This window comes from Ursus maritimus, unplaced genomic scaffold, assembly GCF_017311325.1.
Source record: "Ursus maritimus isolate PB19 unplaced genomic scaffold, ASM1731132v1 scaffold_13, whole genome shotgun sequence".
Lineage (NCBI taxonomy): Eukaryota > Metazoa > Chordata > Mammalia > Carnivora > Ursidae > Ursus > Ursus maritimus.
The window spans coordinates 57,946,497-58,090,675 of record NW_024423675.1 but is presented as its reverse complement, the minus strand read 5'-3'; the positions used below and the strand labels follow the sequence as shown (position 1 = coordinate 58,090,675).

Sequence of the window (144,179 nt, the reverse complement as noted above, 5' to 3'; positions counted from 1 at the left end):
CTCAGTTGGTTCAGCGTCTGACTCTTGATCTCAGCTCAGGTCATGATCTCAGGGTTGTGAGATGGAGCCCTGCCTCGGGCTCTGTGCTGGGCGTGGAACCTGCTTAAGATTCTCTCTCTCTCTCTCCCTCTGCCCCTTTTTACCACTTGCCCCTCCATATGTTCTTGTGCACTCTCTCTCGCAAAACCTACTGAGCCACCCAGGTCCCCCCATACTGATCTTTGAAAGAAAACATGTGATCCTGTTTATAATAGTCATTGGTTCCTCATGTTGCTCTTAGGATGGCTCAAAATCCCTTAGCCTGCCAGACAAAGTTCACTTTATCAGCTTTAATTTATATCAGACTTGCCAGATTTTATCTTGAGAAAATATTATCCAAATTCTTTTAATTCCTTTTTTAGCATACCAACAAGTTAGCTTGGAGAAGTGAGCTTACAGAATTCTACCAGAGTATAGAGGAGAGACTCCTGCCCCCAATTATAGATAGAGTCAGAAAGGAAAAGGACAGGACGTGGGGGAGGAAAAGAAAAGGGCACCCGTTTCTGACCCTAGTGGTGGAGGGCAAGAGAAGGGAGACAGAGTGTGTGAAGGGGATGGTAAGTATGGAGAGCCAAAGTTTGGTCCAAGTCTCTGAGAGCGTGAGGGCCCATTCAGTCAGTGGGTTATACCAAGAGTAAAGAAGGGAGATACTGCCCCAGCCATCGTAGAGAGTGGCTTCAGAAAAGCATGGCAGTATGGATGCTTTCTGCGGTTTAGCCTCAGTTCCTGTGTGGGAATGAAGCTAATACTGAGGTATGGCAGGGTGACCTGGGCGTGGCCTGATGGAGCCCAGAGCACTCAGCCCAGGGAAGGTGGGAGCCCAAGTGAGGTGCCAGCAGCCACAGAACGCTTCTGATACAGACCAGGACAAGAGGACCCCATCACAGGTTCTGCCAACACCTAGCATGGCAAGGAATTCTGGAGTCATGCGGTGAACCCCAGTGTCTTCCCCAGACCCCAAAGATGCATCTATCTCACCCCTTTGTTCTCATATACCTGGGTAGCATTTCAAGAAAGAAGCAGAAGACCGGGAGGCTTCTGGAGAGACTAGGCATTTTTTCCTAAGAAAGACTTGGCATTCCCTAAATGGTCTGTTTAAATTATTGGATTGAACTATACTTTAATTTTTATTACTGTGTTATTATTTTGAGAGAGAACGTGCAGGTGAGTGGGGGGTAGGAGTGAGGCAGAGGGAGAGGGAGAGAGAGAATCTTAAGAAGGCTCCATGCCGAGCACGGAGCCCAGACCAGGGCTTCATCTCACCACCCTGAGATCGTGATCTGAGCTGAAATCAAGAGTTGAACACTTAACTGACTGAGCCACCCAGGCGCCCCTGGATCAGACTATGCTTTTAATTTGTGTTTCTATTTACTAGACTTAGAAAAAGACAAACTAAGGAAAGTATATATTATTCGGCACATCTTAGCTGGAGTCTGTGAGACATTTTGCACACCTGCTATACAGGTAAAGCTCAAAGGACAGTGGTGGGATCAGTTAGAACACAAAACTCTCAGTCCCTCTTTCCCAGTTTTCCCCTTTTCTCCAGTTTCGAATGGTTTACAAAGTCAGTGGAGAATACAAGGCATTGTTTTGAAGTTCCAGTTTGGGCACCCGACTGATACTGCTGTTAACGCACTCAAGACAAGTAGATGTGCATCTAAGAACAGGACTGTGAACTGTACTTGTGAGAAGTTTAACTTGACGTAATTGTGCATTATCAATGTGAAGATATATTTTGGAAGTTGGTGGGGGATACTTGCTTAAGCAAGGGATTGGGACAGGAGGTATATTTGGGAAGTTGGTGGGGGGATACCTGCTTAAGAAAGGGATTGGGACAGGAGGTATGGACTGGAGAGTTGTCAATATAGGAGTGATAAGAGAAGCTATTGGGGTGGATGAGATCTCCCTGGAACACAGTAGGAAGAACATATATTGATGGTGGAGGAAAGGGTCAATGCAGGAGACTGAGAAAGAAGACTTGTGAGTAAAATGGCCAATTGGGAAAAGCAAGACAACTTTTTGAAAGGCAAAAGGAGAGAGTTTCCAGAAAGACTGTAATAAGCTGGGTCAAATGACTTAATCATTGATTCATTCAACAGGTAGTAAGTGCTTATCATGTGCCTGGTACAGTACCAGACTCTGGGGAGGCAAAGATGAGAAGACAAAAGACAACAGGTGCACGGTAGCTGGGTGGGGTGCGAACTGGGAAGGAGGATAGGGATGCTTCACTTCACTGCACTGCACTGCACTGCACTTCACTTCATTTCACTTCGTTTCATTTTATTTTATTTCACTTCAATTCATATTTTTATTTTTTTGGCTTTTATTGAAGTATGACTGACAAATGGCAGATAAAATTGTAAGATATTTGAAGTGGACAGATGGTGATTTGATATATACATACTGTAAAGGGCTCCCCTGGGTTGAGTCATTTAATAGATTGTATCCATCACCTCACACCTCACATGCTTACTTTTTTTTAAAAAAGATTTTATTTATTTATTTGAAAGAGAGAGAGAGACAGCCAGTGAGAGAGGGAACACAAGCAGGGGGAGTGGGAGAGGAAGAAGCAGGCTTCCAGCGGAGGAGCCTGATGTGGGGCTTGATCCCAGAACGCCGGGATCACTCCCTGAGCTAAAGGCAGATGCCCAACGACTGAGCCACCCAGGCACCCCACTTTTTTTTTTTTTTGAAAAGAACATTTGAGTTCTAGTCTCTTAGCAAACTTCGATGATACAGCTCAGTGTTATCAACTCTGGGATGCTGCTTTTTAGACATAGAGGGTGAATATATAAATGAAATGTTCTCTGATGCTGGTTAATTTCAGAACCTCTCTGGGCCATTTTTATAAAACAGAGAATTACTGTTGGGATAAAATCAGCTCATACTGCCAAAGGCCTCAGGGCAGCTGAAGGGATTCCCTCCCAGTGGATGGTATTGTCTTGGTGAAGTAGTGGAGAAAATTCTCCAAGAGTGAGGTCCTGGGCTGGAAGGAGAGAGAACATTTGGAAGCTGCTGCTCAGGAGGCCGAGGGGGGTCAGGGACCACGACTTCTAAAGTCCTCACTAACTCTGTGGTTCAATGATATTTTTCCCCCCTGAAGTATTTTTTAAGCCAACAGTTTTATCCAACACTGAAGTCTCTTTGTGCTGAGCCCAAGAACAACAGAAGTTGTAGTATAATTATAAGCCTTGACAGGAAAACAGTACCCAAAGGAACCATCCCTGGGATGGGAGGAGGCTTTCTTCAGTGGTGTTGTCCCTTCCCGAACACCCCCCAGACTGACCTGGGTCTGGTCCAGCCTGAAGATTCTGAACTGACCTTACCTTGGAAAGGGATGCCACTAGGGGGTGGGGGTGGGCGATAGTGCCTATGCCGGTTTATTTCCAGCTCCAATCCATTTGTGGGTTTCCTTTACAGCGGGCATGGGATTTGGTTACATCCAATAAGAGGGAGTAAGCGATAGGCATGATATACAATATTTTGATATACAGTGTATATGCACAAGGTCCAATTAGGAGATAGATAGATAGATAGATAGATATACATATATACATATATTTGTGTGTGTGTGTATATATATTTTTGTTTTGTTTCATTTTTTGTTTTTGTTTTAGTTTTTGAGAGGGAGAGAGAGAGAGCTTGAGTGAAGGGGGGCAAGGTAGAGGGAGAGAGAGAAAGAATCTTCTGATGCAGGACTTCATCTCAAAACCCTGAGATCATGACCTGAGCTGAGATAAAGAGTCGGACACTTAACCAACTGAGCCACCCAGGCACCCCCCCCCCCATTTAGGGTATATTTTAATGGATTTTTAAATAAGTACTCAGTTCATTCCCTTGTTTTTCTATTTAAGAAACATAAAAAGCATATAATGTGCATTTAATATTCCTATCCTAAAAAATTACTTCCTTAAGTTTTCTGCTATTTTCTTTCTAGCTAGTTTTCTTTGCTGAACTAATATATGTAATGTCACCATTAAAATATTGTGCTTTTATTTCCTTAATGTCCATTATCTTTGGATGAAGTCACTAAATGAATTAAACTCCTTTTGCACTTCTTGTTTTCTTTCTTTATAGAAAATAAAATGTAGAACTAGTTTCATGTCATTATTAGCAAGTTAATTTAATCCTTAGTGTTACTGATTTCACAGTTTTTCTTCTCTATAAATTGCTGCAGCTTGTTTTAATGAAACAACTTGTGAAATTTCCTGAAGTAATGTTATTTTCCCTTCTCTTCCTTTTTCTCACATACTTTCAAATTTAATTTAGGAGCTCAAAACATCTCTATTTCTGTGTTTAACTGTTAAGGTTCTTATCCTTAAAAAAGCATTCTTCCACAGAAATTAAAAATCCAGAATGAATTTATGACTTTAGCCTCGTCGAAGTTAGGAGACAATGACTTGCTGACGGGTAGAAAGAAGATCTTCATAACGCAGCTCTCTTTGGTCTTTTCTTGGAAAGTGACCTTTTACTATTAAACAGCAATTAATAGGAGAATCCTAAGAAGAGATGGAAAGACACTGTATGGGATTTATTAATGATTCTGTCTCCTTGATATGAGGTCTAAGAAATACATCAGTACTCCAGACGTCAATGTCCTATGCAGAGTCTTGGTTTGAGAGTATGATCAGAGGACGATGTAATTGCAGTCTGGGACCACATAGCTCTCTCTCACTGGTGCTGTGACTCTTTGGCAGTCTAGGTGGGTTCACTTTCTGGATTGTTCCTCTTCAATTTAAGTGATGTTGCAAGCTGTTTTGCGTAGGTTTATAATGGCACCTATGTATTAACAGCCATGTCTTATAAACATATGATGCCACATGAGCAAACTGAAAAGTAACTGCCTTGCTATTGTTTTAACCTATATTATAACACTTTTTACTTTTTAAGTATTTAAAAAAATGTTCTTGCTATTTTTGAACTATGGTCAATTCACCAGGTAAACTATGCAAATATTAATTCAGACTGAACTTCTAAGCATGTTAAATTTCCATTCTTGGGACAGTTAAAATATCCAGTGTTGTTGATCAGTCTTTTTCTTTTGATTGGTTTTATGATTCTTTCTTTAAATTCTGCTTTGATGACCACAACAAAATCATAGTTTGGCATTTGAACAATGGTAGCACATTAGCTATTTTAAAGAACGTAGACTTTAGGATGGAGGAACAGTGAAACAAAGCGTTGGGAATTTGGATTTTTTGATCAGTCACCAGAGAATGGATTTTTTTTCCATCTGGCATGGTGACAATGAGAACATTTATTTAGAAGTCATGGTCAGAGGAATGCCTGGCTGGCTCAGTCAGTAGAGCATGGGACTCTTGATCTCAGGGTTGTGAGTTTGAGCCCCCTGTTGGGTGTAGGGATAAATTAAACAAAAACTCATGGTCAGAGAATCTTGAAATTTCTGAGCTATAGAGAATCTTAAATTCGAATACAATTTTATATAAACAACTCTCTTATTTTTATAGAGATGCAAGCAGAAGAGAAGAGAGGTGGTTTGTCTAAGAGCACTTAGCTGTTAGTGGTAGAGACAACTAGACCTGAATTCTCCAACATCCAAATTCAACGTTCTGTTTACTAGACCACAAATTATGGAAGTTGAGGTATGGGGAATGAATACAGGGAATTGGGGCAGGATTTTGAAAACAATTATCACTGGGTTCCCGTTCCTAAACCAGTTTGTTTGGGACCTGTTAATTCAACTAGATGTGGCTAACCAAATAGTGTCAAGGGGAAAAGGAGTTGAGATTTGCCTTGATGTATTTCATGCCTTCGAATTCTGCAAGAAATTTGGAATCCAATTCTAATTTTGACACTAACAATTTTAGGCTTAGATGCCTCAATTATAAACTAAATGTCTTGGACTGAAGCTCTGGTTATCCAACTTTAGCCTGGATGAGAATTGCCTGGAGGGCTTGCTAAAACTAATGGTCTGGCCTCAACCCCCAAGTTTCTGGTTCAATAGATCCAGGTGGGGCCTGAGAATCTGCATTTCTAATAAATTTGCTGGTTGTCTGAGGACCGCATTTTTGAGAACTCACAGCCTAGAGATTATCTTAATGGTCTTTTACTGCACAAAAAATTCTTAACTTTCTTATCCTAACCTTCTTACCAAATGAAAGCTAACACTTTATACTTCAATGGCTCTTGGAAGGGATGGGGCAGAGAGGTGTTGTATTAATGAAACCAAGTTCTGTGAGATCTTCAAATGAAAGGTACAAATTATTTCCAGAATGATTTTAATATAGTATTATGTTGAAAGTCACAAATGTTGGCACAAGAATGTGAGATTCTCTGACAAAAAGAAACTGGGGGGGACCTCTGCTGTACTCCGTGCATTAGAGGCGTCTTGGCAGTGCCTTCCATGGAAGCCGATCTCAAAACAAACCGTATTTATTTAAATTGGAGTCAGTGGGAGTTCCTAATGAGAAAAAATAGCTAGAAGATCAAAGCAGTAAGTGAAAAACCGTGAAACAAGAATTTTATAAAACTACTATCTGAAGAATTCTTCAGGTAAGAACTTTTCAGTTACATCTTATTCATGTTCTTTCATAGTTAAAATGGCGTGAAGCCATGGTTTTAATCCCACTTTACTCCTTTCTTAACCTTTAATACAGATATGCTTGGTTGTTTTTATTGAGGTAAAGGCAGTTCTTTAATCATAACAAAGAAAAATGGGGAAGTCCAAACGTATAGTCGATTCCTTGTTCCTGCCGCAGATGCACGGTTTTGCCTGTAGCAATGTTTAGGAATGGATATTGGCTGAGCTGGCTCTGCTGGGGTTTCCTACAGTTCCGTTTTGTGCTGTATGCACCCTGATGGCTACCTGGATGCACCGCTTACCTTTTTACACAGTTTATTTGTTTTAGGCCACGTTTTAAAAGAAATATTCCTAAGATTTGGAACGTGTCTTTTAAAAGTAGAAATTGCATTTAAGATGTAAAAATATACCCCCAATATAAAAAAAAGTATTATTTTATATTCATTTAATTTAAAAAGGACCCCCAAATTGATTTAAGTCACTTAAGGAGAAGTAACTTTTATTTTTCCTGGTGGAGATCTAATGCGCTGGTGATCTACTTTTGTCTTAATGAGATATGACCCTTGTAAAGTGTAAATTTGGGGAAAAGAAAGAAAATAAACACATACCTCTCATTTGGCTTTCTGTTGACTGCCTAACAGTTAGTGTTTTACCTGTTTTTTTCCGGACACAGCAGGGAGGAAGGTATGTGTCTTGCAGTGAAAAGTAGCCTGACTGATCATTGAAAGACCATCTGGGAAACTTCGTCCAAATAGCTGGAGGGTGTCCTGAACACTGAGAGCCTGGGCAGCCATTGTCCCCACAGAGCCACAGAGGGGCTCTGCTGCTGGTGTTAAGATTAACTGGGACTCGCTTTTCCTTCCTTCCTTCCTTCCTTCCTTCCTTCCTTCCTTCCTTCCTTCCTTCCTTCCTTCCTTTGTAAGATTTTATTTATTTAAGAGAGCGGGAGAGTACACAGGAGCATTGGGGGTGGGGTGCAGAGGGAGAGGGAGAAGCAGACTCCCCACTGAGCAGGGAGCCAGACGTGGGGCTCAATCCCAGGACCCTGGCATCATGACCTGAGCCAAAGGCAGATGCTTAACCGATTGAGCCACCCAGGCTCCCCTCTTTTTTTCTTCATTTGGTTGATTTGTGACATCATCCAATAGTTGTTTTCTAGGAGTTAATTATGTCAGAAACAGAAAGTGAGGCTCATCATGGCTATAATAAAAACAAAAGTCAGGTAGTAACAATTGTGGAGGATGCAGAGCAATCGGAACCCACATACTTGGTTGGCGGATTGCAGAATGGTGCAGCTGCTTTGGAAAACAGTGGCACTTCCTTAAACTGTTAAACCTAGAGGTACCTTGTGAGCGGGCAGTTCCACTCCTCTTTTTCTTTCTCCCTCTCTCCTTCCCCCTTCTCCAGGTATACTTTCAGACTCGCTGCACTAGCATGTAAGCCCTGTGAGAGCCCAGGCCTGTTCTGTCTGGCTGCTGCTGTATCTCCGACATCTGGAACGGAGTATGGCACCCAGCAGGTGCTCAACGTATTTTTAATTGAACAAATCAGTAAGACACAGGCATATAGTGAAGTCATTAAGAGCACAGGCTCCAGAGTTACCCTGCCTCTGTGTGAATACTGGCTCAACTCTTACTATGGGATCTTGCATTAGTGACTCAGCCTCTTTGAGCCTCAGTTTCCCTATCTGTGAAATGGGATAGTGATAACACAGAAGATTGAGTGACAAACACTCAAAAAAACTTATTAAAAATAAAGAAATTCATTTAGCAGAGTTTCTTTAAAGGATCGACTGTGTAACACTTTGCACCATCTAATATGGGCATCATCTCTGTAGATGCGTAAGATGTGGCCCCTGGCCTCCAGATCATAAGGAATTTTTCCCCTATTAGGGAAGAAATCTGTCTGGAAGAATACACCAAGGTGAATGTACCACATTAGCCAAACACAGTAGGAATCATAGATTAGCCAAACTCCCCCCCCCCCCAGTTTTTAGTATTAAGGAGACACAGTAATTTTGAAATGAATTGATTTCTCTAAAATATTATGTGTCAAAATAGTAATTTTTATATATTTCAAGTGAACAACATTAAGTCATCATGAAAAAATTGTATTCCATGTCTAGCCCATTTACTTCATTTAAAAACAATGGAAATTAGCACATTGAACACAGAATATATTTAAGATACCACTTTATTTTCGTTCCCCACTCTTCTTTTAAAATGTGTTTCAGTGGGAGTATTTTTTCCCTGCCACCAGATCTTAGCTTAGGCAGGTCCCATGACTATAGGGCTCACTCTTAGGTCATTGTACTTCTGTTAGGTTTTGATCACAGTAGCAGGTTGTGCTTCTTTTGATCTGAAGTTTTTCTAGACCTAAGTTCCAGAAAATACTAGAGTGAAGAATTCACAGTTAAGAAACTTAATACCTTATAGGAAAACAAAACAGAGATGGGAGACTGGGACCATGATTCTATATATTCTGTCCTTAGAACCCTACATTTATGGGCTGTAGCTAGTGACGATCAAATTTGAAGGATTAGTCAGCAAAAAAACAGCACAAACTTCTTCAAGAGTTGTAAGGTCACCGTAGTTGGATAACTACAGTTAAGACAGTTGTCAGAGTTTCTCGAGAGATTGTGATGCTATCGAGATGTTTCGAAATGCGGTGGCAAGTTGAACCATGGCAAGATCTGCTAGTTTGGGTGTGCTCCCCAGCTGGCTGACAGACAACACAAGTATATCACCAACATCCTTAAAAGAGTGGAGAGTCTCCTGGGCAGAAAGAGTGACAGCATGGGAGGTGGTATTCTCCACTTCTTACAAGAGTGATATCAGGAGCTTTTGTAAGGAAATCACGGCTGTGTTTTTATGGACATAGTTTTTTTTTAATGTGTTGTAGGAAAAAGGTAAAACTAAAGTTGGCTGCTGTTAAGAAAATCACTATAACTCAGATGACTGGATTAAGAAGTTGTGGTCCATATATACAATGGAATATTACTCAGCTATCAGAAAGAACGAGTTCTCAACATTTGCTACAACATGGACAGCACTGGAGGAGATAATGCTAAGTGAAATAAGTCAAGCAGAGAAAGACAACTATCATATGATTTCTCTCATCTATGGAACATAAGAACTAGGATGATCAGTAGGGGAAGAAAGGGATAAAGAAAGGGGGGGATAATCAGAAGGGGGAATGAAACATGAGAGACTATGGACTATGAGAAACAAACTGAGGACTTCAGAGGGGAGGGGGGTGGGGGAATGGGATAGACCGGTGATGGGTAGTAAGGAGGGCACGTATTGCATGGTGCACTGGGTGTTATACACAACTAATGAATCATCGAGCCTTACATCGGAAACCGGGGATGTACTGTATGGTGACTAACATAATATAATAAAAAATCATTATAAAAAAAAAAAAAGAAAAGAAAATCACTATAACTGTAGAATGTTTAGATAATGGTTTTTGTGTATATATATATATATATATATATATATATAGAATGTGTGTGTATCTTTTAATATATATATATAGAATGTGTGTGTATCTTTTTATAATCTTAATACTGGTAAAGAAGCCAAGTATCAACATTCTGCTTTCAATTTAGGTAGTGGAAGCATTGTCACTACTATCTGTTAAAACTGGAATGTAAGTGCTTGCCATCTTTACAGGAGAGGCCCGAAGTGGCTTTTCTGTGTAAAGCAAGATTAATTCTGTACAAAGCAGGTCCTATTAAGTAACAACATTTATGTGACAAGAATGTATTTAGCCTTGACAAAGTCCTTTATGCATATTTTGCATTGAATAATTAAAAGAATTTACTAGATAAAAATGTTTTTGGTGGCATCTTACATGTGTTCAACTAATAATAATGAGTAATAAACCATTCTTTGGCAAATACTGTAGCCAGAAACTATTCCTCCTTTTCGATCTTAAATAAGTTCCTCCTTTTCGATCTTAAATAAGTTCATTTTACTTGGTAACAAAAGAGATCCCAAGAGTGGTTTTTCCCCCCTCTTTGTTCCTTCCTCTGCATGTTCAGTGCCTCTCTGGCTCATCATGCAGAGCTGTTAACGCTAGTCTCTTAGGTTCCAGCACGGCCCTACAAGGTGCAGGCCTCAATGCTCACAATGGGAAAGTTCAGAGAAACCTTCATTTAAGATGTTTGATAGAGGGGCGCCTGGGTGGCTCAGTCGGTTATACATCTGCCTTTGGTTCAGGTCATGATCCCAGGGTCCTAGGATCGAGTCCCACATCCAGGGAGCCTGCTTCTCCCTCTCCCTCTGCTGCTCCCCCTGCTTGTGCTCTCTCTCTCGAACAAATAAATAGATAAAATAAAAAAAAATTTTTAAATATGTTTGGTAGAATCAAGCACATCTCAGTTCCCCAAGCCCCATCCTCACTGCTACCGGTACACAACATTGCATAGTTCTATTGCATAGCTGCATCTCAGCTCTGCCCATAATAACTACTCGCCAGAATCTGAATCTCCCTGGCCCTCCCCACATGCAGCAGTTGTGAGGATCAGTCTGCGTTCCCAAATGCTCTCATGTTACTTTCGGGATCTGTACAAAGCTTTATTACAAAAACCTCAGCTGCTGCTTTACCTACTTTTTTCGATTCTAACTCACAGTTATCTACTTTTCTAATTATTTCCAAAAGAATGTTCTTTTAAAATTTTTTTAATAATATTTTTTATTGTATAATGTTAGTCACCATACAGTACATCCCTAGTTTTTGATGTAAAGTTCCATGTTTCATTACTTGCGTATAACACCCAGTGCACCATGCAACACGTGCCCTCCTTAATACCCATAGCAACATTGTCGACAATAGCTAAATTGTGGAAGGAGCCGAGATGCCCTTCGACAGATGACTAGATTAAGAAGATGTGGTCCATATATACAATGAAATATTACCCAGCCATCAAAAAGAACGCTTTCTCAACATTTGCTGCAAAAGAATGTTCTTTAATTCACGTGTACTGCACCGATTTATTGCTGTCATCTAAATGTCATATAAAAGTTAATCCACTGTACCAGGAAATGGCATCAGGAAACTTATGGCTGAGAAAAGAATTTAGTATTTAAAAACTAAAAGCACAATAGCAAGTAAATGCACACAATGAAACAAAACTCTTGTTTCACAGATTAACTTCTTAATGTAGGATTTGCTCCTTAAAAAATGGCCATTGATTATCGCTAACTCTGTTCAGTAAATTTTGATAACATAGTGTAACATAAGCATGTCTTGCCCTCCTCTTCTGTTTTTTTTAATGATTTTTTATTATGTTAGTCACCATACAGTATCCTCTTCTGTTTTTTAACCTAAAACCTTAATGAAAATATAAAACGTTTTGTTCCGTAGCTTCTCCTGATGCATTGTTACCCAGGCCAAGGCCACGCATCTCCTTATGTTATGTTGAAGTACCCACGGCTGCCTGACCCTTGTCCTATGTTGTAATGCCTTTGAAATCAGGACTGGATTTTATTTATTTTTGTATTTCTCCCTGGCTCTTAACTTGTCACGTAAATTATTAGGGGAAAAATCTCATCACTGCTTCCCTCCCCCACCCCGGAAGATGATTTACAAAATTTCTTTTTGTAAGGTCATTGTCAGCATGTATCCTCCAAAAAGAAATAAAGCTTACTTGTGCCAATTAGTCATTTATTTCAATAGCATGAAAGATTGGGGAAAAATAAGAGATGTAGAATCAGGACAGTCTCTCTAGATTCCTTTTTAGCTAAAAATCACCCAAGGACCTTTTTGTTTGAATGTTTTAGTTCGCTTCTGCCATTAAAATAAATCTTAAATCATGACTTTAGAAACAGTTACTGTGGACAAGTATTCAAGAGTCACCAACCTTTGCTCTTCTTTAAAACAAAGCAGGTCAATAACAGGGAGAGATAGAAGACACAGAGAAGGTGAACACACACACACACACACACACACACACACACACACACAGGTTAAAAGGGGCTACCTCTGTGGCGGCCCTGCAGGCCCAGCTGGTGTTTTATGGCCTTTGTGGGTCTTGCTCGGGACAGAGAACCGATGACCATGCCTCATGGTAACTCCTGAATAGCCAGATGCAGCTGTGTGCTGTATTGTCAAAGAAAACAATAATCGTGAGCTCACACAGCTAGCAATATAAACAATTGTCACAGAGGTGCATGGTAATTAAGCATAAATGTTTAGCATTTTACATAAATTGCTTTAATTATTATTATATTTTTACAGAAAGACAGGCTTTTAATTTCTTGCTTCAGTGTATTTGTAATCAGTCCAGAATGTTCCCTGTAAAGCCTATCATTCCTTTCTATCATCATCATTACCAAATCTAACTGCATTTACTCACAGGGTATTTGGGATTCCTTTGCCTTCTATGGCATTCGCCTATATCCTCAAGCCAAAGTCTTGCTTATGTGTATGGGCCCACACCCTGTCTCCTCCATCCTTCCCCACGTGCTCTGGCCCTCAGAACCAAGGGAACAAGCATGAGGTTGCAGGGCTGTGGATCCCAATGAAGGGTGAGTAAGAAACAATCCAATGTTGTAAAAGGGAAGGGAGGCCGAAGTTCAGGGACAGTCATATAAGAATAAGAGGATCCACTGAAGTTAAGGGTTGGTTCCCCTTAATCTTGAGTCATGATCAGGTGTGTTGAAGGAGAGGTAGTAGGAAGAAAGGAGAGGAGGTCTGTCACAAGCAACATATGAATCTACCCACTGACCCAAAGCTACAGACTTCTAATGTAGCTCACTTTCAGGACATGCAGGGTATCAGGGCCGTCCCTAACACCCCCATCTAGTCCAGGGAGTGCATACTATGAATGTTCTACACTGATGGGAATTTTAGGGGGTTAATAATAATAATATGCTAATTTTGTTTGGAGCTGTATAATTTATGAAGAGCGTTCTCATCTACACCTAATAACCCTGTGTGGTAAGCGTTACCATCATCCCCATTTTTAAATAAATAATTTTTTTAAAATTTCAACATTACTGGGGTATAATCAACATCTAAGATTGTAAGATAGTACATCATGGTAATTTGGTATATGTGTACTTTATGAAAGGATGCAGTGAATTCATACATCCATCACTTCATGTATGAATCCTTTTTCCCCTCGGTGAGAACGTTTAGGTTCTGCTCTCTTAGCACATTTTAATTATACTCATTTTTAACTGGGTAAATTGAGGCTCAGAGAGGAGGTGCCCCATAACTCCCTGATGGTCAAGCCAGAGCCCCGACTTATGTCAAGAAGGCTGAGAACACTGAGAGATAAAGCAGTGAAGTGAACTCCAGGTAGAAATGGAAGGAAAAGGGAGAGGAAGATTGTGAAGGTGGAGGAAAAGAGAGGGGAAGATGGGAACCCGAGAAGACAAACTTGCATCCTCCCCATTTTGTGGTGCTGGCCTCAGTTTATCTCTGTCTTCGTGCAGTCAGTTAAGACCTGTGCACCAATTGGTTCACTGAGCTGGCCCTTTGACGGAGTACTTCATCTCGGCAAGAATTAATAGCTGCAATTTTGAAAACCTGAAAAAAAAATCCATCTTATTTTTGGAAATCGTTTCCTACAGTTTTCATTCTAATCATATTATCAAATTCTGTTTATAATGAGTTTGAAGAGATTGTGAAAATCCTTCCGCTGTGCTGACATCTGGCATCAAATGTTGCTTCTCTGAGAAATCTTAGGAAGCTTTCTCTCCTTGGGATAGCTGGGTTCTGTGGTTTTACCTCTATGTCACCTGTAAAATATTTTACCATAGATTATTAAATATTGAACTGCTTCCTTGCTAATGCTGCTTCTTTCTAATTTTAAAATAAGAAAAAAATTCATTTAGTTTTGAAGTGGCTTTAGAAATCTATTTTTAGATGACAGTATATTCTTGGTCTACTCTTGGCAGTTAGGGAACATTTGTTCCTCTTATGACTTCTCTCTTGCTTCTTACTCTTGCCTTGTAACTTCCACCTTCAGATCATTTTTCTATAAGTAGAGTTGAGTTTGTATGTTATTTATAATATAATGAGCAGGTCTCTAAATTACCAAATCAGTGGTTCTTAAACTTTTTAGTCTTAGGGTCTCTTTATATTCTTAAAAATTATAAAAAACCCCAGAGAATTCTTATGTGGGTTGATGTGAGGTATATCTACCAATATTTACCCCAAATAGAAATTAAAACTAAGGGGGCGCTGGGGTGGCTCAGTCGTTAAGCATCTGCCTTCTGCTCAGGGCATGATCCCAGGGTCCTGGGATTGAGCTCCACATCGGGCTCCTCTGCTGGGAGCCTGCTTCTTCCTCTCCCACTCCCCCTGCCTGTATTCCCTCTCTCGCTGGCTGTCTCTCTCTGTCAAATAAGTAAATGAAATCTTAAAAAAAAAAAAAAAAAGAAATTAAAACTAAGAAACTTGTGAATATTTTTTTTTAAAGATTTTATTTATTCAATTGACAGAGAGACAGCCAGGGAGAGAGGGAACACAAGCAGGGGGAGAGGAAGAATCAGGCTCTCAGCAGAGGAGCCTGACGTGGGCTCGATCCCAGAACGCCGGGATCACGCCCTGAGCCGAAGGCAGACGCTTAATGACTGCGCCACCCACGCACCCCAAAACTTGTGAATATTTACTTATAATTCATTAAAAGTAGCAATAATGTTAACTGAAATAACATTTTTTAATAAGAAACAACTACACCAAACAAAAAGAATTTATGAGAAGAATGGCTTTGTTTTACATTTTTTGCAATGTCTTCAATATCTGGTTTAACAGAAAATAGCTGAGTTCTCATATCTACTTCTGCATTCAATGTGTTGCAATATCACCCATCATGCAGCCTCTGGAAAACTCCAATGCAAAAAAGACAAATCACATCTCAGTTTTATTATGAACACAATTTGGACCTTGTAGAGTGCCTGAGAAAGTCCTAGGGACTATAATGAGTCCCCCAACCACACTTTGATAATTATTGCACTGAATCATCATGATAATACTTAGTAACCAAAGAGATCATTGCTAACAATCATGGTCATACTTAAACCACTCCAAAATGTTGGTTATGCTGTAGATTGCCTTTTCTTGACAATGTTCTTTATGTGTGATTTTTTTGGGGAGAGGAGGGTAAATTCATTCATCCACCTATCACCAGAAGAGCTTAACATTTGGAAATAAGCAATATAGTGTAATGGTTAAGAAAAATATCTTTGTGAGATGTAGAATGTTGTGTGTTCGGTGCTACCATTTCTGTAGGAAATAAAAAGAGTGAGCAAGAGTTGCTCTATGGACTTTCTAAAATATATAAAAAACCAGTAATAGTGGTTCTCCTTGAAGTGAGGACTGGGGAAAAGAACAGCTCTCACCCATTTATAGCTCATGAGTTCTTTTTTATAGGTGTATGTATTAGTTTCTCAAAATATGTAGTTAATGACAAAAGGAGAAAACAAATCTTTAGAGTCAGATTTAGGTTAGAACCTTTGCGTGCTACTTATTACCTCCAGAACCTTGGCCTAATTACTGGACCTGTTTAATACCCCTTTTTTTTTTAACCTGTAAATTGGAGTTATTGATAGTTCCTACCTCATAAGATTAGTTTGAGGGCTAAATGAGAAAATAAATAATGTCTTGTTCCCAAGAAGGATATGTTTTACTTATTATTATTACTAGTCATAATTATCATCACTTTATAAATCAAAGCCTTATTTCAAAAGTCAATCTTTCTTTAATTTTCCTGATCCTGAAGCTTCATTAGATGAATATGGTAATGCAATTATAATCATGATCTGCTCATTAGGGGTCCTTAAAGAGTCTAGATTATTTGATCATTTTTACTGCAATTTCTTTTTTTTCTTTTCTTTTTTTTTTTAAAGATTTAATTTATTTATTTGACAGAGAGAGAGAGACAGCCAGCGAGAGAGGGAATACAGGCAGGGGGAGTGGGAGAGGAAGAAGCAGGCTCCCAGCAGAGGAGCCAGACATGGGGCTTGATCCCAGGACTCTGGGATCATGCCCTGAGCCGAAGGCAGATGCTTAACGACTGAGCCACCCAGGTGCCCCTTACTGCAATTTCTTATCTTACTGCTTAAAACCGTTTGTGCTAGACTTCCATGATCACACTAACATGCCTTACACCTGTGCTTGGCCATCTTAATGGGGGCCTGGTGCCGAAGTCCATGGCTCCTTTACCCCAAGCCGGAATCCCTAGCTCCAGACCAGCCGGTCTGAATTGGCGTCTTGCTCCTTTTATTCTTGAATGTGCTTCATTCTGCCCTGTCATTTCTATATTGGATTTGGAATCATCTATTTTTAGTCACCTTTTAATTTCTTGGTTATCTGCTCAGCTAGGATAAATTTGTAAGTTCCGACTCCTCTGGTTTTGCTTCTGTGTTCCTGTACCGAATGCATTACTCACTTCCTACTTAACTCAATACCCATATGATTATTTCCTGCATGCTTTTCATCCCATCCTGTTGGGGTCTGATCCTTGATGGTCACTTCACAAGTGTTTGTCTGAGCTTCAACTGCTAATTCTTGGTGCCTAATAAACCTAAAGACTCCTATATCAGTAACGTAGAGGTTGATATGAGCAGCACATTGCTTGGCTTGATGAGCGATGGAGAACATAGAAATATTCTCTGATACCTATGAAATACATAGTGTACTCTAGCAGAGATGGGGCTGGGTGAGACAGCATTCTATAAGGGGTGCTGTTTATTAGATTTTGCCAGAATCTTGAGAGCAATTGTCGTGAATTCACCTAGGCCAGATATCTGTACAAAATGATGGCTACAAAATTATCCATTAGGAAGACACAGGATTTATTGAGTATGAAATGAGAAATACATGCATTTTTTTCTATAGGCCTATCATAAATAAGTTGTAATGGATTTACAGTGGGTTCAGATATTAGCCCTCAGGTCCTTTTTAATAAAGAATTGGTGATAAACTTAAGGAGCATAGCTAAGAAAATAGCCTCTATTTCAGTCGAGTTCAGTTTCTCAGCCTGGATGCTGCTAACATTTTGAGTGGATAATTCTGTGGTCAGGGCTGTCCTGTGCATTGTAGGGTGTTCAGCAGTGTGCCTGGCCCAGCCTGCGAGGTGCCTATGGCATCCTCTTAGTCATAACAATCACAAATGTCTCCAGACTTTGCCAAATACTCTCGGTGGGGGCGGGTGGGAGAGTAGTCAAAATCACCCTCTGTTAGTCTGGTCTTTATAAATTTAAAACAGTGTGCCTAACTTTTGATTTATTAGCAAAACAAGTGGAAGAATATTGGACTTGACTTTGCTTCATTTTGGTGAAAGTATTTTGTTATTGTAACTTTTTGTTTTCATTCTTTATTGTTTTGTTCCCCTTAACCAGAATATCAAATTATTACATTTGCTACATATTTTTGTGAAATTGTTTTATTATCATTATTACTACTATTATTAGTCATTATCCGTTTTCGCCAGTAGATTCTAAGCACCCATGAGGAAAAAAAAACTTTTTCCAGACTAGTGTATATTCTTGTCTATATTAATGACTGCCATTTGGTACACGCTTAATAAATATTTGTGTAGTGAGTGAATGAATGAATTCTTATGCTTGAATCTAGAGGCAGTATTTTCATGGAGAACTAGAAAAAGAGTCGAGGGGCGCCTGGGTGGTGCAGTCATTAAGCATCTGCCTTCGGCTCAGGGCGTGATCCCGGTGTTCTGGGATCCAGCCCCACATCAGGCTCCCCGCTGGGAGCCTGCTTCTTCCTCTCCCACTCTCCCTGCTTGTGTTCCCTCTCTCACTGGCTGTCTCTCTCTGTGTCAAATAAATAAAATCTTAAAAAAAAAAAAAAAGAAAAAGAGTCGAAAGATCTGCCTTCTGGTCTTGGTTGCACTGTGATATCTTTGGCAAATCTTTTTATTTTACTGGCTTTTGATGTCCTCATAGGGAAAATGATGACCCATGAAAGATCTTGTATTAGTTTCCTAGGGCTGCCTTCACCAAGTACCAAGCACTGGGTGGCTTAACACAGAAATTTATTGACTTATTTTGATCTTAGCCTGGAAGTCTGAAATCAAAGTGTCTGCAGGGCTATGCTGTCTCTGAAACCTGTAGGGGAGAATCCTTCCTTGCCTCTTCTAAATTCTGGTGTTTGCTGGCAATCCTATCCAGCTTCTGGATCCATCACTCCAATCTCTGCTTCTGTTGTCAGATGGTCTTCTTCCCCGTATGCGTCTCTGCCTCTGTGTCTCTTCTTGTCTTATAAGGACACTAGTCATATTGGATTAGGACCCAACCTAATGACCTCATCTTAACTTGATTTCAGCTGTAGAGACCCTATTCCCAAATAAGGTCACATTCACAAGTAGCAGTGGGGAGGGTGGTTAGGACTTCAATGTATCTTTTGGGGGGATACAATTGAACTCGTAACAGATTCAATTTAATCTGTATGTTGCTATTATGATTTCTGACTTTGTCTATTGCTCTTAAGTTATAGATCACAATTGAGATTGAGAACAGAATTATAGTTTGAATCCAGTTTAGAATTTAGACCCTTTTGAAAGAAATGGCTGAAATCGTAACAGTGGTAGAGGAATGTCTGGGGATTTATTTTGTTTAACTGTAACCTAGGCTATAATGCTGAGCCTGCCACACTGCTTTGCCTCTGTTTGCTCAACACCAAACCATGACCATCAATAAAACCTCATCTAACAGTGACAATGGCCAACGGTAATTCTGTGCTCACTGCCTGACTGCACTATAGTCTGTAACAAGTTCACCTAAAAATTAATTATAGAAAAGTATATATTTAAAAAAACCCAGAGAAGTATATAATAGAATATTACCTGACATAGTTAAGAACTGTAAAGTTAAAGTTAGACATATTTTTGGTAGTGGAGAGCTAGCATGGTGATTAGGAGGTCAAACTTTATAAACAGATTGCCTGGATATGAATTCCAACTCCATCATTTACCTAGTGGCCTTGGGCAAATTATTTAACTGCACTAAATGCACTTGTGAAATAGGGATAATAAATATTATCTACATCATAGAATTGCTTTGAGGATTAAATGACATGGACATGATGTTAAAAGGACTTACTGAGCCAATTTGAAATTTTTGCTGATCAAAGGTAGAAAAATTTGAGCTTCAATTGAGGATAAGATTTGCAATGGATTGAAACCTATCAAATAGATTGAAACCTATGACTTTGAAAATGGATATGATTAAAATAAATAAATCAGTCACCTTCTAAAGTTGACCAAAACAAAACAAAACAGCAACTTAACTATCTTGAAAATAAGAAGGAAAAAAATCAAGCGTTTATCCTGCCTTATCCATATGAACTATACCACTAGGTAAGTGAATAATAAATGAGAGGAAGAATCATCCTATAAATTATTTCATTTAATAAGTAAAAGGAAAATGGCAGCACTAACACATCACTATTTTGCAATTCCAATTATTGAATAGGTCTAGGCATTGAGCATCAGTAGCTGCCGACGTAAAAAAGAATGAAAACCACATAGTTTCCCTGATGAAAAAAACACAAGAGCACTTATTAGACTTTCCAAAAATGTCACACCTGAATCTGAGTTTAATAAAGTATCTGGATCCAGCTGCCAATTTGGAGGAAATGCAGAGGACAGAGGAATGTGTTAAAATGTACCATGAAAATTCAATCACCAACATTGAGACTGTGGGAAACTCCATGTTCAATGAGCCAGAATGTTGAACAGATACATTGTAAGGGAAAGGAATAGAAAGAAGGGAAAACTAGATTGTAGATTAAGAGATTTATCAGGTTAAAAAAAATAGAGTATCTAGTGATAAATGCCTGGGTGATAAAACCAACAAAGGAAATGATTATTCTACAAGTCAAGATAGTGCTTACTTTGGGGAGTGGGTATGATTGGGGTAGGGCACTATTTCTTGGATGGTTTCACGTTTTTGTCTTATAAAAATTCATTGTCCTTCACACTTGTTTAGGCTTTCTGGTAGCTGTTTTATTGTAAAAGGTTAAATATGTTTCCAACACTGAAATCATACTAACAGCCTGGGAGACCGGGTTTGGATGTAGAAGTCCTTGGCTCTGCAGAGTTCCACTCTGGCACAGAGGGGTCTTGGAGAGTTTGCCCTGGCTTCCGAGTAGCTCGCTTCTCTCCCACTCCTAGTCCCATCTCATACTTGGAGGGCTTTCATGCAAGTGTGTGTGCGCGCAAGCTTCATCTTCACCTCCCCACAAATTGCTACACCTTAGAACTAGGGAGGACACTCTGGTGGCCCATACACACTTTGATAGACCTGGGGCTATGTGGGCAGAGTACTTGTTTCCCAAACCAAGGGCTGCCATAACAAAGTAAAACTGTGTGACTTAACACAAATTTATTCCCTCATAGTTCTGGCGGCTAGAAGTCCAACTCGGGATGTCAGTGGGGTCGTTCCTTCTGAGGAAACTGAGGCCACTCCTTTTGGCTTATAACTGTCTATCTCCTCCTTATATCTCTTACATCATCTTCCTTCCAGCTGTGTCTGCCTCTGTGTCCAGATTTTCCTTTTTATAAGAATACTAGTCATAGTGGAATAGGGCCTACTCTAATGACATCATTTCAAGTTGGTTATCTATGTAAAGACCTAGTTTCTAAATAAGGTCACATTCTGAGGTACTGGGGGTTAGGACTCCAATGTATTTTTAGTTAGGGGACACAGTTATTAGGCAGGAATTCTGGGATTCCATGGAGCATGGTCTAGAAGGGGTTGCATGGGTTCCAAATGGCCATGTCCTCTTAGCACCATGGACACCTTCCTCTGTAGGGAGGTCCATAGCCAGAGGAGAGCTATAGGGGCCCAGTTGGTAGTGTTCCTGTTAGTAATGTATCCTATAATGTGGCATATGTAATTATAAACTATAGCAAACTTTGCTGCACCCTTTTCTCTCGGCCTTACCATTTCAGAGCAAGCTGGACCTATGACCTACTACCAGCATCTACATCCGTTTGCCTGAAGGTTTTCTCTGGCCCAAGGAGCCTGCTCTGTGCCAAGAAATTAACACTCCCCTGGGAGCAGCCCCAACCCATGACTGAAAAGAATTGGGACGTGATCCAGCTCCCTGGCTCCTTGGAAGGATAAATCTAAGGAAAGGGTAGATATCAATATAAAAGGTTTTCCCCATAATTAAAAAATTTCATAAAAACATACTAATCTTTAATTGTCATATATATGTATTTTTTCCCTTGCGTATTTTATTTATTGCCTGCGTCTTCCACATTAAAGAGCAAACTCCAAGAAGATGGGGATTTTTATCTGTTTGGTTGGCTGCTGTATGCCCAAGCCAGCACAGGGCCTGGTGTACTGCATGTGGACGATGCTGTTGGGGATGCAGATCCGAGGAGAGTGGAGAATGGCCGCACTCACAGGGTGGGGAAGGGAGATTACGAGGCCAAATTCAGAGTACTTATGATGCTGCATTTCATCATCTTGCTTTATTTTTACCATGATTTTCCTCCCCCTCCCCCAATATTATGATCATTTGAGAGCTATTTGTATTGGGCTCAGGATGTTTATCTGTATTTAAATTTCCAAAATAATTGATCAAGGGAGAAATGTGGTCGTTGCCTGACTAAGCCCTTCAAAGTAACCAGTCTGGCCACAAACACACCCTTCAATATCTTCCTTGATGTTTCTTCTTCCAAACATTTCTTTCAATTTTTAATGGAGGTATAATTAGCTTTAGGTAAACAAAATAATGATTCAATATTTGTATATATTGCAAAATGATCACCACAATGTCTAGCGAACATCTGTCACCATACATAATTATAAAACCTTTTTTTGGGGGATGAGAACTTTTAAAATTTACTCTCAGCAACTTTCAGATATGCAATACAGCATTATTAGCTATGGTCACCATGCTGTACGTTGTATCCCTGGTCCTTATATATTTTATAACTGGAAATTTGTACCTTTTGTACAAATATTTAATAATACTTATTATTTTCTGACCCCTTCTTCCCTTTTCCTCATGCCTCCCGCTACCTCTGGTAATCACCAGTCTGTTCTTTGTATCTATGAGCTTGTTTTTTAAATTCACATAGAAGTGAGATCACGTAGTATTTGTCTTTCTCTGTTTGACTTCTTTCGCTTAGCATAATACCCTCAGGGTCCATTCATGTTCCTGCAAATGGCAAGATTTGATTCTTTTTTTTTTTTTTTTAAGATTTATTTATTTCCTTGTGAGAGAGAAGGCGAGGGGCAGAGGGAGAGGAGAGAGAGGATCCCAAGCAGATTCACCACTGAGTGCGGAGCCTGACATCAGGCTCAATCCCATAACCCTGAGATTATGACCTGAGCTGAAATCAAGAGTCAGATGCTTAACTGACTAAGTCACCCAGGTGCCCCAAGGTTTCATTCATTTTTTAAAGATTTTATTTATTAGAGCGAGAGAGTGTGAGCACGAGTGTGTGTGTGGGGGGGGGTGGAGAGGAAGAGGGAGAAGCAGACTCCCTGCTGAGCAGGGAGCTAGACACAGGCTGATGCCGGACCCTGAGATCACGGCCTGAGCTGAAGGCAGATGTTTAACCAACAGAGCCACCCAGGCACGCCAAGATTTCATTCTTTTTAATGGTTGAATAATATTCCAGTGTGTGTGTGTGTGTGTGTGTGTGTGTGTGTGTGTGTGATTTTCTTTATCCATTCACCCACTGATGGACACTTAGGTTGTGTTTCCATATCTTGGCTATTATAAATAATGCTGCAATGAACATGATAGTGCATGTATCTTTTCGAGTTAGTGTTTAAATTTTTTTGGATAAATGCTGAGAAATGGAATTTCTGAAATGTTTACTTATTTCTGATTTCACTGACCTTGCATAGCTTCCATCTCTGTGACACAACTCGGCCAGGAGGTTGAATTATTATATTATTCCTGCAGTTGCCTAACACATGACTAGTGTGGTGATCTTGTCTACTGCTGTAACATTTTTTGGGGATGGGTTTTATTATCTTTTAGAAAACATCTGATTTTTAAAAATATTATTTTATTTACATGACCTAGAACAGTAGGATCTGGTGGTAGATACTCAATTTCTTGTTGAATTGTTAACAAGGTAATCATAGACTTTTTAAAGTTGTCTTAGATCTGAATGGTTAAAACTCAGCATAGTTACTGTTTCTCTTATGTCCAGTGAATACAAAGAAAGTAAAATGACACAATGACTGCCAGGGACGAGCACAGAGGAATTGTATAACTTGAATGAAGAGTCAATTTAGTAGAGAAGGATTTAGTTGGACACAGGGGGAAAATAATTAGAATGAGTAGAGGTCTTTAGGTGCAAATAGGAAAGCTGCTGAAAACAAAACCAACAGTCCTGTCTGGCTCTGTAGTATACCCAGGAAAGCAACAGCTTAGCAAGTGTTGAAAATGAACACTGTATTATTTATTCTGGCTCTTAGAAGACTGACCACATTGTACTCATGTTACAGTCTCTCAGCATTTTCAAGTTATCAATAGAGTTAATCACATCCATTCTCCCACACTAGATTCGGGGGTGGGGTGTGTGTGTGTGTTTGGTTATTGTTTTGATTTTTGTTTGCTTTTTCTTTCTTTCTTTCTTTCTTTCTTTCTTTCTTTCTTTCTTTCTTTCTTCCTTTTTTTCTTGCTTGTTTTTCTATAGAAGTCTTTCTTCTCATATTTGTTCATTGGTTTGCACTATGTAGAGAGATTATAGAATTTTATCTCCAGTTCAGTCTTTTCCTTTTGTCAACAAATAGTTTCACAGATACTCTATGTAATAAAATTATCTTAACATTAGAAAAGTTATCCCACCTTTACTATAAATATTACCATTTAGCCACTTTGCTGAAGTTTAGCTTACTACTGATGAAATACTTCAAAAAGTTTTTTTAATCCTATACTCTTTATCTGATAGAGATTATGACGAACTCGTCACATGAGTCATACATTCAAGAAATATTTATTGAGGGGTGCCTGGGTGGCTCCATCGTTAAGCGTCTGCCTTCAGCTCAGGGCGTGATCCCGGCGTTCTGGGATTGAGCCCCACATCAGGCTCCTCCGCTGGGAGCCTGCTTCTTCCTCTCCCACTCCCCCTGCTTGTATTCCCTCTCTTGCTGGCTGTCTCTCTCTCTGTCAAATAAATAAATAAATAAATAATCTTTAAAAAAAAGAAATATTTATTGAGCACCTACTCTGTGCCATGCGTTGTTTTCACTGTAAGTGCACAACATTAAACAAAAAAGGAAATTTTTTTTTTGCTTTCATGCAGTGTCCATTCTAAAGGGATGGGACTGACAATAGATACATCAATAATGTTTGAGATAGTAACATATTGTATATCCATGTGATAGAAATCTTAAGATAGAAATGGTTCAGATATTCTATATTAGTTATCTATTATTGCATAACGTGCTGCAAAACTTAGCACCATAAAGCAATAAATGTCAATTGTCTTGCTCACTTTCCATGAGTCAGCGATCCAGAGTTGGCTTAGCTAGGGGTTTAGCTTAGGGCTTCTCAATCAAGATCTCCTCTTCCAAGGCTGCAGATATTTGAAGGCTCAACTGGCATTGAAGGATTACTTCCGAGGTAGCTGACTCCCACAGCTGGCAGGTTAATTCTGGTCTTTGGCAGGAAGCCTGAATTCTGCGCCACACGGACCTCTCTGCAGGGCTGCACAGGGGTCCTCATAGCATGGAAACTGGCTTCTCGCACAGGGACTGATTCAACAGAATGATAGGCAGAAGCCACATGTTCTTTAAGACATAGTCTCCAAGTCACTATTTTCTCTTCTGCTATATTCTATGGGAAGCAAGTCACTCACTCAAGAGGAAGGAAATTAACCTCTACCTCTTGAAGGGGAGATATCAAAGAATTTGCAGATGTATTTTAACCCCCCCCCAAATTACTCTGATACATTTAAGAACAAATTAAATGGTATTTCAAAATTAATTTTGCCTTATTTTATATACAGTATAAAGTATGTTAGTATATTATACCTTATTTTACAGCTGCTTTTTTATTATCTATTATTAATTTTGGGCAAAGCATCATTGAGCTTGAGCCTCATTCTTTTCTTACTGTGTTGGTTGTTTTGCTACTACATGTCAACACTGTTTAGGGTTCCATTAGTGACAACATTTGAGATTTCTTTTTTCAGTTACGGGATTAGCTGATGGATTTAAGGTTACTTATTATGACTTCATGTTTGCATGGAACATGATTATCTAAATGGCTGGAGACTGGACTTTCATGGCCAGGGTTCATAAAATCCTCTGGTATTCAAATAAGTTACTTCTGATGGGGCTTCCTTTGTCTATAGAAACAAAGCTCCTTTGTGAAACCCTTAGGCTTGTCTGTACATAAATGCTATACCAGGGGATGAACATTTAAAATTGTGGTCAGCTACCCTTTAGTTCAGAAACCTGGTGAGAGATTGTGTATCCTTATTCAGAGGATATAAATAGCATATAGAGAAATGAAGGCAAAAGAACAAATCTTGGGCCATTTGTCTATAATATCTGCATATTTGGCTGGAACAAATGAGAGGCTCCCCTTTATGGCCCGTGTTTGATGACAGTTCCTCTTAAGGACTGAAATGTCAAATTTGGAATTCATCCTTCTCAACTTTTCTCCATGACTGGACCTCCCCTTTGGACAGTCTTCCATGGGAAGCCTTTAGGGAGCCTTTAAAAGTATGGCAGCTCTCCTGGAGATCGACAGTGATTTAGCCTCTGCACTTTTGAACATAAAGGACTCTTGTCAACTATATAAGACCCCCTTTTCCCAGAAGGGAATGCTTTTAAGTTTCTTAGTGGATTAATTAGTAACTGAAGATAATGCCATTCTTTGAATTGTTCCCATTTTTTTTACAACAAATAACCACAGAGACAAGTGCTATCAGAAGAAGAAATAAGAAAAGAAATCATATAAAAGATAATCAGTCAGATTTCAGACCTTGTCAGTTATGTGAAGATTTCATTTCTATTCCTAGATCCTACCCTAAATAGAAGAAGCTTGTGAGGGAGTCAGATGTTAAAGGGAAAAGGGGGAGTAGGAGAGGCACTTTTTCTCTCATTGCATTGGTGGGGGAGTTTAGTGTCTTGAATATCTCAGACATTTCTAGTTGTACAGAGACACGGACTGAGGAGGATGGAAACTCATTGGCTCAGAAAGACATAATGTTTTACACAATGAATGTGAAATGAAAAAAAAAAAAATCAAGTGCTGATTAAAGCCATACTCGTATCTGGGAATTCCTTTGGGTAGGAGGGAGCAAAACTCAGGTGTATTTATGTTGATTTTTAAACAACGGTAGGGAGTGCGGCAATGGTTAAGTATATGATGATATATCTATATCTATAAATCTATGAATATGTAGAGCTGAGAGAGACTTTATAGATGGTTGGATTCTCTGTGGTCTCTGACTTCAGAGCGATCAGAGAGATGAAATGATTTAGTCAGTCATGACTTGGTGAAGGGATATGGGCACAGCTAGTATTAGAACATTCCAGTACATGTTTTGTTTTTTTTTTCCCTAGAAAAACAAAATGGCTGAATTTAGGTTTTTACTCTTTATAAAATAGTAATTTAATTAGAGATCGTTTTTGTGGATATGTTTTCATCTGAGGGGGGAAAAGAGGAAAAAGCCACAGAACTAAATAAAATTTAAATTGTTGAAAACATCTAGTGAAATTAAAATTTAAACAGTGTTTGCCCGTAAGACCTCCTGAATAGAGGGGGAACCCAAGGTGAAGGGGACTGAAAATGAGAAAGCAGTTTGGTTCCTAAATGAAATTGGGGCACCTCACTTCACACCAGGTAACATTTCTTTCCTGGGCAGCCAGACTGTCAAGGAGGAGCCAGAGTTGGCATCTGATGCCTAGTAATAGTAATAAGTGTTTCTCTGTGCATTCGTATTTTTACTTATTTTATTTTAATGCTGGCAGAAGCAAAACCCTTAGTTTGACAACCAAAGTATGATTTGCTGTGATTACATTATTGACAACTTCTGGCAAACTGTATAACTTCATTCTGACAAATTGCTCATGTTCATCCTATGGTAAAATCTATAAATAATATACAGACGCCTGAACCTCCTCCTTTTTCTCCCCTTATCACTATTCTATTTCCTATTTTCAAAGCCAGTGTCACCAAATGATTTTACACGGCCATGGCAGCCCTGCGGACTCACAGCAGACAGGAAGGAATCAGTCAGGTCTCTTATGCAAAACTGCCTTCCCCTCATCCGCCCCCACCAACTGATAACCTCATTATTTAAAAAACAGAAATTTGAGGCTGGAAGGATTCTTAAAGTCCCTTTAGACCTAAATCCTCCATATACAGGCCCCAAGAGGCTGGCTTGTTCAAGGTCACATGGCTGGTTATAGACTCGTTAAGAGATTGAGATAATAAAGTTAGTTGGGACCTCAAAGAGTTTCCCTTCAAAAGATGAACTCTCTGAGAAAAGAACATTCTTCTTAGGTCAGTGTTTCAGTGGAGATGAAGTTATTGAACCACAAAACATGCGGTCCGAGGGGGAGGAGTTGCATCTTGGAGGAGGAGGGGATACAGAAGGCAAACCTGGGGGCGCCTGGGTGGCTCAGTTGTTAAGCGTCTGCCTTTGGCTCAGGGCGTGATCCCGGCGTTCTGGGGTCGAGCCCCGCATCGGGCTCCTCGGTTGGGAGCCTGCTTCTTCCTCTCCCACTCCCCCTGCTTGTGTTCCCTCTCTCGCTGGCTGTCTCTCTGTCAGGTGAATAAATAAAATCCTTAAAAAAAAAAAAAAAGGCAAACCTGGCCTCTTGGTGTTGCCTGGGGCCTGGCCAGGGAGGCCAGCATCAGAATTATTCTGATACCCTGATTCCCCTGGCTGCCCACTGTGTGGCATCCACAAGGGATGTTTTATGGAGCAGGACAGAAGTGAGGCCTGCCGATTACGTTTGTGGGGTTGTGAAGTACCCCCTTTGTTTGGTTCCACCCAACAGCAGGAGATTTCCTGGAGTTTAACCACCAAAGTGTTTTCTGTGGGTCTCTAAACGGAGGTCCCTCCAGCTCTTGGAATCTCTTCTAGCCCCATCCCACAGCTGTTTCTCTCAAAGAAAGCTCAGGAGAAGGAGGAAAAAGTAGAAAAGGAATTAATTTAACCCCATTCCTCTGTAACTAAAAGTAAAACTCCAGTGGAGCTCAGATGGAAAAAAGAGATTTGATTGGGAGTTTTTTTCAGAGTGCAGTGCATACTGTAAAACAATTACTGTTGCTATCATTTGTGAACTGGTTGTGGGTTTCAACAACCATTTTACTGACTTTTTGGCAGCAAGTGTGAGTTTTCCTGTTCAATTAGACCTTTGGGAGTGTTCTTGAAATCCTATGGAATCATTTGACTCTCTACAGGAAAACACTGATTGGTATTAATTTTCATCCTTTTCTTTTTGATGTTGAAGTAGACTGAAGCACTTCCTGCTTTTCTGCTGTGCTCTTTTTCTTTCCACCTTTCCCCCATCCCAGATGATTATAGTATTTCCAAATACGTGGGGCTGGTTATAGAAAATTATGGAACAGGGTCCTGTTCCAGGCTCGAATGACTAAGGACCCAAATAGGAGGAATAAAGGTGCTGTTAGTGAAAATCTGGTTGTGTTGTTTAATGGTGGCTTCAGGATTTACAAATCCTTGGTAGGTCAAAACTTGAAGAAATTGCCCTCCTCTGAACAGAATTGGAGCTACGTAAAGAGAGCAGACATCTTGTAGACTGAGCTCCAAGTTTATTAAGTTGCTTAATTGCAGTCTGGAGCGTTTCGATATATATTTCAATTTGATTTGAAATGTCATTATAAATATTTTTGTTAGGCAAAACTCACATTAGAAAAGTAGAAAATACTCAATAAACAATTATTTTTATGTTTTTGTTAACACCTTAAAGAATTTTGTAAAATTTTGGGTTAGTGTGTTTGTGAAACTCAAACCTGTGTGTTATTTCTAATGTTAAAAGTGCACTTGGCCCATTTTAATTATAGTTTTATTTTTAGGTTTAGAATGACTTAAAAAAATTCGCCTTTTTTTTTTATCCCAGATTTTTGTCCGTCATTATCAACATGGAGTTTATATTTGAAACAAAAATCATTGAGTCTGAAACTCTTGGTAGTATATGTACTTGCTTGGAGATTATGAGTCCCACAATTAAAATGAAACTGTAAGAACAACTGGTGCAAATGGCATTCTGTTCTTTTTGGCACTCTGCAACTTGATAGCTGGAATGAAAAGGAGCATAAATCCGTGGGGAAGATGCAGGATTGAAGCTTCCTTCTTTGTCCATAGCGTACTGCTTTGTTAGCTCGTTAGCACTTGTGGGTCAGGAAGCCTCACTCTTCTGTGGGGATTGCTTCACATAACAACTGCTCCAAAATACAGCTATAAATCCTGGAAAATTGGATTTACTGGTATCACTGTTTCTCTTTTGTGTTAGAAAAGTCTAATCAGCATCTCCAAGTCTGATTTAAAATAGGTGATGTTTTCGAACATTTATCCAATTGACAGTGATCTCAGAATTTCAGATAGGGCTCGGTAAAGGAAAGCCAGATATCGGCTTTCCTACTGTAGGATGACTTAATTAAAGTACCTGAATGATCAAAAGAATTCAAATAAGTAAGGCAGCACTAGTGAGACTTAAGAAAAAACACAGAAAAATGTTGGAGGACTTAGACTACCTGAATTTTCTGTTGAGGAAACTGGGTATTTAGGAAGATAACTATATTACCATGGTGTGAAGAATTCAGGCCAAATGGAATTGAGTGAAAGACAAGATCATCAGCAGCCTGGATAATTTAGTTAACCGATGGCTTTGCAGTGAGGTGATGTCATAGATAAGAATGCTCTGCTCTAACTGCAGGATGTTTCACAGACAGCGTTTTGCAGAATTGTGTGGGATCGCTCAAGATAAAAGATAACTCAAGAGACATACACGAGACAATTAAATGTGAAGAAAACATTAATAGTTTGGAATGTTCAATAGTAAAGGCAATGTGATGGGAAGAAAAGGATAATTAAGAGGACCTCAGATTATAAGATAAAGCTGAATTTTTGGAGTAGCTTGCATTATTTATTTATTTATTTATTTATTTTTTATTTCATTCTAAAAAACAACAACAGTGTTTTGGACTGGGGAAGGAGACTGGGTCTTTACAGATTAATAATCTGTTTAAAAGCTTCTATATTTTGCTACTCCCGTGTTTGTCAAATAAATTATAGTAATAACCACTAATCTAAAATATTCCATCCTTAGTTCTCAAATTAAAAAATTAATAAAATATGGAGTGGTTCAAAATGTTAATATCACATTGACCCTTAAAACTTTCTTGTCTGGGTCTACCACAGTACTTTCCTCTGATAAAGAGTACTGATGAAATCCCCCCCTCAGAAAATCACATGATGCCTTTGACCTATAAATATTACTGGCTTTAGGGGCACTTGGGTGGCTCAGTTGGTTGAATATCCTACTCTTGATCTCAGCTCAGGTCCTGATCTCAGGGTTGTGAGTTCAAGCCCTGTTTGGGCTACACACTGGGGATGTGGAGCCTACTTTAAAAAAAAAAAAATACACACACACACACACACACACACACACACTTGTTTCTGAATCTTCCTTGGGCCTAGTTTAATGCCCTACAAGTACTGAGTGAATATTTCATTGGTTGAATAAATGACCTCTATGTGCAAGGAGACCCAAAGTCAGAAAAATGAAGGAGCTGGAAGAGAAATCTAGGAGATGTGGGTTCTAGTATCAGTTCTACAAATTCAGTTCAGTTTAGAAGAGGGTTTATTCAGCTTCTTGCTATGTATCATGAATTGTGGTAAACATCAAGGTCCGAATGAGTAATTCTGCTTCTGAAGAAGATGGCGTAGCTGCAGCTGGGTCCTGTGCGTGCATACATTTACGTGTAATAGTAGAGCTGTAGATTACAGCTAGCAGAGAAGAAAACTTAGCAAATTTACAAATGATCTTTTTGTATACACTTGAATTTCCAAAGCTATTTACCTAAGATTCTGCCTTTATTATGTGCCCTTAGTGACTTTGGATGTCTTCAAGTTTGCATTTCAGACAGGAAGAGAGGCCTCCCTAAAACTTTCACATGCTAACAGCTGTAATTAAAGTAGAAGGCCTTATTTAAATAGTAATTAGCCTTCAGGACTTGAAGTGTAAACAGAACGCTAATTCATTTAGATAGTTAATTGGTCTTCTGGGTTAGAGATCTTAGCATGGCCTTCCTCTTCAGCTATGATGTATTTATGTACTGAGTACAGACAGTGTTGACTCAGTAGGATGAAATCCTGCCTGACTCTCAGAATTTTAGCTTTTAACTCCCCAGTAACAACTAATGCAAATGAATTTGAAAACGTTGTGGAAAACGTCAAGTAAAATTCTATGGCAAAATTATTAACACTTGACTTTCCTTCATGATCATAGGGCCCATATAGACCAATTTATTCATGTTATTCCCATGTAATTATTGATAACTCCCCTTTAGTATTACATGTTCAGGAATATGTTGTTTGGAGATAAATTATGTGGTCATCTTCATCATAATTAAAGATGACAACATACAGTGATTGCTGTAACAAAAGGTGTGGATAAGATTGGTTATATTTTCTAGTGAACCCTATGACAAATGTCAAAGTCCTTTTCCCTACTTTCTGCGATAAAGATGGTTAACAAGTGATATTATTAAGTTTAAAAGGTGATCTTTTTTGAAGGTCATTTACTCTACCAGGAAGTTTGTCATTGCCTTTGCCAATTTGCTAGCGTGCCAATAACTCTTTCTCAAAAAAAAAAAAAAATCATTGTATTTGATAACTGCATATCTGTGTTGTTGTGTTTCCACAGTCCTAGAGCTAAGTTGCATGGAAAGAAGGGTCTGATGTTGTTTCACTTTTTAAAGTGTTTTTTCTTCGTACCCCCAGTCATTAGAGGGTACAACAGAGGCTTCGGCCTGCTGCTAGCCACCTTTTCAACATAAGCATCCCAACAGACTTGTATAAATAGTACCTGTCACACTAATTCAGCAAATATTTAGTGAATGCAGTGGCTGGCACATAGGACGCATTCACAGATACTAATTGAATGAATAAATACTAACCCCACCTTTGACTTGGTGTGAGGTGCTACCAGTTAGGTGGTAGGAAGAGGGAGAGGAGAGAAAGCTCTGCATAAAATCAGGTAGGTTCTGCCTTCAAGTCTCCAAGGGGAAGGTGTGAATAAATAATCATAACTGAAGGTAAGAATCGTTAGGTGCCAAAAGAATCTCTGTGAGTGGGTGGTAGAGCTCGCTCTGGCTGGGGAGCGTGTTCAGGGGAGGCTTTGAAGGAGAAGAGGTTAATACTCAAATTTAGGATTTTCCCTCTGTTCAGGGTTCATTTTGGCCCCAGATTGAGTCCCATGAAATGTCAGTCTCCGCAATTGTGCCCTTGATTTTTGTTGTTTTGTTGTTGTTGTTTTTCTGGCTGGCTAGCAGCTTTTCCTTCAAGATTGATGACTAATGCAAACGAGCATCAGCTCACTTTGCAAATACGACAATTATAAGACAGCAATAAATAATGCTAAAAGCTACCAGTTTATTATGATTCACTTCAGCTACCGAGTTGGAATATCCTTGCTAGTAGCATGACTAAAAGGGGGTTGAGTCTTGCAGGGTAACCATCACCACGCCAACTCCAGCTGGCCAAGCACCTCATACTCAGAGGGCAGCCTTTCCTATGGCATGTCAGAAAGTGATTGCTTTCCATTAGCCCAGGGATGGAGTGGGAGCTGGTCTTCAGTCCCTGGGTGCTTGCTGTGAGTGACAGCCCCCTTACCCCTGACTGCCACCCAAGACGTAGTAGGAAAACAGAAGGGGATGGGAATTGATACACAGGGGGCTGAAGTCTTTCATTTCAGATGAGAGTGGGATCGAGCTGAGAATGAAGTGATTGGCTGCATTTCCCCTTGCCCCAGAAGTGAGGCTGTTTCCTTCCCAACTCCTCTGGCTTTGCCTACCTGCCAACATTCCACTTGGGCACCTTCAGATGCTTTGGGCCTTTTGTTGCCAAGGTCCATCTTACAGGCAAGATTCATGGGACTTTGTTGCCCAACCCACCCCAGACTCAAGAGAACTTGGCCCACATCCAGAGTTAAAATGAGAGATAATTGCTCTTAAGACACTGGCCTTGAAGATTCAACAGGGAAGGCTTAGTTTGAAAACGAGTGGAAGGATGAAAATATATACGTGGAGGGCCAGTTTTTCACTGCACATTAGAAGGGATGAAGCTGAGAATGAAGTGACTGGCACAATTTCCTGGTAAGCTTGCTGTCTTTGGAGAACAAAACAACATGGGGCTGGTGTTTAGTGCAGTGACTTACACTGTCACGATGTTACCTAAAATATGAAGCAAAATAATTTTGCCTTGAGATATTTAAAACGAGGAAGGCTTAATCGCAGAGCAGTACTGATGCAAAACATTGAAAATGAACAGAACATGCAGATCCTACTTTTTTTTTTTTTTTTTAGTGTATTGTTGCTCCCATCGAGACAGACTGTTCTGCTACCAATAGGACCCAGGCCTCGCCCAAGCCAAAGGGCTCTTCAGGATGCACGCACGATCTACAACCCGCCTCTTGAAAAGGAAAGTAGGGCCCGGGACACTCTGACTGCGTGTGCGAAGGCCTTAGAGAGAGAAAGTAACCGGAGTCGGCCTTTTCGGGGGGCGGGGGGGAACCACCCCCTCCCACGAGTTTCACTGGGTCCTCCGCCCCGCCCCTCTTTTATTCCGAGAGCAGCGACCCGAGCTGAAACTTTGTAACCCGAGCGCGCTCGGCCCGCGCTCCTCCCTGCTCAAGTCCAGCCCCGGAGGGAGGCGCAGGAGGTGGGACCTGCGGCCGGGAAGGCTCGGGGACGCCAGCGCACGCGGAGCAGAGAGACCCCGGGAGAGCACGCCGCGAAGAGGTGGAGCTGGAGCGGGAGCGGAGCGCGCGGCTGGAGAGCGGGAGGAAGTGGTCCCGGCCATCCGCGCAGTCGAGCGGCGGCGAGCAGCTGGGCCCGAAGGGTCGGGTGCTGAGCGGAGGCCGGGGGGCCTGGGGTCACGGTCCCGCGTCCCCGCAACTGCCGTCGCCCAGGAGCGGCAGCTGTGCCCGGGCTCCCGGTGGCGGCGGGGGGAGGAGGAGGAGCTGCAGCTGGACGGTGGCAGCTGGAGGAGGAGCCGCGCGGCTGTCCCGTGTGCCCGGGAGGGGGCCGCGCTGTCCTGGCTGAGCCGCGCTGGGATGACCCGCTGACCGAGGCCATGCAGCCTTGACGGGGCGCTCCGGCGCACGGGGACCAGCCGCGGGGCGCGCCCTTTCGGGAAGGGGCAGCGGGCCTTCGTAACAAGACTTTAACCGCCGACTCTAACCCAGCTGGGAGCAAAGCCTTTTACCATGGAACCCGTGACCAAGTGGAGCCCCAAGCAAGTGGTGGACTGGACTAGAGGTGAGTGGGTCTGTTGGGGGGGGGGACGGTGTGTCCAGCCCAGGGATGGGGCGGGCGGGGAGCTGGGGTAGGGGGGTGCTCAGCCGCTCCTTCAGGCGAGACGCGTTGAAAGCGCAGCGCGGTGACAATGCAAACTTCGGAGCGGCTTGTGCACCCCTAACTCTTGTGCCTGCTTTTGGGGGTGCGGGTTGTGGCAGTTGAGGGGAGCCCCACCATGAAGCCGTGGAGTGGGGATGGCCTCTCTATGGAGAGTGAGGGTTGGGGGTGCGGATCTGGGGACTCGCGGGGGAGGGCTCTGCGGGACCGGGGGCGCCTTCCCTGCCTGGGTGCGGTGCCCGGCTCCTAGGCTGCGGGTCCCGGAGCTGAGAGGCACAAGGAGCCTTTGTGTGGGTGGCTCCCCTCGGACCTCGTAAATGCCGCCTGCCCAGAGTAGTTCGCAGGCATGACGGGGCGGTTGGACAGGTAAAGGGAGACTCCGGCTGCTCGCAGAGTCTCTGTTTTTGTTGGAGGAGGCGAGAGGGCGGCACGAGAGCCAACATTGAGGCGTTCGCGCCGGCGAGAAGCCTTGAGCCAGACTCCCCGGACTCGGGACTTGCTCGGGAAGGTGCCAGTACCCCCCGTGGCGCTGCAGTTTTTAGGCCACATTTAGACCTTGGGAAGAAGAGATCTGTTTAGAATAACTGTCCTGAATTGTACAGTACTTGGGATGAGGAAAAGCAGTGGGGTGGGGCGGTAATAGGTGATTGAGCAGGGATAGAAGCTCTCACTCCGAGTGGTCTGGCTTGCTTTTTATGTCTCCCAAGATCTCCGGGGAAGAGTGATAGAGCTTCCTCAAGCCTCTTTGTACTCTTTCAAAGAAAGGAGGCTCACAAAAACGACCACTGTTTTCATGGGTTCTTCACCCCCTCCCAACTGATCATCTCTTTGTTTGAAGTTACTATTTTTTTTCTTTCTTCTATCTGCTCTTCCAGGTGAGGAATGGTGTCCTTTCTCAATAATAATAACTAGAATTGTATAGCGCTTTACAGTTTGCTAAGAACTCTCTCTCTGTTATTGCCTTTGGTCATCACAGTAAGCCTGTGAGGTAGGTAATACTGGTAAGATCAGGTCATCTTTCCAACTGTCACACCCATGGCTGGGGCGTAACGGAAACTGGTCATCTCTACATCTCATTTCTCATGCCTGCGTAGTACACACAGACCACGTGGAATGGGATGTTCTAGATATATGGGACATTATGGGATGTGTCAGTGGGGAATGCCTGATCATTTCCATTGGGAGCAGGAAAGGGATATACTGCTGAGAAGAGCTTTGTCCAGGGACCAAAATTTCCTGGATTCTTATTTAAAATGAGGGTGAAAACAACACAAACTTGTATGTTGGTGACTAGGTTTGCCCAGGTAAAGGGTAAATAGCATTTCCAGTGCCTGGCACAAAACATTTGTTTAAAAGCTATAAGTTCCCAGACCCTGTTTTGCAATGGGGTATGTTTCCCTGTTCAGGATACCACCAGATTCCCCAACTAGTGACTTGCCAAGACTGAGTTGGTTGATCATTTTACCTATGTGTCTGTCATAGAAGCAACTCAAGAAGTGGATGATTTTCAGCAGGTTTTGACCCCTGGAGCTGTTCTGTCCAGTAGGGTAGCTACTAGTCACATGTGGCTCTTAAGCCCTTGAGTTGGGCTTGTCAGAATTGTGATACACACGTATGAAGACTTAGTGCAAAAAAAAAGAATGTATATTGTCTCAGTTTTTCATATTTACTACATGTTGAGGTGACTATTTTGCATATATTGGGTTAAATAAAATTTATGGTTAAAACTAACTTCATCTGTTTATTTTTTATTTTTTTATTTTTTTAAAGATTTTATTTATTTATTTGACAGAGATAGAGACAGCCAGTGAGAGAGGGAACACAAGCAGGGGGAGTGGGAGAGGAAGAAGCAGGCTCCTAGCGGAGGAGCCTGATGTGGGGCTCGATCCCAGAACGCTGGGATCACGCCCTGAGCCGAAGGCAGACGCTTAACCGCTGTGCCACCCAGGCGCCCCTCATCTGTTTATTTTTATCTTCTTAATTGTGGCTCCTAAAAAGTGGGAAATTACACACAAGTCACATTTGTGGCATGCAGTATATTTCTGTTGGAGCTCTAGGGCTCCAGAGTCAAGAAGGGGTTACAATTTATCACTCTCTGGTTTTCCTGAGCCCCTGCCAGCCTACTTGATAATGTACAACTAGAAAAACGGTAACAGGCACACAGGAAGATTATGGAGTGAGATCTTCACACCCTCAAGATTGCTGTCTTTTTCTTTTTTCTCTTTTTTTTTTTTTGGTCCCTCTTGGGATTGTGAGAGGAGAAGTATAAATTCACATCCTGTTTGTTTGTTTAGCATCTAAAAGGAAGAGCAGATTCAAAGGTTTTTGGTATCCAATTGCCTTGATGTTATGACTTGAGATTACTTTCATCTAGGAAAAGTTTCCTACTGACGTGAAAGAGCCGTTAGGAGTGGTTCAATATCTTGGTATCCGGAGCACTGGACACTGATTAGGTTACATACCTGTGGTTAGCATGTGGCAACTTGATACACAAGGATCCTTAAGTACAGCCTCATAGAATGACCTGGATACTTTCTATGTTAGAACCTAGAAAAGATAACAGGAGCAAATGTGGCAGACTCTTAGACAAGAGGCTACATTCTCCCAAATTGCATGACACATTACTTGAATATTTCTCATAGTAATGATGTGAAAGTATTGACTTTTCAATCAACTGTTGACTTATGCAAACTTGTTTGCTTATACGACTATTTTTAGTTGTCTTTGCTAACCTCTCTGCACAACCCCCACTTTATAAATACATCCTCCTGATAAGAAGTTCCTCATGTAGACTTTGCCACTCTTGGTGTTGCATGAGTATGGTATGGTGATTGTGAGCACCGTAGAAAGCTTTGGATTTAAAACTGTCTATACCTGACCACAGTTTACAGCTTGCTCTCTCTCGTGTTGATGTTAGGAGGCAGGTGCATGCATTAGGAAAAAGGGTCTGTGTCTACAGAATGAATGAATTCATATGGATTTTATTATTATTTTATTCTTATTATAATTTTTGTTTGTATGAATCTTCAATATACTGTCACCGATCTCATCATGATATTAGGAGATCCTCACTAAATCTTAGCAGTATGTCAGGCTCAGGTCTCTGCATGGTATGAGTATTCACTCATATAATGTGCATAACCACCTTTTGAGGTAGGAACTGGTATCTCCATTTTGTAGTTCCATTCTGAGCACAGAAAGGTCCAGTACCCTGATCAGGGTCACATAGTGGGGAAGGGACAGCAACATTTGAGCCCGGGTACTTTGGCTTTACTCCATCTTCTGGGAGGTTCTCACTCTTAGAGGACTCTCAGAATCTTCACCACATTGATGAGCAGACCTTCAGGATTCCCATGATGTGAGTCATTAATATCCTGTTAGTGGAGGAGAGTTGTCTGGTATATGTGTGTCTTATCCTACCTATTTGGTAGGATTATTTGTAAATCAAATTAGTTCATAGTTCATAGCACCCTGCCTTTAAATAATTCTAGAGGCTTTTGCAAAGCAAATATTTTACAATGTCTATCAGATGAGAGTAGGGTCAGGTGCCCATAACTGAAAATCCAATTTACGGGAGTTTAACCAAATGGGACTGTTGATTTTCTCTTGTAAAAGAAGTCTGGAGGTAGGGAATTCAGAAGTAGCTGGGGACTTCATGGTGCCGTCCGGGGCCCAGGCTCCTTCTGCCGTCCTTCTGCCGTCCTGTTCAGCCCTTCTTAGCACGTGGTGCAGCAAGTGGCGTTCATCTTCATACTTAATGCTGCAGTGCAAGATGGCTGTTTCACCTCCAGGGTCCTGTCTTTATTCCAGGTAGGAGGAAGGAGACCCAGAGAAGGCAAAAGACTGGTGGTAGCCAGGTCTTCTCTTAGAAGCTCCATCAAGTGACTTGGCTTGCCAAGAGCTGTCACGTAGCCTCATGCTGCAAGGGAGGCTAGTCACTCTATTTTTTTTTTTTTTTAATTGAGTCCATTGTGGCCCTGAAAAAAATTGGAGTTTGTTCAGTGAGGAAGAAGGGGGTGGAGAATGGATATTGGTAAGCAGCCAATAGTGTCTGACACATATAATTTACATGTACTGGTCTTTATAGGTTAGTTCTCAAAGTAGGATGCATGTCATAATTTCCCACTAACATCAAGCCCGTGGGTCCACCCTGTTTTAAGAAATGGCATTTTGTTTTCATTCCCGTTCAGCTTTCTCAGATCAAAACTATAAGTTATACGAAGTCTTGGTCTCTAAGTTTGGTTTAAATATTAGAAGTTGCATTGTAAGATGCAGCTACCCAAGTTGTGTTTCTGTTGTCAGACCACTGGGCAGGGTCTTTGACAAGGAGGAAGGACCACTGATTTGTCCTGCAAGCGCCATTGGTCGTTGATTGGCCTGGAATGGGCAGGCTCTCAATAGGTGTGTTGTTGAGTGAGCACATCTCTAATACCCAGCTTTAGTGGCAGAACAGAGGTCTCTCTGGCCAGCTTCTTGCTCCTAGCATGGGTGCCATTTCCCCATCACAAACCAAGAGTAAAGGGGTTTCTTGCTTAAGGTGTGAGCCTGTGGGATTCAGGGCATTTATTTGCTCATTCTCTGTAATCTGGCCACAGGCACTGCTCTTCCCTGTAATGTCTGTTAGTATGGGGCACGTCAGGTCAGCAGTCTTAAAGTGCCTCACTTGGTCCCGGAGGGGCTGGAATGTCAATGTTATCTGTAGAGATCTGGTAAATTGTAGGTGAACTCCAGTGTTAGACTTTTACACCGGTCCTGCTGCTGTCCATACAGAGGCCGGTTCTTCCCACAGTCCTGATTCCAGTTAGGTTATACTTTCCCCTTTAGCCTCTGTGGTCAGTGAAAAAGGGAGGTCTTTTTCTTTCGACAGTTGTACATCTCCCTTGTAGGTCAGAAACTCTTCTCTTTATTCCACTCTCTTCCTGGTTCTAGTGTATTTCCTGGGCTCTAGCCATTGAGTTACCTTAATCATAATAATAGAAAAACAGTTATGGAAGCATTTCTTATGTGTCAGCCACTGTGCTAACTGCTTTATTTTGACTCATATAATTCTCGGAAAACCCAATGAGGTGTACAAACCGTTATTAACCCATATTAAAGATGAAGAAACCAAAGCAGAGAGAAAGGGAGAGAGAGAGAACTTGTTCAGGGTCCCATATTCCTAAGTGGTGGAGCTCGTAAACACCCTCCCCTCCCCCATGACTTCATCAATTCCATGGTCTGTGCCAGGACAGTGGAGCTCCATGGTGAGAGTGGGCTCTGCAGTCAAACTTGGGGAGCTGTATCCCCATTCTCCTGGATTGTGTGGTCTTATGTAAGTTCTCAATAAATTACTGCTCCTTGTTTTTATTGCTTCCTCTCTTTTATTCTGTAGCTCCAGGTCACACATTTTCCTCTCTGAACTGTCTGGTCTGTCATAAGGCTGACTCCTCCATTCAGGGCCACCACTCAGTACCCAGGAGATTTCCCTGCCATTTGACAACCCCTCAGAGGACCCACGGCAGGACTTGGCGGCTGATCAGGAAGATTCTTGGTTAGCTGAGTGATAGATGTCTCTTGCCAATATCATGAGCCTTCTTTGGGTAAATAAATCCAAACCATATTATCTCAGCCTTTTTTTTTTTTTTTCGTAGTAACTGGACTTCCAGTGGACACAGCGTTAGGGCCAGCTCATGCAGTCACATGTTGGCTGCTGTCTGGCACCTGGTCCATGACCAGCAGTCCACATCACCTGGGAGTTTGTTAGAGACGCAGAAGCTCAGGCCTGCTGAATCAGAATCTGCATTTTCACAAGGTGCCCTGGTGAATCGTGTGCTCATTACAGTTTGAGAAGCATTGCTCTCACGCATACCTGCAAACCCATTTTTATACCTTGCTGGTAGGTTCTGCGGTCTGATCTGACATGGGCTCAATCTATTTTATTTAAGCCCTTAAATGATGGCACTTAATTTGAGGATGCTTGACTTGGCCACTAATTAAAGCAGAAAGGCAATCTTAGGGTGTGTGCTTACATTTTATAAGCACACCTAGCAACAGCATCAGGTAATTCTCTGCACTAAATGAGACATTCCCCTGAGTTTTCTTACATATGTTTTGGGACTTGAAGAGTTCTCCTAACAACCTTTTTTTGGTGTTTTGTTTTGTTTTTTAAAAAGGTGGTAAGAAGGAAGCTGTGGGGTGGTCAGTGGGCATGGTGGTTGAAGTCTGTTGTCCAGATCGTCAGGTGGACATGGGAGGATGAGGTGGGCGTCTGTGACTGACTGCACAGGGTTTACCATGATGAGCAGATTTTGCGGCAAGATTTCTCTGTTGGTGGAAAATGACACAATGTTATTTCGGTAATGGGCGGAGCAGTTCTCAAAATTGAAAAGTGTGTGCTGTGCCAAGGCCAGGTGTCTCGGTTCCGTCTCCATAGAGATTGGGAGTGACCTCTTCGTGTTCACGAAGCCTCCCCCGTGAGCCTCCCTTTCGTGTTCACACCATTGCATGGAGCTGCAGGGGCCTCTCTGTCTTACATTCTTATGTCGCTGCCTCCAGTTCTGACCATTCCTAGCCTGTTGGGTTCTAGCTCTGCGACATTCGTGTTCTCACCTTGATTTCCCATTTACTCTCCTTTCGTGGTATTCCTAGAGTTTTCACCCCAAGCTTAGCCATTATGTAAGCTTCTAATAAATAAAGTGAGTTTTATTTACATGAGCTCTGCAGAGCTCTTCCATGTTTGTTCCTTTGTGAGTTTTCACAAGCCCTAGAGATGTGCGGTGAAGGCATCTCTGTTGTAGATGAGGAAATTTTGGCTTTTGGATGTTAAATGAATTGGCCAAGGTCAAAGGCCAAGAATTGGGACCAGACTCCACAGGCTTCTGTTCTCTCCGTCTGTCCACTCCAGACCTGGTTCCTCCTCTGGCCAAGGTGGGTGTTTTTTGTTTTCTCCTAATCAGCAATGTGGGAGGGGCCAGCTGCAAAGAACTTCTGACTTCTGTGTTTCCTGATTATCCCCTTAGGATTTATACTCATGGGACATAGGCCTTTTCTGTCTTTTTTCTTTCTTTTTTCAATTATACAGCCTAAGCAGGATCCTATGTATTTTAAACCTGACCCTTTAGCATTCGAGACACTTACTGCTAGTTATTTATTTTATTGTGGTTTGTTGATTGTGTTGTATTGTTTCAGAATGCAGCTCAGTAATGGAATACATCATTTTTTTGACACTCCTAATCTAATTTTTGAGTGTCATACTGTAGTTTTTTGTCTATGATGCAATTAGTATTTCTATTTGGTAGAATTATACACACAGACACACACACACACATACATAAACGCATTTCCTGCTTGCCTTTGATTATTCACAGTGACTTCATTTTAAATGCTTTAAAAAAAAGATTTTATTTATTGATTTGTCAGAGAGACAGGGAGAGAGAGCGAGCACAAGCAGGGGGAGTGACAGGCAGAGGGAGAAACAGGCTTCCCACTGATCAAGGAGCCGGATGTAGGATTTAATCCCAGGCAGATGCTTAACCAGCTGAGCCACCCAGGTGTCCCTCATTTTAAATGCTTTGAGAGAGAAGGTCAAGCAGCTGCAGTGAACAATATATAGGCTTTGGAATAAAATAAAACTGGGTTCACGTTCTGTGTTTAACACTAACTGGTTTGAAAGGTTGGGTAAGTAACTTAGAGTGTTGAAGCCTTCCTTAGTTTTCTCATCTGTAAAATGGGACTGATAATAACAGATACACAGGGTTTTAGTTACGATTAAAAAAAGAGGCAGTATAGGGAGTGTACAGCATATAAATGTTCATATGCTTATTAATGATTAAATCGTAATAACTCCAAGTTAATATGTAGTATAATTGGATTTTATTTTTGTTTGAATATTTAACACTGTTGTGGCTGATAGTCATCTTTCACACGTTTACTAATAACTTTATAACAGTTCCATCCTTCCTTTTATTGGTATATAGGTGGTATGTTAAATCACCTCCATTTTCTGTTTTTACCTCATGTTTCCTTGGACGCTTTTCCTTCACTTCCTTTGAGGACCTTAGATGAAGGTGGTATCATAGGACAGTTGTGCAGTAGCTTTCTTGGAAAAAGCTTAGGAGCAAGCGTTTAGGAGGAAGACTTAACGTTGATGACAGTTCCACCCCAAAAAGAGTTTCTTCATTCATTCAACAAATAATTACTTAGGACCTACTAAGTTCCACGTACTCTTCTAAGTGCTGAAAATCCAGCTCTGTTCCAGGTACAGGCATCCAGCTGGGTCCCTGCTTTAATACGGGGGTGACAAACAACAATAACAACAGCCACAACAAGGTAGACCAACAACCAGTGCTAAGGCCCTGAGGTGCAAATGAATTTGGAGTGTTTGAAGAAAGGAAGTATGGTGGCTCCTGAAGAGCTGGGGTGGTGGTGGTGGTGGGGAAGGGGGGTGGTGGGTAGAGATGGGGTGAGAGAGGTACACATGGGCCAGAGGGTCTTAGAAATCTTGGTCAGGTGTTTGTGGTTTTTTTCTGGTTGCTGTGGAAAGCAGGGGAGTGACAAATTTGATTTGGATTCTGGGGCAGAAGTGAATTTAGGGAGGCCAGCTGGCATGCATTCGTCTTTTGGACTAAGGTTTCGGTGACTCCAGCATTTGAGAAGCCAAGTTCTAGATAGATTTGGTTCATTGATCGATCATTTTGGAATTATACTTGAAATTGTGCTGTGTGTATATCTGTTGTGTTTTTTTTTTTTTTTTTTTTTTTTCCCTTACTAGGGTTAGGAGAGCTCCCACCCTCCCCTCATTCTGATTACTCTCTTGTCATTTAAATAGAGAGTGCAGTCTGTCTTTTTGCATTCACATGCTTTGTTCCCGGCATTGTTCTTTCCTGGCACATTTGCTGGGAGCTACAGTTTCTGAAGCTGTTTATTCATCTATGAATAGGGGTTTTGTGAAAGTGGACATAGCCTAGTTTGTTTTCTTTGACATCAAATGGCTGATTGAACAGTTTTTAACCTGGGATCAGAGGGGCAAATGCAGTTGTGTTTATTAGAGCAAAACAGTTCCTTAGAATGCAGATCAGTAGGTTGTAAAAGCTAGAAAGCTTTCTGTAGGAACACTTAACAAGTGTTTGAATCAAAGGAACCCATAGATAGATCTGATTTAAAATATTTTTGCTCCATTGAAAGACTATCCTGCTTGTGCTTTAGAAAAGAGGGCCACCATGCTTTTGCTTGACTAAATGGTGTATTGAGGAATTTTCAGCATATTAGAGTTGAACACATTTTTTTTTTAAAAGATTTTATTTATTTATTCGACAGAGATAGAGACAGCCAGTGAGAGAGGGAACACAAGCAGGGGGAGTGGGAGAGGAAGAAGCAGGCTCATAGCGGAGGAGCCTGATGTGGGGCTCGATCCCAGAACTCTGGGATCACGCCCTGAGCCGAAGGCAGACGCTTAACCGCTGTGCCACCCAGGCGCCCCTGAACACATTTTTTAATTTAACACTTAATGCATTACTTATCAACAGGGGAGAGTGGGAGAGAAATGAGGGTAGGTAGGCTTATAGGAGAATAACCTGGAAGCTTACTACACACACCTATTCTCCCTTCCCCCCCAAGAAGAAAATCTGTCAGCCCTTTTAGAGGAGAAACCCCTACTTGTTATCTGTCAGAAAAGGCGGTGATTATGATAATCTGAATCATGCTTTCCTGAGGAAAACCTTTTAGTGAAAGGAAACATTCTATTTCCTATTTTCAGAGATTTGTGGCAGAGGGGAAATTCAGTGCTTTTGGATTTAGTAGTGTGTGTGTGTGTTTCCAACTTGAATCCGTGTTAATTGAATAGTCTTTCATGTTCCCAGGGTAATTTTATATTACAGTGTTTTAAAGAGAGTCAAGTCAAACTACCTGGAATATGATCTTTGAGATAGAAAAACTAGCTTCCTATGTAGAGTGGACCAGACTTCATATGATACCTGTTGAAGCTGTGAGTACCTTCTTAACATGGCTTCCAGCTAGAACCACACACAGATAACATGGCTGTGAGTAGTGACTGTCTTCGCTAAAGGCAAAATTGTTAGTAATAATATGGAAAAAACCCACAAATACTCCTTGTTAGGAACATGTCTAGAGACATGTAGCATGAAGTGGTTTGGTTATAAGTACCCCTGAGCCAAGTTGGAGAATCTTACAGAATGCTGATCGGTCAAGAAAGACCCATTTTGGATGTGGGGGGATTCTTCATTCTTATCTGGTACCCTCTAGTCTGCACACGCAATGAGCACCTATAAATACCTGAATATTGGACCTGACTCCTGACATTTTTAAGCTGAGATTTTCTTGAGACCTTTTCCCATCCCATACATGTGGCACCCTCCCACCCCCAAACGTCTCCTCATTGTTGTTTTTGAACTTATTTTCAGCATCAGCATTAGCTGATGAGTAATTACTCTACCCCAAACTCACAGAATCAGATGCCCTGGGGGTGCGCCCCAGGAAGCTGCAATGTATCAAGTCCTTCAGGAGGTTCTGGTGCTGGCTAAAATTTGAAGACCATTGGTTTATACCATTCATGTAGAGCATTAAAAAATCAGTGATTTAGGGCAGACTAGCCCCCATAATTCCTGTCTACAGCTGGTTTTTAACTAATACGTAATGATCACTTAGGAAGGAGAGTTTCTCCAGTAGGAACGGTTGTTACGTGTTTGAACAGGTGAGTTAACGTACTTCTGTCCGTGAGGGTCCTTCCACAGAGTGGGCTGGAAGGGTCAAAGCTGTTATCTCTGTGGGCTCCTAGCCAGCGGCTCCACCCCAGGCCCAGGGGATCTTTTGTGGTGTACCTCTGAGTGCTCAGCCCCAGGAGAACACAGAAGAAGAGGAATGTTTCATGGTCCGAAGGGGCTTGTTAAGGTTTCGGGTGGAATTTCCAGACCTTGCTCTAATAGAGGAGCAGAATGTAACACTCCCCTCCCCCATTCTGTTTTGAGATTGGGTGGATCGTTGTTGTCTCTCACCTAGCACTCAAGTTTTGGCTTTGAACTGGGCAGGCAGATGCAAAGAGAAGTGAGGGAAAGAAAAAGCAGAGAAGAGAATTCCTCAGAGCAGCAAATATGTTGCAGCTCAAGGTGAAAAGCTCTTTTGTCTGAGTACCTGGGCACTGAGTGATGCAGGTGGAGTTTGGGGAGCCCCTCACCCCCCTGCAGTTGTCCAAGGCCGAGAGAGTCCAAAATATAAAATTTTCTACAGAAATGAACTTGAAGACCAGGATTGGCACTGGCACTTGGAACAAGAGTTGCAAACTCAGAGGCCTTGGGGGGCCAGGCAGGCAGTGTCAGAAATCGAAATGTAGGAGTATGTGAGTCAGTAAGAAGTGGCGAAGAGTGTGGCAAACCCAAAGACACATTTGTTGGCTCAGTTCCTGCAGTTTCCAGATCTTCTGAGTTTTGTTGTTTTTTGTTGTTGTTTTCACAATGAAGCTGGAAATCTGGCATGGTACGTGACATTTCCCAGTTTTTAGAAAACCGTTTACAGTTTTTTTGGCATCGGACAAACAAAATATGTCTGTAGGCCAGTTTGTAATTCCCTCTGTGGACAGCCATGGTCAGGTGTTAATTGCCCAAGTGAGAAGCATACCTATGAGATGTGAAAACAATGAGCTGTACAGTAATTCATCAATTACTTAGCAAATCTGTTTGTTACCTATAATTTCATTTTGCTATTTAATGAGTTCCATCGTTCTTAACATTGCAGTATGTAATTCCATGCAGGTATTCTTAGGTCAAAAATACCAATACTTTAATGGACATAGCAGACCATTAGGTAGTTACTCTTCAGTGAGAAAACAGGAATTTGGCTCCTCTTGATTGAGTTTACTTTGCCATAGGCTGTGTGGGGTTGGCCCCGGACAGGAACTGTTTCTGTTGGTACAGAAAGATGTCATTCATACATAAATTCATTCCTTTGTACAGAAAGATTTTAAAGTAAGGTATATGTTGCACATTTTTGTGCTAGTTTGTGGCGTCCTGTTTGATTTAGTAAGTTAACAATTGACTTAAGGTCTATTTCATGGTGCTTTGAATTGGAAAACAAAACAAAAACAAGAAAAATACTAGCATTCGTATTTACAGTGGGATAGTACTCACTCCAAAAGGCAATCTACAAACATCTCAACAATAATTACGGGATATTTTAACCTTTTGGTTTGCCTTGTAAGTAAATAGTCCATATATATGTATATTAACACATATATAATATAAATATACAAACCACACACACACATATATACACACACACATATACACACACACACTCACACATATATATATACACACACACACATATATATTCCTAATAGATAATCTTTTGTTAAATGTTCATTACGTTTTTATTTCAACCAGTAATTTCCCTTTAAAGGCATAAAAAAATCTATCTATCTATCTATCTATCTATCTATCTATCTATCTATCTATCTCCTTTTTCATACCAGTTAATCTGCTTCATGGTAGGGACAAAAAGATGAGTCAGTTATAAATGAAGCCTGTTGTCAAGAAGCTTGTGGCTTAGTAAGAAGGCAGCAGTTAGCAGGTGGCATTGAGATTCTGTATGTGCTAGGCCCTTGCTAGGACGTTATGTGACTTAATCTCGTTTAGTCCTCAGAATGCTTATTTGACAGGGGCACTTTTCATTGTCTTCATTTTAGAGTTAAAGAAACCAGGCCCTGACCTCCCTGAGGTTGTGTAATAAGTAAATGGGATTTGAATCAAGACACATTTGATTCCAGAACCTGACCTGTCACCTAGCTGCTCTTTGGTAGGTACTGACATTAAGTTGGCCAGTAATAAGTTTTGAGGGCAAAGGAAAAACATTTATGTTTTTAATGGTATGATTTGAATTGACCTACATAAATTTAACTTGTAATTTTACCACCTAATAAAAAAAATTCCAGAGAAAACTTTATGTTTCTTTTCTTTATTATTACTGTGTTTTTTTAGAGAATGTGTGCAGGCGCAGGTGCATGGGGGTGGGGGGAGAGGCACGGAGGGGAAGAGAGAGAATCTTAAGCTGGCTCCATGCCCGGCACAGAGCCCAACGCAGGGCTTGATCTTAGTGACCCTGAGATCATGACCTGAGCCGAAATCAAGAGGCAGTCACGTAACTGACTGAGCCACCCAGGCTCCCGTTTCGTTTCTTTTTAAAAAATTTTTGATTGGGCTGTTGTAAATGGGGAAAGATGGATTTTCAAATATATTTAATAGGGATGATGTAACCTTTGGATGGTTACTTAATGATTTTAGGTTCTAGTTTTCTTTTAAGTTCCAATTCTGAGATTGTGTGAATACACATTAGAAAAAGACTGGAAGGAAATACATTACAGTGCCAGCATGGGTTATCTCTGGATGATAGAATTAAGGATGGCTTTTATTCTCTTGTTGTACCAATGAAGAGAAAGGATTTTTCTCTTTTATTCAGAGCCATGGCTACTTTCTGCTTGGCCTCTTGTCTTCAGGATGCTTGCGAGTCAGAAAAAGTGCAAAGAGTAACATGGGAAAGAATGTTGGATGCATTTTCTTGTCTTTTCAGGATCTTGAGCCCCAAGTTTTGGCTGCCTTAGCAGGTCTCTGCTACCTTCAAACAGCTAGCCTGTCTTTTTTAGTGTTTTTTGTCTTGTCTAGGCTGTTTTTTCCGGCACAGCCAGGTATGTCCAGCCTTGTTGCATGACTGCACTCAGATTTTAGTGGGTAATAAGCGTCACTAAGTATGGACCGAATGGTTCGTGGTCCTAACTGCCAGAGACAGTCTGCTAACCTTGGAGGTTGGGGAGCCGCGTGTGTAGAAGGCAGCCCTGCATGTCTTTTGCTGGTGGTCTGTGAACCACAGTTTGAGAGCCACTGACCTTTAGGAACTTTGTTCTTCATTCACTGGGGAAATAATAGAAGGGTTTGAATGGAGGCGTGTTGCCGCTAGAACTGTGGGAAGTGGGGAGGATTCTGAGGAGGAGTGATTGGGGGTTAAGAGACTGAGTAGGGGCATTTGGGGTCCACAGTAAGAGCTGAGGAGGCCTGAGCTAGGCCAGAAGCCTTGGGAACAAAAGCAGGGAAAAGAATGGTGAGAGAGGTACTGCCCGAGAGTGGACTGGGAGCCCCAGCAGGGTCTGATGTGTGAGTGGTAGAAGGGGTTCTCATGTCCAGGTTTTGTGGCTCATTGACTTCATGTGGCAGCACCAGTAATTTGTGTTGAATTCTGGGAGGAGCTGTTTTGCAGGCTCAAGGGTGAACTGACCTTATGGATACCAACCTCAAAAGGTCTTCCCATTTATAGAAGATACATCTTGCATGATGTACCAATGTCTTGCATGATTCAAACGCTTAAGAAAACACAGTGCCCTCTCTTATTATAGCACTATGATTGTCTCATGTTTTAATGAGGTGTAAATATCATGCAGCTTGGCACATGAAACGTGTTAAAATAGGATAGTGTTAGCTAAAATTTAGGTCCTCGTAGTTGAGTGTGAAATGATGCAATATACATGAATATGACACCTAGAATTATTTCTGTACAGCACATTAGAGGGTATGGGATGCAAAATAAAATGGAGATTAGAGTCCTATAGGACAGCATGTAAATGGAGATGTAAAATCAGAGCTGATAAATGCAGAATTCATCCTGGAGTCCTCCCTGAAGTTTTGTCCAGTGCTTAGTGAGATAAACAGTTTCGGTTAACAATTGCCGTGTGGGTGGGTGAACTCGTTTCTTGAGATGAGTGCCTCCTTTGGGCTGCCAAAGCAAGTGAGTGAGTGGAAGGACCAACTTGGAGAGAGACAACGGTGTGTAGGGGTCTTCAAAGGACTGGCATCAAAGGGGCGGGGTGACAGGTCCTCCTGCAGCAGGTATGATGTGGCCTGTTTTCTTATTCATCGTTGGCCCAACCAACCCTTAGAGGTAGGCGTGATTTCTTCTGTGATATCCCTCAGGTAAAGTTAATAGGTTCTCTACTTAATAGGATCAGCTATAAAATCATAAATTATTTATCTTAGAACATCTTTCCCAGTGTTCTGAATGGCTAACATTTCTATTAAAACTTGCTAATTTCCCATCTATGATTTTTATATTAGTACTGACTCCATTTACCTGGTATTCTGAAATGAAGCCACGTGTCTTTCACATTCATTTTAGTTCTAGAAGCGAAGTTTTTGATGAAATACTATGCCACTAGGCCATATCAGGAGAAATAGAACTCTAACTCTTTGCCTTTAACTAACTCTTAGTCTGTTAACTATAGTTCCCTGTTAACTGGTGCTTCCACAAAGTCTGGTGAGGGTTCATAGTCACCATGCATTCATTCAGTAAATATTTACTGAATGCCTGCATTGTGCCAGGCAGTGTTCCAGCAGCCGAGGATACAACAGTGAATAAAATTGATGATAGTTCCTGTCTTCCTGGAGCTGCTATTCTAGTGGAGGTAGATGAAATATAGGTAAAATTTGGTATAGCCTGTGGGGAAGGGATGCATAGGTGGTGCAGGAAGGGAGTGGGGATGCAATTTTAACTATGGCGACCAAGGAAGGATTTCAGTGAGCAGTGAGGCCAACAGGTGGAGGGATGTTTTAGCAGAGGGAACAGCAGGTGCAAATGCCCTGAGACAGGAGAGAGTGCCTGACATGTTGGGTAAGCAAGGTGCCTAGTGTGGCTGGAACAGAGTGAGTGAAGGGAAGAGCAGCAGGGGGTGAGATCAGAGATTGAGACTGGAGACTGGATGGTGCAGCGCCTTAGAGGTCATTATACATATATGGCTTTAATTTGGTGTTTGGGGAGCCATTGGAAGATTTTGAGACAAGGAGTGCTATCAGATTTACATTTTAAGGTTACAGTGGTTGCTGCATTGAGAAGACTGCAGTGAGCAAGAGTAGAATCAGGGAGTAGTCAGGATGCTAGGACAGCAATCATGTGAAAAATGACACTTGCACCCCGTGGTAGCTGTGGCCACCGTGAGAGGTAGCCATGTTCTGGGTGTTCTAAAAGGCCAATAGCATTTATTGGGAGATTAGAGATTAGTATGAGAGGTTACCCATCAAGTGTTTGGGCTGGGGAGGGGGGTTGGGAGGAGATGATTAAGGGAATAGTCAGATTTTAAAATTGCAGTGTATGTTAGTTCACCAAGTGAAGCGGGTGGTCAGATGGATGTGTCTGGGTTAATGGGGCAGATCGGGACTGGTTTGAGACCGGATGGGTCACCAAGTGAGTGAGCAAAAGAAGACAAATGAAGAGAAAAGGAAACCTGGGGAATCCAGTCTTCAGAAATCTGGAAGATGAGTAACCAGGAAAATTGCTGTGAAACTGCTGCCTATAGCCGAAGGAAAGCTAGAAGAGGATGGTCCTGGGGGCCAGTGCAGAAAGTATGCACAGAAGGAAGGAGTGGTCAACTGGGCCAAATATCACTGTTGGGTGGATAAGGGGAGGACACAGAACTGACCAGCATATTGAGCTATGTGGAGGACTGGACAAATTAGTTTCAGTGGGTTGATGGCAGCGTAAGTCTGAGTAAATCCAAGAGCAAGTGGGAGAAGAGGAATTGATGTCTTGTGAGACCGCCCCATGTTAAAGCATCTTCCTGAATGAATACAGCACCAGTTTATTCTCAGTATGACTGAGAACACTGAATGCATATTATTTTAATTCTTTAAAATATGTACCCACGCTTTGAAATAGATAACTGTTTGGTAAGTAGCTATTTGATCAATTCCTGTTATGCCAACTGGGTAACAGTACACTGTAGATGATGCAATCTCTTATTTTCATACTAACAAAGCCATTCATTTAGTGAATGTGTACTGTGGCTTCCATAGAGAAGTTATTCAGGAGCAATTCTCTCTGCCCCATTTTTTCCCACATTTTTTGGAAATGAAAATTTGGAAATTGAGTAAATGGCTCTCTACCTGACTTCTGTGATATTCCACAGTTAACCCATTTAGGTAGGAAATATTTGTTATAGGTGGATCTAAAACCTTGGGAGAATTCCTTGTTGCTGATGATTTACCTTCATATATGGCAAAATTTATCTGAAGTACTCAGAATGCCATAAAATAATATATAAGTAGTGTCATTTACAGCCTGTACATGGAGGCCATTTGTTAGCAGGAACATTAGTGCAAATAGAAAAACCAGTCAACTTTACATAGAAGTCATCAAATATTTATTGGGTACTTGTCATATGTAATGTCTCCTCTAGGTGCAATGAACAAGTCGGGGTCCTTGGTGTCTTTGGCACCCTCTGTTGAATAGAACACACAGGTCCATAGGCATTTAAGCTACAGGATGTCCTAAGAGTGCAGAGGAGGAATATTTCACTCACATTTGAATGGGCGATGCATGAATGAATGGCTTCTTAGAGGAAGCCATTTTCAAATTGAGACCTGTAGTATGAGCAAGACGTAAGCTGGCCTAGATTAGGGAGGGGAAGGAAAATATTTGGCAGAGAACTAAAAGGCAATAGAGAGCCAAGCATTTAAGTACTAGCTACTGAAAGACCTTGATTGTGCTAGATCTATCAGGAGGTAGAGTGGAGAGAAATGAGGCTGGAGAGGTGGTGTTTGGGGAGCAGGGCAGATCACCAGGGCCCTGTTTATGCCTATGAGTAAGTGGAACCCAGTGAAGAAATTCATATCTTTGAGTGGCTTTCGTTTCTGGAGGAAGTGTGTATGCCTGTATACATACGTAATATATACACATATGTATGCTTATATATATATATATATATATATATAAAACTATACATATATATATATATATAACTATACATATGTGTATTTATATTTTTTAAGGCTCCTGTATGTTACTTGATTCGTGACTTTGTTAGGAAGGCACTTACTTGATTGACTGTTATGGAACATAGCATGATACTGGGTTTATGACCCAGACTGAACTAGGCGCTCTACTGTAGGGGGAGCCCCTGAATCTCAAGAAGTATCAGTTAAAGGCTCTGTGTGAAAATTTTCTTTCTTCGTGGGTATTTATTTCCTTTGATCTGTGAAATGTGAAACTGATCGGACTTTTAGCACAAGGAAGCAGAAAAACTCTTCATTAAAACGAGAAGACACTGCTAAAAACACCGATTTAAGTTAAAAAAGCTGAAGTCTGGTGGTGGGAGAGAAGAAGGAAGGCAGTGAGGAATAGAGCCTGCGGGTTGGGTGGGGCAGGCGGGGGCACAGAGGAAGTAGTGCTTGGGGGAGTGTGGCCTGGAGGTCACACCTTGAGCTGTGGGTGTTATGTGTGTTATCACCTCCAATCTGCTGCCCATGGCTGATTAATGATTAATGATTGTTCCTAGCTCAGCATATAATGTAGTCTTTATGTGTTCAGCCTTCACTGGAGTCGGGTGAGCCAAAGCATAGCATAGCATTTGTAGGAATTTATTATCCAGAAGCCAAAGGTTAGGAAAGCTCCCCTTCCCCCACCCCAGAAGGATGTTCCAGCATTAAGATACACTGTTCTTCCGCCCTTTCCACTTTTAGCTTGGTGCAGTTTATACCGAAATCTTGAAAATATATGCTCTGGACATTTCAGACCCAGGCCCGGATGGATCACACTTGCTCTACCAGATCCAGAAGCCACCACGTGGGTGTTCATCTCTGAGGTCCTGAACTCTGGAAGAGCATACAGATTGTACTTAAAACTAATGGGGCTTGATTATGGTTGGATGAAAAAAAGCAAAGTAAGGACCCACCTCTGAAGGGTGTGGCTGCCCTTTCTCTTGCTTTGCATTGTTTCCCAGATTGTTGTGGGTGGTTGACATTGCCACATCATTCCCAGGGTTAAACATATACTCAGTTCTGGGAAAGCTTCCATCCTCAGCAGTCCGCAATTATAATTCAGTGGAATGTGGTTTTAAAAATAATTTAACAAGGTAAAATTTTAGTTCTTAATAGTTACCATTTAAAAAACCAGTCAGTTTTTTTTGCTTCCATTCCCCTCTCCTCCGCACAATGATTTCTGAATATGTGATGCCTTGGAGGACATCTGTATCTATTACTTAATTTAAAATCCTTCTCTGTATATTTTAGCAACCTGGAATTCTGTTTCATAACTTCTTTTTTTTTTTTTTTTAAAGATTTTATTTATTTATTCAACAGAGATAGAGACAGCCAGCGAGAGAGGGAACACAAGCAGGGGCAGTGAGAGAGGAAGAAGCAGGCTCATAGCAGAAGAGCCTGATGTGGGGCTCGATCCCATAACGCCGGGATCACGCCCTGAGCCGAAGGCAGACGCTTAACCGCTGTGCCACCCAGGCGCCCCTATAACTTCTTTTTTGCATCAGTGGCCATGTTTCCCATCCTGAGGTTTTTTTTTTTTTTTCTTCTTCATCGGTTTTTTTTTTTAAGCCCTAGAATGCATATTACAAAAATATTTTATTAAGGTAGCATGCATATTGGTACCTTTTTCCTATTTCTGATTTTAAAATTAATCTTATCTTGAGTTAATGTAGTGTTTCAACTCTGCCACAGACATTCCATCTCCTAAAATCATGTTCTAATGAATGAAGGAGAAAAGGAACATTTCCTAAGACTAATAACAAAAGGAAAAAAGTATAAATGCTTATAAGCAATCTTAGGAATTCAGGGTGAAATCTAAGAATCCAAGATAATCTATTTTATTAAATGCAGTTGTAGTAGATTTCCTGGGAAGTGTTCAGTGCAGTGAAATCAGTCTTTTATAATGACTTGTCATCAGAAGATCTGAAAACAACTTTGTGGGGTAAGGTAGGTAATTATCATCCTTGGTGATAACTATATATTATTATAAAAACATTTTAAGACTGTTGTTTCTTATAAAAGCAGACTGCATACTGTAGATCTTTTTATTGTAATTGTTGGTTTTGTTTGCTTTTTCTGTAAAAAGTTATAATGAAAGTGACCTGTTGTTGCAATGAGCTGTAAGGAATGGAGTTGCCTTTTTGTTTGTTTGTTTTGCATTTTTGTTTTTATTTGGTTTGGTTTGGTTCCATGCAGTTAGCATTCTTTTTCTCTTTCAAGAAGATCATTTTCATCTTAAAGCCAAATGATAGGATGAACATTTACACTTGTGATGGTCAGGGATGGTGTCTGTTTATCTTCTCAAGTTAGGGCCTGACAATAATGGTCTTTGGTAAACACTTGACAGGGAGGAAGGTAGAACTTGAAAGTCTAACAAAGTTGGAATCTGGCGCTGGATGGAATGTGTCTGCTTTGGGTGAAGGTAGGAGCACATGCCTGCAGTTAATTGCCCTGCAATAGAGGAGCAATTGTTCCACTTTTAAAGATTTAGCCTGGAGAGAGAATGTATTCATGCAGCCATTCATAGTCTCCTCCTTCCTCTTTCTCTTTCCCTCTCTCTTTCCCTCTCTCTCTCTCTGTTATGGTTGTACAAATTCATGTGTTTGTGTGTGAGCCATTCCTCATTCTAAAACATTTGTGACTGTTTTCAGTATTGCATAGTGATCTTAACCAGGGGCTGACTTCAAGTTTGGAGCCGTTATCACTACATGTGTGATGTTGGCTAAGTTATTCACGTTGTAGTCAACTAGCTTATTTCCACATTTGGGGTCATGCTGTTCCTAAACTTTCAGGGTTTATGTTGAGGGAGAAGGGAGATCATGCAGGTGAAGCACTTACTACAGTAAGTGGTAAAATAAACTGTATGGCCAATAGTAAGCGCTTAATAAAAGGCTAGCTGTTGTTTTGTTGCGTGGACTACGCGCAGGGATATCCTGGGTCAGAATTTCACATTTCTCAACAGAATAGTTGGATGTTAAACACAGACACCCTGCCTTTTGCAAGTGGTCAGTTACACCTCCGTGAGAAGGAAGGCAAAAAGAAGATTGAATCACCTATTCTTTGGGGGAGACTATTGATATAAAATGGCATCGAGAAGAGGAGATGCCAGTTACACCTCTTGACCTTTAAGATGTGGGTGATTTCTTAAATCTCTCCCCCTGGTTATTCCCCTAACCGATTGTTCCGAGAGTTGACAGCTGCGAGCAGTGATCTGTACAGTCATGAAGAGTCAGAGGGAAGGCTGTCACCAGAGGCCACCCCCTGAAGTTTTTGTTTCTTTTGGTCTCACAATTAATATCCACAACTTACTACATATGCTGCTTTGGTCGGGCTTTTGATAACCGGTGGGGTGACAGCAGCCCTAGGGTGTGTCCTTGGTATAGTTTGTATTCCACTGAGTAATAGTCTTCTGTCATCATCTGGCCCAACAGCCCCAGTGGAAGGCACTCCGTCTCACCAAGCCCAATTAAGAAAACCAGCCAGGTTTCTTCTTGGGAGCCAAGAAGTTATTTCGTAAGCACTGTGGGAATAGCTATGGGGATGGTGATTTATTTCTGTCCTTTAGTTACGAGAGTTGCTTCCCTCAACTTCAGAATCATAGAAAGTCACACACTTCTCGAAGGACTTTTAGGTTACATGTGCACAGGGAGAGAGAAGGATCCCCGCAGGTCTCTAAGAGGCACCTGTGCAGGTCGTCACCTGGAGTGACGTGCAGCAGGCTGTCAGTGGGCTTAGGAGCAGGACTCAGACCTGATGTTAATTTCGGAGGCTTGGGGTGTTCAGTACAAGGCTGAAAAGTTGACCTGATTTGCTTATAAATAGAGCCAGTAGACTTTTTGTAAGGCATCTTTGAGGCGAGGGAAAAGGCGTTTTTTGTATTTAATCCTCGTGTACCTGCTTCTGAAACAGGGTTTCAGCAGTGATTAATGTAGGAAAGTTGTCTTAAAACTAGATAAATCTGGGAGCTCCTGGGTGGCTCTGTCAGTTAAGCGTCTGCCTTCTGCTCAGGTCATGATCCCGGGGTCCTGGGATCCAGCCCCGGTCACCAGGCTCCCTGCTCAGCGGGGGAGTCTGCTTCTCCCTCTGCCTTTGCTCCTCCCTGCCCTGCTTGTACACTCTCTCTCTCTGCCTCTCAAATAAATAAAATCTTAAAAAAAAAAAAACCAACTAGATAAATCTGTATTAGCCAAAGACATCCCTTTCCTGCTTGAGAAACTGGCACATAATTTCTTCTGGATTAGTTTTCCACTTCATTGTATTTGTTTGATTGTGTTTACATATTACTTTAAAAAATATATTAGTAAAGGTATCTGTACCACTCCCCGCCCTCCCATTACACAGCTTTAGGTTCCGTGTAGGGAGATGCAGTCCACTACTCATGGATTAATGCAGATCGTATTTTAGAGGTATCGATTTTCAAACTTGTATGCTGAACTTAAAAGATGAAAAAAAAAATCCACAGAAAACCCTGTAAAGAGAGATTTAAAATATGTGCTGATCGACAGCACTGTTTTCGGTGGAACTGACACTTTTGCTCTCTAGGAAAGCAGGGGTGGCGAGCCAAGCTGAGAATCCCCTCCAGAGGCCTGGAGCCATCAGGCCAGGTGAGCCCATATGTAGGTCTGTGTGGCTAATCTCCCATCTGTTTACAAGCCGTAAAGACCCAGGGTTTGCTCTCCCTTTTCCTTTGCCGCTTCAGTTTGCAACAGTTGTCTTTGCCTCAAATTCATAGCAATTTATTTTTATTTTCAAATTTTTATTCATTTTATTTGGGGGAAGGGATAGGGGAAAATCCTGTTAGGTTCAAGATCAAGGAGACCAGAAGGCTCCCTCGTAGTGAAGAAATAAGAGGGGTTAAGCAGTACCAAGATGGTAACCCTGTTTCGGTTTGTGAACCGGAAGATGGCCTGTTTATTGGGAAGAGTGGGCTCTTTCTTGACTTCTGCTGGGCATCTAACAAGGCAGGGAGTTTTTCTTTGGACTGTGGCTCCAGCACTCTGATTTCTATGCATTTTCTCCATCACTAACTGGAATATTGAGGGATGGTGATAACCACATACATGGTCTTTTGAGCGAATAAATTGATTCATGTCCCAGTTACAGAGCAGGTGGCCCAGAAAGTTACACAACTGAGATGCAGCGGCAGGGCCCGGACCAGAATCGAGTTCTCCATGCTTCCAGCCCAGAATGTTTCTGATCACACTGTTCTCCCAACTTTCCCTGCATCACAACCCTGGCTCACAGACCTGTACGTTTACAGCCTTGTAGTGCCCCCCCCCTTGCCAGCAGCAGTGGGGGACATTACAATCCTTTTCCTCTCTGCCTTGCTGCCCAGGTCAGTAAGCCTGTATTCATCACCTGTGATACGCTAGACTCCGGGTCAGCTTTGGGGATCCAGTGATGCAGAGTGTCCAGTCTTGCAGTGCTAATTAGTGTCAGCACTAATTATTACACAACGTGGTCTGGTACTTTTAGTAATGGATATGGGTACAGGTCTGGGAGCTGTCCAGAGGAGCATAGAATGCAGTGTGTGTGGTGTGTGTGTGTGTGTGTGTGTGTGTGTGTGTGTCTGTGTGTGTGTGTGTAGTTTAGGGGCCAGTTGTTTGAGATTGGTTTTAAGGAATAAAGAGGAGTTTGCCAGCCAGAAGGAGAGTGGGAGTGGGTCCTTCTAGGTGAAGAGCTTTAGAAAACTAAAAACTGTCCATTGGCAGTTCTGGAGGGTGGAGTTGGTAGTGAGCTCATGGCAGGTTGCGGAAGTCAAGAGGATGTACTCACATTGTTCACCTTCTCCAGGCTGTTTCAGAATGGGAAGAAGTGGTTGAAGGTTTTTCGGTAACTGTCTGTTTTCTTTTAAGCCAAAGAACATTCAATGTCTCTGATTACGATGGCTGGTATGACTGTGTGGGGACTGGCAGGTGCCTAGAGGCTCCTGACAATGGCTTAGGTGAATCAGGGAAGAAGGTTCAGGAATAATACTTTGCCTTAGTCTCAGAAATATAAAGGCAGCAGGTTCTGTGTGGAGCCTTCCTGCCCTTCCTCCAAGATGCCATTGGGGTGAAGGCGTGGATGCAGTTTTCAGCTTCTGGAACCAGACAGAACTGCCTTGCAGTTTTCACGGCCTTGGAGGAAGCAGATAACGGATGATCGGAAACAGCTGCTGCTAACGACGCAGGCAGCAATGCAGCCTCATGGAGCAGCTTGGGAAGCACAAGAATATTAATGCAAAGTCCTCTCCGATAAGACCTCTGGACGCTATGGAATGTGATTTGTTTTCATACGTTTACCCCTCCCCCCATTGTCCTTCTGTTGCCTGCAGATTTTATTTTGTTCGTCCAATGATACAGAAATACTTTCTTGTTAAAAAAAAAAATTAAACAATATAACTCAAGATAATTAGAAAAGACAGTCACTCTCTTGGCAAAACCCTCTCCTTTTCCAGAGTTGAGTGTGAGCCCCTCCAGAACACTTCCCAGATGTTTGCATTAATTTTTATACATATTCATAGATAATTATTTTCTTTTCTATAAATGGATTCATGGGTAGTTTGAATCTGATTCATATATATATATATTTTTTTACATTTAATACTCTCTTAAAGATCTTTCCGTGTCACTTTATTTAAATAAACCTCAAACATTTTAGAAGTAATTTTTATACAGTCAAACTTAATTCAAATCATGAGTAATTGAGGAATGGTTGCATGAAAATCTGGGTGCCTTTTAGGAGCAGGAGGGTATCATGGCCCACCCACATTGCTGTCGAACAGGGGATTCAGGATGTTTTATGGCAGGCTGGCTGGCACCTGGCAAAATATCTTGGGTCAGCCTGACAAGAGAGAACCGATCTCTTGCTATGAGAGTTTATTACCGTGTCACCAGTTCTACTTCAAACAGACATTTGGTCTTTTTTTTATGTCAGGATATTAAAATGAAAGGTGGCCTGATAGACCGAGATCTCTGAGACATATGGAGCACATGGAACTTGTATCTTCCTCCCCAGCTTGCTTTGTAATTTTGCAAAGTCTGTTTAAGAGAGGTTGGTCAATTTTTGACCCAAAGGGCAAGGTCACTTTGAATTTCAACACTGGGAAGTAGGACCTAGAATTGATAAGGGGAACCCTTTGGAAGGGGGATTGGGGTAGGTCATTGTTTTGATTCATTCATGTGTTGCTGACATCATGGGAAGCATTTGATGATAAACTCACCAAAATTGTATTGTATATTTGAGCTTGCCAAACCCCGACAGACCGGGGGCTTTTGTGACTGTTCCCCGAAGTACGGCAGCACCTGTCCCAGGAGCAGCAGTTGGTGCCGGAATGCTGTCAGTGTGACCTCAGTACATGTTGTTTAGACAAAGGGAGGAAGATGCCTTATTGGCTTGACAATTTGCCAGCCACCTGCTGTCATTCTTTTTCTTTAGTGCTCTGAAAGTGACCAGAACCTGGTAGTCAGGTCTCTTTTTAAAAAATAACAAAACAGGGGAGCCTGGGTGGTACAGCCAGTTGAGCAAATGACTCTTGGTTTCAGCTCAGGTCGTGATCTCAGGGTTGTGAGATCAAGCCCTGCATCAGGCTCTGTGCTCAGCATGGAGTCTGCCTGTGTTTTTCTCTCCTTTTTTTTGCGCTTCCCCCTTGCACTCTCTCTCTCTAAAGTAAATAAAATAAATCTTAAAAAAACCCATAGGCATGCATAAAATCTTAAAATCTAAGAAGATGATGTGATTATAAAGGACAAATGGCAGTTTGTGCCTATTTTCCTAATCTTCTCTATTCTTGAAGGCACCAGGTCTTTTATATTCTACATTGTCAGTTGCTGCCTTGAAGAGAGAAATTCTTGAGGGGAGATAGACTTTCTTGGTCACTTAGGTCTTTTATTGGTACTTGTTATCAAATACACGGTAGAAGGAAGGTGTGAGTCCATGTCATGGCTTTATAAAGATATCATAATCTCTAGATACGATGGCACATACCAGTTGGCTATTTTAATCTGGCTTTCAAGGAACCTGGGGTTTTGTGGGCCTCAGTGAGGTTAAGAACATCGTGTATCTTCGGTTGGATATGGAATTGCTAGTTAGAGCTCAGCAGTGTTACCTCTTTGACAGTGAACAAGGGACCTGCTCACATAGCAGTTAATATGGGTTCTTCAGGCACTAAGTGTACATTCTACCTTCATTCATTTATGAAGCATCAACTGGTTTGAGCTCAAAGAGAACAAATGAGGGGAAAAGCCTTGTTTCCATTCTTCTGTCCTGTTCCTGAGACTTGTCTGGGGAAGTCACTCTAGGATGTCGCCTGCTGTAGGGGGAAGCCCTGTGTGGAATTCTCACTCCAGTGCTTACCGGTGCTATGACCCTGAGCACTTAGCCATTCACAACCTGCTTCCCCATCTGCAAAATGGGGACACTGAAACATCTTCTGGTTATTGCGAGGATTAACGGGACACTGGGAATGGATGCCCAGCTCGTGTTACGGAACCACGGAAGGGCTCAGGAAATGGTACTTGTGATGGATTTATTCTGTGTTCTTTTATCGTGAAATGAGATGGCCCCAGCCCCAGACGTTCTGGTTCTTGGTTCTCTGCACCGTTTGCTAGTCAACACAGAGAAAGCTTACCTCTCCAGAAATTACCCGTCTGGAGTTGCAGCCGTTCTGTGATTTATTTGCTCCTCTGCCTCCCCCACCGTGACCAGTGCTAGGGCCGTAAACCAAGATAGTTTAAAGGCAGAGCTAATCTCAGCCACCGTGTGAAGGAGTTTGGGGGCTGGGGAACAATATACAGTTACAGTAAGTTCTCAGTACAACATCTCAAATTACTTTGGCACAACTTTTACATTTGAATGTCTCTTCCAGGTGCTTCCTCTTGAACAACAACAACAGAAAGTTAGAATCCCATGGAAAAGGACACTTTATTTTTAAAAAGGCCGTTTGGAAATACGTAAACACCAACATTTCCCAGTAGGGGTGTCTGCGAACGAACTAGGCTGCACGTTCTTAGTATTAATCTTTAGCCAGGGCTCCATTTGCGTGGCGATCATCGTCAGTCCCCTTCCACTCACACATTCCTGGCTGCCGCAGTAAGTTCTGTGTTTATGTGAAATATGGAAACGATTCCCCCCCTGCCCTTTTTCTTTGGTGCTTGAGTTGGGATGGAGCAGCTGAGGTTTTCCTTTGTTGTTCTTCAAGGGTCTTCAGTTTCAGAACTGTAGTTTGGGCTTGAGGAGAGGCAGCTGGCAGCGTGGCCTGGGCTGGTCCTCTGGAGATCTCCTGACGGGTCTGCAGGGAAAGCCCCATCCTGAATCCAGCATCCTCACAGTGACACAGGTGGCTCTCCACTCTAAACCTTTGATTTGCTGAGCATTGAAAACAAAATGGAACCTAAAATAATGGTGATGATAATGGTGGTGAAGGAGGCATTTCTTCCCCTGAGTTGTCTTCTTTATCTGGGGCTGTAGGTGTTGTGTTCTGGTTTCTTCACCCTCCCTCCCCCACCATGTTCTTTTCCTTCATCTGCCCTTCTGCTTGGGTACCATGAAGACGGGGAAGATAGAGGCTGAATGTTAAAGGTCCAGAGTGTAGCGTTAGAACAAGAAGGGCCAAAAAAGAATATGTGAGGGTTACTCTCCCTCCCTTTGAAACAGTTTATCCTCCTAAAAAGAAAGGTTTTGTGGAAATGATCCCAGGCTATAAAAGAGTATAAGCTCTTTCATTGTGTCCAGCGTTACATTTTCATTGTATCTTCAGTGGCCCTTTTGGTGTCTTGGCAGATTAGGGTTTCTTTTTTTCACAGCATAATGTTTTTCCAACTGCAGAGTTATAGCTGCTTCGTGTACAGTGATACATGGCTAGGTGTCAAGATAATTTTATAGGGGGGGAAACCCACAAAGACTTTTAAATCATGCAGCTTTCAGGAACAAAAAAAAGTCAGTTTCACAAAAAGTGTTTTAAATCAAAGGGCATTCATGGGTTTATGCTTTCTTCATGGGCAGATCTTTTCAGAGATGGCATTATAAAAAGAGAACATGCATTTCATTCATTCATTAACTGTGTTTCTAAAGGTGCAGCTGTCTCGAAGGATGAGGTACTGGGGACACAGGAATCAGTGTTGTGCTCTGGCCTTTAAGGAGCTCCATTTTACTGAAGAATCAGAGACATGAATAAAAAGACATGGTCCACGTTGCAGAAAGGAGGGGTGATGACCCTACTGGGCTGGGTGGTGGTGTGTGGCTGGTGTGCAAGGGAAGGCCTTATGAAGGAGGAGAAGCTTCAGATGAATCTTGGAAGATTAGGAGGAATTTGAGAGGCATTACAGGCAGAAGAGTAAACGCAAAGGCATGAATGTGTGAAGCAGCAAGGTGTGTTCGGAGAAGGAATCCTAACTCAGAGAGGCTGCAGTGGCCTCCCCAGTGTAGGGGAGGAGCTTGACCAGGTAGCCTCGGGCCAGATGTGGGAGGCCTTCGCATGTATGGTCGTACCATTTCTTTCAGGAGTTTGTTCCCTTCACTTTAGAGGCCTTCTTTGACTAGTATCATTCTTTATTTCCTTTCTCTGCTTAACCTGCTTCCTAGCACTACCACCTGACCTGTTATAGGCTAGTGTGTTCGTTGCCAGTGTCCTGTTAGGGTGGAAGGCACATGAGAACAGGGACTTTCTTCAGCTCTGGCTGTATTCCCAGTGCCTTGGACAGGGTCTGGCGTTGAGTGATGTTATAGAGTTTGGTTTTATCCTGCGAGTGTTGGGGAACCATTGAAGGGGCTAAATCAGCGGGTTCAGTTCACAAGAGTATATTTGGGTGTGAGGAAGAGCAGTGTGAATGATACGTAGAGCTGATGGCAAGTGTTTAGGAAGGGAGCTCATTGGTGCGTATGGAGAGCAAGGGGGTGAGCATCTAAGGCAATCCTGTTCTTCCGGCTACCTTGGATGTACCCAGGCTTTGCTGAGGGTGAATTCTCAATAGCTAATGTCAATCTCATTCGATTAGAAATGTTTTGAAACCGTACTAAAAATTACAGAGAAGCTTGGAGAACTTTTTTCCCCACTCCACAAAGCCAGTAGCTGCCCTGGGGATTCCAGTTGAAGTCGTGTGGTCATAATATTATAATCATTTTCTTCATTTACTGGTAGTTCAGTGATGAATTCGAGAAATCTTAATGATCTTTCTTTGAAATGCATTGAATGCTTTGATATAACTGAGTCCTTTCTGTAGAAGCAGGTCTTCCTAGGCTTCAAACAGCCGACCTCGTAGCCATTTGTGTCTTGCAGTTAGATTGTTCGCAAAGTTAGAAAAGATAAGAAAGTGTTCATTCTGTAATTCCTGAGCAAATCGTTGTGATGTATCACGTGGTTTCTGGGCTTGATGAGGGAATGAACTGTTCCATGTGTGTAAATTTTCCTAATAACTAAACTCCCTCATCTTAACACCTGGATATTTATTATTTTTCCCTTTGATTTTGGATGGAAATCTTTCTGAAACAAATTATTGACTTTCTTGTGCTGATAAACCAGAGTGCATTCAATATTCCTTCCTTGTGAAAGAATGAATTTTGCATAATCCTCAAAGTGAGTGGTTACTGTAATGATAGTGTATTGATACTGGGACTGTCTTGCCAGATGGCCCCAGAATTCCATGTTTTCAAAGTTACTGCCCTTGGCTCTTTTAAGTAACGGATGCTTCTAGGCACATACCCATTCCCACCTTGCCTTTCTTAATTTACTCAGTTTTGTCTTTGGAGACTGGGAAACAAAAATAACTTCCTTCTTGAAATGAGAAGGGGTAGGTTTTGGGTGAGGGTCTGTTGGAGGAGTCCTATGCAAGTCAGGGGAATGTACTTTATTGTGGAAGCTTTATCTTGTTAACATTTCAAAAGAAAGGACTCATTTTCTGTTTTCTAAGCCTTCCTAACATGAAGGGGTTCACATCTGAAAAACAAATTATAATATCATTACTTCTACTGGATTTGCAGAGTGAAAGGAAACAGTCCCCCGGACTCTTACGCTGTTTGTCTAGAAGCCTCTTGGCTTACCATTGGGTTCCAAAGCATGAGGTGAGATTGTTGGAGGTTACTGTGTAAAGGTTGTTTTTCATTATCTTCCACAATGACGATTTGGAAGCATCTACATGGAAGACACTGTGAACAACGCTGGGAACGACTTCTTCATAGGAATTTAAATTCTCACTTGGAAGAGGAAGTAGTGGAGGAGAAAACTTGTAGTACTTAGAATTTATCAGAAGGGACAGCAGGGTGCTTCAGCCCCAGCAGCAACACCCATGTCTAAACAGGAGTCCTCCTCTCTCCTGAAGGTTGACCTCTGTCTGAGGTTGCAGCTTCCAAGATAACTCAGATGGAACTGAGGGGCAGAAAGGGGCCCCAGGGAAGGCACAGCAGTGGAATCAGCTTTGACTGTCAGTGGGGTGGCAGGCATGTGGTGGCCACATCAGCACACCTAAGCTGAAGCTTGTCTGTACACGCCAGGCAGGTAGGGTGGACAGCAAGGCCTACGGGAGTTTGGGGGAGGTGATCGCTTCCACTTGGGGAGGAGGGTGGCTTGTGATGACTACTCGGAGCTGGAGGATTATTGTCAGATCCTGACTAAGGAGTACCGTGGCCAAATTAGAGAAGGCAAGGGAGGGCTGGCCAATTGGAGAATGATGCCCAGGATGGCAGGGAGGGGAAGGGAGATGAGGGCCAGGTGTGGTTGTAGGTCTGATTTGTTCTGTTTGGAGAGCCGGCTCATGCCCCCAGCTTCACTGTTGGAGCCTCCCAGTGCGGAGACAGTGGCTCATGGAGTTGCATGAACTTGAGTCTCAAGACTAGTTCTGCCACTCTCTAGTTGTGTTGTCTTCAGCAATTTTCTTAGCTCCTCCAACATCAGCTTCCTCATAAAAGGGAAAGAGATGATAAGACTGATCTTGTGCACTCTTCAGAATAATGGCGATTCCCTTTGGCTGTGCACTACATAAACCTAGCATGTGCTCAGCAAGTGGTAATTTCCTTGGGTCAGCCCTTCTGCAGCGCCCGGTCTAGAGCCTCCTGATGCCCGCAGGCCGTGCCCACTCACCGACTCACTGACGGGCACAGTCAGCTCAGCAGGTGCAGGAGGAAATGCATTACCTCATCTTCTTCCTACACTTCTCGTCTCCCTTTTCAGATCTGTTTGCCCTTTCATGTTGCCGTTCAATGTTCGGTTAGAGTTTGAGTTCTTACAGTTAGCCTGATTCAGCCCTTGGTGTTGTCTTTGATGAGTTCTTGCCTTTCATGTGACATTTCTACCCCATCGTCTGAGCTGTCCATTTCTTTCTCTTGTGATGCCACAGTCCCCATCTGTGCTATGCTTACATGACTTCATGAATGGATTGCCCACAAATATTTGGGGGGGATTCTCCGACTTTCATCTGCTCCCGTTGCACATTCTTCAGATGGTATTGAACTCTTGTCTCCTTCTGTAGTCCTTGGATTTGGCCCTACATTTCCCCTCTAACCTTGGTTTTCATTCGTTCCAAACATAATAGTATCTAACATGTATTTGTGCTTATTTTGTGCTGATGACTTTATTTATCTTAGCCTATTTTAAGAAATCACAGCACCACAAAGCAGATACTATTATTGCTGCCGTTTTGTAGTGGAGTAAGCTGAGACACAGGGAAATTAAGTGATTGCCCCAAATTGCCCAGCTCATCAGTGTTTGAACCTGGGCAGCCTGGCTCCAGACCCTGTCTTCCTTAGACCAGCTCTGTCTTCACTGGCTTCTGTCCATTTATAAGGTGCTAGAGAGCATGGGCTGTGTCATTCCTCCCAGCCCTCCACACTCCATGCCTTGTCTTGACATACGGTAGACACTTGCTAAATGCATGCCCTGCCAGCTTCTCCATCCCTCCTGTGAGCCCTAAGAGCTCAGAGAACATGGGGTTCAGATCACAGACACTTACCAGCTGCCTCACCTTGGTCAGATCCCTTTTCTCTAGCCACAGTTTTACTCTACAAAATGGGGACGATAATTATGGTCACTTCATAGTGTTTATATGCGGAATAAATGAAGTAATGTGTGGTAGATGCTTTTGTCCTGTGCCTAGCCCATGGAAAATGGTCAATACACATTAGCTCTTGTTAGGAGTTGTATTATAATGCCCTCCCCTGCCTCTTGCGACGAACCTTTGTCTGTTCCTTTAGGCCTATTTCAACTTGTATGTTCTCTATAGAGAAGTTACTTGTGTAACTTCTTCCCCTCACAAAGAACCGGATCATTGTTCCATTTGGCCATTTGCTAGCTGTGTGACTTAGAACAAGTTCCTGAAATTTACAAGTCTCAGTTGTATCAGGGTGATAACAAAAGGATTAAGAAGGGCTATGCCACATACTGTGTCCACTCAGTAAACTTTAGTTTTCTTGCCTTTCTCCTTCCCTTGTCGCTAACCTTCTTCTACTCAGGCCCTCCATAAAGGCTCAATGGTAGACTCAAGTACCTAGCTTAGTTGTTTAGAAGTTACATAGAAGAAAAAGAGAGACTTCATTGTATCGGATGGACTGGATTGAGGTCCACTAGTGGGAAACTTTAGGAGGTTTGAGAGCCGCTGCTTTGTGCCTTTTTACCTTTTTGAAAAGTACTCTTAGTGGTCATTCTAAACATGGCTAAGACTTATAATGTATAATAAAATTTTGACGTCCTTTGAACTCATTCATTCAAAAATAATGCTTGATTACCTGCTCTGTGCCAAGAACTGTCCTAGCTATGGAGGGTATGATGACGGACAAAACCAACCTGTTCCTTGTTTTCACGGAGCCTGAATTTGGGAGACAGACACCAACCATGCAAATATTATAAAGAAAGGTGCTATGAGATACATAACCAGGGGGTTTTGCATTGAGAGCAGGGGAAATACTCCCACCGGATGGGGTATTTGAGCTGAGATCTGAGGGCTGAGTTAGGAGTATCCAAGTAAAGAGGCAATTTCATACTCACTCTTTTTCTGTAAATGTAATATGCTATTTAGTATTTTATTAAGCTTGGATGATGACAGATGATAATTAGTCTTCAAATCTGGAGGTGCCCAAATATGCTGCCACTGACTGTTTTTTATCTGACTTGTGTATAAATAGTATGTGTGTCAGGCTGGGTGAGGAAGGCTGAATGTATTTGAGCACAAACAAGGCATTGTGTTTTTTATTACACTCGAGGCCAATGCTGTCAGTCAAGCCCATCAAGCACTTTGTCACGTTATGGGTTGCATTGCCTGGGCTTGCCTACCCAAAGGCAGGTCCTCTTACTTTTAATTCATATTACATATATTTGCTCTGAAAGCTGTTTTTGTTGAAACTTGATGAGCCAGGTGCTTGCAGCTAGAGTGTGGACCGACTTATTGGAAATTTGCAGAACAAAGTTTGTTAACGTGAAAAAGGGACACCCGTCAGCCAAGTGTAACCGACTACCAAAACATGATGCTGTTTAGGGCATGGTTTTTTAAAGTCCCCCCCCCCCCCCGCCCCAGTATAATCATCACCATGGAACTCATTTTCTGACATGTCTTTCAGGAAAGGTATTTCATGAAATGTTACAGCAGAGTCTTCCAAAGTGCAGAGCTGGTGATAGTAGTAGAGATGATTTTAGGCAGTCTCACTAAGCCGAGGGAGGGCTGTGTTTGTGGCCAGCATGTCTTCAACACCTGTCACTTGCAATTTCCATCTTACCATGAAGAAGCAGGCCCTGGGAGACAATTATATCCAGCTAACTTTGTCTTCATTATATTTATGGTCCTGGTACTTTCTATTTATGGCAAGAGATACTAATTTATAACAGTGATTTAAAGGCTCTTTTAAAATGAATTGGCTTTTAAAAATTCAGTACATAATAGTAGAAATAGTAGCAATGTCACCCAGTTGTGGCAAAATCATGAAGGTGGTTCTTGAACGACTGAAGTTTGAGAATACTGCCTTGGTATGATCTGAATTTTTTCTCTGCTATCTGGCATTTGGTTTCAAGGACTTTTTGAAGATTTGGATGTTAAAACACAATAAATATTATGATAACACAATAAAATATTACTTCACACCCATTAGTATAGCTAGAATTAAAAAGGTGGATAGTAACAAGTGTTGGGGAAGATACTGGAGACATTGGAACCCTCATAAATTGCGGGAAGGAATGAAAAATGGCACCTGGGTGGCTCAGTCGGTTAAGTGTCTGCCTTCAGGTGAGGTCATGATCCCAGGGTCCTGGGATCGAGTCCCACACTGAGCTCCCTACTCCGCGGGGAGCCCGCTTCTCCTTTTGCCTGCCACTCACCCTGCTTGTGTTCTCTCTCTCCGACAATAAATAAATAAAATCTTTGGAAAAAAAAAAGGAATGAAAAATGGTACAATCCCTTTGGGAAACAGTTTGGTAATTCCTCAGAAAGTTAAACATGGAGTTACTGTAAGACTCAAAAAATTCTTTTAGATATACCCAATATATACCCAAGAAAATTAAAAAATATACGTTTACATAAAAACCTACACACAGATGTTCATAGTAGTATTATTCATGATAGCCCAAAAAGTAGAAACAGTCCACATGTCTATCAACTGATGAGAGGATTAAGGAATATGGTATCAATGCAATGGGATATTAGTCAACCAGAAAAAGAAATGAAGTATTATTGTTTGCTACAACATGGATAAGCCTTAAAAATATTTTGCTTAGTGAAATGAGACAGACACAAAAGGCCACATGTTGTATGATTCCATTTATAGAAAATGTCTAGAATAGGGCAAATCTATAGAGAATGGGAGTAGGGATTGGGTGTTGGGGACATCACTGCTGATGGGTATGGGGCTTCTTTCTGGGATGATGAAAATGTTCTTCAATTAGATAATGGTCATAAAACCTTGTGAAAATACGGAAACCCACCAAATCGTGAACCTAAAAAGGGTGAATTTTATGGTATATGAATTATATCTTTAAAAAAATCTGGCAGCATAAAAATGTGTGACTGTTCATAGGAGGCTTTCTGTAGAGGTGTTGGTGACTGCCGCTGCTTATGGAATGGGCCTTCTGTCATTGCCCCTCTGTTACTAGGACTGTGCTTTTCCCCACGTGCCCATGTGGCCTCTGGAGCTACGATTCTAACACAGACATAGCCTGTGCTATGCTCTGTGAAGCATAACATTACATTTCTATATTAACATTAGTACTCTGAGATTTGTGGGTTATTCATATACATTCTTCATATATGAGAGAGGGAGGATGGGACTTAAAGATGCTGAATGGTAGCTAGAGTAGGGTCTTCCCTACCTGGTCTTCATACTGTGCTTTCTACTACAACGTGTAAACAAGTCGTCACACACTGGACAGGGAGCCAGTCAAAGGCCAGAGTTGCCGAATGGGGTTGAGGCTGAGAAAGTTCACTCTTGCCAGATTAACACACCTATTTAAGGATTTATTCTAATGAACCTTTTCATTAACGCCACTATAAATACTGACTCAAAATGTCTTTAATAATAATAATCATAAGGTACTTCATAATTTACAAAGTACTTACAAACACAGTACTTCCTGTTACCTTAGTTTACAGCTAAGAAAACAGACTTCTGAAGGTTAAGTAACTGTCCCTAGACCCGTAGGAAATTAAGAAGTCAAGCTGGATCTCAAGCTCACTGTGTTATCATGCTTTCCACATGCTCTCCTTTTGCTTCGGAGCATGTGGGTCCGTTCATTCTTTATCCAGGCACCATTTACTTACTGAGAGCCTCCTATGAGCAAGAACGGGTTCTTGGAGCTGGAGATTTGCAGGTAATAAGGAACGTGAGAACCCTAACTCTGCCATGCAGACGGTCCAGAGGGAGGAGACAGACAGGAAGCCATTAGTCTAATAAGCAGGGTAATTTCAGAGAGTGATGTCTTAAGAAGAAAATCAAAGGGCAGCATGATAGACATCACCGTGACACATAGATGGACTTTTTAGATTGGATAATCAGGGAGTGTCTCCCTAAGAGGTGACATTTGAGTTGAGAATGGAGGACCTGAGAAAGTCAGCCTGGCAAAGATCTGGCAGAGGACTTTTTAGGAAGAGGAACATCTCGTGTAGTCCATACCCTCAACGTTTCCTGTGTTCCTTATAGGATCATATTCTGAGACTTGAGTTTAAACCATTGTTCTGGTCCTCTTCTGTGTTTACATCTGTCACCTTGTGCTTTTTGCAGAGTGCATGTGTGTGTGTGTGTATTATATTATACTGTGTTTATATGGTATAAATATGGAATATGACCCATGGTTTTTGCTTGGGTGACTAGAACCCCTGAGGGCATTTGTAAGCCCCCCCCTCCCAGGCCTGCTGTGAAGCAGCTTCTAGGTGATGCTAAAAATAGACCCGAATTGGCTCGAATGGAATGAACTCCTTATTCTAGGAAATACATCATTCTTTTAGAACTCTGAAACAGAAAACTTTTGTTGGTAGTGCCGTGCCTGCCCAAAACAAGAACAAGGCAAACATCTGTGAGTTTCGGGGCACGGGGGTGGTGTTTGGGGAGGAAGGGGTAGGAGGTCCTGTGGACTATGGTGCATTGAACCCTCCAGTTTTATGGCATCTCTCAGTTTTTGCAGCACGGCCGCTCACACTTGGACGTGCTTCTGTGGGCAGGTGCTGCTTTTGTTTTTGTGTGGTAAGATGCAGGTCAGTCCATGAGCCCAGTGAGCTGGTCTGGTCTCCACTTAGGGAGCACACTGCAGACAGAGTTGGGTTTGTTGTTGTCGTTGTTGTTGTTGTTGTTGTTTTTTTTCCTTTTTCTTTTCTTTTTCTGTAGCCTTCAGGATACACAGGTAGGTGTTGACCTGTACTGACAGCTGCATTTTCTGTTCTGTGTGGTATTGTCTGTCTCTGCCTTTGTTTCTTCCTGGGATGCTAACGTCTACAGACGACCTCAAGTGGCCTCATGGCCCATGTTTTTATTTGGTCGCAGAAAGAGAAAACTTACCTTTTTCTACATTAAAGTTTTTGAAAAGTAACTTTGGGAAATACAGGGAGCGAGTTTGTGACTTCCACAGATATTTAATTTTTGACTCATGTGTTTATTTTTGAGGGGGGGGAGAGAGAGCGTGCTCACGTGTGCACAGGAGCGGCAGGGGTGGGGCGAGGGCAGAGGGAGAGGGAGAGAGAGAGAGACTCTCAAACAGACTTCACGCTGAGCATGGAGCCCGACGTGGGGCTCTATCTCACGACCTTGAGATCGTGGCCTTAGCTGAAACCAAGAGCGGGACACTTTACTGACTGAGCCCCCCCCAGGTACCCTGATATTTAATCCTTTAAAGGGAGACAGTTTTATTGGTGTATCACTACTCTCTTATGGTCACCACTGACCTAATGGGCCTGTTTCTGGGGCTGCGTTCAAAAGTGAAAGAACTAGAAAAGAATTCTATCTCGATTTCTTCGAAAACAAATAGAGTCTGCCTCACCTGTCTTTTAGAGTGGTACCGGGAAAATTGGGACACGAGTTACACTGTCAGGGTATTAGCAACGACCGTCTGCAGGAGCTGTTAATCTTCTCATCTGACCTATCTAGGTGGGAGGGCCATTTGTATTTACATGGTCATTACAATGTCCGATGGTCATCACAGACTGTAAACTAAGCTGAAAGGACTTGTACACTTTGCTGCTACACAAAACTATATTTTCCTCAGATCAGATAAAGGACTGTGGGTGAACATTCTGCATTGGAGCACGGAGAGGCAGTATGTGGGTTGAAGAGCAGAGACCCTGGCACCAGCTCCCAGGGTGTGAGCCCTGGCTCTGTGTGGCCTTGGGTAGGTCACTTCCCTTCTCTGGGTCCTGGCTCTTCATCTTTGAAGTGGGAGGCTATGGTACACACTCATGGGACAGGAGGAGGATGAAAGTTTTTAGATCTATAGTGACTTTTAATCGTTTGCTATTTTATAGGTATAATTTTGTATGTTTTTCCCAATTCTATTTTTCTTAATTTTCTATCATAGAAAACTTGGTTTCTTGTTATCCATAGTATTTGGTAAGATGTCAGTCGTGTTGTATTTCACATTAAAGACTTGAGAATTTGTTTGAAGCCATCAATTTTGCAGGTCTCCAGAGCAAACACAGACCTCTGAGATTTTTCCCGAATTCGCTCCTATACTAGGATGCTTCTCTCGAGAGGAGGCTGGTAGCTTAGGCTTCATGGCTCATTTAGGCCTTTGACTTTCTTTAGCGTACTTTTAAAATTTATGATTTGTACCATATGTCCGTATGAATGTTTCCACGTAGTAGGAAAAATTTTTTTTTTCTTTTGTATAGCTCCGAGAGCTCTTTAGGTCAGGTCTCTCACCTTCTGTGAGAGGAGGAGTGGCGTGGGCACTGCTGTCCCTGCTTCACAACGAGGAAGGGTTCCAGGGGGCCAGTGGCACCGCATCTCCAGTCAATCCTAGCTGAGCCAGCACAGGACCTGCTTTTTTGTTTAATTCTCCATTTTCTGGGCTTATGTGATCTTATATTAACCTCAAAAGTACTACTGCTTCATGTCAGTAACTGTATACAAATAGTGCTAATTACGTGTTCTGTTGATGGGAGCTGGCTATGATATTTGAGCCTCTGTCCTCTCTGTCAACAGGGGGTTGGAGGATGCTGGTGTCTTATTGATTCAAAGATGGGAAGAGGGAGGTAGTGTCCTGAGGTCATAGAATCCTTGGAAACAACACAGTGCTGCTGGGACCATGGGATCAACCTTTCAGCTCCTGCCTTTGCATGTTGCTGAATGGGTGAAGCGGTCGGCTCGAGGTCACATAGCTGGTCAGATCAGAGCCACAGGCCTACACGCTCTGCCCCCTGCATGATACAAAGGTGACTTCATAAAATAAAAGGGTCTGTGAAACTCACATCGCTCAAGTAGCATAGGACATGGGCATTTTGTGTTGGCGCCACACAACTTTTCTGGAGAATGAGGAGAAAGCTTTCCTTTCATCACGCGGGGCCCCAGAGCTGACATTCTGTCAAGCCATAATCGTGGCAAATTTGTGGGAATTTTGTGTGGAAGCACCTAAAAGATTCCTCCCTTGTCACACTGTAAGCTGCAAGGGCTGGGACCTTCTATTTCTATTTTCCCATTGTGACAGTCCACAGCTCTTGTCACAGGGGGTTAATGCAAGACCAGGATCCCGGAGGGGAGGGTCGGACAGGTTCGCTAAGAAGAACACAGTGAGGTTGTGTTTACACCCCTAAGCTGTGGTCTTCATCCTCAACCAGGATTTTCCTTCTTTTCATCTCTTCCATCCAACCAGTATTTGAGTGCCTTTTTCTTGCCAGGAAGCATGTGCGGTGCCACGCTGAGTAGTTTAGACAGGCCTGGTCCCGGCCCTGTGTTTCAAAGAGGGAGAGAGGCACATGAGGGCAAGCGAGTGAAAACTCACAGATTTGCTAAGTCCCGTGAAGGAAGCCAACAGGAGCCACAGGGAGGAACAAGGATGGTTGGGCTACTTTATAGACCCAGATCAGCTGGGGCCCCCCACGATGTGCTATGTGAAGCTGAGGCTGAGGGATGAGGAGGCAAGATCATTTTAGGGAGAAGGAACATGCTTTGAGGTAGAAAGGAGCTTGAGGTCTGGACAAAGTAGGTAAAACCAGTGTCCGGCATGATAGTTGGGGGAGTGTGTGGCACGAGATGAACTTGGAGGCTGACAGACCAGACTGGACCTCACTGGCTTGGATTTTTCCCAAGTGCAGTGGGAAGCCAGTAGGGCTTGGAGCAAGGGAGTGGCATTTAAACTGTGCTGAGAAGGCTTTACTGAACCTTGACAACATCATATTACATGAAAGAGGCCAATCACAAAAAAACATTTATTGTAGGATTCAATTTAGGGGAAATGTCTAGAATCCATTATGAGAAACAGCCAGGCAAATCCACAGACTTAGAAAATAGATCAATGGTTGCCTAGTGGTGGGTGTGGGGGTGTGAAATAGGTTTCTTTTGCTGGGGGGGCGGGGTTTGAACGGTACTAAGATCAGTTGTGGTTACGTTGCACGACTCTGAATATACCCAAACTCAGTGACTTGTGAATGCAGTAGGCCGATTGTATGGTACGTGCCTTATATCTCAGTAAAGCTGACACTTAAAAAATCAGAGAGGGGGCGCCTGGGTGGCTCAGTTGGTTAAGCATCCGCCTTGGCTCAGGTCATGATCCTGGAGTCCCTGGTTTGAGTCCCACTTCAGGCTCCCTGCTCAGCAGGGGAGTCTGTTTCTCCCTCTTCTTCTACCCCTCCCCACTGATCGTGCTCTCTCTCTCTCTCACTTACACACATACTGTCTCAAGAAAATAAATAAAATCTTCTAAAAATTTTTGAAAAAAAATCAGAAAAGACTGACGATACCTTATAACCAGTGCCATTGCCCCAGGCAGCTGTCCCAAAATTAGCAGCTGTTTTTGGCTTTTTTCTACCCTCCTTGTATCAGAGCATGTCCACTGCCCCCATCTCCTGCTGCCCCACAAAAAAGCGTCGGCTGCTGATGACGTCAGCTTCTTGCCACAGGACCTCCAGCTCTCCGGGTCCTACATGGGCTCCTGTGCTCCTCTTCACAGTGTTCGCCAATGGTTTAATCCCGACCCTGCTTCTTATTGGTTGTGTGACTTCAGTTCAGTTCCTTAAAAGCTCCCTGAGCCCCAGTTTCTTGTCTTTAAAAAAAAAAACTTAAAGTTTTTATTTTCACAAACACTTAAATAGCACTTACTGTGTGCCTAGCATTATATTTGAAAGTGCTTTAAGAATATTTAACATGTTTAATCACCCAGATAACCCCACAAGGTAGGTACTGCTATCCTCTCCATTTTGTATATTAAAAAACTGAGGCACAGAGGTTAAGTAACTTGCCCAAGGTCACACAGCTGGGAAGAGGCAGAGCTGAATCCAAGCAGTCTGGCCCCAGAGGCCCTACTCCTTAATTACTCTGTCATGCTGCTGATCCTGGCCTGTAAAATAGACTTAATAATAGCCCTTTCTTTGCTTTGCTTACAATCCTTTAATCTTCAATTACTTGAACATTAGTCATATGTTACAGCATTTCTGTGGTGCTCAGCATGGTACCTGGAACATAGTGTGTGAATTAATGTATTTAATTAAGTCACTTTTCCATCCTTTCATTTTTTCTTTGACCACCTCAGACCCTATAAGGATTTGGGTGCCAGGTTGTGTTCTGGGTTCTGCCTTAATCCTGCCCTTTTACTGGCACAATGTCCTGGGGAACCACTCTCTCATTTTGGTTTCCTCATCAGTGGAGTGGAGGTAATTATAAGCTGGCCAGCATCTTCCCTAGGGTCATTGCACGGAGCAATGAGATATTGTGCATACAGGTGCTCTCTAAACCCTGCAGCCTCCTCTTAACCCAGAGGCTTCATTTAACATGCAGCCCAGCTGTTGGGACTGTGCCCTTGGAAGCGATGATGGCAGTGTTGCTAGAGAGCTAGACGAGTGGCAGTTTTCCGCAGGTAATCCTGACGGGCCCAGCTGGGACGGAAGTGACAGATGTGTTGTGTGTGCCCCTCCGCACCAGGGTGCTTTTCCCTGGGCAGTATGGACACCCAGGCAATGGGCAGAGCTGAAGGCCGGCTTCCAGCTTGCTGGCATGACCACTGTCTGGCCCACCTGCTGAGTTGATCCCCAGTGCTGTAAACTTAGGCTTGCTGCGTGCGGGGAACTAGTTCATTCTTCTCTTCGTTCAGCAGAAGCATGCCAGTGACAAGAGCTGTAGCCAGTGTTTGGTTTTAGAGCAAATCTAATTTAGAGTTTTGGCAAAACAGGTTGTTAGAGGAGGGGGAAAGCACCACTTATCCTGAGAGAAGTATGTTCTTTTCTCCTCTTGCACATCTTGCTCCTCCTGCCCCCGACTTTGGTCCAAGTATTGCAGAATTGGATACACTGGTTTGGTTACTGAATTACACCAGCCAACCTTGGAAAGTACGTATTTTTTTTCCCCCAGAGCATTGTGGAATCCTTTATGTTCGTCCCCACAACTTTGTTTTTGTTTTTAGAGTCCGAAAAATTGTTTTGCATCTTGTGTTGAACATCTTGTAGGATACATTTGTATAAGTGGGTATACACAGACACATGTAGACACCGTCAGACATAGAAGTCCCTGCCCTCAGTGTTACCTTTCATGCTCATGATACTTTTTTGAGGGCTGCAGGCAAGGAAGGGGGACTCAGAGCTGAGCAGTTAGGGCTGCCGTTATATTCTGAATTCTGATCATCTTTTTAGACCATCGGTTCTTTGGTTGATTCTGATTTGCATTAGAATTTGCATTTGTTAGTTCTTTTCTAGTGATTTAGATCAGGATAAGTATCTCCTGAAAGAGATGATTCCTGACAATACTACTTTCATCTCCCCTGTCCCCACTCTGGGCACTCTCCCTTCATGGCTAGGCACAGGACGCTCAAGGGACTGCAGGATGGGTCCCTTCCACAGTGTTGTGCTGGATCTCTTGGAGGGGTGGGAGGGGACAGGGTCAGATTGCAAGGCCTACAACTTTGACGCAGTGTTTCCTGGTGAAAATTGCCAGCTGGAAGGCATTACTTACCAGGGTAGAAACCTCAAACGAGGGCAGGCCATTTGACTGACTGTTTTTTGGGTAACTTGAATCCTTGAACTAAGGTAGTCTTTCTATTTTTACTTCCTTAAATTATCCTGGCATGGATAGATTTGCTATTTCTAAGTTTTTTTCGGTAACGGATTGTCTGCTTCAGTAGTGAAACCTTGGTTACATTTTCTGATGTCTTGGGAGTGACAGAAGTCTTAGAAGACATGAGTTCCTAGCAAGAAAGCAGAGTTTGCTTTAGAAACAAAATACTGACTGCCCTCTGCTCTCCCTGTTGATGCTTCTTGTAAGAAATTGAAGCCGGGATTTGTTGCTACACAGTGGGTAGCTCTTCAGTGATGTGTGGACCAGCTTTTCCCAAATGGTTAAGAGCACAAGCTTTTACCTTGTCTTCAGCATTACTGTGCTCTCAGCTTGATGCCCTAAAAAAATGTCCAGTCCCTCCTCCTCAAAAGCATTTGCTCCATTCCATAGATACAGTGAAGGAACTTGGTTGGTTCTTAATTGGGCTTCCAGGGCTGCCTTTGCTGGATCTTTCCGTGTGTTTGGATTTCATACAGCTTGTGCTTTGAAGGCAGGAGAGGCCTTAGAGATGGCTTCATATGCTCGCACTCTAATCAGGGCAGAAACCCTGATAGAGTGTTCCCTAAGACCAAGTTCATTCACTTGCTAATTATTTTTTAGCTCTGAGGAGTTTGAGATTTAAGTTTCTGGGCAGTTTATTTCCCTTCTTCATACTTGGCTGTCGTTAAGTGAAGGTAACTCATGCTAGCTCAGACATGTTATAGGAACATACACCTTAGACCTGGAAGGAACCGAGGGGTCCTCTGATCCACAGTTTTCAAGACAGTGTGTTGTGGTCCCTTTCTTCAAATTACGTTTAACCTGAAGTGTGGCAGGAAGACTGAGAAAATCAGAGCTGTGAGTAGTGGTGTGCATGGGGGTCAATTCTAATCCAAGCCAGCTCATCCGTGCGTGAGGAGCCCAAGAACTGGGAGTCAAAGTGGTTTAACCAGAGTAACACAGGCCATGGAGTAAACTCCAGAATAAGAAATCTGTTCCTTTTGATGGAGAGCAGATCAGTGACTGCCAGGGGCTGTGGGGAGGGAACTGACCAGCAAAGGGAACTTTTTTGGGGTGATAGAAATGTTTATATTACGATTGTGGTGTGGTTACCTGACTGTATGTATTTGTCAAAAAGAACTCATTGTCAGGTTGAAAATTGGTGGATTTTATCATGCCTCAAAAAAAAAAAAAAAAAAAAAAAAAGAACTGACCAAAAGGAAATAATAAAGTGGATAGAAAGTTGTGAGGGGTGTCCTAAAACATGTTTAGGATTTTTGTAGGGGAGGAGAGGTAACATTTTCTCTGCTTTTTAATTCAGTGTAATTATATAAAATGGTTCTTTCAAAAATATAAAAAGAAAAAAAAACAGATTCACGTAAATCCTGGTCTCGTCTGTTTTTCCACTTGGCAGACTGATCATTGCTTTGTACTCATCACTGCTGTTAGTTATACCAGGGCTGGTAGAGGGCCAGATAGTAAATATTTTAGGCCTCGTGGGCTGTTCGGTCCCTGTCACAGCACTCAGTTCTGTCACTGTAGCGTGAAAGCAGCCGGAGGCAGTAGGTATGCCAAAGAATGTGGCTGTGTTCCTATAAAACTTGACTTACAAAACCTGGCAGTGGGCCGAATTTGGCCCGTCAGCTGTATTTGCTAACCTGGAAGTTACGCTTTTGTTCCTTTTGGAGAAACTCAGCAAAGTGGACATTTTCTACATTCTCACCAGAAGGATGAATGTCTTAGGAAAGTGGCAGTACAGGGAAGTTTGGAAGAGGACAGGCCCTCCAGGGCTGAGCTCATGGACTTGGATCTGTAAAGGTAGGGTGGTTTTGCTGACACGGAATTGTGGATGATGAATTAAGAGAAAGAGGGGAACTGACCATGGCAACCAGTTTCTAGATTATCATAGAAACCTAGGCAAGAGGGTTTAGCTATGACAATAACACGGGGTGGAGTGGACCTAGGGCAGGGATACTGTAAAACCTAACATAAGAAATAGACATTTCCAAGGGAAAAGCTAAAGATTAAAACATTTTTTTAAAAAAATCACAAAGCAAATATATATGTAGGGTATGACTCTTCATTAATGGGGGATGTGACAACACATTTCAAGTGATTCTCGTTAGATCTGATCATCATTGCTTAGAAATATCAATTCTACCGTTTTTGATAATTTGCTGTACTTGTATTATCTTCATTGCTTTCCATGCTACTCTTTGTCCTCTTAGATCAGTGAGGCAGGACAGTGCATCCTGAGCCAAAGAAGGGGGGGGGGCGTGGCTGCAGTTTCTTCCCTCCGAGTGGATACAGGATAGGCTGATGGGACAAAGAGGATAGGGTTGTGAGGAAATTGGGTTCTTCTTCTTCTTCTTCTTCTTCTTCTTCTTCTTCTTCTTCTTCTTAATATTTTACTTATTTATTTGAGAGAGAGAGAGAATATGAGCAGGGGGAGGGGCAAAGAGAAAGCAAACTCCCTGCTGAGCAGGGAGCCCAGCTCAATCCTGGGACTCTGGGATCATGACCTGAACTGAGGGCAGACGTTTAACCGACTGAGCCACCCGGGTACCCAAGTTGGGTCCTTCTAAACCTGAGAGAACTGCTTCAGTCAGAGGCCTCAGCAGGTGCAAAGGCAGCAGCACAGCTTGGTGTGTGCCCTACTGTCTCAGGCTGCCCTGAGAGGTGACCCTTGGGCCCCGTCTCTCCTCCCTGTTACCTGGAGACAGTGTTGTAGTTTTGACTCTTTAGGAAAGGTCAGTCAAGGGCCTGTCCAACCAGGCAAAAAGAATTCCTCAATCCTTCAAAATTACACACCCCTGTGTCTCAAACATGGTGTTATTGCTGAAACTCTGATTGCTATATTTAAACCAGTTTTATCGTCTAGTTTTAAAATTAAGGCCTAGAGACTTCAACAAAACAAGGGTGACAAAAGAAAGTCTTTCCAAAGGGATATAGTTGGATGGCTCATTTCATAAAAAGGGCACTTGGAGGTCCTGCCAGTACACCATGCTCTGAAATTAGTTTTGCTCCATTAATCATATTATGCCCACATAGAAACCAAACCATACTGAGCTTTGGTTTGAAACCTGATTTTTTTTTTTTTTTTTTTTTTATCCTTAGCAAAAGACCATGTTTGGGAGATAGTATAACATAGTGGGTCAGGGGTGTCAGCCAGTTGGGAAGGCAGAAGAGCTTTGATGTCAGGTCTTTACTGTTTAACGTCTTTAAAAGTGTTGGGAATTCCAAGAATATCGTGGTTAGGTCTAAACGTATGACCCGAGTCTTGTTTCCGTCCCATCTCCTTCGTAGTGGAAGGCCTTGCACATGGTAGTTGCTCCATAAATTGTGTTGAATTAAATTGAGTTTGTGTGATCTGTAATTGATTCCCCTGGTTGAAGAACACAGTATCCCTGATTCTATTTGCGTCATCTGTCACTTGTGGCCCTTAAAAGTCCTGAATAAGACACGAGTTCATAAGCTTTAGCTAAACCAATTTCTGAATCAAACAAAACAAAACCCTCTGGTTAAAACATCCTTCAGGGATCAGAAGTACTAGGTGTAAAATGCTGTAAGACCACTCTGGGCTCATTGTATTTGTAGAATTATAGTTTTTGCTGCCTTGAGCATATAGGCCAAAAGCATAGCCATTGGGAGGTCCTTCCAGTGGGCCTCACCTGCAGATCAGAGGGTGATCTAGTCAGTGACCTAATTTTAGTCTCCTACAGGAAAGAAGAAGAAAATATCTCTACATTTTCTGTAGTGGGGCATTTACTGTAACTTCTTCATCTTCATGGGCATAAGCCTTCCCACATATTATAGAGATTAATTAATAAAGAATAATTTTTAATATGGGACAAGTATCTTGTCAAAGACTGGGATTTTACTTTCGGGTTTTGTTTTGTGTATGATCCTCTCCTTAACGTAGAAATGACCTTCTTTAATCTTGCAGCATTGGGACTTGAAGCACGTACCTGTAGATGCGATCACAGACCGTGGTTTCCTTCTCTCTAGTTACTCTCTTGCGTAGGAAAGTAAAATCAGGTGGCTTGGACATTGGTGTGACATTAATATTTTTGTGAAGTTCCTTGTCTTTCTTCATGCCTTCATTTATTCACTTCACAAATATTATTAAGCACCAGCAGTGTTCCAGATACTGGGGGATAAACAACGAGCAAAGGGAAGCCTCCGCTTTCCTGGTGCTTCTATTCCGGTATCAGTCAGAACACATTTTTGGGTGGAATGGATGATGATGGCAGACTCCCATGCTTGGGAACACCTCCTGGGGAGGACAATAATAATCTCTCATTTACTGTGTTCCCGAGGAGAGGCTACCTAAGCATTTGGTCTCCCTGGCAACTTTTATTCCGAACCGTTAGGAAACGGAGGAGCTGAATAAATCACATTAGAGTCATTACCATGTGCTTCATAGTGTTCTCAGCCCATTACGAATAACTAACAGGTCAGTTTCCTTACGGATCTGTGCAGTGGGTAGTGCTGTTATCCCTGTCTTACAAACCGGGGAGCTAAGTCGCTTGCTCCAGGAAGCAGGAAGTGGGACTAGTACTGGTGCCCAGGCCCTTCGCCACTACCTTGTCTCCTTCTACCTCTGGGGTGAGAGGTTGCTCTTTTTCCTTCTCCCATTTGGGATTTCTTTGAAAGTTTAAGAGTGTTCACTGACAGATTTGGGGACAGTGGAAGGAGTCTGGGCCTCCCTCCCTGTGGTTTGCAGTCTTCGGGAGCTCCCTGATTCTTCACATGGAATTATGTGTTTAATTTGTGTAAATGGAATGTGTTTAATTTTATTTAATGATGTGTTTCTCTTGGTTCTGCTAGACGTTCTGTAAGTTCCTCGAAGCAAGGATCTGGCAGATAGGTACATGTGACAAATAGGTCAAAGTGTGTATTGCAAATTCTAAAATGATTAGACCAGTGTACTTGAAATTGGGGATTTTCCCGTCCTTTGTGGGACTGCATGATAGTTTAATTTAGCTGGTTGACAAATGTTTAACTGTATTCTGATCAGTGGGATGTGAATAATAGGTCATAACATATTGGAGTAATAAAACTGGGGGCACTGTTATATAAAACCTAGCATATTCAACATACGTGTCCCTTGGGAGGAAGTCTTTATGCCATTGTAGATGCTGTTTGTAGGTAGGTAGCAACATGGCATTACTACTTGATAATCTCCTGCATGTCAGGGATCTTTTGATTGTTTGAGGTTAGGTCATTTATAGTCCCTTGGAATCCTCAAGGACATTCTGCCCCCCCCCCCTTTCAGGGAAATGTTTTTCTGTATTCTTCAAATTCTCAATCTCTGTTCATATATTTACAACCGTCATCCTATCGAGAACCCTCATTGTACCTCCCCCTCAACTTTCCCTGTGTCCAAAATATTTTTCTTGCTCTCAAGCTACTTCTGAAATCCTGTTCCCTCAGTGAAAGTCTTCAGTTAATTAAAAGAGGAATCTGGCCTCATCTTTACTTCTACTTATTACTCAGGGATGACATTTAACGAAATCCACGGTGCATGGTTCTTCCCTTATATTTTAATGGACTGATTTATTCTGCACATGAAACCTAATAGGAATCTCTGTTTTATGCTTTACTTTGCGCAATGAGCTTGCTTGGCACAGTAAACATGAATTTAGGTTCTGCTGGTCCCTGGTCCTTGTTTATTTTGTTTGAGAAAGAGTTTATGACATGCGGATGAAGAGGAACTGAAATGCTGTTACATTTGTGTTGGTTTAATGGGACTGCCATAAAAAAGCACCACGGACTGGGGTCATGAGTACAGAGTTTATTTCCTCCCAGCTCCAGAGGCTGGAAGTCTGAGATCCTGCTGCTGGGAAGGCTGGTTTCTTTTGTGGCCTCTCTCCTGGGCTTGTAAATAGCTTTCCTCTCCCTGTGTCTTCACGCGGTCTCGCCTCTCTGTGTGTCTCCTCTTCTTATAAGGACACCAGTCATCTTGGATTAGGGCCCATCCTGATGATCTCATTTTAACTTAATCACATCTTTAGAGCTTTATCTCCAAATACAGTCACTTTCTGAGCACTAGGGGTTAGGACTTCAACATACAATTTTGGGGAGACACAATTCGGCCATAGCAAAGTTTAAGTGTATAACACGGTTGTCCTAAACTTTTATGACAATTAAAACAAAAATTCCTTTTAAAGCTTAAAAATAGTCAAGGGAAGAGGACATCCTAATAGAAGATTGCAGGATATTGCTTGTGATCTGGGTTAGAACCGGCTAAGGGATTTGGGGTGAAATTCATAGTAATGAAGACTTTTTTTGTTTGTACTTTCCCAGTTGTTTGGATTCAATGACAGTGCCTTCTAAGTACTTCTAAGGTTTTGTGATTCTCTCTTAATAAGTGTTTGTAATTAGACCTTATTGCTTATTTAGGAAGATGCTTGAGGAGGAATTTTTACAATCCCATGTTTCCCAGGTAGAATGTGAAAGAGGAGAGCTTGTGTCAAACAGGCCTTGATTTGAATTCGAGGCCTTCTCTTCTTATAGCAAGCTGAAGGAGATGGCTGTAAAAATCCTTCTCTAGGCATCTTACTAGCTGTGTGGCTGTGGACTGGTTGTGTAGCCCCCGTGTGCCCTAACTTAGGCATCTATAAATTGGGAAGAGAGCTATCAGGGGCTTTTCTTGGCTCTTGGCACTTGTCACTATTGCTTATTGTAGATAGATGTCGTCCCTCTGTAGACGACCCTGGGTGGCGGGGCTCTGAAATGTAACCCCTGCCCCCTGGGTAGGGGGATCGGTCTCCATACCTGCTGTCTTGGGTAGTCTCCAGTGCCTGTCTGACTCACGTGCCCTGATGGCCACTTGTGGCTCGTGGCCGTCTAAGTGGAGCTGGGTTTATGTCAGTGTCTCTAATCTTGCCTGCTCTGTGATGGAGCCTCTCGGCGAGATAGATGTCACTTGAGGGAAGTTGGGTGGGTTCTAGCAGATCACCTTAAAATGATTTTTTCTTACCTCTTCTTCCTGTATTTGATGGGGTCCCCAATAGTTATAAGGACATTGTTCTTTTTATGTCTTCTCAGGAGGCAAATGATGAAAGTTTGTGGGGCCGAGGTATCATTTAGCCTAAGACATCACCTTTTAAGATCCACAGATGTTAGTATTGCCCTAAGTGCTGAGTTTCCTAGTCCAGAGAACCCACATGGCAGAGCTTTGGTGAGGGCTCAATGAAGAGAGTGTGTGTGTGTGTGTGTGTTTGAGGGTGGCAGAGGACAGCTGCGTGCCTTCCACCTACTTTATGCTAGCTAAATTGAATTTTCATCCTCTGTGTTGGGATTAAATTTTTATAAGCCTCATTGTTGAAAATACTAAGGTGGCTGTTATTATTAGGCTTGAATAGACCAATTGATGCAGTGTAAAATTTTATTCCAGTAAAACCATTGAAACAAGTTGATCAGAGAGTTCTCTATATGGGCATAAAGATACCCAAGTTTTCTGTTAAGCTTACCTATTTTACCTATTTTAATCGTTGTATAAGAGCATTAAAATACAACAGTGTCGGCAGTAGTATTTGACCTGGAGAAAGTCCCATGAGCGAACCCATTGACCATTGACTTTCTCTGGTAACTGCTGGTATCATCTTCTTTGGATTCTGTATTCATCAGAACTTTTTCAGTTGCAAGGGACAGAAACCCAACACAAACAAGCTTAAGCTGGAAAGGGAATTTATTTCTATTTAAGTGAAAAATTGTAGGACTCGAAATATCCTTAAGCAGGATTAGATCCAGGAGCATATAGGATATTATGGGAGCATTTTCTTTCCCTCAAATGGATTTTTTTCAGAAAACTGGTGAGAAAAATGACTGCCAGCATCCCCAAAGTTGTATCCTTATGACTTCCAATTGGAAAGGAAGAACCTCTGTCTTACTATGTCCATACGTTAAATATCAGAGAAAATTCTGATTGGTTCTGTTTGGTCATCCTTGAACCTATTACTGGCCGGCGGGTAGAATATTTTGGCCAGCACCCATGGCAAAGCATCTTGATTGGCAAGGCCACTGGGATCACATGGGCTGCGACAGGGCTGGTGTACCCTCCCTGCCTCGCAAACAAACATATGTCTCGTGTACATAACCAACATTTCCAAGTCGGCAAGGGTTTAGTGTTTATTCTTTTAGTTAAAAGGGAATGGGAAGGTAACCACCATAAAATTGTGCTAAATCCATTTGAATATCTTAAGCTGCACATTGCAGATCTGTTTGAGATGACAAGATGATGACACATCTGAAAAGTGTCCATCAGGTGGGGTGTACATTGTATAGACAATCAAATAGTTGGAACATAATTGGAGATTCCTGAGGTTGATTTAAATGTGAGCAGTGTTTTGAGTAAAGGTAACAAAATGATAATAATGGACTTCTGCTTTTTTTGGTAGGGTTAGATGATTGCCTGCAACAGTATGTCCACAAGTTTGAACGGGAGAAGATAAATGGAGAGCAGCTGCTGCAGATTTCCCATCAGGATCTTGAGGAGCTGGGGGTCACACGAATTGGACACCAGGAACTTGTGTTGGAGGCTGTCGACCTTCTCTGTGCACTGGTTAGTTCGGGAAAAGATGATCTGTGCCACGATGATGTTCTTCAGAACCTCCCTCTCTCAAATTCTCGATGTTCGCGATCTAGCATAGCATCGTTTTCTATAAATGCGCCATTGAAGCGAAGCATGAGCTGAAGACAGCATAAAAAAGGAAGAAAGGAAATCGTTTTCTAGATGGAGAGGTGGCAAACTGTGGCCTGAGGGTTAAGCCTGGCCCATTATTTTTTGTCAATAAAGTTTTATTGGCATGTAGCCCCGCCCGTTCATTTATGTGTTGTCTGTGGCTGCAGTCATGCTAGGCATGGAATAGTTGTACCAGGGATTTTGTGGCCCCCAGAGTCCAGTGTATTTACCGTCTTGCCCTTTAAGAAGCAGCTTGCCTTTTACAGAAAAAAGTCCGTGTTCATTTCATTTTCTTATCTTCTGTGGAGAGTACAAAGAGGGAGATCGTTCTGAACGATAATGCCATCTTCTAAACTGCAATGAGAAATAGGTTCTGATTTTCTTGTCTGTTTTTGTGACTGTGAAGAGCTTTTTTATGTTTCACAGGTATTTGTGGTATTTAAATAACCAATGCTTGTGCTTCCAGTAACCAACCTGTGCAGTGGTGGCTAGGTGGGAAAAACTTTGAACGTAGTTACACTTTGCAGATGATTGAGCTTTGGCCTGAACGTAAGTGAGTTCAGTCCTGCCGGGTTCTGACTCTTGCACGACACCCGTGGCTGCGTGAGTAACTTTTTTAGGCGTGGGCTAAAAACACCTGTTTAAGGCACTGTGTTTACACACTGGTTGCCCTACGGTGGGATCCATGTCTGTCTGTTACGGTGCCCTGTTAAGGATGCAGTCAGGATCCCCAACTGTCAGGATTTGGACCCACTCCGCAGCATTCAGGCTGGGTTAAGTAATGCCGTGAACCTGAGCCAGGGGTATATACAATTACATCACTGAGAATGGTGGGAAAGAATGTGCTCCCGATTATTTTGCCATTGCTGGTCTGCGTTCCGTTGATTATATAACACTTGCCGCATTGTGCATATTCTTCTTCTTAAAATGGACAGAGCTTTGTCTCCTGCTCTGAGATGCGCTGCTCTTGTTTACAAAAGTAATGGGGAAATTATTTGTGGTTGATAAATGAGCTGCCACAGGGGAGACGCTGTGGCCAAGTGGTGTGAGTGTTGGCCTGGGAGGCAGGCTTTTTGCATTCTAATCCTGGCTCCGCTACACACCCCTCACTCTGTGAGCTCCAGGGAAATGGTGGTGTCTGTTTTCCCCATCTGTCCAGTAACACTCTCTGGATGTGGCAGTACTCTACCATGTGTGTTGCATTGCCCAGAAGATGTCTCAGAGTCCTGTTTATTATTAAAGCTGTATGGGTTTTTTTTTATACGGTGAAACATGTTTGAGTTTACTTTTATTATACTTTCTGGGAAGATCACTTTTCCATCTTTTCTGCTCATTTGATTTGTCTCTTTCAACTTCAAGGAAGGGCTTTGAGGTACATTACTTTGCAATCCACAGTATGAGAGGAGGAAGGGTCAATTTGAGGCACGTAGTGTATAGCAAGCCAGGTAAGAAGCATAGCAACTGCCTCTCTGCTCTTGCCCCTTCCCTGCCTCTTAAAATATTGGACTGAAGTGAACAAAGCTGGACAAATGCCAGAACCTAAAGCTGCATTTTATCTCCTACAATTTCCTTCTAATTTCCTTTGTAGACAAAGTTTGACCTCAAACTCATTCTGGACATGCTTGGTGCAGTAGACTGCCAGCGAATGCATTTGACAGGAGGGGCACAGGGGGGGTTCTGAAATGAGTGTGCCTTTTCTGGGTTGGAGAGGGTTTTAGAGAGTTTGATTAAAATGTTTTTTCTTCTTGATATAATATCCTCATAAAATGTTCCTATTGAAATGCATATGTTCATTATACTTTTCAATCCATTTACACTGTATAGATCTTTGTGTATATATAAATTGGTGACAATTTTTCACCTTGAACAATCCATCCCTTGGGCAGTTAATGTATATTTGCAGTGGGCCCTGGGGTTATAAAAGAGGTTGTAATGTAAACTTAGTTTAGTGAATGTTGGTTTTGTGATAGACAGGATATGAATAGAACGTAGAAGAAAGAGGAAAAAACAAACCACTGGAAAGTTCTGGAAAGAACAGTGCAGATAGAACGGATAAAAACCTAAAATAGGGAATAGCTATGGGTAAAGATTCCAAAACCAGTGAGCAGATGGCCCACAGATAGGTAGTCATGGATAGAGAAGAGAGCCAGGAGAGAACACCACTGCCTCAAAATACTGACCATGGCCTTGTATCATGAGGTGGAACCAAGACCACTTCTCAGGACTGAATTCAAAGTCTGAGACCCAATTTTTCTCTGCCTCTATGGTAAAGACTCTAGAGCTGCCCTTTCCAGTAGGACAGCTATTTGCCATGTGCAGCTATTTAAATTAAATTAAAATGAAATAAAATTCACTTCCTCAGTTGCACTAAGCTGTATTTCAAGTGCTCATAGCTGTTGGTGACTAGTGTCTACCATATTTGGGCACTTGCAGATAGAGAACATTTTCATAATTGCAACGAGTTCTATTGACTAACAGTGGTCTGGAGGGTGCGATTGAGAGTAAGAATATAATTGTAACCCGTTTTTGTTGCCAGATCAACCAGACCCTAGTTACCAAGACAGGCGCATATATATATATAAATATAAATTAATTAATTAAATATAAAATACTATATATGTTTTAAAGACTTTATTTATTTGGAGAGAGAGAATGCGCATGGGCAAGGTGGGAGGGAGAGAGAATCTCAAGCAAGACTCCATGCTGAGTGCCAGAACCTGTCACAAAGGCTCCATCTCATGATCCTGATGAGATCAGGACCTGGTCAGATGCTTAACTGACTGAGCCACCGAGGCGCCCCATATTTTTAAGGTCGAGGTTGGTTGAGAAAGTGAACAAAGTGGGAATCAGGAACACATGTTAAGTGATGCCACCTAAATGTGTGATTAAGTGAAATACCTATAACATGTTTGCCTGCCCAGGACACTTCTGTGCACTCATACCTCCCTGAGATTATTCATTTCATCCTTTACCCATCTATGGCAAATCATGAAAAAATGTTATCCTTCCTTATGAGGAGAAATCATGCCAGAAGAGTAATCTTTGCTCACAGTTTGTATTTAACTGGATCTTGCTTATGAGTGTATTAAATGCCCTTAGGAAAAAATGTGGAATATATCTCTTAGGTTGTGGCTTAATTGAGCCAAGTCAGTGAGATGGTTTAGACTGTGTGTCTCTGGTTCTCCTTGATCACATGTGTTAGATCATGAACAGGGTCGGGAGGAATGGGAAAAGAAGGTAGAAGAGAAGTAGAAGATTCATCTTTAGCTAAAATGTGTATAATTACGGCACCAGAAGAGTGAGAATCTGCCTTTTTCCTTCTCTCTTTTTCCTGTCTCCTGTGTGATTTCCCCAGCCAGACCAGGGAATAACCCCCTGATGGCTAACCTCTAATGAAGTGAGATCTCAGCAGAAGGGTTTGTGTATGTGTTTGGAGTTTCAGAGACTCATTTCATTTCTTACTTGGTTTGTATCTTCTTGATACTTTTATCTTAGCACAGTTTCTGAAGGGGAAAAGTTTGAAGGAAAAGATTAATGAAGATAATCAAATCTGGTCTGAGAAATTATTCATTTTCTGTCTTTCCTTGTGGGGCAGTGAAGTCAATAATCCTTTCCTGATTATGTTTCTACGTCAGAGTTCTCTTGAGTGAATATAGTCAGTTTCTTGTTCTCTTCTTGTGTAGAATGGGGTGGAAAGGGAAGGAATTGTCCTTCCTTTGCTCCTTCTTTCTATCTTGTTAAAATTGTACTCCATTATAGCTGCATCTGTCCCTCCTTCCAGTCCTATGATTTGTTTTGGGTGGGAAACCAGAATCAGAGCACACTGAGTGGGAATGAAAAGAACCAGTTAACAAGAAGCTACACTCCCCCTTTATTTTAATATCAAAAGTGGTAGGTTTGTAGGAGATCAAGGTTTAACACTTCTCGCAACACTAAAATGCATTTAATCCTCTTCGAGTTCAAGAAGTAAATGTTGTGGGTAGTAGTAAGAGTTCCAAGTAATTTCTGGTGACATGGACTCTAGAAAGCTGACTTTCCTGCTTTGGGTTTAGAACTCTTTTTTTTTTTTTTTTTTTAAAGATTTTATTTATTTATTTGACAGAGATAGAGACAGCCAGCGAGAGAGGGAACACAAGCAGGGGGAGTGGGAGAGAAGAAGCAGGCTCATAGCTGAAGAGCCTGATGTGGGGCTCGATCCCATAACGCCGAGATCACGCCCTGAGCCGAAGGCAGGCGCTTAACCGCTGTGCCACCCAGGCGCCCCTGGGTTTAGAACTCTTGATAGAAGTTGGCAGGCTGAGTAATTGACTGAATGAGGGAACAGTTCCCCGTAATCAGTCACAAGTCCTTCAAAACAAGCTTGTCATGTGGCTCTTTATCCATTCACTTGTGAGTCTTTGATTCTTTGGATTTAAGAAGCATGATGAAAATCCGTCTTTATATTTTTGTCTTCTCTGTTGAAGGACAATGTCATATTTTAGTCTGTAGAAAATGCCAGGAAAAAAATGAAGGGATATGAGATTTGGATAGACCATTACTATTAATACAAAGCACTCACTTTTATTATGAAATTTTATTTCATGTAATTATGAAATTATGGATTTATTACGAAAATTTTAAAGCTTGCAAAAGATAGCTTCCAGTTAACGGATCTGAAGAAGTATTTTTATATATTTTTTAAATTTTTTTGGACTCCACTCTTCTCAAAATGTCTATCTCAAATTTTTAAAAAGCACTTTTTATTTTATTACAGACAGCAGCATAGATTTAAGCTTCATGAACATTTCACTGCAGTGAAAACTCAGCTAGAATGTCTGTAGTCCGTGTCACCAGAAATTACTTGGAACTTTGATTACTATGCAAACATTGACTTCTTGAACATCAGGGGATGGAACAGGTTACGACAGAATGTTGGGGGAGGTAGGCAGCTTGTTAGTTTGCATAGATCCAGGGCCACTGGCCACTTTTCTCTTCCTGGTCTACTATGTATCCTGTTTTCTCTCTTCTCCTTCCATTCTGTGTTGGGCAGGGAGCGTGGACGGGGACCGTGCAGCATGGCAATCGAAACCTTGTGCCCTTGCTGCTGATGGCCTTCATTAGAATCCCACCTCTCCACAGATGAGCTGGGTGGCTTTGGGGAATTAAGTAATGGCTCTGTGCTTCAGTTTCCTCACCTGAAAAGATCCTGTCATTCCCACCTTCATGTGCTCTTCGCCTGAGATAATATTTGCTGAGCACTTAGCCCAGTCTCGAGATGGCATAGAGTAAGTGTTTGATAATATCGGTCATTCTGTTATTCCCGCTGTTTCAGTGGCACCACATCCTTGCTTTGGGATGCTATTGCAACAGTATAATAGACCCCAGAAATAGCTTCATTTTTTTGTTAAAATAGTGAAACACCACCTTGGGATATGTACATGCAGTTGAGTACAGAAATTCATCCCTCCTCCCCCCAAAGTCATCTCAGATGTGGGTGTTGTCCTCTGGGATTTGTTCTCTACCTATCACATGAAATTCATTTTTTCAAAGCACCTAAGTAAGTTGAACATTATCCAGAAAGAACACAGGTGAGAAACTCAAGACACGGAAATTACATTTCAGGTGAATTGACATGTGGTCAGTGCTGCTATTTCTGGGCAATTGAGTCTCACCAGATGGAATTCGTCTGTTCAGTGGCTACTTTATTGTCTGCTGGGCTGCCGATTTCATAGTGAGCCAGACACAGAACTCGGTTCTCGCAGCCTTTGCATCTCCGTGGAGGAAGATGGTGCCAAACAGGGTGGTTCGGAGAAGTGGCAGATCGGTGATGAGCTAGAGAGTGAACTGAAGGGGCATTTGGCAATGTCTGGAGACATCTTTGGTTGTCAAAACTAGGGAGAGGGTGCTACTGGCCAGGGGTGTTGCTAAACATCTTGCGATGTACAGGAATCTTCCCTCTCCCCCTCACCCGAACTGCAACAGAGAATACTGGGCTTTAAATATCAGTAGCGCTCAGGCTAAGAAACTGCTCTAAATAGTCAAGGAAGCCTCAAAGAGAAGGGAACCTTTGGGTTAGTAGGTAAATATGAGAAAGAGCTATTCATGCAAAGATTTGTGACAGGAGCATTTTGAAGTAGCAAGAACAAAGTCCCTGAGACAGGAGTGAGCTGGAGGAGGGACAGAAGAGGCTGGAGTGGGTAAGATCAGCCCTGTGGGTAAATTACGTAGGGTTTTATGGCTGTCGTAAGAGTTATTTAAGTTGCTCAGTGGGCTTTTGAGTTATGATGACAGTTTAGACATTGTTGATTGTTTTGAATTTTTCCCTTTGATTTTATTTTCCACAGAATTATGGCCTGGAAACTGATAATATGAAGAACTTAGTCCTGAAACTGCGAGCATCTTCCCACAACTTACAAAATTACATAAGTAGCCGGCGGAAAAGTCCAGCTTATGATGGAAACACTTCCCACAAGCCCCCCAATGAGTTCCTGACTTCTGTGGTGGAGCTAATCGGTGCTGCTAAGGCCTTGCTGGCTTGGCTGGACCGGTAAGTGATGCGTGCGCTTGACCGTCCGAGCAGGTGAGGGCTGCACACTGGCCTGTCTGTTGTCTTAGAGAAATGAGCTGGTGTCCCTTTCCTGTCCCTTCCACTGCACCTCTGTGGGATTTCTGGCTCAGTGGGGATTTTAGGGTCCCTTTGGAAGCTACTGAAAGGATGCATACTGGAAAAATTAAGCTCCCCTTGGAGAAGGCATGGAACCATGCTGAAACTGTGTTTCACTGTGGTGAAATGTCCATGATTATTTGGTTGGTCTGAAGGCTGTCAGTTGCACTTCTCTGTCTCTTTTCTATTCAGATTCCTGTTTTTGAGAGGAAACAGTTGCATGACCTGTCTTTGAAACCAGCCAGTGGTGTGGCTATGCTTATTAGCATACAGTGCAGGATCCCGGTGCCCCCACCCTCTTTTTTAAAAGAATGTTTGTTGCTTTCTAGGGCTCCATTTACAGGGATCACGGATTTCTCAGTAACGAAGAACAAAATCATTCAGCTTTGCCTGGATCTGACCACTACCGTCCAGAAGGTCAGTGCATCATTGTTGCTTTTTAACATTGTTCCCTCCCTCTGCCCTGTCCTCTTCTTCTGAGGGCTCACATGCTTTTCACTTTTCTGCCCCTCACCATTTTTTTCCCATCCCAACTGGGGAGAGATGAAAGGCTTTTAATTAGATGCATTGTACAGATGGTTTCTGGAAAGTGACCAGTAGCCATTACATCAAAGATTACCTTCTTTTGTTTTAAAATAGTTGAGCTAATAGGCCTGTACTTTCTCTAAACTGTTAGAGCACTTAATTTTTTAAAATAGAAACTCTGGAGGAACTAAGTGACATAACATTAAGAAATGCTAAGGAGGGAAGGATCACGGGAAGGATTGAGATGGGATTCAGGTATAGATATGGGGCTGGAGTGACCTTCCTTGAGAAGGCGATGCTTGAGTAAACTGACCAGTGTGACTCTGTGCTTGTCTGGAGGGAATGGGCTTCTTAGGTCGTCTTGGGGTGTTTTCCTGGTCATCACAGAGGTGTTGATTGTTATGAACTGATGGTAGAAGAAGTCTGCCCATGGGAGGTACAGATCCTGAGCTGTTCACGTCAGGACAAGGCTGGCTGCTGAGTATCCTCATCACGCTCGCCCCTCCTTCAGGCCTCACACTGCCTAGCACGTGAGAAGTGGCGATTTTTAATTGTGTGTTTAAACAAATGAGATAATGCTTTTGACACATCAGCCAATGAGAATTTGTCACTTATGGGGAGAAATTTAACCCAAACTTAGGGGACACAAGAAGTATTGTTTTTGTTTTCCCTTTGGTGCTCATTGAGCATATGCTTCAGAGACAGATAGCCATGGGTTCAAATGCTACCTCTAATTAGCCCTGGGACCCTGGACAAGGTGCTTAAAACTTAGGAGCCTCAGTTTTTTTGTCTGTAAATGGGAATAGTAATATTTACCTTACTGGATGATTTGGCAGGATTTCTACAAGTCATTGTTGAATAAGAAAAAAAGGAAAAAAATGTAATATAAGGATAAACGGTGACCCCCCCAAAATACGAAAATGTATGTATATATGTATTTATAATACACATACATCCAAAAACCTTTGTACAAAGGAGTAAGTAAAGTAGGCAATTTGGAAGAAAAGTTGGGAGGGAGAGAAGTGGGGATGGAGCATAGGAGCCAAGCCCCCTCCACCCCAGGAAGGAAAAGAAACTCTTCTTTCATTTACAAAGAATATTACATGATCACATGTATGTATTTGTGTAAAATTAGATGTAGAGAAATAATGTAAAATATTTTATTTTAAAATGATAATATCTACCTCAAAAGATTGGTATGAAGATTAAATGAGATGTAATATATGGAAAGCACAGTGGCCACGAGAAAGAATAGCATAGCAGATAGTAGGAAATATAAAAATCATGCCTTGTACTGGTTTTCTGGAAGCAAACTTGATGGTTTAAGGAGAGGAAGTTAACAAGTATGTTGGTCTTTTTTTCTGTTGTTGGGGTTTTTGTTGTTGTTTATTTAAATTTGAACAATTTTTAAGGATGACGACTGGCAAAATATGAATAGACATGGGAATATCATTTTATGAACTCAGAGTGAGAAAGATGTTAGGCTCTTGTGAACATACGTTTTCTTCAGCAATTAGAGAACACAGGTGCCTTGGCAAGTGGAATATTTATGCGCACACAGATTAGAAATAACAAACTTGGTGAATGGGCCGAACGCCTTTTTCTATGTGGCGTGTGATGGCAGCGACAGGACTGAATGAGCCAGGAGACTTCACACTCTTGCAGCGAGGAGAAGTACAGTTTTCTTCAAAACTTCTTGGCAGAAGGTCTCTTAACTTCTCTGGAAGAAGCCTGTCTTTTCCATTTATTCCTTTTCTCTGGGAAATTTAAGGAATGGAAGTTGTGTCTTTCTTTCCAGTGACAAGGAGCTTGTTCTCCTTGGGTCTTTATTCCTTTCGTCTCCGTCTGTGAGGAGAGACGTTTGCTTGTCCTTCTGCTCCTTTCTCTCCCCCATGTGTTGCCATCTGTCCTCCTCTTTCTTTTTACTCTGTCTGCCTCCTTCTGTTTAAGGATAACATGTCCGTCTCCTGATCGGAAGGGTAAATAGTTGCCACTTTTTCCCCTGGAGGAGACTGCACCCTTTTTGTAAGCATGCCTCAGCTGCCGTCCCACCCAAGTCCACGGGTGGAGCTCCCATCCAGTTTTCAGGCTCGGCCGTCCGACGGAGGGAACTGGGGTGGGAAGGCGTTGGGCTCTGTATCTTCAGTCCGTCCTCATGAAGTTGCGACGATACGAAGACCGCAGTCACGGTGCTGAGAGACGAAATGACAGTGGCAGGCACCAGGGTTCCAGTATGGAGAAAAATGGGGGGAATGAGCAATAGACAGCCCAGGAGGACTGAACAGAAAGCGAGGTGGCCACGGAAGAAGAGGAGGAAGAAGCCACAAGAGCATTTATTGAGTGCTGGTAGTTGTCTCAGGCACGTGCAACATCTTTGACACCTGTTACCGCATTTACTTCTCAGCAGATCTCTGAGCTAGGGTTTATCGTGCCTGCTTCACAGAGGAGGAGACACAGCACGGAGAGGGTGACAGGTTGCTCAAGCCTCCTCAGTTGGTAAGAAGGTAGAATGAGGCAGAGCCGTGGAGGGACGGGGTACCTGATGGCGGCCCTGGCAGGGTCCCTGCCAGGCAGGCTGGCCTGAGTCTGCTGATCCGGGTGACCGAGGAATGTGACAGAGGTCAGCTCCACGGTCTGGCTCCTGAGGCGTGACTTGGTTCCAGAACTTCTTTTTCCCATTCCATTGCCTTTATGCCAAACAACATGAAGTCATGCTTGCAGCTGCTTCCTCCCAGTAGGAACGGGTGTGGGAACCCACGCTTATGGTGGTGGAAGGTAAAAACGGAGCTCTTTCGCATGCTGACTGGAACAGTTTTGGGAGGCAGGAGAGCCCCTCTCATGTCTTGGTTCCGATGCCACAGGGAGCCCATTTTCTTGGTGGCTTCTTGGATCTGTCAGGGAATCAAGTGTCAGGAACCACGAGGGCCCAGCACCGCCTTGAATCGTGGGCCCTGGTGTATTGAGAGGAGCTCTCTGTCTGTGGGTGATTATCTCATGAGGGTGACAGAGCTCACATCATTTGTAATGAAAAATCCTAAACACATATTATTAGTTTTATTTCTAACACAAGACCACATAAGTATTCTGTTTGCTAAAATTGATATTTATTTAATAATTCTGTCTTTCCGATGGATTTAATAGGGGTTGAGCTGTTGTGGTAGTTGATGGTTTAGTTCTGTGCACGAGATGGAGGAGAAATGGCACATTTTTGAGCTATGATTATTCTATTTTACAGAAGTTGCTCCTGTAGTTTGAGTTTATATCAGATTCACGCATGTAAAAATACATTTCTAAATTTCTTCTTTTAAGTGTTTTCTTACTTGGCTGCTCTTTTCCTGAGAATCAGTGTAAATTTTGGGAGCAGTGGAATATTATTGTTTCCCACATTTTTTAATCTAGTAGAGAATTTTTTTTAGGAAGACACCAAAAATCTGATTACAAAATCATATAGGGTAGAATATGGTACATTTCTAACCCAGCCCCCCCACCCCCAGTAGCAGTAGGGCAATGACCTCAAATGACTTTTGACTGAAGTGAAAATCTTTGACAATTCCAACAGAGCTGATTAATACCTTTCATGTACATGAAAGAATTAGGATGTCCTAGTTTGGGATTAGACTTAATGGTGCAAAATAAACTCTAAAGAATCTAGTCCCCTTTTTTTCTGCATACTCTGCCATGTAGATGGGAAACCTCTGCTGTAGACCAGTTCTAGAAGGTTAACTGTGAGAGTTTGACGTCGGCGGCTTCACTGTGACCACTTTTAGACAGGACAATGGTGACTCCTATAATCAGCCAACTGGGTTCATACAGTTCTGAGTCTTTTGTTCTTAAGCTGAGTAAATAATGCTTTGCATTCCAGCCCTTTATTTAATGTCATCAATAGCATACCTCAAGACCACTTTTTTGGCAGCGTGTTAATGAATGTTTTGTTGAACCCTTTTCATTTATTAAGGACTGAGATATCTGATTTAATCTCAGTGGTGCTTAAAATAAACTTCTGTGGCTACTTTTATTCAAGCCCTTATTTGAAAGCTATTCTTATAGGCAGGCCCAGAGCTAAAAGATTCCTGGCTTGTTGGCCAAGGGCTGGCTGAGCGCGGGGTCACATTCGGGAGCCATTGTCAGGTTTCTTGGACTTGATTTCTGGCTTACTGCTCTCTGCACAGTCTAGATGGTCGGTGGATTTCAGTTCAGTTATTTGCACAGGTTTTCTGATTAAATAATTGGTCGAATGTGTTCCTTGGATGATAAGGTCCTTCGGTCAGGAGAGACCAGAGGCTTGGGAGGATTTGGACGTCCCCCTCTGTGCCCTCTGTATTCAGTGCAGGACTCCTTGGGCTGCAGGGTGAAGGGCGTGCCAGGGACCATCTTGGGCTCCACGAAGTGCCTATAGAGCTAAGCCAGCGGTTTTTGGAAGTTTCTAGCTCTTACGGTTTTCTTTTTCTTCTTTCCTTCTTTAGGATTGCCTTGTAGCAGAAATGGAGGATAAAGTTTTAACTGTAGTAAGTATACCTTTTAAAAGTTACTGTAAAATTCCTTTCCCCAAACCAGTGGTACTCACATCAATTCAAGCAAAAGCTCTGTGGCTAATTCCTTCAGGATATACTTTGAAATATTGGCTTTTTGGGAGTTGAGTCTATTAATTTAGGTCGAAAGGGAAGAATAAAAGTTATTTAATAACAAGAAAATGACTGCTGTGAAAATGCCTGTGCTTGCTTGGGTAATGGGGGTCTCTGTCTCCTCCGAACATTTCATTAGGTACAATTATACTTAAATTACTAGCTAGCCTGTTAATCAAGGGTACACTGATCTGCAGATTTCACTTTAGGAACATTTTGATTAAAAAAAAAATCCTTGGCAAAAACCTTATGGGGGGGGATGTGCTGTGATTGTTTAAAGAGATTTTGTGACTATTCATCATCGCTTCCTCCCTTTGACATAAGCTGGCCTGTGCTCTTTTGATAAGGCCTTCCTCCCACTGATGTTGAGGAATTTAGCAGTGAAATGGCTATAAATATATTTTCCATAAATAGGGAGTCTAAACAAATTGGGGGAACGTAAGAAGTGTCACTTCTTGGATTCTCCTCCTTGGAAAAAAAAAAATCCCTCTTTGGAATTTCCTGATTTCTTTGGTGGCTAAATTTTGAAAGGTTAGATGAATCTGACTGGAGGAAACCACCACACGTAACCACGGTTATTTCTACGTGGAGACCACTTCCTAGGGATCCTCATGTCTCAAAAATTTTACCTTGTCAACGTTCGGGGTCAGAGAATGTGAGCCGTCACTCAAAAGATCATACACCCTAAATGTAAAGCACAAATCTATGTATCTCCTAGATGGTAACAGGAGAAAATCAACGTTGACCTTGTGTTTACCGATAAGTTTTTAGATACAATACCAAGACAGAATCCATGAAAGAAAAGCTGATAACATAGCTCTCCTTGAAATGGAACACTGTGCTCCATGAAATGCGGTGTTAAGAGGATGAAAAGACAAGCCACAGAGTGGGAACGAGTATTTTTAAAACACATATTAGATCTTTATCTAATAAAGATAGATACAATATCTTTAGATAATAGATAATAAAATATAATACAATAAATAACTTGTATCCAAAATATACAAAGAACTGTTAAAACTCAATAATAAGAATATTTTAAAAACCCAGTTAAAAAGTGGGCAAAAGATCTGAACGGAAGCCTCACCAAAGAAGATGGGCATTTGATAAATAAGTATAGGGAACAGTGTTCAACGTCCTGTTTCGTTAGGGAATTGAAAAATAAAACAATAGTGAGATGCCACTACACACCTACTAGAATAACTGAAGTTGACACCACCAAATGCTGGCAAGGGTTGGAGCAGTAGGAGCTCTTGTTCATTGCTGGTGGGAAAGCTACAGCCCTTTTGGAAGACTCCGTGGCAGTTTCCTTACAAAACTAAGCATACTCTTACCCTGTGATCTAGCAGTTAAACCCCTGGGTATTTACCTGACCACAAAAACCTATACAGAATGTTATCACAGCTTTGTTCGTTATTGCCAAAACTTGGAAGCAGCCAAGATGTCCTCCAGTAGGTGACGATATAAACTGGCACATCCAGGCAATAGAATATTATTCATAATATTCAATATTATTCATAAAAAGAAATGATCTATAAAGCCATGGAAAGATAGGGAGGAAACTTAACATGTGCATTATTAAGGGAAAGAAGCCAATCTGAAAAGTCTACATACCGTATGATTCTAATTATTTGACATTCTGGAAGAGGCCAAACCGCAGAGACAGTAAACAGATCAGTGATTGCCAAGGGCTCATTGTGGGGAGGGCGGGAGAGGGGGAGCAGGGGTTTTTAGGTAGTGAAACTAGTGTGTAAGGTACTATAGTGGTGGATACATGACATTATGTGTTTGTCAAAACCCGTAGAACTGTACACCACAAGGAGTGAACCCTAATGGAAACTGTGGACTTTTTGTTGATAATAAGGTACCAGTTTTGGTTCATCGGTTGTAACAGATGTACCGTACTAATGCAAAATGTTTTTCTATCTTGTTCCTTATTAGCCATGTTATAGCTGTTATTGGAAGTTGTGTTGGGGTAGGGAAGGAAGTATAGAGAAACCCTGTACTTTATGCTCAGTTTTTCTGTAAACCTAAAAGTGTTTTAAAAAGAAAATCTATTTAAAAAAAAAAGCAGTTGCAGACAAAACTTTTAGCCTTGTGAGTATTTGATATGCCCGGAATGTGAGGGATCGCTAAGACACCATGCAGATGGCTGGGAAGAGGGGATTCTCCTTCACCGCCAAGTGGGGTGTTTCTGTACAGTCTCTGCTCTTGAGTGGCCGTAATTCTTGGAAGAGCTGCACTCTTTGAACAAAGTGGCACCATTTCCAGGGATTGCAAATACGAAGTCCAAATGCCTTGGCTTCATGGAGTAGTGTTATTAAAACGATTGCGGACCGGAGCTGGAGATTGTAGGGGAAGTGCATTTCTTTAAAATTCAGCTTGGTTAATGATTGGTTAATGATTGAAACTTTCCTATTTGCCTCTCCAACTCCAGGTCAAGGTTTTAAACGGCATCTGTGACAAAACAATACGATCTACTACGGATCCTGTTATGAGCCAGTGTGCGTGTCTGGAGGAGGTCCACTTGCCAAACGTTAAACCTGGGGAAGGCCTGGTAAGAATTCTAGAGACACTGTTTTCTTTTTTTTTTCTTTTTTTTTAAAAAATTCATTTATTTATTTGAGAGAGAGAGATTGAGAGAACAAGTGGGGGGAGGGGCAGACGGAGAAGCAGACTTGGGAGCCTGATGTCAGACTTGATCCCAGGACCCGGGGATCATGACCTGAGGCAAAGGCAGATGCTTAACTGACAGAGCCACACAGGTGCCCAAACCACTTGTTTTCTTTTCAAATAGTAACATATCGCCATTTATTAAAGTTTTTTTTCTCATTCCTTATTGCTTTTACTATGATTCTGAATAGAATTAACGTAGATTGTCTTCCATTATGTAGTTAGGAATTTGCCATCTTGAACTGTTGATATGTTTTATGTCTTCAAAGTATAAAAATAAATACAGTTTTTAAACTGTATTCTCATATCTTGAAGGAATTGTCTTAACAGTTTTATTTTTAGGACTTAGCCATGCAAGGAGGTATAAAACATTTACACAAAGGAAAGATGGTCTCTGGGTACAAAACGACATCTGCTCTGAAAGTCTGTATTAGCGCTTAGGACGAATGTGAGAAGAGACGGTGGAAGGAAATGATTTCATAAAAAAAAGTTCAGAAATGTTTCCTAAGTGCTGTATGAGCCCTTGTACTACCAGGCCCTGAGCATACAAACAGGTAGATCCCTGGCTACCTGGATCCCTGCCTCGATACCTGGATCTTCCAGTACCTTGCACGCATCGGGTACGATTCATTTGCTGAGATTTAAGTGGAGGCTCCTCGATGAGCTTCTCAAGGCTGTGGGTTTGAGAGAGCTGGGTTTCTTCATCTGTCAGAAGTGAACGGTAATAATTAGTGCCTCACAGAGTTGTCGAAAGTGTTAAATTAGATGAGGGGTGCTGGGTGTCAGCTGCTGGATGCATCGTTCCCGTGCAGTCATTGGTGGAGGTGCTGATGCTGATGCTGGCACCGATGAGGAGGAGGAGGAGGAGGGGGAGGAGGGGGAGGAGGAAGGCCTAGTGTGTAGGTAGTTGTGCGGGAGACACCAAGCAGCCTCTGCTCTCAGGAAAGCAAAAATCAACCAAATATCGACAAGTTCACAGTCTTAGTATGTAGAAATATGCATGTAGAGGCTTCTCGGCTTCAGAGTAAATGATGGATTATAGTAGACTAATCAGGGAAGACTTCCTGGAGGTGAGTTTATAGTTACGGCTCAAAGCACAGAAATGTCCCAAGTGGGCAGAAGTGGACTTGCTGTTTCAGATGGTAAAGTTACATAAGCAAATGCTTTGGAAGGAGGAGTCCCATAGATCGGGAGAAGCGGATTCCTCTGTGAATGAAAGAAACAGGAAAGGAGAGGAATGGGGAGACCCTTGAAGGTGTTAGCATTTGACGAGGTTCTCATTACAGAGTGGTGTAGGTAGCTGAGCAGGGCAAGTCCAGGGTCAAAATGATTTCTGAGGAAGATCTGTGTTATTGCAAATTCGATACCAGAGTGAGCACTACTCTTTGCCCAGTCAACTTTTTGCTCTTTCCCCCCATCTTATAAAATTTTAATAAAAATGTTTTATATGTGATACATCAAACAGTGGAAATGTTTCCTCCATGGTGTGGTATTTGCCTGTGAGTTTGCTAACCAGGCCTTTCGGGGCACAGGGTGGGGGGGCGTATTTGTCTTTACACTTCCCTTAAAATGGAGGGGTGCCTGTTTCTCATTTATTCCCTATGTTGCTTAATAATCTTTGCTCATATATCCTGGTCTGGGTTGTTAGTGGCTTAAACAAGTCACCCACGATGACTGCTGATCCCCCATTTATCTGGATATATTATGTCACCAGACAAAGAGATGGTCAGGAGAAAACAGTCCTTGTTTGAAATGCCTCATTCATTCCGCAGGTCTGAGAAGGTGCCTTTCGAGTCCCCAGAGTTATGGCAAAATTCTCTGTGCCCAGTACACAAATTATAATACCAGAGAGATCTGGCTTCTGATTTCTTTCATGAGTGTTTCCCTTTGTTAGCGCCCCTTGACTGCTCCTTGGATCTGGTTTCCCAGTGTTTCAGGCGGCTTAGAAATGAGCGTTGTTCTGAAGGGATTACCTTTAATGTTTTATAAGATGAAGTCTCCCTGGCGGCTGTGTTTCTGAATGTTGGAGTAATGAGTTAATATGTTTGTGACTCACTCTAGGGCATGTACATCAAATCAACCTATGATGGATTGCACGTGATTACTGGAACCACAGAGAACGTAAGTGTGCATGTCCGTTAAATGCAAAAGCTATTGTGTGTTTAAACAAATGTGACACACGGTCCCTATACTTTGTGTTCAAACGTGTGCATCCTATTTCATTATCTGCAGTGAGAGCGTGGGTGCTCTTTTGTTTATTTCTGTTGCTAGCATTCTGCTTATCACCAGCTGTTGGAAATTTATTATTTAAATTGTCTTTTATTGCTGTTGTTCACATACCTTCCCCAGTTTTTACCCCCCATCCTTGTTAGTTATTCCTTTTGCACCCTGGAAGTGTTAACCTGTGTGTCTAGAAACAGTGATCTCTTTATGGTTGAAAACCACTCTTACAAGAACTGCAATTAGTAGCCATGTGTGTAAAATACAGTTTGTTGTTGTTGTTGTTGTTGTTGTTGTTTAATGGAATTTAGATATATCACCAAAGCAGCTATTTTGGGATTTTTACACAATGTAGATTCTTTTTATAGAGTTGTGTTTTGTAATATTTGGCATGATATTGAAATTTAGTCCCCCCCGCCCCGATCTTTTGAATAGAAAAAGCAGGGCTGCTTCTACTGTGAGAGTCTTTGTACACTGTTAACTTCCTTTGGAAATGCTGCTCCATGAAAGGTTTTTCTTGAGCCCCTCAAACATTTTGAATTTGTAAAAAGTAGAGCTAATTGAATGCTTTCTTTTTGCAACCTACAATATGGCTAGTTTTTGATGACATTGATGTGAAGCTAAAAATGTTTGAATAGCTTCCTGGATCTGTATGAAAGATGCATGTGTCTGTGGCACTGATCTGCTATTTAATCACCGAGACAAGAGGAAATAATTCCTCAAAATAGAAGAAATTTGGTAACTCCTTCTCTAATCTGGTGGAAATACGTATTGAATTTTGAACTTGAGCTGCTGGGTCTTTTGATAAAATAAAATGGCATGATCTTTCATGAGGGTTTGTGACACAAGCTTGATTTTTGTAGCAAGAAAGAAATGACATTGCTGAAGGCAGTCAGAGAATTTTAAATATGGTGTGCAGTTCTGGCAGAGGAGTGAGTAGAAGATGGTGGGGTCGTTCAGCCTCCTTTGTTGAGCTACCGTGAAAATGCACTGCAGAGCGATAGGAATTTTTATAGCACATCACCTGATAGGCAATAACAGCACGGGAGGTTCTGCTTGTAGGTCAGGGATGGTGCGGAAGAGAAAACACATAACTCCTTACCTGGTTCATCCCTCATTCTTGTCAGAGGCTTGGCGTATGTCAGCTCAACCAGCACAAGAACATACTCGTGTACCACTCAGTGCATTGTTTGGGAGTCGGATGGATTCAGAGGGACGGTGAAGGTCATTTCAGTTTTTAGAAAGTGGAAGTTTTGTGTCCAGCAATTTGGTGATTGCATTGTTTAACCGCTAGTCCTGTGTGGTTGCAGACTCTCACTGGTCTTCCCAAAGCAGTTTTCATCTTGGATAAACGTGTAGGTCGCTATCCTATTACTACCAAAAGGCACACAGATTTCTCCTCTTCAGACCACCCCCTATCCTTTGGTTTTAAGGATGACAGTTGAGTCAGAGACGAAACAAGCTGCTTTTGAATGAAGTGAATGTTAACTGCAAGGGTACATCTCCTAGAATTCCTACAGACTCAGTAAGCCTGGAAGAGAGATTCGGGGTTTACCTGGATGTAGTTGATCCCATACGGAAGACTATACAGAAGCCATCTTAGAGACAGGTGGTTTCCATCTTGTTAAAGATCAAAAAAGAGAAAATTTGTCTTATTCCATCTGGCCGTCCATTTGAGAATGTCGCTCATTCTTTTCAGTCATTGAGCTTGTGTTCACGGAGTACTTGGAATGTGCTAAGCACTTGCTAGATCTTACAGATGTGGGTGGGAAACTAGAGAAGAGCCTACTTCTCAAGGGCTTAATCTGGGTATTTTACCCTAAATGCTGGATATTTTATACTTAAATGGCAGTAGAAAATGCCAGCTGCCAGCTCTGGGACAGCCTTCCAGCTAGCACTTAAGGTTGTTGTGACTTTCAAATCAAAATGTTGGTTAGTATGTATGAATGAGAGAGTACGAGCAGGGGCAGGGGCAGAGGGAGAGGAAGAGAGAGAATCTCAAGCAGACTCATGCTGAGCCCAGAAGCTGACACAGGGCCAAGATCATGACCTGAGCTGAAGTCAAGGGTCCAATGCTCAACCGACTGAGCCACCCAGGCGCTCCTAGAATCAGAATGTTTTCGTGGAAGCCTAGTGTGGTGGGTGGTAGTGGGTGGAAATCACCCATTGCATTCCCTATATTTATCTTGGACTCCAGGGTGAAGCAATGATAGCAGGTCATCTTAGGCCTCCAGTCCATTTTGGGGTGAGGTTACCTGAGAAGTCAGGCTCATTCCAAAGTCAGCCTAATAGTATCTAGTGATTCTCTATACTTCTTTTTTGATGTTGTTCAGCACTTTGACAGGATCCCATCCTTACTTCTGTTCCCCACCTCTGAGATGATGTGGGAATTAGATTAGCCTCTGAAGAATGGATGTGTTCTTCTCCAGGTCATCACCCTTCTGCAGAAAACCAGAACAAGCATCATTTTTCAGTAGTCTGGTCATGGTGAAGACAGGCAAGAGTCACTGCCCCAGGGAGAATTTTGGTATCAAGCTCTCTCTTTACGGGTGTTCTGCCCAACACATCTCTTAATCACCTGGTAGAACATTTGAGAAATGAATGCATGAGGAAGGAAAGTCAATTCAGGACATTTAGGCTTGGTCTTTAAGGTTGCACATCCATAAACAAGAACTTCCTAGCCTCAGGGTTGTCTTTTATAAAGTGAAGCTTACCTTAAATGAATCCCGAGCCAGGAAGCTTATCTGAGCTGGACTGATTCTGCTCGGACTTGCAGAATTGGTCTATAACTGTGGGTTAAGCATCTGAGATGCAGGGGCAAAAAGGAACCTAGACACATTCACTTTTTTTCTTTAAGTGCCCCTAGAGAAAGAGATTTGAGGTAGACCATCTCCCTGCGGTACCCACAGTGCAGGTCTCTCAGGGAAGGCACCGCTGGTTGTCGTGGTGGCAGGTTAAATGTTTTGAAAAATAACTCTCAGTTACCTGTGCCTTGCATTGGATCTAGATACATCAGAGGGACTGTTTCTACAGTTTAGTGTTGCTTGCTCATTTCTCGTTGAGGTGAGCCCAACAGTTGAGTAAGAAGATTCAGCCAAGAGTGTCTTGGCTTTGGTTGCTGCCCTCCTGACCATGTTCAGAGGTGCTGTTTTATTTTGAAAAATAATTATAAATATGTCTGAAGATTCAGTTACATAAGTTACCAAATAAAATACTCTGGCCTAGATAACGTTAGATTGTAATTTGAAATCAAGGGTTTATCCTTTTCTTCACTTTTGCTTATAGAAGATACCTTAAACATAGAATGCACTAGTTTCATGAATTGAACAGAAAATTGTGGAAAATTTTTTGACAAATAGATTATATCTAGATATTTATATGCACACACATATATGTGAAGATTTGTAGCAAAGTATTATTTGGGGGAATCAAAATCTGGACTTTGGATACTGAAAACACATTCACTTTGAATTCAACCTGAAAATGACAAAAATTTAAATTCGCTTTCTCTGAAGAAGTACATTTTCTATTGTCACCATCTTTCTTTTTTTTTTTTTTTTTAAAGATTTTATTTATTTATTCGACAGAGAAAGACAGCCAGCGAGAGAGGGAACACAAGCAGAGGGAGTGGGAGAGGAAGAAGCAGGCTCATAGCGGAAGAGCCTGATGTGGGACTCGATCCCGTAATGCCGGGATCACGCCCTGAGCCGAAGGCAGACGCTTAACCGCTGTGCCACCCAGGCGCCCCTGTCACCATCTTTCTATGCTAATAGCATTGTGATAGTGTGTAAAATGAGGTTGAGTAGACAAGATTTTGTTTTCATAATTACTTAAACGGAGACGGGATGACCTTGTTACAGTGATGGTGTTTATGTGTTAAGCAGTTGGTCCTCTTTTACAAGATTAATTTTTTAAGATTTTTTTTTTATTTATTTATTCGACAGAGATAGAAACAGCCAGTGAGAGAGGGAACACAAGCAGGGGGAGTGGGAGAGGAAGAAGCAGGCTCATAGCGGAGGAGCCTGTTGTGGGGCTCGATCCCATAACGCCGGGATCACGCCCTGAGCCGAAGGCAGACACTTAACCGCTGTGCCACCCAGGTGCCCCTTACAAGATTAATTTTGATAGGGATCTAAATGAGGTATTTTTCAGATGAACCAAAGGCTTTTTTATTAGTTTGCCGTGTCGACAGCATGTCCTACTCTTCCTGATGGGTTAGATGAACCCACTGTTGTAACTGACGGGTGGTCTGGACCAGCCAACCACTCATCAAGTGGGAACACAAGTGCGCATCCCCATGCCAGGCTACGCAGACAATGGGATTGTCTCATAAGTGCACTGTGTGATAGTTATTGAAGAAATTATATTTCCCTTGCTCGTTGTCTGCAGAAGAAAGAAGGAGAAAGAAATAGAAGATTTAAAAAATAAGACAAGTCTCTGTGTTTGTTCCTAATAGTCTCCTGCGGACAGATCTCAGAAGATTCATGCTGGTGATGAAGTCATTCAGGTTAATCAGCAGACTGTGGTGAGTTTGTTCATTGAGACTTCAGACTTTTAATATTCCCTTCTAGAACTAAATCCAAAGCCAGTTTTCTGGAATTTTTTAAATTTGCGATTTCTATCCAATTTTCCGTAGTTTTAAGTAGTGCTAAGATGAACATACTGGTGTCTCTTTATTTGCTCAGAGCTGATTTCCTTGAAATAAATTCATAGATTTGATTTTCCATAATTCACAAGTGAGTGCCTTCTCCTCATTTTCTTTCTTTGAAGGTGGGATGGCAGCTAAAAAATCTAGTGAGGAAATTGAGAGAGAACCCGACAGGAGTCGTCTTACTGCTTAAGAAGCGCCCCACAGGCTCTTTCAACTTCACCCCTGCCCCCCTGAAAAACCTCCGGTGGAGACCGCCCCTGGTGCAGGTACCCATTATTCGTCGTAACCCTTTCCCTGACCTCAGAGCGCGAACCATGTTGAGGATCGGATTTGTCTCCAAAAAGAACAGTTACCATTTGAAGGTGATTGGTCTCAGGAGTTTGTGTATACAGGCTCATTCTCTAGTCCTCCTTCTGTGAAAGTCCACATTCTAGATCTTGCACTGAACAGTGTGGCAGCCACACTAGCCACCTGGTGTGACTAGTCACCACAGTAACTAATTAAATGAAAAATCTGGTGCCTCATCCTGGTGAGCCACATTTCTGCGGCTTGGTGGCCTCGGCTGGTTAGCAGCTGCCGTCACTGCAGAGCGTTCACTCTGGTCCTTTTCCCCTCTCCTTGCAAGCACATCTGACGGTACAGTTTGAGCAGTAACCCTGGGGAGACCGTACGGGGTGGGGTCCTGAGCAGCAGTTTGCCAAGGCAGGACGGTGGGAGTAATCCACGCAGTGGGGAGTGGTGTCACTGCATTGTTTAGTTCAGAACTGGGGTGATACAGTCAAAAGCACACCAGTTTACAGTATCGTGTCGTAAAGTATTGTGTTAATTCTGTACGAACAGTATACTCCTTTATTGCCTACACCTGGGTGGACTGTGCTCAGGGACCAAACCCCCTCCTGATACCATTGGTCCTTAGTGTTTATTTCTTAAATCATGAATAAAAAGCAATGACATGTTAATGCCCTTTTTTAAGGTTGAGATTGTAATTTATATGGAACTGTCTGCGATTTTACTGTACATCTTTAAATGGAAGGAATGGTGGTCTTCTCAGGCTATCAATTTGGACCCTTTGTGATGCATAGAGCATTGGAAATACACCTCCATGTGTACCTTAATGGGAGGGGTGTTAAATAAATAAAAGGATATGGAGTAAGGAGGGGCACATAATTAAAATCACTTCTTAAATAATAACTGATTAATACATGATTTATAAGTCAGTTCTTATAAATAACTATGTCTTAAATAATGATAATACCAGTCACATCCCAACTGTGACGGGGCAGTTCCAGTGAAAGACTCATGTTAAGTGGTCATTTGGAAGAAGCACAAAAAGACTGACAAAGCAGCACAGCATAGAGTTAGGCGGGGGGGCTTGGAGTTAAACTTCTTAAGTTCAAATCCCAGCTCTGCCACTTATTAGCTGTGGGACCTCTGATAAAGTATTTAATCTTTCTAAACCTCACTCCTAATTATTAGTATTTACTGTGAGAAAACGCTGGGGCACCTGTGTGGCTTAGTCAGTTAGGCATCTACCTTTGGCTCAGGTCATGATCCCAGGGTCCTGGGACTGAGCCCCACATCAGGCTCCCTGCTCAGTGGGGAGTCCACTTCTCCCTCTCCCTCCCCTGCTCCCCCCACTCCTGCTCTCTCTCACGCATGCTCTCTCTCTCTCAAATAAAATCTTTTAAAAAAAGGAAAGAAAAGGCTTTGGGCTAAGGGATGAGGAAGGCAAGCAAGGCAGGTGTGAACTGTGACAGTGACCCTGGCTGGTGATACCAGTGACAGAGATTAGAGAGTCAGGAAAGGCAGAAATGGTGGGTCTTTTGAGCTTCACTGGGTTCGACGTGAGGGAGGAAGAGTCACGTGGCTGTGTTCAGCTAAGTACAGGCTAGAGTTCATCGCTTAACCTCTGGAAATTCACTTAGGAAGGGCATGCCCCTCCTCTCTGGCTTTGTCCACCTTCCTGCCACGTCCCACTGTCTGTGCAGTTCTGGGGAGCAAATGGCGGTGAGGGAGGAGACACCTAGTTTTGCTTCTGACCCAGGGAGAGAACCACCGTCACAACCGAGAGGCCGTTTTTACAGCTTAGCTGCCATGTGTTCTCACGATGCATCCAGGCTATTTTCAGAATGTGAACTCTGGAACACCGACGCTCCCTGGGCATTGCTGGGTGTCATCCTCCAGGCTTCATGCCTGGGCACCCACCTCTTGTGGGAGGGAGCTTCTTTCCTTCTTATCAGCATCATTAATGTTGCCTGTCCCTGAAAAGGTGTCATCGCTCTGTTTTTAGGCCCCCGTCCTGGTAAACGGGAGTTACTTTACGGACGGCACCACCCATGTTGGAGTCTTTGGAGAGTGCCTACTTTGTGCCGGTGCCCTACTTTACTTTTGCTGACGCTTGTGGGCCTGCCTCCTGGTCCGGTGTTTTCAGACATTGTTCAAGATTGACGGATTGAGGTGTTAATCAATTCATATTGAGTCAAGTTGACTGTGTTAGTGGCCAACATCCAGGTTGTAGGGATGATGTCACGGGAGACTAAAGACTAAGCCCCCATTTCTCTTGAGCCTCAGGGTCTCCCCCTAAAACAGGGCTGTCACTGTGAAGTACCGGCTATTCTAGTCCTTATAGCTCGTGGTCTCACTTCGGGGGGACTTTGCGGTCTTCGGTCACCATCTGGGCTAGTTAGGGTTTGAGGTGCCAGGGGCCAGGCACAGTTCTCATGTGGCACCCCCCACGGGCCGTCACCAGACATCTTCATGCCTCGACTCTGCGATTGCCTCTCATTTCCTTTACCAGCCAGAAAATGTGTCGTTAGTCTCTAGAAGAGATAAGATCTGAAAGTCTCACACAAGATTTTTTAAAATAGGTCCTTCAAGACCAATAATGTAATTAAAATTAAGCGGTAAGGATTTTAAAATTTTAAAATTAACTTGTATGGATGTGTGTATATATACTACTAAATCAAACAGCATAAGGTTGTGTACTTACCATGTGACAAGCAGTGTGCTAAGCCTGTGACATGTATTGTATCACTTTATTCACCCTGTGTGGGTACTGTTCTTGTCTCCATTTCTTCCTGTCTTATAAATGAGGAACAGAGAAGTTGAGTGGTTTGCCCAGAGATACACGGCTAATGAGAGCTATAGCCAGGATAGCAGCCGGATGGAGTCCCAAGCCCATGCTCCCAGTCCGGGATAGCATCGCTAGTGATGTGTGTGAACTAGCTCATTCAGTCTGCGCTGCAGCCCCACGTAAGGGGTACCGTCGGGATGGCTGCTTGAGGAGGAAGCTGAGGCATGGATATTTAAGTGATTTGCTCAGAGCTAAAATTCAAACCTGGCTTCTAAGCCTCTACTACTACTACTACTACTACTACTTTTTTTAAGATTTATTTACTTATTTGAGAGAGAGAGAGTGAGAGCGAGTGCACGGGGGAGCAGGGGAGAAGGAAAGACAGAGAGACTCTTTCAAGCAGACTCCACACTGAGCACAGAGCCCGATGAAGAACTCGATCCCACAACCCATGCGATCGTGACCTGAGCCAAAACCAAGAGTCGGATGACCAACTGAACCACCTAGGCGCCCCCCACCCCCTACCTCCAGGCCTCTACTTCTTCCTATGCATCTAGTCTTTCAAAACTCCCAGTTAACTCTGAGTGTCTCAGAGACTACAAATTGAGTGTTGCTAATGGTTGTAAACACACGAATGACCTCGGCCCTCAGTGTTGGCTTTGAGGAAGGAGAGTTACCCAGGAATAATCTCTTAAGTTCACCTCCGCCCTTTGCACTGGCCTCCATTTCAGACCTCACCTCCACCCACCACAACCCAGTCCCCTGAAAGCACTATGGATACCTCGCTGAAGAAGGAGAAGCCAGCCATCCTGGATCTTTATATCCCTCCTCCACCGGCCGTTCCCTACTCTCCCCGGTACGTCAGTGTCCGTTCGTGGTGTGCATGCCCATGTCCTGTGCGTGGAGATTCTGAGTGGTGGTGTGAAGGCCATGAGGATTTTGAGGGCAGAAGTTGATGAACTCCAAGGTGACAGGGCTGTCTTCAAATTGCAGTTGTTTTAAAATGTGTGATCCTGGGAGTAGGGGTGGGAGGAATAGGTGTGTGTGGGGGGGTCCAGACTTTCAGTTACAAATTAAGAAGTTGTGGGATGTCACGTACAGCACCGTGATTATAGTTAACAATAATGTATTTTATAGTTGCAAGTTGCTGAGAGACATTTTAAAAGTTCTCATCACAAGAATAAAGAATTTGTAGCTATGGGAAGTGGTGGATGTTAACTAGACTTTTTGTGGTGATCATTTCACAATGTAGACACATATCAAGTCATTGTGTTACACACCTAAAACAAATGCAGTGTTATTTGCCAATTATATCTCAATAAAACTGGGGGGGAGATATGTGATCCTTTAGGGGGAAGTGTAGGAATGGATCCAGGCTTCATGGGTCTTAAAACTATGTAGCTTGGTGGGGAGGGGACTCTATGTAAAGAAAGCATGTGCTCTTGGGAATGCATTGTTTTAGCTCCTCCTGGAACATCAGAAGGGGCTGTTTGGGGGGTCCCTGAAGCTGAAGTTTGATTATGTATAATGTAAAATCATCTCTGGGGAGGAAGATAATAAATGTCTTTGTGCAGCAAGTTAAAGTTACAGTTTTATTTTGCAGGGAGAGTTGTGTTCTTCATAGGACTTCAAAAGTGTGAATGGAGGTGTGATATTCTGTATTTGTGCATGCATGTGTTTGTGTGTGTGTTAGAAATTCTAATAGAATAAATTCTTAATTGGTACATGGTATAATGAAGCTAGTCATATTAGCTGTTACATAGGGGATTATTTATGTGTGAAATATAGGCTTATTTATATCCGTTTACTTATTTACAGAGAGTTTGGCTCCTTTATTCGGCATACATTTAGTGAGTGTAGGGCCTGAATCACCGTCTTACACAAAACAGATGCACTTCTTACCCCCAGAGAACTGCCAATGTCTTTGTCAACTGTTCGAGAATAAATTGAGGAATACATAATTATGCTATAACATTACATGAGTAAAAGTTCAGACTGAACTTAACAGTGATATTTTACTTTATATTGGGAGTTTTTTGTTGGTTTATTTTTGTTTCAAGCCGAGTATTTGATTCTCTCGTGTTTCTTCCCTGGGCACAAGGAAGAATGAACATCATTTTCCTCTCCCTGGGTTTGGGCTGCCCAGAACTTAGAACAGCGCAGAGAGAACTTACCTTAGCTGGTCAGAGACATCCTGGCTGGTAGACGGGACTCTTCCCTGTCTTCACGGACCAGAGTCATGTGGTCACAGGATCTTAAATGTGTTTAAAGTGACAAGTCGTTGCCTTTGCACGTGGAGAACACAGTTTCACTGATGACCAGTGGGGGTTGTTCTGTAAGAAACCAGGAGGCCACTCCCAAACCCCCAACTCTGAATGTTCTTGTGTGGGTCTCAGCGAAGGGTCACAGATGCAGTGGCAGGAAGGAGAGTACGTACACAGCAAAGGGGTAAGGGTAAGGGAGCTGGAGCTTTTAATCTACTCGGGGGACACACATGGACACATACCCATGTGCACACGTGTGTACACACTTACACTCCATTAATGAAGGATAGCTTCTGAGGAATGAGACATGCAAATGGTTATGGAGAACGAGGTGAGTCCTGAAAGCTTGGTGAATGAGGAAGTTATATGCCAGGTTTAAAAGTTTAGAAGGAGATGGAGTCATAGAAGGAAGAGGGGTGCACAGGCAGGGGGTTCACCAGGAATACCAAGCAGGCCAAGCTGATCTTCAGACTGTTTTTGGACTTAGTTGATGTTGTATTTTGTCTAGTAGTTTTTGCAGTGATCACCTAAGAGAATTTTCTAAATGCAAAAAAAATTTAACTAGCTGGGAACTTGGATCAACTAGAATTAATTTCAAGTTTTATAAAAGCTGACGTTTAGAAAGAATTAAGTTGGAGCTGTTAATCCAACACTTGCCAGTTTCTGTACGGAGTTCAGAAAACAGACACTCTCCGTCGGGTATGATAATGTCAAACCTAACAACTCCGTTACATATCCAGTGTCATCTTTGCTGGATCTTGGCAAAGATACTACTTTGGGCATTTGAAAAATGGCTCAATTATACCTTAACTTGTGATTTCTGTAATAAATAGGAGATTCAGTTATAGGATAGAAGTACAGGAAAACCAGAGCTGTCTTTTCAAAGCTATACTTAAACTCTTTAAACATATCTGAAAAAAAAGTCATTTTCTTTTATTTAGTAGGATCGTGCTATTTACTCTTATCTAATAGGATTTCTGTGTATTGGAGGGATGACAGAGATGGAAGAAGGAGTGCTTTTTCCTCCAGTGGAAAGGAGGATTAAAATGTTCTTGTGTGCGTGTGCGGGAGGAAGCTATGTCCTGTAATTCTTCTGTAGGAGAGGATCTTTGTAAGCAACTTAATCATTGCCCACTGTCTTCCAGGGATGAGAACGGGAGTTTTCTTTACGGAGGCTTCAGTAAATGCAAACAGCCATTGCCAGGTCCTAAGGGTTCCGAGTCGCCAAATTCCTTCCTGGACCAGGAGAGCCGAAGACGGAGATTTACCATTGCTGATTCTGATCAGTTGCCTGGGTATTCGGTGGAAACCAATATTCTGCCCACAAAAATGAGAGAGAAAACACCATCTTATGGTACATTTCCGAGTGCTTGTTTTGTTCTGCCATTTGTTTTTCCTCCCCTCCCCCACCCCCTTCCTTATTTGGAACTGTTGGATGAATTTGGCAGCCTTGAAGGGTAATCTGAGGAAAACATAAACCTCAATGAAATTCTAAGTATGAGACCTTTATTCATCTCTCTAAAGCGAAGTCTTGTCAAGTCATTACTCTGCCTGGCATCAAAGCCCAGTGGCGTGAGATCATGTTGCAGTTTTAACTTGCAAGCGGCTGGGTTTGAGCTTGGAGTGGCTTTGCCCTGTCGACACACAAACTTCAGTTCAGCCAGCCTCTGTCCTCATTGCTCGCCACAGAAACAGGATGCTTTAAAATACTTTTCTTAGTTTAAAATAATGTTATTACTTATGGTTAAATGAGTGTGAAATGGGGGAGTCTTAAATTACAAATAAAAGGAAAGATTCTCTAAGGTCCACAAACTTTGTCAACTTGTTGCGTTCCTTCCCCACCCTTTGAAGGCAAGCCCCGGCCTTTGTCCATGCCTGCGGATGGAAGCTGGATGGGGATCGTGGACCCTTTTGCCAGACCGCGAGGTCATGGGAGGAAGGGTAAGTTGAAGCAAACCAAAAATACACCAAACCAGAGTCAAAAAAGCCATGGCCCTCATTTCAACCCTATTCCTGGTTGTGCTGTAATAACCAGATAGAGGACCCAGCCTGAGTCCTGTCTTCTCACCTATAAACTCGGGGTTGCTGAATCTCTGAGGCCCTACCTGTTTCTGGAATGGCAGAATTATGTCATCCTAGTTAGTGAGTATGAATTTCCTCATTAGCATCGTGTGCTTTAAAAAAGGTCGTGGGGGCGCCTGGGTGGCTCAGATGGTTAAGCCTCCAACTCTTGATATCAGCTCAGGTCATGATCTCAGGGTTGTGAGATTGAGCCCCACAGTGGGCTCTGTGCTCAGCGCAGCATCTCCTTCTCTCTCTCTCTCTCCCTCCCTCTCCTTCAGCCCCTCCCCCTGCTCACTCACTCACTCTCTCACACACAAATAAATAAAATCTTAAAAAAAAAATAAAAAGGTTGTGGATATTGATGGTCTGTAAATTTCTAAATAAGTAGAAATACATTATTCATTAAGCAGTCTCACTCTGAATTTTATGACTGGAGTCTGTTTGATTTTTGATGCATGGACATGGATTTTTTTTCCTCCCTAAATCCTACTTGTGTTAGAGAGTAATTGCCGTTGGAAAAGACATTTCGTTATTCACCCTGTAGTCGAAGTTCCTGGTTATTACACTAGTCTTGAGGGAAATGTTTTTTGTTTTGTTTTTAAAGATTTTATTTATTTATTTGACAGAGATAGAGACAGCCAGTGAGAGAGGGAACACAAGCAGGGGGAGTGGGAGAGGAAGAAGCAGGCTCATAGCGGAGGAGCCTGATGTGGGGCTCGATCCCATAACGCCGGGATCACGCCCTGAGCCGAAGGCAGATGCTTAACCGCTGTGCCACCCAGGCTCCCTGAGGGAAATGTTTTTAAATAAATTCTTATTTTTTGCCAGATAATTTGGTTATCAACACTGGAAAGACACTCTACCATTGTTTGAATAGTGCTGAAACAAAGAGCAGGTGAAAAGTTAAAGTACAGGAGACCTTAGATAATAAAAGGAAGAAGAGGGGTGCCTGGGTGGTTCAGTCGGTTAAGTGTCTGCCTTTGGCTCAGGTCATGATCTGAGGGTTCTGGGATCGAGCCCTGCATGGAGCTCCCTGCTCAGTGAGGAGTCTGCTTCTCCCTCTCCCCCTCCCTGTGCTCGCATGCGCGCACGCTCTCTCTCTCAAATAAATAAATAAAATCTTTAAAAAAATAAAAGAAGAAAAAGGTCTGGAGGCTCAACTTCCGAAGTGATCAACCCCTCTCATCTCCCTGGGCCTTGGTAAAGTTCCTCCCTTAGGAACCAAATCACCTGGATTATAATCAAGTGGAAAAGGGAGAAGATGTCTGGGTAGGTCCGGGATACCCTTAATTGGCATGTGAAAATCTGTAGAGCAGTCAGCAGGTGGCAGGGCTGTCCTGTGTTTAGATTAGAAATGTCAACATCATTGCTATTCTCGTAGGCTTTTAATCCCTGATTTAGCCTTTTATTTCCTTTGAGTATTGAGAGATTGGGGTGGGAGGTGGGGAGTGTTAAGTCTGGAAGTGGAGACATACTTGACTTCCCATCTCACCTTCCATATTTCTGTCGTAGGATCATTTTAGAATGAAAAGGTGTCTGTCTGCACAATGGACACTTTTTTAAAAAAAGCGGCTTTCTTGAGAGAGAACTCACATACCATAAATCTACTCACCCTGTTAAAGGGTACAGTTCACAGGTTTTTAATACATTCGTAGAGTTGTGTGTCCATCAGCACTAATTCCAGTGTATTTTATCACTTGGGAAAGAAACCCCTGCAGGCAGTCATTCCTCGTTCCCTCCTCCCTCAGCTCCTGGCAACCACTCATCTACATTCTGTCTCTCTGGATTTTTGTATTCTCAACGTTTCATATAAGTAGGCTCCTACAATACGTGGTTCTCTGACAATGGGCACTTCTTAAAAGTAACTGCCCCTTTGATTACAAAAGCAAAACAAGTACCTTGAAAAACATCTAGAAGATTCGAGAAAATAAAACTCAACTGTAATCTGCTTCCCCAACCTAGAAATAATCACTCTGAATGTTTTCTAATGTTATATGCTTAGAAAAAAAATGTGCAAAATGGAAGAAATAGATATTTGACAGTACTGTGGAAGGTGACTGTTATTTCAGACATGTACGTGTTCTGTAACAACTGCATTTAGCGGTCCATCTGAAGGCTCTGGCATGTGTTCATTCCGGCTGCTGCTGTGGGACACTTAGGTTTCTTTGTGCCGATCTTCATACATTTTTAGGAGTGGAATTTCTGGGTCAAAAGAATGCTACTCGTTGCCAAAGTGCCTTGCATTTTAGGTTTCTATTCAGTTTCCTAACTACCCCCGACCCCCACCCCCATCCTAGGAGCTGTCTGCGGGCATTTAGGCTGGGACCATTTTTCCTTGTTTGGAAATGTCTTAAGCATGGCAGAGCATGAAAATCTTTGAATCCTGTCCATTAAAGGAGACTAGTGCCTGCCCTTCATTGAGGGTAACAACCCAGGGCACCCCCACCTTTCTAAATGCTCTTGCGATGCTCCAGGATGAGAACCGCAGTTCTAGAAGCATGTGCTACATGCTGCAGGCATCGAACAGGGACAGATGGAGAAGGAGTGATAGAATGAGACAGACTTCCGCTCTTTTTTTTTATTTCAAGTGAAATTATGACAATTCTTCACTGGTAAGGAATTGCAGGCTCTCTGATTCCGCTCTGCCCTTGTGTTGCCTCTCAGGGGTGAAAGCAGCCTGACTATGAAGCACTCCTTCCATTTCTACTTTGTAAACATCCAGCCGGGTGGGCCTGGCTGTCTGCAGCTCATCCCCGGCAGAAGGGCAGGGTCTGGTACCCACCTCGCGGGCACAGAAGTCTCAGCGGGCTGCCCGCCTGGCTGAACAGTGCTGCGCGGTGGATGTTCTTTCTTTTAATGGACTTGTGGGCTTTGTCTGAAAACAGGGGAGGACGCCCTCTGCCGGTATTTCAGTAACGAGCGGATCCCTCCGATCATCGAAGAGAGCTCCTCTCCCCAGTACCGGTTCTCGAGGCCGCCAGCGGAGCGGCAGCTGGTCCGCGGCGCAGACTACGTCCGGGGGAGCAGGTGCTACGTCAGTTCGGATCTCCACAGCAGCGCCACGATTCCGTTCCAGGAGGAAGGGCCCAGAAAGAAGCCGGTCTCCTCGGCGGCCAAGGCGTCGTCTGCAGAACCGTCCCTGCTGGTCAGCTGGTTTACTCGCCTGAAACTGTTGACTCACTGAGCCCCGCCCTCCCGGACTCGTCCCGTCTCCCGCCCCAAGTGCCTTGCTTCCTCGGTTGACAACCTGTTCTGGTTTTCATCCACAGTATTATGTAGTGACCTTATGCAATTCCATTGTTTGTTTTCTTTTGGAAGTTGTATACTGCCCTTCTCGGAATTTTGAAGTAATTGCATGGGAAACAAATCCGGAGGATCTTAGGTGTTGCCTTGTGGAGGCAGAAGGAGAGAAATGAGTAGAGTCTGCTTTTCTTGCTTCCTTAGGGTCGGAACACGGAGACACACTCTGTAAACTGGAGCCTGGGCCAGGAATGTTAACGGTCATTATGAGGAACCGGGCCATTGTTCGTGTTGGGGGCAGGGCCGAAATCGGTGGCCATTGTCACACAGATGGGTTGGTTTGTGGTCCACCTTCTTCACCTGAAAAGGCCAGTGGAGAAAACATTTTTGTTTTGATTTTTCAAGCTACATACCATATTTGTACGTGTAGCAGCTTTGACTTTGAAATAACATGTGGCATGCATTTCATGCTGTTTCAAAGACGTGGTTCAAGTAAGTGTAGGCCTGTTGCACTTGGTTACTGCCTTTTCCTAACAACCTCAGTACGTAGGTCAGTTACTCCAGAAACACGTGGACACGTTTAGATAGGGCTTGTTACTCACAAAGAAGTTTATGGTTCTTTGTGAGGGGCATCGTTGTTGTTATATTATTACCTTTAAGGGAAAAGAAGCTACAAGATTTGCTGACAGCCAAAGCATCATTCAGAAAAATGAAGCCACAATATTTAGGTTTATGAGAGATACGTCAGTTTGCATTTTGACTGTGTAATGTCTGTCTTCCAGAAAAAACAAACAAACAGGCAGTTCTTCAAAATTGTACATATTTTGCTAAATAGAAATCTCTTGGAAAGTCTCATGGTCACTAATTTTCAACTAGCATCAGGTATTCTGGAAAAGCGTGTCAGGATAGTAACTCTTGTTTAAACTGAATGTATGATATTTTGTTAGAACAGAAAAGTACTATCTTGTTAATTTAAGTGTTTTAAATATAGTTGTATATTTTTCTTACTCTTAGTCACATGTAATTGAAATATTTCTGTTTTGCGTCCTACGTGAAGCTAATGAAAACGAGTGTTCGAGGTGTTTTCCGATTTACAAGTGACCACCTTGGCTGTTGCCATGGTGAACACTATTGTTAAAACACAAAATAAACCCTCCCAAGCATTTTGGGATGTTATGGATTAGAAGTGGGGGTGTTGAGGAAACACGGTACAGTAACATTACACCTGGGGAATTTTCCAAGGTATATTCCTAGGCAGAGCTGGTATCCCCCTACTCGACCCCCCCCCCCCCCTGGAATTGTTTACTTTGTTCAAGTGCCTGAAACTCAACTAATTAGAGCTTCCCTGAACTTAGTAAACATCTTCCTTTTTAAGTGCCTCTGGTGAGGCTGAGGGTATTGAATTCAGTCAGGCTCTTCCTGTCAGCCTCTGAGGGAGCTGTGGCTGAAGAGTAGAAGAGGCTTGGAATGCATGATTCATTGGGTGCTTTAAACACAATGTAAGGGCAGAGCATAGGGTGAGGAGGTCTGGTAATAGGGCTCTGGAGACTAGCAATGGAAGCTATGGAAAAGGAGAGGCGCCAACCTTGGCCCATTTTACTGTTAGCTTGAGCTGGCTTTATGCCCAGATAAGGGGATGGGAATACTTCCTCTCACTCCCTGGATTTGGGAGGATTCTTAGTGCTATAGTTCAGCTAAGTAATAAGTTCAGTAGCTTTGGAGGTCTTAGCTGGTGGTTGGCCCCTTTCCTGTGGAGAAAATGCCACTTGTGATTAGATGACCATCTTCAAATGCCCTTTCAGTCAGTCTTAAATACAGGAAGTGCCCAACTTAAATTACTGCACCAGATGGGTATTTCTGCGACTTGGTTCCCTCAAGCCCTAAGACAAGACTGGAGGAATTCCTGGGTCCTCTGTCTTCAGTCAGTCAGATGCCACAGCTTCATCTGTGTTTTTATTTGGGGTATTCTCCTGAATTGTGTTTGAGAAATAGATCCCTGCAAAAAAAAAAAAAGTTTGTATATATCTCTACCGTTGGGATATATAAATACTAGTTTAATGCTGATTTCTTCTCAGTTAATGGAAACCAATTGCCTCCATAGTAATCCAGGTTTAATGGTGGGCGTGTGGAATGACACTTTTTGACACGAAACTTTAAAATAGTGGTTTTTTTCTTCAGCCCTACCAGACCCAACTCAACACCCACCCCTTTTTATCACAAGTATTTTACAACATAGCTACAATCATCAACTAAAAATCATGGATGGTAAAACCTATCCTCACATATAAAAGCATCACCCACGTTTACTTTTATGATTCCAAAATGAAATTAATAGGTAAGCAGCTGCTATACACATGCATCAATTTCATGTCCTAAATGAAATATAAACAAATATATAAGTATTTTATAGTGAAATATTTATTTTCCTATGAAAATATTCTAGCATGGTTATATTACAAGATGTATTGAAATACTGAAACAAGGCACACACTTGCACCTGTAGATAAAATCACCCCGAATGTGGCAGCATCACCCCGAATGTGGCAGCTACAAATGGAGACCAGTACAGGTGTGTTCTGTTGGCAACTCAATGCCAGGAACAGATTGATGTCAGTAACATGATTTTCTAAAATGTGGCCAATTGTTGATAAAGTTGTAGATAAAACAAAAGTCTAGGAGAGCTACACCCACATAGTGCTTACTGAGTGCCTGCCATTGTTCTAAATACTTACCCAACAACTTTATGAGGTGAGAGTCCCTGTTCTTCCCATTTTACAAGTGAGGGACTTACCCGAGGGTAGATAGCCGGTAACAGCAGAGCCGGCATTAAATCGAAGCAATTTAGCCCCACCCTCCTTGTTCATCATCACTTTACTGTACAGGCTTCTCTCAGTTTGGAGACGGATTGCATTCCTGAAAATTCCAACATGTCTTAAAACTGGACTAAAAATTCCCTGTGTGTGTACAGATAAAATGAGATTCCAGACTCAGATAATTCTGAACCGGGTTTCTATCCATGTGAGTACTTGGTGTGCCGTCGAATGCGGTCCTTATGGGGGACGGTCTTTGGTTGTAAGGGATCTAAGCGGTGGGGCTCATGCAGCACCCAGGCCCCACCTGTTGAGTGCCAGTAGTGGCCCTCCCCATCATTGGCACCTCATGTTTCCAAAACGGCCTCCAGGACGAGATGCCATCCTTTTGAGGACAAGCGATTTAAAAGAAATCCTGTCGTCGTCCTCATCCAGTGTGATTCAGTCTTCATGCTATATTCTTGCCTATTGTCTATCTCTCCTTCTTTCTCCTTGCTTCTCTACCCACCAAACCCAAAGTTCTAGAATCAGCTTTATGGGATTTTCTGTTTTTCTTTTCCTCCCCGCAAAGCCAAGCAGTTGTTGCTTCCTCTGGCTCAAAGACCATGAATGTTACCAAGTGTCGATTTGTTAGCCCTCAGAAAATCCTAAAGTGTTTACACATAATTTTATTCCCTGAAGAGCTTAAGTAAATTTCTTTGTTTGACATCTGAATATTACCAGCAAAGAATAAATGTCATGGAGCTTTTTTTTTTTTTTTTTGCCACCATAGGCATAAATGAGAGGGCTTCATTTGAGGGTCTCCATGTGTCTGTGACTAGCCTTTATGGACGAGTGGTTCACATTTGGCTCCCACCCTTGTGATAGAGACCCTGCAGCATTTCGTTTGGGATGAGACCACTACAAACCACTACCTTGGAGATTATATGGAAGGTGGGTTTTTTGTTTTATACATTCATGCTAATCACCTGAAGGTGAGTATTTAGGAATCTATAGATTAAAAACTGGCTTAAACAGTACACAAAAACTGACGTTTCTGATGTTTCTTCAACTGGGTGGAAGGTCTTGCATGATGAATCATACCTAGTGGGATCATGGTACCCGTGGGGATACCTAGAGGGACTTAAAAAGAAAAAAAAAGATTTTATAACCTGTACGATATGGGTTAGAAAAAAATAGTAATCTTCTTTTTATAAAATTTACCTAATAATTTTCTGGAAACTTCGCAAGTGCTAAGTTTTGCCCTAGGGGTTTTATTTTTGGCCGCTAAAATTACTGCTAGGAATGTGCTGGTCTGACAAAGTTTTGACAAATGTAAAGTTTAATGTAAGTAAAGGAAAAAGATTATATTAAAGTCAGATTTGCTAGATGGCTATGTTTTTCTCCAGTTTTAGGCATGTGAGGTCTGTCCCAAACCCTGTGTGTGTATGTGGAAAAGAATTTTGTCCTCTTACAAAAGTCCTTCTACAATAATGGCCTATGGCTTAATGATTTGGAAAGAGGAGAGACCAGATTTTGTCCACAATCAACAAAATAACAGCACGCAGCCAGGAGCCTGTCGCACACAGTCTTCGAGAAACTTTGGGGCACCTCTCCTCCCTTCCCCTCACATAGAAAGGCACGTGGTGTGGGGTTATTAAAGACAAGATTCTGGTTGTATGCTGGCCGTCCTTAGGGATTCTCAAACATTCTATGGCAACATTTGTGAAGTTCATCTTCTGATGGATCAGCTGTTCATATGCTGCCAGTTTACAACAGGCCTCCGGGATTAAAGCATGTGCGGCTACAGCCAACATCATGGGGTTAATCCTACGTTCTCTGCCGGTCCTACCTCCCGCTGTACAGTCACTGCTCCTGGGAAGATGGGTCACAGTCTGAGCGCTCCTGCCACGCTTGCAACCGAATGTTACACACGCTCGTCTTTACTGAGTTTCTTGTCTCCCTGAGAAGTGAGACTGAAGCTGTAGGAGAAAATTAAAAAAATAAAGGCTCTTAAAAAAGACGAGCTACATCACTCCTGAAAACCAGGGATCCGGGGATAGGGGTATTCTCGTTTTCTCTCCCCATGGGCAGAAAACTTCGTAAGCACTCAAGTATTTGTGAAGGAATGATTAAAAGGAGAGAAAAAGTCAGGAAACAAATTTTTTGTTGTTGTTCTTCCATAGACCAGACCCGTTTAAAGGAATTTACCCTGATAGTTTAATGTTAGGGTGACAAAGACCAGATTTTAAGACCTTCCTTCAACATTTTGACATATCTTGGTCCGAACCTTCAGATTTTTTTAGAGAAACATGAAGGAGCTTTAAAAATGAAGTTTGATATAAAGTAATACTGTCTCTGAAGTTAAGAAATTGTCTTTTAATTTTGTCAGTGTCGAGTTCTGTTTTCCCGCTCCTAAATACCTCTCTGTCATTCCAGCTGAGGCTGTGCCAGGATAAGAGTGGAGAGATTTCAGGAATTAGTACTAATTTAGGAGTCTTTGACTTTGGGAAATTGGCAGTAGTTAGGAGCAGTTGGGGGCTCAGCTTTTGAAGTCAGATAATCCAGCTGTCCCACTTTACCACTTACAGGCTTTGTGACTTGAAGCAAGTTCCTTATCTCTCTGCTCCCCAGTTATCTGCAAAATGAGGGTAATAATAGAATCGACTTCATAGGCTTATGGGGATTAAAGGAGATAATGTTTGTAAGGCCCTTCGTATCGCCTACCACACAGCACTTAATAGGTATTGACTTTTGTGGGAATGCTGTAGTAGTAGTGTTTACGCCATCTTAACCTCTAGTAAATAAGACATTCCGAGCTGGTCTACAGAGAATTGCTCATTCTTTTGTCCGTAAGCAGCAAAATAATGCCTCGCTGTCAGGAGGCTGCTGTGCTGTGTGTGACCCGGAAGGCTGGTTTTTGCTGGGACAAATCTCGGTTGCTCAGAAGTGTTAGTGAGTCAGAACTCCAGCGATAAAAGCCTGTCTGATCGGACACATCAGAACCGCAGTATCACGACACAGGCTTGACTTATCGCCAACAGGTCTTCTCTCTTTACTCCTCCCCAGCTTTCTTTAGCAAAATGATGGAGGAAAACAAAATCGGAGCATTTGCCCATCTCCTGTTGGCTGAATGGCTTTTGCCTCTCATCCCCGGTTTGGAGTGGTACCCCCAAACTTATTTCTGTGTTTCCTAGGGTTAGAAGAATAGGAATCATGTAGAATGGTACCCATTTTGAAAATGTTCATGAGAACGATCTCTTACATGAATATGAAGTGAATAGATTGGGTATCGCCTTCACAGAAGCTGAAAAGCCCTGTCCTTGGATGACTTTTCCAACTAATGCTGTGGTTGGCTGGGGGATAACTAGGGAAAGAGACCCTGTGGGAGGGACAAGGGGCTGGAAGGTGATCTTGAGGCTTGGGTTCTTTTGCTTTGTGGAGCTGTGCCTGACTTTTGACCACGTGGGCATGTGCAGCGTATCCGCCAGACTGCGAGCGTGCAGACACAGTGGTCATGAATATTGTTTCTGGAAGAACTTTTGTGAAGGGAGGCCATATCTGATAGCCCACGAGTCTCAGTTTATCTATTTGTGACATGGGACTGGCGTGGGACTGAGGCTACACCTTTTACGGTGAATTTCCCAGCCCTTTTAGGGCTCGGGCTCTTGCACTCGTGTCCCTCCTCTGTGAGGGGAACCGTGTGAATGTGTGAATTTGGCCATATGAAATAAAAACCTACATAATCAGCAGTCCACACAATTCAACTTAATCATATTTTCTTCCTTCTCTTTTTCTAGCAAAATTCTGTTCTGTTCCCTGTGTCACAGTTGAATTTTGTATGAATTATCTGCCTCCATGGGTCTCTTACTACCCTGAACACCTAATGATGACCCCCCAATGTGATTTTACTCATCTGTTTATTTCCTAGGAAATAATCTGTTTAATTCCTAGAAAAAATGGGAGACAATCAGGGTGGATTGACAAAATTGGCTTTTTATATTATTTGTGCTCACGGCATTCAGATCAGATGAGCAGTTTAAAAAAACAAAACAAAGAACAAAAAAAGCAAACAACAGAAAAACAAACAAAAGCAAAAAAACTAGAACCTCGTCTTTGGAGGAGCAAAGAAACAAACTAAGACCTTTCAAGATTTGCTTCTCCTTTTGCTCTTAGGGCATTTAAATAAATAAATGGAAGAACATTTAAGCCAATCCTGTTTAGAGTAGTATGTTTTACTTGGAATTGTCTTTTTAAGACTTCTCCTCCATGAAGGGGTGCTACTGAAGGGCCCCCTTAGAGGGTATCTATGATGTTAATTGAATTATACTCTTTAGACAACATAAAATACAAATGCCAGGGTGTAGGATTTGGTTTGTATGTTCGTGTTAACTAACAACTATTTAATTTTAGCTAATTCTCTTCTCACACCCCTGACTTAGCACTTAGTTCTGGATTCTTAGGTCCTGAGGATGGATTCATCCTTCCAGATTCAGTCACTGGGTGAGTCCCAAGGTCAACCCTATGAGGCTCTCTTTGATGCTGCTCTGGACGTAATTAACTGGTTTCTCCTGTTTTTCTCTAACATTGACTCATCCTGTTAGATGTTTGGCTCTCTGGCTTGGATTATGAGCCTTTCTAAATCAGAGTCTGTGTAACTCCCAGGGTAGGCAGTAAAACAAATATTATTGAAGTAACTAGATGGAAAAATTAATGACTGTACAGTCAGAAAAAAACTAGAGAAAATTATTAAAGTTTTCTGTAAAAAAAAAGATCCTATATTCAGGTTTTTTGCAGACTACTGCATATAGAATTTCATTACATTGGCTCTCGTTCTAAAGAAAAACATGGTATCAGGCGTCAGAACTCACTCGTATTTATAGGAAGAATACACCCGGGCCGTCAACAACGGCTTCTTTGGTTACGGGATTACAGGAACTGCTGAGAACGTAAGCTCATTCAGAAGTCTACAGAGGACTCATTTAAGACTCATGCAGGCAGTTTCAAATTAGGCACAGAAAAATTAACAGTTGGAGAGTAAGGGGCAAAAGAACACTCCCATAAATTGAGGCAAGACGGAGGGCTGTTCCAGTTTTGTGATGTTTCGTTGAAGGGAGTAATTCGGGCCCGAGAAAGCCAAGCGTGTCATTACGAAGGCTGCTGAGTAGACAGTATACATTCAAGAGCCTTCGTCCTGAGGGGGTGAGTGACCGTACTACTGAGACTATTACTGCTGTGGCTTAGAGACAGCAAACAGGGGCGCCTGGGTGGCTCAGTCATTAAGCGTCTGCCTTCGGCTCAGAGCGTGATCCCAGCGTTCTGGGATCGAGCCCCACATCAGGCTCCTCTGCTGGGAGCCTGCTTCTCCCTCTCCTACTCCCCCTGCTTGTGTTCCCTCTCTTGCTGGCTGTCTCTCTCTCTGTCAAATAAATAAAATCTTTAAAAAAGAGATAACAGACAACACTGTCTCTACCATCTGAGACAGGGGACGTCTGGTTTTATAATAACGTCATCCTTTGCTCCCTGCGACGCTGGGCTCGCCTGAGTCTGCGGGGTTCCACTTGCTGAAGGATGGAAACGAGCAGGGATTCTGCTCTCCCAGGAACCCACACTCTGAAAAGACAAGTAGCAGGGGATGTTCACCTATGATGCAGTTCAACAGAGACAAGATTAAAAGGAAGGCATATCAGGTAATTAAATTAAAAATCCCTCCTCTGCAAATCACAGCTAATGATGAGGATTACTGGACCTTTCGGTTGCTCTTCCTTGATGGATCCATCCGGGTACTTTTATCAAAAGCACACTTGTAGAATTAACTGAACACGAGGACTACACTTATTACATGGGGAATAGGATCGAATTCTGTGCCTGGCACTGGAAAATACTTGGGGCACACAAATGACAATACTCTGCTTTTGATTTTTTTCCCTTGCACGGGAAGCACTCGTCCTGAGCGCCCCAGGAAACCCTGCCCTCGGCTCTGCGGGCCTTTCTTCCTCGTGCCCTTTTTACCTTTACTGTCTGATTTTTGGTCCCTTGCTCTGCTCTCTCACCCTTGGTGTTTTCCCGATGCAGCTGCGATGGGGGAAAGTACAGCACATTGCTTTGGCACTTGGAGAAAGAAGGAATAAACAGTCCGGCCCATGCGGCTTCGAATACACAGGGGTTCAATGCGCGCTTCTTCTGAGCGGTGTGGGGAGAAGAAAACGCTTCTGGCGAGGAGAGGCAGAGCAGAGCGGAGCAGTTATCTGATGGCTTTTCCAGAGCTCAGGGAAGAACAGCTGTCCCGCTGTTGAGACTTTCTGCTGTGTCTTTGTTTTCCATTTCAGTGATCTCTGCTCTTTATCTTCTCCTTCATTCTATGTCCTTTGGGTTTATTCTGGTCTGTGTTGTGTTTTAACTTATTTTAGGTTCGTGCTGAAACAACTTACATATCTCAGTTCCTCAACGCACGAAGACTTCACGTGTTCTTCAGGCATAGTCCTCTGCGGGCGCGCCGGGTGGGCAGCGCTCCGTGCCAGCCGTCCTCCAGCCAGTGACTCAGGGACTCAGGCTACTCCTGTTTTATGGTTTCTCCAACTTGGGGCTCACCCTGGCGTTCTCTCTGGTAGATTGGAGTGCGGCACATGCGAAAGTGAAGCTGCACCAACACCTTAGCCTAGAAACGGTGACCACGCCCCCTCACTGCGAGGGCCGCCGGAAAAGGGATCTTGGTGAGGACCGGTGGTTTCTGCCATGTTTCCTAAGTGGGATGCTTAGCTCGTTCGTATACAACTTCTAAAATATGAACACTTGAGACTGTAGGTTTCCCTTGAGACATTACTTTTGTTGTATTTCACAAGGTTTGGTATGCAGTCTTTTCATTATCATTCAGTTCCAATTAATTTTTAATTTCCATTAGGATTTATTTTTTGGTCTATGCATCAGTTTGAATTTTTTATGTTTATGGCATTGGGATGGGGAAGGATCTCTTATACAAGACAACAAGAGGGCCAACTGTAAAAGAAAATGTTGATAGATTTTGCTACATTAAAGTTAAGAACTTCTGTTTTGGTTTATTTTTTTATTTTTTTGTTTTTTTTTTAAAGATTTTATTTTATGTATTCAACAGAGATAGATACAGCCAGTGAGAGAGGGAACACAGCAGGGGAGTGGGAGAGGAAGAAGCAGGCCCATAGCGGGAGAGCCTGATGTGGGGCTCAATCCCATAACGCCGGGATCACGCCCTGAGCCGAAGGCAGACGCTTAACCGCTGTGCCACCCAGGCGCCCCTGGTTTATTTTTTTAGAGGGAGAGTGCACACATGTGCCTTAGTGGTGAGGGTGGGGAGGGGCAGAGGGAGAGGGAGAGAGAATCTTTTTTTTTTTTTAAGATTTTATTTATTTATTTGGCAGAGATAGCCAGCGAGAGATGGAACACAAGCATGGGGAGTGGGAGAGGAAGAAGCAGGCTCCCAGTGGAAGAGCCTGATGTGGGGCTCGATCCCAGAATGCTGGGATCACGCCCTGAGCCGAAGGCAGACGCTTAAGGACTGTGCCACCCAGGCGCCCCAGGGGAGAGAGAATCTTAAGCAGGCTCCATACCCAGCAGCAAGCCTGATCTGGGGCTCAATCTCACCACTCTGAGATCAGGACCTGAGCCAAAGTCAAGAGTCAGAGGCTTAACTGACTGAGCCACCCAGGCACCCCAAGAACTTCTGTTCATCAAAAGACACTGTAACGAAATAAAAAGAAGCCTACAAATTGGGAGAGGGTAAATTCTAAGGATTAGCATTAAGAATATGTAAATACTTTTCACAAGTTGGTTAGAGAAAGATAAATCAGTAGAAAAATGAGCAAAATGCATTTCACAAAAGGGAATGCAAATGGCCCATATGCACATGAAAAGATACTCAGTAGTCATCAGGGAAATCTAAGTCAAAACTACAGGGAGCTCCTCTCCCACACCTGACTGGCAAAAATGAAGTATCTAGGAAATACCAGGAGAATATACGAGGAGGAGCAGTAACTTCATATGCATTGCTGGAGAGTTGAATTAGCATTTAATATTCATATATCCTACACCCTAGCAATTTCATGCCTGGATATGGATTCTGGAGAACAAATGGTAACGACCTGAGCAGTAAACGCTAACATGTCAAGGACTGATCCCCTACAAGCTGGTATCTCAAAAAAGGAGTTGGACTCCTACAGAGTTCCATGGAAATGGGCTGTGACCCACATTTAGGGCAATAAAATCTGATCCAATGCAAGGCTTAGATCCTATTTTTCTGGTGCTACAAGGGGAAGGAAGAGCTGGTTGTTCCTCGCCGTGAGTGCTAAGGAGGCCAGTCCTGCTGCTAGTTGGCATTATGTCAGCGGCAGACACAGCCCCTGATCACACCAGGGGAGGGCCTAGGGCGTCTTCTGTCATGCAGCTTAAAAACCCCATGAGGTTCAGGGACTCTCTCCTAGACTCTGAGGTTGGGCTCTGTTAGACTTCTGTCTGTTGCCTTAGATGAAATCGACAATAGAGGACCCACACTCCTTCTGTGCTCTTCTGAGTGTCTCCAACAAATGGTCTCAAGGGGCCTATTGGTGCTGCTTGGCCCTTTGCTTTTTTTGCACAACACAACCTAATGTCCATCAACACAACAGTTTACATTGTGATTTATTCTTACAATGGAATAACCTGAAGCAAGTGAAAATGAATGAATTACAGCTTTTCACATCCAAGATGAATTCCATTAACATAATGTTGGGGGGAACAAGGAAGTGCCAGAATTCAACGTATAGGATAACACTCTATTACATTCTAAAAGAGGTAGAACTGAAGAAAATATTATTGAGACCTCACATCTAAATGAAAAGTGAAAAGAAAGTGAATGAGAAACACCAAGCTCAGGATGTTCCCTGTGCTGGGGTGATAAGAGCATGAGAAAGGAAAGCACCCACGGGTGGGGGGGTATGCAATGATTGTGTATCAGCCCAATTCTTGCTGGGGTCAAGGAATAAAGTATTGATGCTTTATATGCAAAGTAAAGACCCAGGGCAACTAGAGTGAGAAAAAAGGGAGATGAAGCAATACAAAGTGTAATGGATTGAACAGTGTCCCCCCCCACCACCCACACCTCACCACCCCCAATGCCTTCCCCTCCCCCACCCCTGCTCCCATTCATATGCTGAAGGCCTAAATCCCTGGCCCTTGGAATGCAACCATATTTGGAGATAAGGTCTTTAAAGAATTAATGAGGTCTTTAGGATGGACTCTAATTCAGGGTGCCAGGTGTGCTTATAAGAGGAAATTTGGACACAGACATGCGTGGGCACAGAGGAAGGGTCATGGGAAGGCACAGGGAGAAGAGGACACTCTACAAGCCAAGGAGAGAGGCCTTGGAAAAAAACAACCCTGCTGACACCTTGATAGCGGACTTGTGGCGTCGGGCGATGTGAGACGATACATTTCTGCGGTTTGAGCCCTGTCTGTGTCCTCTGTGATGGCCGCCCGAGCAGACGACACCCGGACACCCGAGTGATGCATGGCGTATGGGCTACCACTTCAGGATGAGTCGCGAAGACGCACAGTGGGTCACTCGGGATTGCGTCCTGTTCCACGGGGCTTCTCTGAAAAGCTGGAAGGAGGGAGGGTGACGAAGGAATTTATCTTCCAGTGCCTCCCGGCTCCGGGCTCCCGTTGGTCAGGGTCTGCCCGTGGAAGGTAAAGTGCCTCTACTTTTGCGTGGCGTCATCCAGTCTGTTTGGTGGCTGTTCACGAAGCCAGAGCGCATGCCACGCAGTGTGGCCTTTCATCATAAAGGAAGAGCTAGAAACCTGGGTGCGCAGGTGGTCGGCCGTAGGTGGTGACCGACGGTCAAGGGGATGCCCCACCCTGATCAGCCCTAGGCAGGGAGCCCGGTGCCCAGGTGAGCTGGTCGGGCGTGGGCAGGGGCTGCGGCAGGCAGGTGGCAGGGGCCTGAGACCAGGTGGTCCTGAGAGCGCTGGGGAAGCTCGCCGAGTTTGCAGCTGGTCAGTAATATTCGAGTTCTTGGTTAGCAACGTGGGTACATAGGTATTCATTTTATGATTTTTAAAATGAAATTTAAAAAGTAAGAGAAGGACAAATATGGGCCGATGTTGATGATGATGTAGTATAAAGAATCTAAGATCAAATTATGAATAATTTCAATGCTGTGTTCCCGAGTATGTTTTTCTATACGAAAGAGAAAAGCAGGTTGCTTTTCGGTTTGAGAACCTTACTCTTCCTTACATCCAGGAAATTAGCTGACTCTTTTGAAAAGCTAATTTAAACCTATTTCGGGAAGAAAAAAAATCAAATCTCCTGTAAAAATTCAACTAGTAAGTCTGATTAGTTTTATTAATAAGCTATTGTTTCAGATGTCGAAAAACAATGCACAATACATTTGATTATAGAAAAATCTTCTCTTTAAGGCCTAATAAAATAATTGAATACTTATGTTTCTAATTTCCAAGGCTGGCCAGTTTCTTGAGTTTCATTAAAAGTAGAAGAATCGTTACATATGCATGTTCATATCCATTGTGAATTACTCATGTGGCTGCAACATGCAGAGATCTGCAGTTATCATGGACCCTGAACTTGACAAACATTCCTGCTTTTCTTAACATTCCTTTCCTATTGCCTCAATTAAATAGCGTACACAATTAAACATCTTTAACTTTCTTTGTGACAATGTCTAAATTATTTTATTAGTCATGCAAAGTTGTGCACCCTGTAGTTGGCTTATTCTTTTCTTTTGTAATTTACTTTTCCTTTGGAAAAGAGTGAAATGCTTGATGCATTGATATGAAGGCTAAAAAAATCAGTCATGCACAGTATTGGTCATGGTCATTGCAGTAAACAGATGGCACCCTCCAAAGAGGTCATTGATGAGTCTCGTGAATGGGGTATTTATAGAAGTGTTGTCAGATGCAGAGATCTCCTGAAGGACAGTGAAGCATCCCAGGGTCAGGGGAGAGAGAGGTCCCTGGAACCCAGTGAGAATGAAGCAGGAGGAGAGCGGAAGAGATGCCCATTGGAAGCCTTGGTCTTTGGTAGAAGATCACTGCCAATGCAGAGGAGTGAGGGAGGGAGAGAGAGAGAAAGTGAGAAAGAGAGAGAGAGAGAGAGGAGAATCTGACCTTCCTCTCCTTCTGTCCCTACTTCCCATCATTGGCAGGATACAACCAGAAGACAGAGGGCAGGAGAGCCTGGTCCATGGAGGGATCCACGGAGGGCAGCTTCCTGTGCGCCAAAGCAGGGGTGCTGGGAAGGTTTGGCGGAATGAAGAGTAGATCTGAAGTGAAAATCAGAAAACATCTGGCACACTTACAATGCAATTGCTACACTGGTGAATGTATTTTTTATTAATTCTTTTCAAATGGAACAAAGTACCTTCCCCTTCATGTTTTGATAATTGCCATATTTGAAGATTTTTTTCATTCTTCCCTTTAAAATTGTAGGTTTTGATAACTTAGTCCCATTTCAAAAATGAGGAGCTACACAGGGGAAACTTGTCTTTGGATTTCAGGGGACAGTGGTCATTTTTGATTCTAGAGACTGACAGGTGGAAAGATGCTGGAGGAATTGTGCACTCCTTGTTAGGAGGGCAGAATGCTAATAATTTTCTATGAATCTGGGTATTATGTAACCCATAAGTGCTTTAAAATTACTATTTAATGAAGGTTTTAAGATGGTTAATCTGTACTGTAGAAAGATCTCTTTAGCAAATACCACATGATCTCACTTATGCGTGGAATCTTAAAAAAGGAAAAAAAAAATCAAGGCAAAATTGTAGCTCACAGATACAGAGAACAGATGAGTGGTTGCCAGAGGCAGAAGATGGGGGTGGGCGAGATGGGTGAGGGAGTCAGAAGGTACAAACTTCCAGTTATAAAATTAATCAATCCTGGGGATGGAGTCTACAACATGGTGGCTACAGGTAATAATACTGTATTTGCATATTTGCAAATTGCTAAGAAACTAGATCTTAAAAGCTTTCATTATAAGAAAAAAAATGTGTAACTGGGGGTGGTGATGAATGTTAACTAGACTTAACTACGGTGACGATTTCATAATATATACAAATGAATCATTATATTGTAAACCTGAAGGGAATATTACACATTAATTATCCCCAATTAAAAAAGGAAAACTGTCTTTAGGAAATTTAGATATTTCAAGGTGGAATAGACTAAGAGCTCCACTTCATAAACCTAGCTGCTTTTGTACTGTGCCTTTTCAAAGAATTCTCAGTGAGTTGAGGGCTAGTTAAGAGAGGGAGAAGGGAAAGGGAAGTTGATACATATAAATAGGATTTAAAAAACTGAGTGAGTCTGTAGTTTCGATGGAGCAGGATTACTTTTTTCTTCCTCGGGGGAGAAAAAGAAGAAAGTTCCTAGGCTGCATGTGAGCTCAGAGGGTCCATTTGAAAAAGCCATTGCTTCTCCCACTCCTACGCATCTTTCCTGGGAAGGGAGTCATCCTCTGTCACCAGGACAGATGTTTGTGGCTCTCAAGCCTGTGGTGGAGCCCCGGACACACTCCTTCCGTGTAAGTCACCGGGGGCTGAGATTGGCTTCTGATTGCTATTATATCATGACACTGCAACACCAGCGGGACAAGGGCCTAAAATCTGAAAGTAATGCCTAAGCACGCTCACAGGACACGGTGAGTGGATTTGGAGAATATTTAGACAGAATGAGACTCCAAACATATCAGATTTGGAGGGAGAAATACTCCTAGAGCCAGGCACTTGCCCCTCCCCCGCCAGGTGTGCTGTTCCCAGGAAAGTGGGGGTGCCGGTGGGGTAGAGGGAAAGTGTAAGGAAGAGGTCTCCAAATGGAATCTCTGTATCACTGGATTTTATGTCTTATTACATGTTGATAAAGAGGGGGTGTCATGAAAATCCACACCGGGTGTAAGAGGGTTCCCACATTGAGCAGAGACCTGCTAGCTCTGGGAGGGGAGGGCCTTAGCTTTCTTCATAGCTCCTAGAAGTCTAGAAAAAATTTTCCGGCATATTCTGGTGATTCTTTCATAAGTGTCTCTTGAATTGATTATTCAGGAGGAGGAGAGAGCTTCGATAATATTCCTTGGTAATGTTGATGCACCTCGAAGACCCTCCTTCTTCAGGGGATGGGCAACTAAACAAAGTTTTATATAAATATTTTTAAGCCACTGCTTTGTTGAACTTTCTGGCTTGTCAACCTAGCAAGGACAAGGCTACCCTTGTTTTATAATTAGACTTATGGCTTTCTACCGCCTTAGAAGATTATAAGGAAATTCCAGAAACGCTGTGGGTGGTATCATATCAAGCATTCCAGAGAGCAAAGCAAAACAAAATAAAGTGTAGTCTACCATTATTCTATGATGACAGTTACTGTCAGAAGTAGAAGGGCAAGAACATTTTTCACTGAATGGAGCTTATTATTCGGTGGAAAATTACTAAACCAAAAGACTCTCAGGAGGAATCCTTAGGAACATTTGAGTAACAACTTTCTGCCACGATCCATTGTTTCTCTCCGCTCTGCGGCTCCTCACTCTTTAATCATGAAATGTAATTTCATTTTTGGAATCTCAAAAAAGATGTAAGGCGATAAGCCCCAAAGCTAAGAGATTTCTTGCAAAAATGTGAAATCATCTTCTTCCGCACAGGAAACGTAAAAGCTTACTCTCTGCTCTTCACGCAGCTCACTGGAGTAGTGCACAGATTAGGCAAACTACTGGGGACTTTGGGAACCTCTGGCTTTACACCTTTTCCAAAGGAAAAATATTTGCCAGGTATAGTACTCGACCCGCAGGAAGACCTCCAGGGATCTCCATGGCCAAGCGTGTAGCTTCTCCATCATCCCACTGGGAGATTGCCTTGCACACCGGATAGAGAGAGAGGACCTGGCAATTCTGTGGAATGACAGCAAGTGACGGCTGAGGTGGGGTCGATGCTCCCGCCTTGCTCGCTCTTGGACAACTCAGTGTGGGGGAATCCAGTTGCTGTGTTGTAAGGACACTCAGCACTGACTTGCCGGTCATGTGAGCGAGCCAACTGGGGACCCTGTACCCAGTCATCTTCAGATGACCATAGTCCCAGCTGCCATCCCAACGGTAACCTCACATGAGATCCCTAGCCACCCAATTGACTATCCCCCCATTTCTTTTTTTAAAGTATTTTATTTTACTTTTATTTTTTAAAGATTTTATTTATTTTACAGATAGAGTGCAAACGGGGGAGGAGCAGAGGGAGAGGGCCAAGCAAACTCTGCATTCAGCGCAGAGCCGGACTGACACTGGGCTCGATCTCATGACCCTGAGATGATGGCCTGAGCTGAAGTCAAGAGTCGGATGCTTCACCGACTAAGCCACCCAGGCTCCCCAAGATTTTATTTTTTTTTAAGTAATCTCTACACTCAATGTGGGGCTCGAACTAACAACCCTGAGGTCAAGAGTTGCGCGCTCTAGCGACTAAGCCAGCCAGGCAACCCCATCCCCAAATTTCCGACTAACAGAAACTGTGTGGGAAAACACATGTTTACTGCCTTTCCAAACAGTTAAATTTTAGAGGCTTTGTAACACAGTGGTAGATAATAATATATCAAGCGGTGAGTATTAGCCAGGAATTAGAATGTCATTAAGAATGGTCCGAATAGGTCGGGAGTTAAGATGGCGGAGGAGTAGGAGACACCGTTTTCAGCCGGTCCTCCGAGTCGAGCTGGATAGGTACCAGACCAGCCTAAACAACCACGGAACCAGCCTGAGACGCAGGAAGACGCATCTGGATCTCTACAAATGAACATCTCCAGCGCTGAGTATTGAGGTACGAAGCGGGGAGCCATGAAACTGTGCACAGATATCGGAAGATAAGCGGAAGGGGAGGAACCGCGCGGCGCCGGGAAGCGGTAGCCACTTGAGGGGAGCGGGCGGGCTCGCGGGCGGCACCGCAAAACAACGAACTGAGACCGTGAGCCGGGTGCGCGTGCCACCAGGCATCTCGCGGAACCCGGAATCCGGTGCGCTCCTGGATCCAGACTGAGACCCGGGAGATCCGGGAGCGCGGGGCGGGCTGGCGGCTGGCGGCGTTAGAAACACAAAGGACAGAGACGCGCCGGCCCTGGAAGTGAGGGCTGGGACGCCGGGTGTGGGGCGCACATCCCGGACGCTGCAGGGTTGAGCAGCACCAACAGAAACAGAGTTAAAGTGGCCAGAACATTAGTAGAGAACGGGCCGCAATCCTTCTGTTCTGTGACAGAGGCTGAAATTCGGCCGCTGCTGCTCTGACTCTCAGAAGAGGCACAGCAAACCGCCAGGGAAAGCCGCCAGAGAACAAAAGCCTGGAAATACCGGCTCAGGGAGTGCCCATCCCCATCCCCCCTCGCAGGGGACACGGAGACTCTACCCAAACAGGGCTGCCTGAGTATCGGCGCGGCAGGCCCCTCCCCCAGAACACAGAAGGCAGGCTGAAAAATCAAGAAGCCCACAACCCGGGCGCCTGGGTGGCGCAGTCATTGAGCGCCTGCCTTCGGCTTAGGGCGTGATCCCGGCGTTCCGGAAAGGAGTCCCTCATCGGGCTCCTCCGCTGGGAGCCTGCTTCTTCCTCTCCCACTCCCCTGCTTCTGTTCCCTCTCTCGCTGGTTGGCTGCCACATAAATAAATAAATAAAATCTTTAAAGAAGAAGCCCACATCCCTAAGATCCCTATAAAACAAGGGGCACGGCCTGGGACCCAGTCAATAATTTGGGCTCTGGAAACCCCGCAACCTCTCTTCATCAGAATGACAAGAAGGAGAAGCCCCCCCCAGCAAAGAAAAGACAGTGATTCTGTGGCCTCTGCCACAGAAATAATGGATATGGATGTAACCAAATTATCAGAAATGGAATTCAGAGTAACGATGGTCAAAATGATGAGTAGAATTGAAAAAACTATTAACGAAAAGGTTACTGAGAATATAGAATCCCTAAGGACAGAAATGAGAGCGAATCTGACAGAAATTAAAAATTCTATGAGCCAAATGCAGGCAAAACTAGAGGCTCTGACGGCCAGGGTCGCAGAAGCAGAGGAACGGGTTAGTGAATTGGAGGATGGGTTAATAGAGGAAAAAATGAAAATAGAAGATGGTCTTAAAAAAATCCACGCCCACGAATGTAGGTTACGGGAGATTACTGACTCAATGAAACGATCCAATGTTAGAATCATCGGCATCCCCGAGGGGGTGGAGAAAAACAGAGGTCTAGAAGAGATATTTGAACAAATTGTAGCTGAAAACTTCCCTAATCTAGCAAGGGAAACAAACATTCGTGTCCAAGAGGCAGAGAGGACCCCTCCCAAGCTCAACCACGACAAACCTACGCCACGTCACGTCATAGTGCAATTCGCAAATATTAGATGCAAGGATACAGTATTGAAAGCGGCCAGGGCAAAGAAATTTCTCACGTACCAAGGCAAAAGCATCAGAATTACGTCAGACCTGTCTACACAGACCTGGAATGAGAGAAAGGGTTGGGGGAGCATATTTAAAGCTCTTTCAGAGAAAAACATGCAGCCAAGGATCCTTTATCCAGCAAGGCTGTCATTCAGAATTGATGGAGAAATAAAGACATTTCAGAATCGCCAGTCACTAACCAATTTTGTAACCACGAAACCAGCCCTACAGGAGATATTACGGGGGGTTCTATAAAAGTAAAAAGGCCCCAAGAGTGATACAGAACAGAAAGTCACAGCCAATACAAACAAAGACTTTACTGGCAACATGGCAACATTAAAATCATATCTCTCAGTAATCAGTCTTAATGTAAATGGTTTGAACCATCCCATAAAACGCCACAGGGTTGCAGATTGGATAAAAAGAAATGACCCATCCATTTGCTGTCTACAAGAGACTCATTTCGAACCCAAAGATGCATTCAGACTGAGAGTAAGGGGATGGAGTACCATCTTTCACGCAAATGGACCTCAAAAGAAAGCTGGGGTAGCAATTCTCATATCAGATAAATTGGATTTTAAACTACAGACTATAGTTAGAGATGCAGAAGGGCACTATATTATTCTTAAGGGAAGTATTCAACAAGTGGATATGACAATTATAAATATATATGCCCCCAACAGGGGAGCAGCAAGATACACAAGCCAACTCTTAACCAGAATAAAGAGACATATAAATAAAAATACATTAATAGTAGGGGACCTCAACACTCCACTCTCAGAAATAGACAGAACACCCTGGCAAAAACTAAGCAAAGAATCAAAGGCTTTGAATGCCATACTCGACGAGTTGGACCTCATAGATATATATAGAACACTACACCCCAGAACCAAAGAATACTCATTCTATTCTAATGCCCATGGAACATTCTCAAGAATAGACCATGTTCTGGGACACAAAACAGGTCTCAACCGATACCAAAAGATTGAAATTATCCCCTGCATATTCTCAGACCACAACGCTCTGAAATTGGAACTCAACCACAAGGAAAAATTTGGAAGAAACTCAAACACTTGGAGACTAAGAACCATCCTGCTCAGGAATGACTCGATAAACCAGGAAATCAAAAATCAAATTAAACAATTTATGGAGACCAATGAGAATGAAAATACAACAGTCCAAAACCTATGGGATACTGCAAAGGCAGTCCTAAGGGGGAAATACATAGCCATCCAAGCCTCACTCAAAAGAATAGAAAAATCTAAAATGCAGTTTTTATATTCTCACCTCAAGAAGCTGGAACAGCAACAGAGGGACAGGCCTAATCCACGCACGAGGAAGCAGTTGACCAAAATTAGAGCTGAAATCAATCAAGCAGAAACCAGAAGTACAGTAGAGCAGATCAACAGGACTAGAAGCTGGTTCTTTGAGAGAATCAATAAAATTGACAGACCACTGGCAAGACTTATCCAAAAGAAAAGAGAAAGGACCCAGATTATTAAAATTATGAATGAAAAAGGAGAGGTCACGACGAACACCATTGAAATTGGAAGGATTATTAGAAATTTTTATCAACAGCTATATGCCAATAAACTAAGCAATCTGGAAGAGATGGAATCCTTCCTGGAAACCTATAAACTACCAAGATTGAAACCGGAAGAAATTGATTCCTTAAACAGGCCAATTAATTATGAAGAAATTGAGTCAGTGATAAACAACCTTCCAAATAACAAAACTCCAGGCCCGGACGGTTTTCCTGGGGAATTCTACCAAACATTCAAAGAAGAAATAATACCTATTCTCCTAAAGCTATTTCAAAAAATAGAAACAGAAGGAAAGCTACCAAACTCATTCTATGAGGCCAATATTACCTTGATCCCCAAACCAGGCAAAGACCCCCTCAAAAAGGAGAATTACAGACCGATTTCCCTAATGAATATGGACGCCAAAATCCTCAACAAGATACTTGCTAATAGAATCCAACAGTACATTAAAAGGATTATCCATCACGATCAAGTGGGATTCATACCTGGGATGCAAGCGTGGTTCAATATTCGCAAATCAATCAGCGTGATACATCATATCAACAAGAAAAGACTCAGGAACCATATGATCCTCTCAATCGATGCCGAAAAAGCATTTGACAAAATACAGCATCCTTTCCTGATTAAAACCCTTCAGAGTGTAGGAATAGAAGGTACATTTCTCAATCTCATAAAAGCCATCTATGAAAAGCCTACTGCAAATATTATTCTCAATGGGGAAAAGCTGGAAGCCTTTCCCTTAAGATCAGGAACTCGACAAGGATGCCCACTCTCGCCACTATTATTCAACATAGTACTAGAAGTCCTTGCAACAGCAATCAGACGACAAAAAGGGATCAAAGGTATTCAAATTGGCAAAGAAGAAGTCAAAATGTCTCTCTTTGCAGATGACATGATACTCTATATGGAAAACCCAAAAGAAGCCACTCCCAAACTATTAGAAGTTATAGAGCAATTCAGTAACGTGGCGGGATACAAAATCAATGCTCAGAAATCAGTTGCATTTCTATACACGAATAACGAGACCGAAGAAAGAGAAATTAGGGAATCCATCCCATTTACAATAGCACCAAAAACCATACGTTACCTTGGAATTAACTTAACCAGAGACGTAAAGGACCTATATTCTAGAAACTATAAATCACTCTTGAAAGACATTGAGGAAGACATAAAAAGATGGAAAGATATTCCATGCTCATGGATTGGAAGAATTAACATAGTTAAAATGTCCATGCTACCCAGAGCAATCTACACTTTCAATGCTATCCCGATCAAAATACCGAGGACATTTTTCAAAGAACTGGAACAAATAGTCCTTAAATTTGTATGGAAACAGAAAAGGCCCCGAATCTCCAAGGAACTGTTGAAAAGGAAAAACAAAGCTGGGGGCATCACAATGCCGGATTTCGAGCTGTACTACAAAGCTGTGATCACAAAGACAGCATGGTACTGGCACAAAAACAGACACATAGACCAATGGAACAGAATAGAGAGCCCAGAAATGGACCCTCGGCTCTTTGGGCAACTAATATTTGATAAAGCAGGAAAAAACATCCGGTGGGAAAAAGACAGTCTCTTCAATAAATGGTGCTGGGAAAATTGGACAGCTACATGCAAAAGAATGAAACTTGACCACTCTCTCACACCATACACAAAAATAAACTCCAAATGGATGAAAGACCTCGATGTGAGACAGGAATCCATCAAAATTCTAGAGGAGAACATAGGCAGCAACCTCTACGACATCGGCCAAAGCAACCTTTTTCATGACACATCCCCAAAGGCAAGAGAAACAAAAGATAAAATGAATTTATGGGACTTCATCAAGATTAAAAGTTTCTGCACAGCCAAGGAAACAGTCAGAAAAACTAAGAGGCAGCCCACGGAATGGGAGAATATATTTGCAAATGACACTACAGATAAAGGACTGGTATCCAAGATCTACAAAGAACTTCTCAAACTCAATACACGAGAAACAAATAAACAAATCAAAAAATGGGCAGAAGATATGAACAGACACTTTTCCAATGAAGACATACAAATGGCTAACAGACACATGAAAAAATGTTCAAAATCATTAGCCATCAAGGAAATTCAAATCAAAACCACACTGAGATACCACCTTACGCCAGTTAGAATGGCAAAAATAGACAAGGCAAGAAACAACAATTGTTGGAGAGGATGTGGAGAAAGGGGATCCCTCCTACATTGTTGGTGGGAATGCAAGTTGGTACAGCCACTCTGGAAAACAGTGTGGAGGTCCCTTAAAAAGTTAAAAATTGAGCTACCCTATGATCCAGCCATTGCACTACTGGGTGTTTACCCCAAAGATACAGACGTAGTGAAGAGAAGGGCCATATGCACCCCAATGTTCATAGCAGCAATGTCCACAATAGCTAAATCGTGGAAGGAGCCGAGATGCCCTTCAACAGATGACTGGATTAAGAAGTTGTGGTCCATATATACAATGGAATATTACTCAGCTATCAGAAAGAACGAGTTCTCAACATTTGCTACAACATGGACAGCACTGGAGGAGATAATGCTAAGTGAAATAAGTCAAGCAGAGAAAGACAACTATCATATGATTTCTCTCATCTATGGAACATAAGAACTAGGATGATCAGTAGGGGAAGAAAGGGATAAAGAAAGGGGGGGGTAATCAGAAGGGGGAATGAAACATGAGAGACTATGGACTATGAGAAACAAACTGAGGACTTCAGAGGGGAGGGGGGTGGGGGAATGGGATAGACCGGTGATGGGTAGTAAGGAGGGCACGTATTGCATGGTGCACTGGGTGTTATACACAACTAATGAATCATCGAGCCTTACATCGGAAACCGGGGATGTACTGTATGGTGACTAACATAATATAATAAAAAATCATTAAAAAAAAAAAAAAAAAAAAAGAATGGTCCGAATAGGGCCTGAGAGGAGGCAGGTGTTGAGACTATAAAGTGTTTCTGTGGTGCGTAACTTCTGCTAGGATTTAGGAAATCAAGGGCATGCAAGGAGCTTGAGTTTTGGGGAGGCTGGTTTGTAAGCAGGGCATGAGTTAGAGCGGGGCGTGAACGAAGGATGACGAGATAAGCCCTAGGGTAGGGAGGGAGATGTTTGTTTTTAAAATTCCTACAACCTTATTAATGACAAGGGCTCCAAAGGTAGATCTGGGTAATCAAGGGCTAATCCTTGAAGAGTAAAAATATACATTCATCTGAAAAATGCCGACGTTGGACCTTAGGCTGTCGAGGTTGAATTCTTGCAAGACTGTCACTCATCACGTGCCTACTCGCGTGGAGATCGACCTCGCATTCCTGAAGTGCTTGGAAAAAAAATCCCAACTTCTTCAAGACGGAATTTCAGGTGACCACGACCAACTATTTGTAACTGTCACAGGCCATCGAAGTCTTAAAGGGTAGTGGCACCTAAACCAGGATTTGCTGTGATCCTCGCTTAGGACACAGCGAGGGAGGGAGATAGGATCTCGAGACCAGAGGCACGGACTAAGCCCCGCAGACGTCCGCTCACAGCAGGGTGGGCTCCTGGGCACCACGGAGAGGCCTCCCGCCGCATCGCAACCAATCTTCGGAAAATCACGGTGACGATGATTTTGTATAAAGCACCGCGGGATTTGTGAGAATGGGCGGGACCTCCACCAGTGAGCTGAGAGTGATGAGTGGAAAGGACAGGCAAGTGTTCCGGAGGGCACGTTCTCACCTCGGCCCTGGGATGCGGAGCCTAAGCCTTGTGGGTACAACGCAGGCTCCCCCATTAGGTTTAAAGAAGGCAAAAGTGGCCCCCAGGAATCATCTAACTCTCCGCAAATGCAAACACACAACTTCTTCCTTTGGAAGAGGCTGGGGTGGGGGAGGGGGGGGAGGAAGGAGACGGGATCAAGGAGCAACACCCAGGGAGCTTCAAGGCTATAGTCATATTCTGGTTCTTATGTTGCAGGGGTGGGTTGGGCTTGTACTTACGTGTATATGTAGCACTTTTATTTAAACCAAATATAGATACGCTGATAAATAAAACAACACCATCTGCGTCCTTTACCTGTCCCCCACACAAAACAAACAGATTTAGGGATTCAGGCAGGTGAGATCAGGTTCAAATTGCTAAGCTTTCAAGCTGTCCTGACTACTTCCGCTTCAGAGAAAATTAGGACCCAAGGGCCTGGGGAGGAGCAGGAATGAGTATGACAGGTCTCCCTAATTGAGGGTAAAGAGCTTGAAAACTTTTGGGGCGGAAAAAGTTTGTAGCTGTGAGATTCACTGGAATGGAAAAATCGAGCTGGGGAATGGAGGAACGCTGAATTAGTAATAAGGGGTGATGTGCTGTTAATTCCTTCCACTGCCCGCACCTGATAGATAGGACACCCTTCCCCCCAGTTTTCGGGGGGAGGTAGTGTATTTGGTTTGTTCTGTTGCATGACAAAAGGTAGTAAGAAGCCTGTTTATTCCTCTGCACCTCATTATCCGTATAAATAAATGTTCTGATTTTATGATTCAGCCTCTGGAGCTCTGAGTTCCTAGTGCTTTACAATTTTGAACTTGTCCTTTCTCTTGGATGCCGCTGGAGTCCACTACTGAGACCAGGATTTTTCCATCACCTTTTTCTTCATCTTTCTATAAATTGCCTTTCGGTCTCATACATTGCTAATGAAAATGCAAATGGCACAACCCTATGCTTTAGCAATATTTAGCACAATTATATCTCCGTTTACCCTTTGATCCAGCAATCACACTTCTAGGAATTTTTTCCCCGTGTTTTAAAATTTTTAATCCCAGTAGAATTAACATACAGATGCTTCTAGGAATTTATCCCAAAGTGACAAGTGGTAAAAATACAAAATGCAACAAAGATGCACGATGTCATTCATTGCAGTGTGACTTATGATAGCAGATAATGGAACAAGAACTATTAATGTCCATCAATAGGAGACGGGTTGAACAAACTAGGTGCATTCACATAACGGGGTGCTACCAAGCGATAAGGAGCAATGAAGCTCTCTCTATGCTGCTGGGGCATCATCTCCTGATACATTGTATCTCCCGATGTATTAAGTCTATACAAATGAAGTATGCCCTCCCCCTTTCCCCTTCACATTTCTTTGGTGGGTGGATTCTTACTCATCCTTGAAACAGTCCAAGCAACTGCCTTCTCAGGGAAAAGCTTTCCTTTCTGTTGGTTCTCCAGATGGATTAAGTGCCTCTCCCCCCTACTATCAAAA

At 42.7% G+C, this 144,179-nt stretch overlaps 1 protein-coding gene across 1 annotated transcript; it reads left to right on the top strand.

The window, feature by feature from the left end:
- The first annotated feature begins 34,867 nt into the window (after nucleotides 1-34,867).
- CNKSR3 (CNKSR family member 3) lies at nucleotides 34,868-119,371 on the top strand. Its single transcript, XM_040627977.1, has 13 exons — nucleotides 34,868-35,056; nucleotides 85,950-86,113; nucleotides 92,557-92,759; nucleotides 93,206-93,293; nucleotides 97,865-97,906; nucleotides 100,461-100,580; nucleotides 102,758-102,817; nucleotides 107,373-107,441; nucleotides 107,687-107,833; nucleotides 111,372-111,496; nucleotides 114,050-114,258; nucleotides 114,756-114,845; nucleotides 117,854-119,371. Exons 1-13 carry the CDS (start codon nucleotides 35,005-35,007, stop codon nucleotides 118,150-118,152), a joined length of 1,668 nt encoding a protein of 555 aa, XP_040483911.1. The 5' UTR covers nucleotides 34,868-35,004; the 3' UTR covers nucleotides 118,153-119,371.
- The last annotated feature ends 24,808 nt before the right edge of the window (nucleotides 119,372-144,179 follow it).

Excerpts from the sequence above, each read along its gene's own strand:
- CNKSR3 (XM_040627977.1), top strand. The coding sequence starts at position 35,005 with ATGGAACCCGTGACCAAGTGGAGCCCCAAGCAAGTGGTGGACTGGACT. Across the intron at positions 100,581-102,757 it reads TTAAACCTGGGGAAGGCCTG|GGCATGTACATCAAATCAAC; the intron begins GTAAGAATTCTA and ends GACTCACTCTAG. Across the intron at positions 107,442-107,686 it reads AGGTTAATCAGCAGACTGTG|GTGGGATGGCAGCTAAAAAA; the intron begins GTGAGTTTGTTC and ends CTTTCTTTGAAG.